At 44.5% G+C, this 144,179-nt stretch overlaps 1 protein-coding gene across 2 annotated transcripts; it reads right to left on the bottom strand.

Moving 5' to 3' along the window:
* Nucleotides 1–42,972: 42,972 nt before the first annotated feature.
* On the bottom strand, nt 42,973–141,860 carry SERINC5 (serine incorporator 5). Of its 2 annotated transcripts, XM_032404111.1 has the most exons (12): nt 141,672–141,860; nt 97,975–98,142; nt 73,351–73,529; nt 72,704–72,786; nt 70,657–70,750; nt 65,838–66,049; nt 62,536–62,631; nt 58,801–58,927; nt 52,941–53,007; nt 49,871–49,910; nt 49,095–49,239; nt 42,973–47,578 (listed from the first exon to the last, which is right to left on the bottom strand). In XM_032404111.1, the coding sequence occupies exons 1-12, from the start codon at nt 141,696–141,698 to the stop codon at nt 47,431–47,433; spliced, it is 1,386 nt and encodes a 461-aa protein (XP_032260002.1). In that variant the 5' UTR covers nt 141,699–141,860; the 3' UTR covers nt 42,973–47,430. The 2 variants fall into 2 exon arrangements, with proteins under 2 accessions (XP_032260002.1, XP_032260003.1); XM_032404112.1 differs by lacking the exon at nt 97,975–98,142.
* Between the last annotated feature and the right edge of the window lie 2,319 nt (nt 141,861–144,179).

The raw sequence follows: 144,179 nt of genomic DNA, 5'->3' as shown, positions 1-144,179 counted from the left end.
CGTGGATGGAACTAGAGGGTATTATGCTCCGCGAAATAAGTCAATCAGAGAAAGACAATCATCATATGATCTCACTGATACGTGGAATTTAAGAAACAAGGTAGAGGATCATAGGGGAAGAGAGGAAAAAATGAAACAAGACGAAACCAGAGAGGGAGACAAACCATAAAAGAATCTTAATCATAGGAAACAAACTGAGGGTTGCTGGAGGGGAGGGATGTGAAGGGATGGGGTAACTGGGTGATGGACATTGGGGAGGGCACGCAATGTAATGAGCACTGGGTATTATATAAAACTAATGAATCACAGACCTGTACCCCTGAAACAAATAATATATGTTAATTAATTGAATTTAAATTATAAAGGGGAAAAATTTTTTAAATACAAATAAAGAATACACAAAGTACTTGACATATTTTAAAGAATTTGGCATATTAGAGAATCTAATAAATTGAACTTGTGATTCAATTAAAAATGTATAGTTATGTATTTGACTTTAGACTTCCAGTTTTAAGTTAAATGGTATGAAAGAATTTGGTTGACTATATAAATAAGAGTGAAGTGGTTAAGATAAATTAAATCCACAATATTTATGTTTGTTATAAGAGTTACTTGAGTACCTACATAGGTTTTGTCAAATGACCAAAAAATTAAATTTATAAATGAAATTTAAACATATTAAGTTTATATAGTCTATTATAAATTAATATATTTTAGATGCTATAAATTAATATATTCAATTTATAAATGCAATTGAAAATGCTTGTGGAAATTTAAGTTTGCAAATGAGACTAAACAATCAAAAGCTTAAAAGTGATGATAAATTTTGCTGTAGAGTAATAAGTACATTTGTTATTTATAGAGTATAGAAGAGTAATAAAATTTTTAAGTTGAACTTACAATCTTAAGGTTTTGCAATTTGTATCTTTAATTAATCAAACACTAATTTCAAAAACCAAAGTAGCCATAAATTTTGCTTTCTGTGTACAAAAGCTGCCCTCATAACGGAAAAACAAAACCAACAAAAAAGAGCCCAGTGCTAGTCTGGGGAACTACATCCTCAACTCCAAATTAGCAGTGACAGTTCGAGAGCACAGGCCACGTCTACCCTGGGGGCTGTCACTGCACAGAGGGGAAAAGAACATTGGTGCAGCATCCCGTGGCTCCAGGGGCGTCACCGGGCAGTGGGCTGCGGCCTCTCCAACGGCCTGGGTGACCCTGCTCTAGCTATCACAACCTCATTTGCTGGCCATTTGGCCCCAGGAATGTGCTAGGCTGGACTTGGGCCAGCCTTGACTGGGGATGTGGCAAGAAGCACCTCTCTTTCCTCCCCATCTCCCCCGTATTAAACCTTAAAAGGATGCCTAAATGCACCTACTTATCTGGAGGTGGGGGTGAAGGAGGCCTGCAGAATGAAAGCTCCCTTTTCTGGCCAGACGCCTGACTGAGAAGTGACCGCGGCCTATTCCTGAGCCTCTCATAAAAGAACGAAAAGTATTTTCTTCATATCGCCTGCCCCCTCAGCTATGCAGTAGACATGAATCCAGACCCTGAACTCAGGTTTGTGAGAAAAACAATTTTAATTCCCAAATTTCAACTTGTTTTTATTTTGAAAGCTCATCCTGCCAGACTCCAGAGAAACACTACTCCAGTCTTTCTTGGGGTTTCCATTCTTCTCCCAGGATCAAGACTCCAGGATACCTTCTCAGTACCAAAGTGTGAGGGGATGGGGAGTATCTGTCCACACAGATTCCTGCTAACATACCCATGGTCAGCGCCCACCCTCCATTCTCTGAGGCTACAAGACCCCAAGTAGGGCCGCCAAACCTGTACGAAGCTGTGCAGCCATTTCTCTCCCGGCCCTCATGTTTGGGGCTGCAGGGAGCCCTACAGGCATCCCCTCCGCCCCTTCTCCCTCTCCCCTAGTGTGAGAGAATCTATCCCTAGCCGGAGGAGGAAAGCCTCATCTTCTCCCTTGCTTTTGGCCAAGAAATTCTGTCTGTTCCCAGTCTTCCTTTACTTACACCCCCAAAGTTCTCCTAAAGGCTTAGCTTGCAGGCTGGCTCTGACTCACACCCGCCACATGCCTTCTGAGGTAATAAGCTCAGCGTCCACCCCCTGCCTGAACGGGAGAATTGGGGAGCAGGGAAATATGAAAGGGAGATGGGGTCAGTGTCTTAAGGAGCTACCCCACCACCGTCTGAACGCCCTCAAATGTTGATGATCTAAGGTGCAGGATCCGCTCTGGGTTTCTGGGGCCTACCAAAAAAAAAGAAAGAGCCACCAAGAATACTGTTTGGAAAAGTCAGACTTGCAGAATGAAATCAGAGTTGCTCAAAAGGCAGAGGGAGAGTGGCAGAAGAAGAAGAAAAAGGGATTCCTCAAGGCTGGAGGAGCAGAGTGGCCTTGTCTGCCCCACTCCTACATGGTGGGAGAGAGTGCGAGGAGCTTCTCATGGCGCACCTGTTCCTGACTGTGGACTGGACACCCAGCCCACAGCCCGGAGCCATCCCCAGAGGGCCGCGCTCGCGAGGGCAGGCAGGCCCATCATGAGGAGCACCAATGCAGCCATCCTGGAAAAAAGCACCACCTCCTCTCCCTGCCCCCCCCCCCATAAGCCCAGGGAACCTTGGGAATGGGGTTGAGGAAGAAGCCCCAGTAAGAACCAACAGGGCAGGCTGGCGGAGTGAGAGGGCAGGGGGATGGAGCAAGAGAAGGGGGCGGGACTCTGCTCAGCACTAACAGACGGGAGCTGACCAAAGAGAAGTTGAGGAAGGGAGGACATGGGGGCGGGGGGCAAGGCCAAAGAAACCTGCACTCAGGGGAAGGAAGGGGGCCATAGGGAGAGCCACGACCTCCTCCAGGCCCCACACTCCCAACTCCAGAAGGTGTTTCTGGTGACACTGTCCCTCCAACCTGGTCACCAGAGGCCGAAGCAGGCAGCCCTGGACCCACGTGCAGAAACAGGGAGCCTGCCAAGCATATTCACTATTCTAAAACTCCTGTACGTGTGTTGTTTCTCTAAGAAGAAATGGAATGGAGTAAAAGTTAAGAAAGTATCAAGGAAACCAATCAACAGTTTAAATTGATTGAGCAGAATATTAGCTAAGAGAAGTATGGGTGATTAAATGATGTAAATGGGGAAGAAATAAAATGGAAATCAAACAGCTTTGGCTTTACCTCCTAATTCACATCACCAAGGCTGGCCCCCAACTCGGTTTCCTGAGCCACTACAAATTGACCTGGATGATTCAGCTCCTACTATTTGGATTTGTTCCTAGAATTAAAAGATGCCCGTGTTTAGACCAAGCCACGTCCTCCATCTAGAAATTCCACAAACAGCCCCTGAGCTGAGGGCTCCATGGGGGTGGAGGGACTCAGGTCTCGACCCCACCCTCGAGGGGCAGCTCTCAGAAGTCACAGCTTCGGTTCAAAGTACCCTGAAGAAAGGATTCCTTTCAAAGATTTATCCAAGCTATGATCTAGCACACAAGTCTCCCTTCAGTAAGTTTACCTTGCTAAGTAATATCAGATTTATACATCATAAAACACAATAGGAAATCACTGTTGGTAACATATGTCTCGATGAGAAAAGAGTTTTCCAACTAAGTGTAAACATCTCTTACTATATTGGGGGGTTTTCTTCTAAATAGCTGTTCTTTAATTGCTTTTTTGATCGCACCCAGTAGAAAAAAAAACCAGTACCAGACATCTAATGTCAAAGAAAAATTTATGGAAGGAAAATTCTCATTGAAAATGTTCTCCAGGGGCACCTGGGGGGCTCAGTCAGTTAAGTGTCTGCCTTAGGCTGGGGTCGCAATCCCCTGGTCCCATCCCGGGATTGAGTCCCGCATTGGGCTCCCTGCTCAGCGGGAGCCTGCTTCTCCCTCTGTCCCTCCCCTCCCCCTGCTTGTTCTCTCTCTCTCTCATTCAAATAAATAAATAAAATTTAAAAAAAAAAAAAAGAAAGAAAGAAAATGTTCTCCATTAGTTTATTTTTAATGCATTATCCTCACAAGAAGCCCATCTCACTCCCACCGCTCTCTCACCAGACTTCTGAGGATCAGGGGTTGAGAACTAACGTCTCGAAAGTCCCTTCCAACCCTGTGGTTTCTGTGAGCTCCTGGAGGATGAGTACTGTGCAATATTTATCTCTGTACCCCACCCCCAGCTCCTCAATAAAGTATTTGTTGAATTGGAAAAGCCAGTTGCCTCAAGCCCCAAAGCAAGAATCTTCAAATTCTTGTCTTTCTCCATAGACTCCACGAGGGGGCAGCAATCCTCCAAAAATAGGCCTATTCTTAGCAAGCCACTCTTTACCCGCTAAAAAACAACTCCTGAAGTTCATTAAAAATAAAATAACAACTACAATTTATTAAACACTTTACTCCTAGCATCACTACTGCTAATAGTCCAGTACTTACGAACTCTTATTTACCAAAATATTCAACTAAATAAAAACCAGCAACCAGGGGCACCTGGGTGGCTCAGTCGTTAAGCATCTGCCTTCGGCTCGGGTCATGATCCCAGGGTCCTGGGATCGAGCCCCACATCGGGCTCCCTGCTCTGCGGGAGGCCTGCTTCTCCCTCTCCCACTCCCCCTGCTTGTGTTCCTGCTCTCATTCTCTCTCTGTCAAATAAATAAATAAAATCTTTAAAAAAAAAAAAAACCCACAACCACACATGAAACAAATGAAATGTGAATTATTGCCAATTAGGCTCTAAATAAATACAGAAGCCTCATTTTCTTTGTTTCTTTTCCAGAAGTGCCTAGAGAAGACCTTCCTTGTCCCTCAGCCTAAATTCACATGACAATCTTCTCTGTGAGCCAAGCAAAGAGCCCTGCATCCGTCCATTCATCACTCACCCACTCATCAATCGAACATCTATTGAGCAACTGCTGTGAGCCAGGCCCTGCACTAGACCCTGTGAGGGACACACAACAGTAGGTCAGTCCAGCTGGCTTCAGTCCAGGTCTCTGTATGAGTGAAAGCCATTTTCGCTCTAACGCTGATAAGTGCAAAACAATAACCTGTTTTAGGACCAGATGAAACTTAAAGCAACCCTCTGGATTCCCTTGCTCTCTGACTCTATCTGTAAAGCATTTGTCTACTGGAAGAACTCCTACTTCCTTAGTCCTGAGAGTTTTTAACTAGGCCAGAAAGAGCCTTGTCCTGATTGTCCCACCGGGGAGAGTAACTTGCCAGGGAACAGAGGGCAGCTTCTCAGGCAGGAACAGGTGGCTTGACAAAAGTTGCTTCAGTCAAAAACTGTTTGGCCTGCAGTGTTCTCATTGTTCTTGGCGTTTTTTGTTTGGTTGGTTAATTTCCGCAACCATTTAGAACTTGGAAGGGTTTGTAGTCCAAGACGGCAATGTAAGAAGACCCTGAACTCGCCTCCTCCACAGACACACCAGATCTACCCCCTCTATAGAGCAATTCCTCCTGAAGAAGGACTAAGGGCTAGCTGAGCAGCTTCTGCACAACAAATGATAGAGAGACCCCATAGAGAATGTCACAAGATGGAGACACAGTAACAAGGGGAACCCCCATCCCCGATGCTGTAAACTGCACTGGGGAGGGATGGTACCCAGAGACCGTGAGTGCATTTATCTGTCCTGAGGCACAGAAAAAAAGCTATAGTTTAAAAGGGCAATTAGAGGGGCACCTCGGTGGCTCAGTGGGTTAAGTGTCTGACTCTTGATTTCAACTCAGGTCGTGATCTCAGGGTCAAGAGGTCGAGCCCTATGTCGGGCTCCACACTGAGTATGGAGCCGGCTTGAGATTCTCTCTCTCCATCTCCTTCTGCCCCTACCCCCCTGTATGCTCGCTGTCTCTCAAAAAAATAATAAAACAAAAAAGGGCAACTAGCACATAAAGGAACCAACCCTAGAACCCTGCCAGACTGTGGGAGAGCTGCTGGAATGCTCTTGGGGTTAGAGGGACTGGTGAGCACCACATTTTATGTCCCCCCCGCCCCGGTCCACCTTGATAGTGTGGACAGGAACAGGGTCTGCACCGTAGCTGGCCTGCCACCTCAGTGAGCCCCAGGTCCCCTAGCACATATCATCCCCAGCCAACCCACAAAGGTGGTCCCAGCATGGTGTATACCGAGACACCCCTGATCAGTCATTTCATCAAGGCGACACGGGTTGCAAAGCACCCTGGAACACTCCAGGCCCACATTACTTTGGCTCCAGACAACTTGTCAGGGAACCCTCAATGCAATACAACCCAGGAGCCCCTGAGACACACTGACCTTGGCTCCAGCCACCCTGACAGGCACCACCTACAGAGAAGACCCCAGAATCCTCTGGTCCGTGCCCACCTCAGCTCCAGCCATAATGCCTGAATGCTCCCTGCACAAGACAACCTGAAACACCCTGGGGCTTATACCCGCTTCAGATTCAGCTATCCTGTCAGGGCACCTTCTACAGAGAGGGTCCTGGGACCACCCTGGCCCATGCCTACTTCAGTTCCAGCCATCCCAGCAGGGCAGCCCAGTACAGAGTGTCCCCAGATGCCCAGCCCATGACAGCAACAGCTCCAGCCAACCAACCAACCAAAGTCACCAGGAAAGCACAGTCGTCATAGAGAGTTACCATACGCAAGACCATTCCTTCAAAGTTAGAAGATGTTCCACCTAATTCATAGAAACAAATACAGAAAGTCAAGCAAAATGAGGAGATACAGGCATATGCTCCAAACAAAAGAATAAGACAGAAACATCAGAAAAAGAACTAAATGAAATGGAGATAACCAATCTACCTGATAAAGAGTTCAAACTAATGGTCATAAAGATGCTAACAGGACTGAAGAGAAGAGTGGATAAACTCAGTGAGAATTTCAACAGAGAGATAGAAAATATAAAAAAGAACCAATCAGACTTGAAGAGTACAATAACTGAAATGAAAAATACACTAGATGGAACTAACTGTAGATTAGAGGATGCAAAAGAACAAATCAGTGATCTGGAAGGCAGGATAAGGGAAAGCACCCAAGCTGAAGAGCAAGAAGAAAAAAGGAATTTTTTAAAAATAAAGATGGGAAAGACTGAAAAGATGGTGGAGTAAATAGACCCTAAGCTTGCCTCGTCCCAGGGATACAACTAAGTAACACTCACATCAACATAAGTAATGCAGGAAATAACCTGAAGACTGGTAGAATAAACTCCACAACTAAAGACTGGGAAGACGCCACATCAAGGAAGATAGAAAGGCCAAAGACACAGTTTGGGAACAAAAAGGACCACGGCCATCCATGGTGGGGAGGGAGTTGGTGATGCAGAGAAGAGTGAAAAACAGATGTTCACACCATGGAGCCAACACAGGGAAGACGAATCCTCCTAATATTTTGCTTTGAAAACCAGAGGGGACAATTTTAGTGAGTTTTTACAACCAGGAGAGCTTAAAGCCTGCGATTTTAAAAATCAGAGGTCTCAGCTCTGGCAGAGCCCAGAGGGTGTACCCTTCAAGAGACACCACCACAAACAGTCTATGCAAATACAGCCCAGAACCAGCATTTTGAAACATACCAGGGGCAGATGGGAGGGAGAGTGATTTATTCATCTCAGAGTGTGACTCAGAGAGGCAGGGATGACGGGGAGACCCCTCCAGGAACAAAGCAACTGGCATATGCCATTTACTTCCCCCTCCCACCAGCATAAACAACAGCCACCTGCGAGACCCAGGGCACCTCCACACTCCTTACCTAACTTGCTAACACCAAGCCCTGACCACCCCCCCACTTTGGCAGATCCACACTTTCCAGTCACACTTGCCTCAGTCCTGACACTGTAGGCCCCCTCCCCAGAAGACTGGTGCAAACCCTGCCAACACATCTCCCAACCTGCGTAATTTGCAGGACCTCAGTTCCAGTGGCAGTGGTGGTAGCAGGTCTCATTTCACAAGCAGACCAGCACACCTTATAAAGGTGCACCCCACCCCTGTTGAGGAAAAAACACTGCCCACAGCAGGCGAAGAGACACTGCACTGAAGGAAAAAGAGGCCAGGATTCAGCAGCAGATCTCATGCCACACACATAGGAGACACTCCCTGAAGCACCAGGCCCTGGGGGACAGAGGACAGCTCAGGACAGGGCATTACAGGACCTCTTCTTCTGAAGGCCATTACCATCCAGAGACGTAGGTGATTTTTCTAATGAAACAGACACAGAGAGTTAGACAAAATGAGGAGACAGAGAAATATGTCCCAAATGAAAGAACAGGACCAAACCAGAGCAAGAGACCTAAGTGAAACAGATGTAAGTAATATGCCTAATAGAGAATTTAAAGTAATGGTCATAAAGATATTCACTGGACTTGAGAAAAGAGTGAAGGACATCAGTGAGACCCTTAACAGAGATTTAAAAAAATAAAGAGCCAATCAGATGCCGTTCTTCATGCCTGAATTTTTTTATATAAAAATGAAATATTTCTACCTCTTCACTGCCTGACACAGCTCTAGAACACACTTTTCCAATTTCTGCCTCTTATAACAACAATGTGTAAGTTCATTTTCTATAAAGATTAAAAAGACAGATCATGCCAATATCTAGAATACTTGACCAGCATGTTTTCTATAACTGATAATTTTTTTAAAGTTTCCTTTACTTTCACAACTCATTATTGATAGGTCATGTACATTTCTCAGAATGTTGTCTCTTTTGGGAAAACATCTATCAAGTTCCTCTCATACAGAGTTGTTATATCACTGTGCTGTATCCCTGAAACTAACATAACATTGTGTATCAACTATACTTCAATAACAATGTAATGAAATGAAATAAAGAATATTTAAGATTCTGGGGACACCTGGGTGGCTCAGTCAGTTAACTGCCTGCCTTTGGCTCAGGTCATGGTCCCAGGGTCCTGGGATCAAGTCCCGCATCAGGCTCCCTGCTCAGCGGAGACCCTGCTTCTCCCTCTGCCCTTCACCCGCATGTGCTCATTCTCTCTCTCAAATAAATAAAATCTTAAAAAAAAAAGACCCATCTATATGCTGCCCACAAGACACTCATCTCAGACCTAAAGACATGCGCAGACCGAGAATGAGGGAATAGAGAAACATTTATCATGCAAATGGAAGTGTAAAGAGAGCCAGGATAGCAATATTTATACTGGGCAAAACAGACTTTAAAACAAAGACTGTACCACAAGAGACAAAGAGAGACACTATATAATAATAAAAGGAACAATCCAACAAGAGGATAGAACAACTGTAAATAATCAATAGTAATATGGTAATAGAATGAACACATTGTTCAAACAGAGAATCAACAAGGAAACAGTAGTTTGAATGACACACTGGACCAGATGGATTTAACAGATATATTCAGAATATTCCATCCTAAAATAGCAGAGTACACATTCTTTCCAAGTGCACATGGAACATTTTCCAGAACAGATCACATATTAGGCCACAAGTCTCAATAAATTAAAAAAGACTGAAGTCATTCCATGCATCTTTTCTGACCACAACACTACGAAACTAGAAAGCAACCACAAGAAAACATCTGGAAAGAGCAAAAATACATGAATGTTAAGTAACATGCTATGAAATAATGAATGAGTCAACCAAGAAATCAAAGAAATTGTAATACACATGGAAATAAATGGAAATGAAAACACAACAGTCCAAAATCTTTGGGATGCAGCAAAGATGGTTCTAAGAGGGCAGTCTATAACAATATAGGCCTACCTAAAGAAGAAAAATCACAGACAACCTAACCTTACACCTAAAGGAGCTAGATAAAGAACAAACAAAACCCAAGCCCAGCAGAAGGAAGGAAATAATAAAGATTAGAGTAGAAATAATATAGAAACTAAAAGACAATAGAACAGATCAATGAAACCAGCAGGTGATTCTTTGAAAAGATGGACAAAATTGATTGATCTCTGACTTCAGGCATAAAGCACACACACATAGAACCCAAATAAGCAAAATCACAAATGAAAGAGAAGAAATAAGAACCAACACTACAGAAATACAAACAATTGCAAGAGAATATTATGAAAACCTACATACCAATAAATTGGACAACCTAGAAGAAATGGATAAATTCCCAAATATATATAACCTACCAAAACTGAAGCAGGAAGAAATAGAAAATTTGAACAGACTAATTGCTGACGATGAAACTGAATCAGTAATCAAAAAACTCTAAACAAACAAAAGTCCAGGACCAGAGAGCTTCAAAGGTGAATTCTACCAAACATTTAAAGAAGAGTTAATGCTTATTCTTAAACTATTCCAAAAAATAGGAGAATAAGGAAAATGTCCAAATTCATCCTATGAGGGGCGCCTGGGTGGCTTAGATGGTTAAGCGTCTGCCTTCGGCTCAGGTCATGATCCCAGGGTCCTGAGATCGAGCCCCGCATCGGGCTCCCTGCTTGGCGGGGAGCCTGCTTCTCCCTCTCCCTCTCCTGTTCCCCCTGCTTGTGCTCTCTCACTCTCTCTATAAAATAAATAAATAAAATCTTTAAAAAAAAACAAAAAAAACAAATTCATCCTATGAGACCAGTATCACCCTGATACCAAAACCAGATAAAGACACCACAAGAAAATACTACAGACCAGAATCTCTGATGAACATGAATGCAAAAGTCCTCAACAAAATACTAGCAAACTGAATCCAACAACACATTAAAAAATCATACACCATGATGAAGTGGAGTTTATTCCCAGGATGCAAGGGGGTTCAGTATTCACGAAACAATCCCCATGATATATCACATGAATGAGAGTAAGAATTAAAACTATATGATCATTTCAATAGCTACAGAAAAAGCGTTTGACAAAGTACAACATCCATTCATGATAAAAACCTTCTACAAAGTAAGTCAAGGGAACATACCTTAATGTAATAAAAAGCGTATCTGAAAAACCCACAGTGAACATCATAGTCAATGGGAAAAAACTGAAAGCTTTCCCCCTAAGATCAAGAACAAGACACTTTATTCTACATAGTACAGGAAGCCCTAGTCACAGCAAATAGCAACATAAAGAAATAAAGGCATCCAAATTGCTCAGGAAGAAGTAAAACTTTCACTACTAGTAGATGACAGGATACTGTATACAAAAGACCCAAAAGACTACCAAAAAGCTTCTAGAACTGATAAACGAACTCAGTAAAGTTGCAGGTTATAAAATCAATGTTCAGAAATCAGATGCATTTCTTTACACTAATAATGAAGCAGCAAAAAGAGAAATTAAGGAATCAATATCATTTACAATTGCACCAAAAATAATAAAATATCTACGAATAAACTAAACCAAAGAGGTGAAAGATTTATACTCCGAAAATTACAATACATTGATGAAAAAAAATGAAGACAAGACATAGAAATGCAAAGATGTTCCATGTTTGTGATATAAAATATTCATAAAAATGTCTGTACTACCCAAAGAAATCTACACATCTAATGCAATCCCTATCAAAATACCAACAGCATTGGGGCACCTGGGTGGCTGAGTCAGCTGAGCATCTGACTCTTGATTTTGGCTCAGGTCATGATCTTAGAGTCGTGGGATCGAGCCCCACGTTGAGCCCCATGTTGGGCTCAATGCTCAGTGCAGAGTCTGCTTGTCCTTCTCTTTCTGCTCCTCCCCAACTTGCTCTCTCTCTCAAATAAATAAAATCTTTTTAAAAATACCAACAGCATTTTTCACAGAACTAGAATAAACAATCCTAAAATTTATATGGAAGCACTAAAGACCCCAAATAGCCAAAACAATCTTGCAAAAGACACACAAAACTGGAGGTATCACAATTCCGGACTTCAAGTTATATAACAAAGCTGTAGTAAATAAAACAGTATGGTACAGGCAGAAAAGTAGATAGATCAATGGAACATTATAAAAAATCCAGAAATAAACCCACAGTCATATGGTTAATTTATCCTTAACAAAGAAGAAATGAATATACAATTGGAAAAAGTCTTTTCAACAAATGGTATCGGGAAAACTGGACAGTACATGCAAAAGAATGAAACTGAATCACTCTCTTTGACTATACACAAAAATAAACTGAAACTGGATTAAAGATCTAAATGTGAGACCTGAAACCATAAAAATAACAGAGCTTAGGAGGTAATTTCTCTGACATCGGCCATAGCAACGTTTTTCTAGATAGGTCCCCTAAGGCAAGGGAAACAAAAGCAAAAATAAACTATTGGAACTATATTAAAATAAAAAGCTTCTGCCCAGTGAAGGAAACAATCAACAAAACTAAAAGGCAGCCTACTGAATGGGAGAAGATACTTGCAAATGACATATCTGACAGAGTTAGTATCCAAAATACATAAAGAATCTATAAAACTCAACACCCAAAAAACAAATAATCCAATCTGAAAATGGGCAGAAGACATGAACAGACATTTCTCCAAAGATGACATATAGACAGCCAACAAACATATGAAAAGATGTTCAATGTCAATCAGTATCAGGGAAATGCAAATCAATACTATAATTAAGGTATCACTTCATGCCTCTCAGAATGGCTAAAAGCAAAAACACAAGAAATGACAGGTATTGGCAAGGATGTGGAGGAAAAGGAACCCTCTTGCACTGTTGGTGGGAATGCAAACTGACACAGCCACTGTGGAAGAGTATGGAGGTTCCTTAAAAAGTAAAAAACAGAACTACCCTATAATCTACCAATGGCAATATGGGGTATTTACCAAAACAAAACAAAAAACAAAACAAAAAAACAGTAATTCAAAGGGATACATGCACACACACACACACACACACACACACACACACACACAGGAATATTATTCAGCCATAAGAAAGAATGAAAACTTGCCATTTGCAATGACATGGATGGAGCTAGAGAGTCTAATGCTAAGTGAAATAAGTCCATCAGAGACAAATACCATATGATTTCACACATATGTGGAATTTAAGAAAGAAAACAAATGAGCAAAGGAAAAAAGAGAGAAAGAGACAAATCAACAGACTCTTTACTATAGAGAACAAACTGATGGTTACCAGAGGTGCGGTAGGTGAGGGGATGGGTTAAAAGGTGAAGGGGACTAAGGAGTGTACTTGTCGTGATGAGCACTGGGTGACCTATGGAATTGTTGAATCATTATATCGTATACCTGAAACTATTATAACATTGTATGTTAACCATACTGGAATTAAAATTAAAACTTAATAAACAAAGAGCGCCTGAGTGGCTCAGTTGGTTAAGTATCCGACTCTTGATTTCAGCTCAGGTCATGATCTCGGGGTTGTGAGATCAAGCCTCATGTTGGGCTCCACACTCAGTGTGGAGTCTGCTTGAGATTCTCTCCTTCTTCCTCTGCCCCTCTTGTCATTCACACGCACGCTCTCTAAATAACTAAATAAAATCTTAAGGAAAAAAAACTTGAACAAAAATAAAATGAGGATAGAGTACACGATCTCTTAGATAACTTCAAGAAAAACAGACACTTGCATTATACGGTTCCCAGAAGGAGAAGAGAAAGAGAAGGGAGCAGAAAAATTATTTGAATAAATAATAGCTGAAAAATTCCCTAACCTGGGGAAGGAAACAGATATCCAGGTTCAGGAAGCACAGAGAGTTCCACATCATGAACTCAAGGAGGTCCACACCAAGTCACACAATAATTAAAATGTCAAAGATGAACGAGAGAATTCTTTTTTTTTTTTTAAGATTTTATTTTATTTATTTATTTGACAGAGAGAGACACAGCGAGAGAGGGAACACAAGCAGGGGGAGTGGGAGAGGGAGAAGCAGGCTTCCCATGGAGCAGGCAGCCCGATGCGGGGCTCGATCCTAGGACCCTGGGATCATGACCTGAGCCGAAGGCAGACGCTTAACAACTGAGCCACCCAGGCGCCTCGAACGAGAGAATTTTAAAAGCAGCAAGAGAGAAGCAACTAGTCATAAACAAAGAAAATCTCGTAAAGCAATCAGCTGATTTTTCAGCAGAAATTTTACAGGCCAAAATGGAGTGGCATGATATATTCAAAGTGTTAAAAGGAAAAAAAAACCCAGCAACCTACAACCAAGAATACACTATTCAGCAAGAAAATCATTCAGAATTGAGGGAGAAATAGTTTCCCAAAGAAAATCAGAGTTCATCCCCACTAAGCCAACTTACAATAAATGTTAAAAGGACTTCTTTAAGCGGAAAATAAAAGGCCATACTTAGAAAAAAAAATTATAAAAGGAAAAAATTGGGGAGGGCACCTGGCAGGCTCAGTCAGCAGAGCACGCAACTCTTGATCTCAGGGTTGTGAGTTTAAGCCCTACACTGGGTGTAGAGTTTACCTAAAAATAAAATCTTAAAAAACAAACAAACAAAAAAAGGTAAACAATCTCATTCAAAATCAAACATATAGTAAAGGTAGTACAGCAATCACATATAAAGCTCGTATGAAGGTTAAAAGACAAAAGTAGTAAAATCAATTACATCTAAAAAATTAATTAAGAGTTGGGGTGCCTGGGTGGCTCAGTCAGTTAATCATCAGACTCTTGGTTTCAGCTCAGGTCATGATCTCAGGATCTTGGGATCAAGCCCCGTGTTGGGCTCTGCACTCAGTGTGGCGACTGCTTTAGATTCTCTCTCCCTCTCCTTCCCCCTCACTCTCTCTCTCTCTCAAATAAGGTCTTTAAAAAAAATTAGTTAAGAGGACTTACAAAACAAAAAGATGTAAAATATGAAAACACATACATAAAATGTGGATGAAGGAATAAAAGTTCTTTTTAGAATGTGTTCAAACTCAAGTTATATAGACTATTACATACATAGAATGTTATATATGAACCTTGTGGTAACCACAAACCAAAAACCCGTAATAGACACACAAAAAATAAAGAGAAAGAAAGACAAGCATAACTCCTAAAAGTCATCAATCATAAGGAAAGAGAGGAACAGAAGAAGAAAGAAACAGAGAAGAACTACAAAAACAACCAGAAAACAATAAAATGGCAATAAGTATATATCAATAATTACTTTAATTTGCAAATAGTCTAAATGCTCCAAACAAAAGACAGCAAGATGGATTAAAAAATCCAAGACCCATTTATATGCTGCCTACAAGAGACTGACTTCAGAACTAAAGACAGGGGCACCTGGGTGGCTCAGTTTTTAAGCATCTGCCTTCGGCTCAGGTCGTGATCCCAGGGTCCTGGGATCGAGCCCCGCATCGGGCTCCCTGCTCAGCGGGAAGTCTGCTTCTCCCTCTCCCACTCCCCCTGCTTGTGTTCCCTCTTGTGCTGTGTCTCTCTCTGTCAAATAAATAAATAAAATCTTTAAAAAAAAGAAAAAAGAACTAAAGACACATACAAACTGAAAGTGAAGGTATGGAAAAAATATTCCACACAAATGGGCGGGGGGGGGGGGGGGGGGGGGGGGGGGGGGACAGCCAGGGTAGCAATACCTATATCAGACAAAATAGACCTTAAGACAAAGGCTTTAACAAGAAGCAAAGAAGGGAGATTACATAATGAAAATGGGCTCAATCCAACAAGGGGATATAACAATTTTAATATCTATGTACCCCACACTGGAGCATCTAAATACATAAAGCAAATATTAACTGACATAAAGGGGAGAAATTGACAGTAGTACAATAGTAGTAGGAGACTCAACACCCCACTTCCATCAATGGATAGATCATCCAAGCAGAAAATCAATAAGGAAAGAGTGCTGTTTTTCCTCCTCCCCACTCCCCAACAACAGTGCTTTTGAATGACACATTAGAGCAGATGAATTTAAGAGATATATACAGAATATTCCATCCAAAAACAACAGAACACATGTTTTGTTTTGTTTTTTCAAGTGGGACATGGAACAGTCCCCAGTATAGATCACACATTAGGCCACAAAACAAGTCTCATTAATTTTAGAAGGAAATCACATCAAACATCTTTTCCAACCACAACAGTATGAAACTAGAAATCAATTACAAGGAAGAAAAAAAAAATGGAAAAGACACAAACACATAGGGACTGAACAACATGCTACTAAACCAATGGGTCAATGAAGAAATCAAAGAGGAAATCAAAATATACATGGAGACAAGTGAAAATAACACACAACAATTCAAAATTTTGGGGACGCAGAAGAAGCAGTTCTGAGGGGGAGATTTATAGTGATACAGGCCCACCTCAAGACACAAGAAAAATCTCAATCTAAACTTACACCTAAAGGAATTAGAAAAAGAACAAAGTACAAAATTAGTAGAATGAAGGAAATAATAAAGATCAGAGCAGAAATAAATGGAGACTAAAAAAAATAAACAAAAATAAAAGTTTAATGAAACCAAGAGCTGGTTCTTTGAAAAGATAAACAGAATTAATAATCTTTAGCCAGATTCATCAAGAAAAAAAGAGAAAAGACCCAAATAAATAAAATCAGAAATGAAAGAGAGTTAACAACTGACACCACAAAAATACAAAGGACTCGGGGTGTCTGGGGGGCTCAGTTGGTTAAGTGTCCAACTCTTGATTTCAGCTTGGGTCATGATCTCACGTTCCTGGGGTTGAGCCCCACGTCAGACTCCGCACTCAGCATGGAGTCCGATTCTCTCTCTACCTCTCTTGCTGTCCCTCCCCCTGCTCACATTCTCTCTCTCTCTAAAATAAATAAATAGATCTTTTTTAAAAATACAAAGGAGGGGCGCCTGGGTGGCTCAGTCGGTTAAGTGTCTGCCTTCGGCTCAGGTCATGATCCCGGGGTCCTGGGATCGAGCCCCGCATCGGGCTCCCTGCTTGGCGGGAAGCCTGCTTCTCCCTCTCCCACTCCCCCTGCTTGTGTTCCCTCTCTCACTCTCTCTCTCTCTCTCTGTGTCAAATAAATAAATAAAATCTTAAAAAAAAAAAAATACAAAGGATGGGGTGCCTGGGTGGCTCAGTTGTTAAGCGTTTGCCTTCGGCTCAGGTCATGATCCCAGGTCCTGGGATTGAGCCCCACATCGGGCTCCCTGCTCAGCAGGGAGTCTGCTTCTCCCTCTCCTGCTCCCCCTGCTTGTGATCTCTCTCTCTCTCTGTCAAATAAATAAATAAAATCTTTTAAAAAAATTAAAAATACAAAGGATAAGAGATTACTATCAAAAATTATACACCAACAAATTGGACAACCTAGAAAAAAATGGATAAATTCCTAGAAACATATATTCTTCCAAAACTGAATCAGGAAAAAATAGAAAATCTTTACAGTCTGATTACTAGTAACAAAAATGAGACAGTAATCAAAAAACTCCAAATGAACAAAAGTCCAGGACCAGATGGATTAACTAAATGGCAAATTATACCAAACATTTAAAGAATTAATATTCTCCTCAAACTATTTCAAAAAATAGAAGAGCCTGGAAAGCTTCCAAATACATTCTATGAAGCCAGCATTACTGATGCCAAAAGTAGACAGAGACACCACAAAAAAAGAAAACCACAAGCCAATATTCCTGATGAACATAGATGCAAAAATCTTCAACAAAGTATTAGCAAACCAAGGGCGCCTGGGTGGCTCAGCTGGTTGGGCGCCAGACTCTTGATTTCAGCTCAGGTCATGATCTCGAGGTCATAAGACTGAACCCTATGACGGGCTCTGTGCTGGGCATGAAGCCTCCTTGGTATTCTTTCTCTCCCTCTCTTTCTGCCCCTCTCCCCCACTCACGCATGCTCTCGCTCTCAAAAAAAAAAAAAAATTATATATATATAAGCAAACCACATTCACCAATACATTAAAAGGATCATTTACCACAATCAAAATGGATGGAGGTTCCTCAAAAAATCAGAAATATGAAAAAAAAATTAGAAATATGAGGTGCCTGGCTGGCTCAGTCAGTGGAGCATGCGACTTTTGACCTCAGGGTTATAAGTTCGGGCACTATGTTGACTGTAGAGAATACTTTAAAAAAAAATCTTTTAAAAAAATTAGAAATATCATACAATTCAGTAATTCCACTACTGGATATTTACCCAAGGGGAAAAAAACCCCACTAATTTGAAAGCATATATGCACCCCTATGTTTATTGCAGCATTATTTACAATAGCCAAGGTATGAAAAGTACCCAGTGTCCACTGATAGATGAATGGATAAAGAAGATGTGATGTGTACACACACACACACACACACACACACACACACAGGAATATTACTCAGCCATAAAAAAAAGAGATCTTGCCATTTGCAACATGGATGGATATATAGGGTAGAGCATTAGGCTAAGTGAAATAAGACAAAGCAAGACAAATACCATATGATTTCACTTCTATGTGAAATCTAACCAAACAAACAAAAGCAGAAACAGACCCATAAATATAGAGAACAAACTGGTGGTTGCCAGAGGGCAGAGGGGTGGAGGGATGGGCAAATGGGGTGAAGGGAAAAGGGAGGTATGGCTTCCAGTTACGGAACCAGTGACTCATGGGGATGAAAGGCACAGCAGGGAATAGGCTTAGTGGGGCTAGAACAGTGATGTATGGGGACACACAGCAGGCCCACTTATGGCGAGCCCAGCATAATGCAGAGAGTCACTGGATCCATCTGCTGCACACCTGAAACTAACGGAACACTGTGTGTCAAATATACTTCAAAAAAAAAAACAAAAACTTGGAAGACTGGATTTTCAGCTTCTCTTAAAACATCAAGTGCTCTGACCAGTGGTTATCATGTTCACCTCACAAGTCTAAAGGACCCCAGAGTTCAATCCTGGATGGAAACACACTCATGTTTTCCCTCACTATAGAATTTTAAAATTCATTTCAAAGTAACCGTAACAAAAATCAAAAGCTCCGTCCACACTATCTACATTCCTGCAGGAGAATCTTGGAGAGGGCTGCATCCTCCACACGCCAGCTTCATTCCACCCTCTTCACTCATCAAGCTCTTGAGACCCCTCAATTGGTGATGTTCAAGGCACACTGAGAGGCCAGTCGGGGGTACAGAGAAGGGTTAGAGTCCACCCCTCTGATACTTGTTAGGTAACCTATCCCTACTCCACAGCTACTGAATGGCAAGATCTGGGCTCTAATCCAGGAGTCCTAACTCCTCGTACCAGCAGGGCTCCACTAGCAACAGATGGCACATTCAAATTGTGTAATTAAGATTTTAAAAAAGGGGCCATTTATGAAGGTTGGGGCAGGTCTCAGGAAACCGAAGGGGAGTACAGTATCCCTTCCCGATTTCCCCTCTACCTCTACCCACCAAGCAAGGGCGGAGAGCTGCTCCCATCCCTCCCCACCAGCCTTGCCAGAGGAAAGAACAATCATTCTTGGAGAGGGTAGGAGTGCAGTGAGGGTTGTCAACAAGACCTATGGCCTTGGATAGAGGGGCAGAGCAATCCCACAGAACCCTAGGGAGAAGGAGCCAAGGAAATAAGTAGCCCAACCTCAATCTTGTCCCTCTCCCCAATTATTCAAACTCAGCACTCAGGTGTGCAAGGGGGTCCATTAATGTGAAACATTCATGCCAGCCCCTTCAGAGGGAAAACAGGGTGGAAGCAGGTGGGGAGTGCGCCTGACTTTTGCTCCAGGAGAAAAAAAAAAGACCTCAACATACTCCTACCCTCCACCTTAATTTAGCCCCACCACACTGCCCTCTGCCCAGTCATCAGGCCAAAACATATTGGCGACAGACAGAAAGGAGAAAAGACTAACAACAGGAATAGCTTGGCTTAGCATTCCAGACACTTTGCACACATCACCTCTGACCCTGACAACAACTCTGCAGAGGACAGGGGGAAGGAATTGCTTTCTGTAAATGAGGAAATTGAGGCACAGGATGGTAAGGACTTGGTGAAGAACACCTACTTTATTTTTTTATTTTATTTTATTTTTTTTAAAGATTTCATTCACTTATTTGACAGAGAGAGAGATCACAAGTAAGTAGGCAGGCAGGCAGAGGGAGAGGGAGAAGCAGGCTCCCCGCTGAGCAGGGAGCCCAACGCGGGACTCGATCCCAGGACCCTGGGACCACGACCCGAGCCGAAGGCAGACGCCCAACCGACTGAGCCACCCAGGCACCCCAGAACACCTACTTTATAAATGGGAGGGGCAAGATTCAAATTCAGTGTCACTAGCTCCAAAACCTGAAGTTATTATATAGTTACAGAAAATACTCATCAGTTGTGCAGGAATGAGTTAACTGAGCTTTTTAAGAAGCCTGCTTGCAAAGTTAGCCTTTGGCTGGCATCAGAGGGCCCCTGCCATTCCCGGAACTGATAAATGTGGCATACTGGGCCTGAACTGTACAATATGGTTTATGCTGAACACCTGCTTTCCTTCTGGGAGTCTGGAACTTTGGTATGTGGTAGGCAGAGTGCACTTACATGTCTAGACCCCGGTGAAAACCTGTGTGCGGAGTCTCTAATGTGCTTCTCTGGTAGACTTTCCACCCTCATTGTTTCAGAAACTTGGCAGGGGGGTTGGGGGTGGGGGGTGGGAATTAAACACATTCCTTTGGGAGAGTAATCATGGAAGCTTGCACCTGATTTCCTCAAGATTCTGCCCCATGCACCTTTTTCCTTTGCTGATTCTGCGTTGTATCCTTTTCTGTAATAACTCAGTACCATGAGTTCAGCGATATGCTGATTCCTAACAAGTCACTGAACCTGGGTGTGGTCTTGGGCACCACTGAAACATCATCACCTCTTTCCAGCAGCTGAAAGAGGTCTCAGAGCTTGTAAAGTGCAAAGACTAAACAAAGTGCTGGTTTTGCATCACTAATCAAGACATAAAGGGAAATAGGGACCCAAAAGTTAAGGCTAATAATTGCAAATTGCCCATAGAGCCGGAGAGCAGACTCAAAACGTAGGCCGCGGGAATGGACACGTGCAGCCAGCAAGGAGCAGGTGGAGCGGCTTATTTGGCTAGTCCTGCACCCGGAGAAATTTAAGTAGGGGCCGTGACTCCCAACGTCTTCCCTACCCTTCTTTCAGTCACAGAGCCCACAATTTCATCTAGAACACAGAGGCCCAGAATAAGACTACATCTCCCAGATTTCCTTGCAGTTGGGTGTGGTCACATGACTACGTTCTGCCCAATAGCATATAATCAAAAATAATAATAATCATAGTAGCTTCTGGCTACTGCCACGCTCTCTCCTCCCCTTCCTAGGGTTCCTTCACCTTCCAAATAAACAAGTTGTATTTGTTGAATCCTTATCTCAGGGTCTGCTTCTGGGAAAGCCAAAGAGAAGTAAACTTCCCTCGGCACTAGCCCATGCAGATTTCACTTAATCCAGAGTTAGGGAAGCTACATGGATACCCTGTGTTTATGAGTGAGTGTGCGTGCAGATGCGTGCACGCGCACACACACACACACACACATATATACATATAATATGTATATGTACATATATGTATAAATATAATATGTGTATGTGTACGTGTGTGTGTGTGTGTGTGTATAACTTCTCTCTGAACCAACCATCCCAAAGACATCCATATTCCTCAGCCACTTGGCTGGGCTTTACCGCCCCTCCATAAACAGCCCAGAAGACCCGTAAGTGAAATGAACACCAGAACAATGAAGGAATAGTGGAACTGGAGCTCTTCATCTTTTTAAGCCTACCCACCCTCCACACCATCCACCATGACTCCCAGCCTGCAGACCTTGGTAAGCACTCATTAAATATCTGTTAACTAGACAAGCAATTGGAGCAGGCAGCCTCTGTTCCACAAAGCTCCACTCCTAATCCCTTACTGTGTTATCTTTCTGGGCACCAAGGATAATTCCCCCACCCCTACTCTCTCTGTACATAATGGTACAGAATCTGTGCTTGGTCTTTCAGTCTATTCTTCTGCATCTTCAGGACAGCATGCCAGAAATATGCTCCTCAAACAGCCTGCTTGTTCACAAATACATTTCCATTTTAGCAAGCGCAGCAGTCACCCCTGCTGGAGGAGGCCTGCTGGCTTATTGAGGCCAGCAGTCTCACCCTTGCCACCTGCCCAAAGGGAAAATTTAATTCACAGAAACTTGAGAGTGCTAATTCAACCTTGCTTCCAATCAAAAGATCCTCTCAAACGCCTCCTGGACAGCTGTCATCTAATTATTTCATGAACACTCCAAATAACAGGGAACCCACTATTACATGCCATAGCCAATCCTATGGTTGGAAAGTTCTAATTATTAATAGTTTTTAAGAATAGACATTTATTAAACATTTACTATATGCCAGGCATTATTATAAGTGCTTTATGTGCGAACTCACTTCATCACAACCATCCCATGAAATAGCTGCTATTTATCATCCCCTATCTCACAGTACAGAGAAGGGAAGAGCTTGCCCAAGATGACAGAGCTGACAAGTGGCAGAATGAGATTTCAAACCAAGGAAGTCTGACTCCAGAGTCTTCCTGTATTGCCTTTTTCTTGTTTGGGGGCAGAAATCATTCACCATATAACTTAGCTTTTTTAGGTCCAGATCCCTGTGAGATGGTGATGCAAGCCAAGGACCCTCCCCTTGGTAATGGGCATATGGACATAAAATTTTGCATAGGATTTCAAGGAGTCGACCCACTCCATCCCATGACATCCAGGTTAAAAGCTTCTGACAAATTCCTATTAAGATTCCAATGGCATTTTTCACAGAAGCAGAAAAAAACACTCCTAAAATTTATGTAAACCCAAAGACCCCAAATAGCCAAAGAAATCCTGAGAAAGAAGAACAAAGCAGGAAGCATCACACTCCCTGGTTTCAAGCTATACTATACAGCTGCAGCCATCAGAACAGTGTGGTAGCGGCATAAAAACAGCCAATGGAACAAAATCTAGAGCTGAAAAATCAACCCAAGCATATACAGTCAGCTAACACTGGACAAGGGAGCTAAGACTACTCCACAGAGGAAAGACAGTCTCTTCAATAAATGGTGCTGGGATCATTTCTGTTACTTATGAGCTTCCCAGTCAGTGGTGTTTTGTTATAGCAGCCTGAAAGGATGAAGGCAATACGCATCCATGAAACAAGAACAGAATGCTGTATCTCGGGAAGAAAAGGGATAATCAGAAAACAGAAAAGAGCTCTTGCAAGTTAGAATTACGAGAGCTAAAATAATAAATTCAACAGAAACTCTGAAAGATTAAAAAAAAAAAAAAAAAAAGAGGAACCATCCAGTCAAGGCAAGAAAATAAAGAGGTAGAAAATGGAAAAGATGACCAATCTAGAAGGCTCAATATCTACTTCATAGGAGTCCTGAAGAAAAGACCAGAGACAGCTTCCAGGACAGAGTTTCACTGGCTGGGCCAAAGGCATGTGTTCCACCTGCAGCTGGGTAGGGAGGTGAGGAGCTGGCCCCTTCGGGTTCTAGAGGACAAGGGCACTGCCTCAAGGATGACTACACACAGGAGTGTGGTCCCCAAAAGGGAAAGTAGTAGGTGCTGTTACAAGTGAGGGGGAGCTGATGGATGGCCAGAAACCACAAATGCCGCCGTTCAGGAACACATGCTGACTCCTAGTAAGCAAACATGCTTCTCTAACTACTGAGAGAACACCTTAAATAGGATCTTAGAATCCTATCAAATGTGAAATCTGCCCCCCCAAGACCTTCTGTGCATCATCATAGATAGGTAAGCTTTCGCGTGTATGTCCTACCTGCCAGTTGCTTCACATGGGCTCTCTCGTGAAAGCTTTACAACAAAGCAGCCATATATATTCTTAACACCCCCATTTTACAAATGAGGGAACTGCTGCCCAGAAAGGTTAGGAAGCAAGTTCACCCCCAGGGCGCCTGGCTGGCTCAGTCGGTAGAGCATGAGACCCTTGATTTCAGGGTCGTGAGTTCAAGCCCCACGTTGAGCATGGAGCCTACTTCAAAAAATTTTTTAGTTAAATTTAAAAAAAGCAAGTTCAGCCAGCTAATGACAAAAGCCAGGATTTGGACCAAGTTCATCTGACCATGGAGCTGGCCCCCTTACCCATCCACTGGACATTCCCAGTGCTCTCCGAGATCCCGATGTCCCATGGTACTCAGGGGATTGCTGGTGGGTCATTAAAGGGCCATGACAACCTTACCAGGGCCATGCACCAGGAGCACATAGGTCAGCACCTTGGCTCAGGGAGACCCTGGGATCCCCAGTCACCCACAGGAGGGCCGAAAAACCTCCCCATCACTTTTTAAAATTGACATGTAACATTAATTTCAGGTATACAACATGATTTGATATTTGTGTATGTTGCAAAATGATCACCATACTAAGTCTAGTTACCGTCTGTCACCAGTTGGAAATTTTTTTTTTTGTAATGAGAATTTTTAAGATCGACTCTTAGCAACTTTTAAATATACAATACAGTATTATTAACTATAGTCACAATGGTGTACATAATGTCCCCGGGACTTATATTATAACTGAAAGTGTGTACCTTTTGAACCCCCTCACCCATTTTGCCCACCACCTACCCTTGGCAACCACCAATCGTACCCCTCCTCTTCCCACATCTCACTCAGGGGCTGCTGGGGATTTGCTTAGAGTATAGAACAGCAACCTCCACTCTCTCCCTGCTGGGAAGCCAGACAAACCAGAAGCTTGAGTGGTTTTGAGAGCCCCCAGAAAGCTGACCCTGCTTACCGAGCAGCAACAGACAAGGCCCCCAGTGCTTTACCAGCATGAGAGCAACTATATCAAGAGCGTCTGAGACTAGAGGGTTCACTGGGCATAGGCTATGGGTTGGGTGGAGACTCACCTTGGAGCACCTTCCTCTGTCTTTTTCTGCCTCTCTCCCTTGCTCATTTCCTTAAAAATGCTGACCCAGACAGAGAAGCTGTCAGCGTTTAGGAAACATTAATTCTAACTCCATCGAATGTGAGATCTCTATAGAAGTTCTTGAAGTGGGTCCCAATCTCAGGCCACAAATTCAAGTGTGCAGAAAACAAACTTTTCCTATCATTCCATTAGTTTTGATTCCTGGCTCACTGGCATGGCAGGAGCGTACTGTCAAGTTGGAATTTACCCCTTGAACCTCAGATCTTGTCAAAGTTCCCCTCAGGTTTGAGGGATGGGGTCTTCAGTGTCTGCAGTGTCACAAATTGTCACTTACTTTGAGCCCTACACAACTGCAGGTGTACCATCCGAAAATTTTCCATTGCTGCTGTAACAAGTTACCACAAACTTAGCATCTCAAAACAACATAGTATCTACCATCTCAAAGTTTCTGCAGGTCAGAAGTCCAACACGGGTTTCACTGAGGTCTTGGCTGAGCAGGGCTTCTCTTGGAGACCTTAAGGAAAAGTCATCTTCCAAGCGTGTTCAGGTTTTGGGCCCAATTCAGTTCTTCAGTTTTCTTTTTCTTTCTTTCTTTTTTTTTTAAGCTTATTTATCTATTTAAGAAATCTCTACACCCAACGTGGGGCTCGAACTCATGACCCTGAGATCAAGAGTCACATGCTCTTCTGAGTGAGCCAGCCAGGCACCCTGCAATTCAGTTCTTGGTATCTGAGGGCCGAAGGTCTCCACTTCCCTGCTGGCTGTCAGCCAGAGTCACCCCTAACGTCTAGAGGTCTCTCCCCCGGGCCTTGCTCACGGGCCCCTCAGCACCAGCAATGAAGCAGCAAATCCTCACGCGTGGACCTCTGACTTAACCTCCTGCTCCATTTCTCTGAGAGACTCTCGCCCCTTCCTCTTCTGCTCGATTCCATTGGGCCCACCTCGATAATCCCTAGTATCCCTGTTTTAGGTCAGCTGATTAGTAACCTTAATTCCGCCTGCGAAGTCCCTCCCCAGCTGTACTACATTGGTGTTTGATTTGAGTAACGGGGGTGGGAGAACGGTGTGGGGGAGGGGAAGGGATCGCTGAAATTCCAACGCCCACAAACACCGGTGTGGGAAGGCGCCCCGAGGTGTACCTGCAGCGGCTCTGGGAGCTGCTGAGACAGCACTTGCCCCTTCAGCCCACAGTCACTGGCATGTGAGACATCCTTTCAAGGCCATGGTCTTCTTAAGGCTGAAGCCTCACTGTCCTGACTCTGGCTGTCTTGGGAGGCACCTGCTCTGCTCTGAACCACACTGGGACAGGATCTCTAGAGGCCATGGTGTCACCTCTGCCGGGACACACCACACAAGCCACTTCCTCTCTGAGGGCCCCCAGGGCTCGTTCTAGTTTGCAGGGCACAGGACGTCCCCCCAGCCTCCCCATCTAGGAACCATCTTTTCCCATCATTGATTTTTCCCTCTCCCCCCCTGTCCCCACCCCTCAGGGATCTTTTTTCATAGACAGAGGAAATCGCCCTCTCATCAGTTACAAAAAGTACCATATCCCAGGGACTTTGGCTAGATCCAGCGTCCTGTCTATTCTGGTGCGGCTTTAGGCTTTTAGAATCTGAGGCCTGGTCCTGTTTTCCTCTCTATTAACATTCCTCCCCTGAGGCAAAGGGCCTGGAAATCAGCTGCTTTCAGGTTCAAGTTTGTGTGTCGGGATGGGGAGTGGGAGGGGCAAAGCAAAGCAAGCATGTTTTCCTCCCGCTCTCCTGCTGTGGTCTCTTCTTTAAAATGCCCTTGGCACTCGGTCCATCGCAGGCTTCCATCCTTGGAGCCAGCACCTGCCCTTGCACAGTCTGCACCTTCCAGCACTGGGCCGGGGACAGGGGGGCGGGGGGGGGTGCGCAGCTTTGAGGCCTTCACCCAACTAGTGAGTCTTTTTTGTTCCGTGTTCGGGCCCAGTTCAGAACTCACCTCTCTATGTGGCCTCTCCTTCCCTTCTTGGGGATTCTCACCTTTGCTATTTGATGTCCTTTCGAGGAGGTGGTGACACACTTGTTCTCAGGATCAGACTGAAGGTCAAAGAGAGAGAGCAAGTTAACAAGAGCCTGCCCCGTGCATGAATGAATGCACTGCTGTGCCCTGCCCACCTGGAAGGATCACATTGGGCTCAGCCTCCCACCCTAACCGTGCCACAAGGTCCACGAGCAGAGGGGGAACAGAGGGAGGGAGGAAAATCCTTCAGATCCATAGTTTTGCTGATCTTCTGGCCAGCACTGGGCAAGGGCCAGTGGAATCTTTAAATGAACATAATCTTGATCCTTATCCTCAGAAAGCTTATGATCATTGAGGAGAACCAAGATTCTCACATAAGTGAATAAGACCAGGGACACCTGGGTGGCTCAGTCGGTTAAGCATCTGCCTTCGGCTCAGGTCATGATCTCAGGGTCCTGGGATTGAGTCCTGCATTGGGCTCCCTGCTCGGCGGGGAGTCTCCTTCTCCCTCTGACCCTCCCCTCCTACTCTCTCACTCTCTCTCAAATAAATACATACATACAATCTTTAACAAAATAAAAATAAAGTGAATGAGACCAGACACCATGGGCGACGGAACAAGTTCTCGCACAAGCCGAGTCTGTGTAGTAAAAAGCAAGCTGGGCAAACTGGGAGGGGGGGTGGGGCGGGGTGAGGCAGGAGTTACCACAGGTGGTATGTTAGTTTGCTGCGGCTGCTGGAACAAAGTTCTGCAAACCGAGTGGCTTAAACAACAGATATTTATTGTCTCACGGTTCCAGAGAACTGGTCTTGGAAATTAAGGTTGCTTCTGAGGGCCAGGAGGGAAGGTTCTGTCCAGGCCTCTCTCCTCAGCTTACTGATGGCCATCTTCTCCGTGTGTCTCTTCACATCGCTGTCCCCCTGTACCTATCTGTGTCCAAATGTCCTGTTTTTACCAGAACACTAGTCATATTGGATCAGGGCCCAGCCCAATGACCTCGCTTTAATTTGATGACATCTGTAAAGACCCTATTTCCAATAGGGTCAGATTCTGATGTCCTGGAGGTTGGGACTCCAACATATCTTTTTTAGGGAACACAAGTCAACTCATAATGGGTGGATTCATGGAGGAAGGAAGACTTGAAAGACTTGAAATTTGCCCATTTGAAGGGGCAGGTTCCCAGGAGCAGATAGGCACTGGGTGGTCTTGCACTTTGTGATTACTGAAATAACTCTAGGAACTGGAACTATAAGAACATCTCTGGGGCCAAAAGATACCACTTTTGCACAGGCCTTCTGTATGCATGCCCCACATATGGGGACAACAGAATTCTGGTCCTTGAGGAGACTGTGCCCAGCCACAGGCGTTGGCTGAAGCCAAGTCCCCAAGTTTTCTCACCAAAGTCAAAATCTGCTCAGATGCACATGAGGACCATAGTAGAGCCTGGTTCAGAGGGCAGCAAGCAGCAGAGTAGCCTAAGGGGGCTGGAGGACCCTTCTCCCCGTCCCCACCACACATACAAACATAGGAGAAACCCCTTCCCCTGCCTGCTTGGCTGCCTTATGGGTCCAGGATACAGACAGGGTAGAGGAAGGAGGGCCACTGAGCCTGCACCTGACATTCATGAAATGGCTTTGTTTGACTTTTGTGTCATTTCCAAATGTGTTTGTTATGAGCTGAGTTGTGTCCTCCAAAAATCCAATGTTGAAGTTCCTAACCCCCAGGACTTCAGAATGTAACTGTATTTGGAGATAAGGTTTTTAAAGAAGTAATTAAGTTAAAATGAGGTCATGAGGGTGAGCCCTGCTCCAACATGATTGATGCCCTTATTAGAGGATAACTGGACACAGACACAGAAAAGACCATAGGATGACATGGGGAACAGATGGAAATCTACAAGCCAAGGAGAGAGGCCTCAGAAGAAGCCAACCCTGCGGACAGCTTGACTGCAGACTTCCAGCCTCCAGATCTGGGAGAGGATTTCTGCTGTTTAAGCCACCAAGTTTGTGGTACTTTGTTAATGTAGCTCTAGCAAACGAATACATTGTTAAATCAATATTCACATTCTATGTGTTTTTAAACACTAATTTTTAAATGTAAATATTAGAAGACTGTAACATTTTAATCTGTTCTGACATTTCTGTTTTTTTAAGGAGGCCCCACACCTACTGTGGAGCTCAACATGCGGCTTGAACTCACCACCCTGAAATCAAGACCTGAGCTGCGATCAAGAGCCCGACACCTAACCGACTGAGCCTCCCCAGTGCCCCGGCGTTTCTACATTTTAAATATATCTTTATATATTTCCAGTATCTTTAATATACTGGAAACCACTACCAGCCCTCAAAAATCAGTGGCTCGGGTCTCTGGGTACCTCTGAGTAGCTTCCGTGCACTGTCTGGGCCGTGAAGAGACGATCAAGCAGCCCGCCGTCAACCCTCTGGAGGTCGGGAAGGATGGTGTGCCGGGACGCAGCCTGCAGATCCGGCCCGAGGGCCAGCTGACACCATCGGACTGAGCTTTCTCCGTAGGCTGGCAACATCCCAGCCCCGCTCCTCCCAACCCCCACAAAACCATCTGGAAGATGAAAATAATACCTTCTGCTTCCTACCAAGCTCCAGGGACTCTGAGGGATGGGGCGAGATTACCCACTAAGCCCCCACATTCGGAGAGAAGCTTGTCCTGGAATAGGCTGTTTGTCTAGCCTTCCTTACCCTAAATAGCAGACGGCGCTCGGCAGAATTCTCTCCAGCTGCCCTGGCCTCAGGAGCCCCCGCGGCCTCCAGCCCACGTGACTTCCCACAGGTGCCAGCCCTCTAAGCGCTCCTCTCCTCCCACGCCCGGGCGGTGTCAGGCCGCCCCCCGCCCCCGCCCCCCGGGGATTTGTGAGACGGCCGGCCGGCTCCGAGCTTCTCCTGCCTTCCGGCCCTGGCGATGCAGACGGAACGGGCCTGAGTGCGAAAGCGCCAGACGATCCAGCAGGAGGGACCCGGAGGGAGCTGGAGGCTCGGATGCATTCTGGCAGAAACCTGGACTCCCGGACCAGCAGCCTGATGCTCCTTTGGAGGAAAGTGTGCTGCTCTCCCTGGAGGCTCCAAGGGGCTGCAGATCCGCCTGAGCTTTTGCCCGGCCACGTTGCCCCACACTTCAAGGTAGGGACGCAGCCCGAGTGAGATTGGTGTTTAGCTGGCTTTCCATCCGGCACCAGCGATTAATTTGTAAATTAGGGCCCTGAAATCCATAGGTGGGCACAGTTCAGTTTTGGAGTTTCCCTGAGAAACGACGCAGCCCCTCTCCAGATGGGCCTCTCTGCACCGTCCCTCCCTCCCTCCGGTGAGGGCTGGCCCAGGCCCCAGGGAAGATTCGTTCTGGTTAATTGCACTTTTCCTGGCAGGGTTTCCAGGCTCATGAAATTTGTCTCTTGCCAAAGGCAGGGGATCAGCTGGCAACAGACCGCTGGGCCTGCAGCTCATCAGGTGTAATCATTTTTTAATGACACTTTCTTCCCCCAATTATCAAAATCGTGCGACTCACTTCGGCAAATTCAGAAAATGTTGAAAAGTATAAAGAAGGAAATAATCCTGCAATTCAAGAACTCAAAAGTAGTCCCTTTTAACATTTTGAAAAATGTCTGTCTATGGGCGCCTGGGTGGCTCAGTTGGTTAAGCAGCTGCCTTTGGCTCAGGTCATGATCCTGGAGTCCCGGGATCGAGTCCCGCATCGGGCTCCCTGCTCAGCGGGGGGTCTGCTTCTCCCTCTGACCCTCTTCCCTCTTGTGCTCTCTGTCTCTCATTCTCTCTCGAATAAATAAATAAAATCTTAAAAAAACAAAATGTCTGTCTAATCTTGTTTGTGCTTAAGTGTAATCGGTATACGGTTCCACACTGGGTTCCCCGGAGTCTTTGAAAGCGTGATTTTCAATAGCTGCCTAAGAGTTTCCCCAAATAAGACTCTGAACTGCTTGAGGCCAGGATTTATTCCTTTTCATATTCCTAGAATTTGACAAACAGTAGGTGCTCAACAAAATGTTGGTGAATAAATGAAAATTTCCTGAGCTTACCGTTTACTGCATAAAAGATGATCCATTTTTGCTAATTTCAGTCCCAGCTGAATCTCTGAAGGCTAGAGGTTACAAAAACTATACGTAGAGGTCGAGTGCAGTTACCCTCTGCAAGCAAGCCATCTAGAACACTTTAATGGCTTTTTAACAAACCTTCAGGGGGACTCCTGCCTCTGCTGACAAATATGGAAAATTCTAGAAAGGAAGGAAATCTTTTATTGGGGTGCTTAATAGATTGGTCACAAAGTTAATTCAACATTGAGATGGATAGAAGACATCAATTCCAACAAATGTGAAAGAAATCAATAGTCTGGTCTCATCTGGGAAACCCATGCTGGGGAAGAATGGGGCGGATGGACTAGTGTGGGGCAGGGCAGAAAGCCTCCTATTGGTGGCAGCAATGCAAAAATCAGGCCCCTTACCTTTAGCCCCCCTGGCGTTCCATCTTGTCTCTCCCCTCCCTGGACAAGCAAGCTAAATTCGATCTTCTTTACAAATTCTAAAAGCAGGCTTTCTGTTAAGAGTCAGTGCCAGAGACTTTCCGCTGCCTCTTGCCCTGAGAATATTTTACCTAGGCCTTAAGTCCTATAACATCAATGGTTTCTGGGAAAGAAACAGAAATGAAAATCTAGCTTAGTGTCCCCTCCTCTCGCTGAACAGAGTGGGATGGGCCAAGTCAGTCCAGGTCACTATGAACCTTACAGGAAACGTCAGTGCATATTCCCTATTTCCTTCTCTGGGACATGGGTGGCCCATCTCCACGCCCTGCGGCTGACGTGGGGCGTGGCAGGGAGTGCTCACCTGCTTTCTCCCCCACTGTGGGCAGGAGCTCAGAAACTGGTGGTTTACCTCCAAGAGGATGTCATACACTTGTCCAGTGGCCAGGAAGCAGCCAGAGCTCAGCGGGCATCTCAACCCATCCCAACCCATTCACTCATTAGGGCTCAGCCCTCTGCGGAGGCAGACCTGGCCTGGCCTGGAGGGGAGGCCATATACTGGAGGACCTGGCTGAACAGTGACCTAGACAGCAAGCATCACCGAGTACATGAGATTCTGTAGGTGACAGGAAAGTTGGGGTCAAGTTCTCCAGAGATCTGAAAGAGGCCACTAGAGGGCCCAGCAGGAGGGCCTGGGCAGAGAATAGGGCCACTAGGGCAGGCACAGAACTGTATTCAGTAGACCCTCTTGCCATTCTCTGGAATCCCTCCCTGGTGACCTCCTTTGTTGGAGTGGGGCAGGGAAAGCTACTCTGGAGAAGCCCCGGAATTTCATGAACCCCAATTCCCAGAGGGAGACACTTTTCCAGGCCTCAAATGGGAATCCACCTAATCATTTTCCCCATTCCAAAAGGGGCAGCTGCACTGGCATTTTGCAAACATGACAACACATCTGAATAACCTAGGGAGCTTGCTAAGGCAGGTTCCTGCCCGCACCCCCCAGACTGGCTGCAGGAAGCTTTAGTGGAGTGGGGCTAAGAACTAACTAGTTCAGGGGCACCTGGGTGGCTCAGCCGTTAATGTCTGCCTTCGGCTCAGGTCATGATCCCAGGGTCCTGGGATCTAGTCCCGCATCGGGCTCCCTGCTTCTCCCTGCTTCTCCCTGCTTCTCCCTGCTTCTCCCTGCTTCCCTGCACGGGAAGCCTGCTTCTCCCTCTCCCACTCCCCTGCTTGTGTTCCCTCTCTCTCTCTCTCTCTCTCTCTGTTAAATAAATAAATAAAATCTTTAAAAAAAAAAAAAAAAAGAACTAACCATTTCAAACAAGTGCCTTAGGTAATTCTGATTCACTTGGGAGAAAACCAGCCATGATAATGAAATTACAATCCAACCAACCCATCCATAGCCATGGGCTCAGTCTCCAAACTTTCTAAGAGCCCATATGTCAGAATGGAAGGAGTAAGAAAGTGGAATTCAAACAGGATTGAGATCCAAACTGAGGTCCTCCACATAATAGCTGTGGGACCTTGGGCAAAACACTTGATTTCTCCAGATCTCAGCTTCCAGTTCTGTAAAGTGGGAACGATATACCTCTCAAGGTTGTAGTGTTAATTAAATGGTGATTACATAGAAAGCCAGCAGTGGGTTGAGGCAGAGACTGCCACTGTTCACCAATTCATTCCCTCTTCTTCACTGATACACAGCTAGACTGTATTTCCAAACACCCCTGATAGTTCGGTATGACCATGTGACTAGTGCTCACCAAGGAAATGACTGTGTTGTGTGCTTCTGCTAGACAAAAGCTTAAGGAACAGATGCACCACCTCCATGTTCTCTTCTATCTTCCACCAATTGGATGTAGATGACAGGCCCTAGGGAGAGGGGAACAGCAGTTATGGAAAGAACCTGGGTCTCTGAATTGCTAGATAGAGGAAAGCCACCATCAACAAGAAAACCTGCCTTGGAATTTTTTTGCAAATGAGAACTAAGCCTGTATACTTTAGGAATCTATTTTTCTTTTTAAAGATTTATTTATTTATGAGAGAGAGCAAGCAAGTGCACAAGCATGGGGTCAGGGGGAAGGGCAGAGGGAGAGGAAGAGAAAGACTCCCAAGGAGACTCCATGCTGAGCACAGAGCCCAACGTGGGGCTTAATTTCATGGTCCTGACATCACAACCTGAGCCAAAACCAAGGGCCCAGGAAATGTTCATCTTCTTTCTGCAGCTCCAAATAATAATTACACATTACCTAAAACTGGTGCAAGAGTTTTATTCTACTTAAAATGCCTTTATAGGATAAAACATGATCTCTCTGTGGTAGGCTGAACTCAAAGATGGCCTCTCTGAGATTCCTGTCCACTGGCTATTCAATCAACTGAACACAAATCTAGGGACTTTTGTGAAGGAATTCTTCTTGAAAATTAATGAGATTGGTAGAAATAGGGGAAGGAAGAGTATTCCAGGCAGCAGCAAGTTTCATTGCCAAGGAAGAGCATTTGGGGAAACCAAAAAGTAGTACAGAAAGGTTGACATGAGGTGTATTGGGAGATAGATTAGAAAGGTAGACAGAGACTAGCTCTGAAGGGACCTGGAAACCATAAGCACAGGATGACGGCAATGAGCTTCCTACACAGGCATGACCTAGGTAACTTGAATTACTTACTTGAAAGGTCACCATGGCTTCTAATGGATTGGGAATATCCGAAGATGGAAAGATGCAGGTGGGCAGTTGTTCCAATAATCTTGGGGTGGCCAAGGTGAACTAAGACAGTGGCTTTGGAGATGGAGAAGAGCAAAGTGATTCAAGAGATGTCATTGTACAGGTCAAGAGAAGGCCATATGGTAGGTGGGGTGGTGAGACAAAGATACATAAATAAAGCTATTACTTGAAATAGTGGAAAAAAGACTGAGATTGATTCTATCAGCATTTATTCAGCAGACTCACAAGGCTGAATCATGAACATTCCTGCAAACCTAGTCTAAAGTTTGAGACTATCTGAGCAAGGAGGAGCTTACAGGTTACCTGTCAGTGTGGTCGTCTGGATTTTCTTGTCTCCACAGGACAGGGAGGAAGAGAACACTTCAGGGTCATCGTTATGAAAATTCAGTTAAATATAATGAAAAGCCAAAATGGTGCGGGTGGGAGGAGAACTGAAAATTTGATTGAGTCTCAACCCCCAAGTATAACTGGGACAAAAATGACCAACTAGGCAGAGACCCAATTTGGATTATAAAAAGCTAGTTCATCAGTAAGATCAGTACTGACTATAAAAGCAGAAGCAAATGAAGATGCAATTAAGCACAAAAGTTTTGCTGTGATGTTATGCAGGAAGATCCAAACTGTACTAAATATGGAATTCCCTGCCAAGGAGAAATATAATCTTCCCTGGTGGCAAAAGTCAGAATTTCATGACATCAGCCAGATAACCACAAAAGAATGTATCTTGTCATACAAGATGTCTATAAGCCATCATGAGACTATGCTCTCCCCACTAACTAACCAACATTCATCATTTACTGATTTATTTATTTAACAAACACATTCCATTTCATAGCCATGTTCTTATTATGCTGACAGGTTGAATAGAGATCTACCTGAAATGTAAGCTTTCCAATAGACACTTTTTCCTTTAATGTTGTGACATATATCTTCCTAAAACAGTTGTACACATACCACCCTTTCTGTATTAAAAACAACAAATTAGTTATCTACTGCCTTTTTGTCCAAATAAAATTTATAAATTTTAATCTGGCTACTAAAGAAATTTTTAATTAAAAACTTAAATTAGGACATATGACAACATAGGTGACAGAGAAAAAAGGAAATTGTGAGAAATTTTTAGAAATCTCCTTATTCCATATTATAATAGATTGTATTATTATTTTAAATATTTGCTGCCCCACCCTTGGGGGAGATAATACTTCCCTGTCTCATTGCATCAGCCCTGGGTGTGTGACTTGTGTGGCCCCCCAGTGTGGGAGGATTATATATCCCCACCCTGTTGACCTCAAGAGTGGCCATAGGACTTGCTTTGAGCAATGTAACGGTAACAGAAATGTGCACCACCTCTAAACAGAAGATTTAGGAATCACCATGTGGTTCTGCCATCTTCTCTCTTTCTTCCACGTGATGAAGGATAATTAGAAGGCAGGCAGGCAGGAACAACCCTCCCCCCCAACCCTCTACCCTAAGAGAAAACCACCCTTCAAAGGATTTTACACCACCCTGGAAGGAGTCCTCCACCCTTTCCCATGTGACAAAAACCTGATTAGATGACAGGCACAGGGAGGGTTAATCAGATTAAAACAGCCCGCCAACAAGCCCATAAAAACCCCTAGACTTAAACTCTGGTGGCAATCCCTTTGGGTCCCCTCCCTCCTTGGGAGCTTTGTATGATCACTTTGCTATCACTCTGTATTATCACTTTGCTCAATAAACCTTGCTTTGCTGCCCATCACTCTGTCTTGTTTACCACTTCATTCTTTGAAGAACCGTGGGCACCGATGGAGAAAAAATCCCGTAACACTCGAGACCAGCGTAGGGGAGAAAAAATAATTTCCCTTACACCCTTCTAAGTTCTAGGCTGGGGCCCCTATAACAAAAGAGGAAAACAGAACAAAGAGAAGTTTATTGACATGTTCTGGGAAAGGAAAAAGAATTTTCACTCTACCCTTGAGTTCTTGGCTGAGACTCCTCTATTAATAATAGATTAGCAAGAGAAAAACAAACAGAAGTTTATTAATATCTCATGTACACGTGGGAGATAACACAGGGGAAAAAGAGTAATTCCCTGAGGTGGCTTAGAATTCAGACTTAAATACCATCTTAATAGGAAAAGGTGTGTGTTTGGGGTGGGGGGGATGTAGGCTTCTTAGGGAGAGTAAACGATTTTTAGAAAAGATGAATGGGCCCTTAGGAGAATGGATGGGAGGTATGATAGTTTGGAACATTTCATCTGGGTGTGATGTCAACTTCTAGCCTCTCCTGTGATGAAAGTCAATCCTCCCCAGTTGATGAAAATCCCACGGAGGTGATTTATAATAACTGAGTTCCTTTTGGAGGATCTGTCTTTAGGCAAACAAGGGGAGTTCAGAGAAACTTCTCCCTGCAATTGCTGTTTTTTAAGTATCTACAGCTCAAAATAATCAAGATGCCCAAGTGGCATGTTTGCTACCCATCATTCTATACCTCCAAGGGAGATACCCAGGATAAAATAACTCTCAGAAACGGGTTACAACTCAGGCTTAAATAACATCTTCAGCTGAAGACAAAAGCAAGAAAGTGTGGGGAAGGCCAGTTATGGGCAAACCAGAAAGAGCATGGTAAACAAGAGTAAGATTTGTTATGCAGATTTAAGTCAGTTGCCTCCTCCATTGATAAGGGTCCAAAGTTGTCTCCAGGGATTAACATTTCTCCTTTCTGGTACAGAGAGAATGGGGGATAACTGTAAATTTATGCCCTGCTTTCAGGCAAATAGGGAGAGAGCAGAGCTTTTCTTCTGTTTCTTCTCAATTACCTTCAGCTCAAAATAATCCTTACACAAAGTGACATATATTGGTGTGACATATTCTGCTACCCTTCATCAGCAAAGTCCCAAATAGAGGCTGCTATATCAACCTGCCTCCCAAAGTGAAGAGAACTAAACAGAACTACAGACAGCCCACAGCTGACATGTAACATGAAGAACAGAACTTTAGTCATTATGAACCACTGAGACTTTTGGAGTTGCTTGTTACCACAGCATAACTTAGCCTACACTGACTGATACACCCAAAGTGTCAACTGAGTTTTTATGTCTGAAGAGAACTTCCAGGCACTAAGATAAATAAGTTGAGTTTCAACTTACATTTTATATATTTAAATAAGGTATTTTAAAACTTAACTTCTAAGCCTTTAAACTCATGTAATTTTATTTACAAATTGATGAATTTTGTGTTAATATTTTATTATCCAATTTTATTTGAGTTTGATTAATAAATTTATAAGCCTAATTGGTGAAATATGCCCCGATATTTATCAAATTTTTAAAATTACATTTTAGAAAATTCAAATTACAGGGCGCCTGGGTGGCTCAGTCGTTAAGCGTCTGCCTTCAGCTCAGGTCATGATCCCAGGGTCCTGGGATCGAGCCCCGCATCGGGCTCCCTGCTCGGCGGGAAGCCTGCTTCTCCCTCTCCCACTCCCCCTGCTTGTGCTCTCTCTCTCGCTGTGTCTCTCTCTGTCAAATAAATAAATAAAATCTTTAAAAAAAAAAAAAGAAAGAAAGAAAATTCAAATTACAACCTAATACATTTGATTTTCTCAAGTCCTTCAAAAATCCCAAAAAAGTATTCACATTTCTATAGACTAAATCTTTCTAAACACTTAAAACACACTAAATATAAAGTTTAACCATATAAATTTAATAATTTATAACAAACATTTAAACAATGACTTCAAACTTAATTACCTATAAGTTCTTATGAATTATTGATATTATAAGTCTAATTAGTCTCTTTACTTGCCTTGTCACCCTAAAAGGCAGAAAAATACACTATATACTGTAATGATTACAAAACTTATTGCTAGATAAACTTCATTACTAGACATAACTTACCTTGTCATCAGAGTCTTTGTAAGTATTCTTATTTACTGGCAATAACAGAATATTCCAGACCCTCATATTTCCTGCCCTAAAATATGCAATGTGCTTCTCTCCAGGGAGCCCTGAGCCCTACCTTGGTCTTCTGCCTAGAATGTACATAAGATGGATCTACCAAGTAGTCCCTGAGGGCCAGAAAGGAAAAGCCAGAAATTCACAGTAACCTTTGGCCTAAAGTCCTTGAGATATTGAACCAAAAACTCAGGTGTTTAAGACACTGAGGTCCAATAGATTACTCAAATGCTATTCCTCATCAATATAATTGCTATACAAATAGAAAAGCCAAGAGAAAGCTCTACATATGAAAAGAAAAAAATTGACCTGAAAGGATAGTTTGGGTTGGGGGGGAGGGTGTGGTAAAGAAAAGAAGGAAAAGCAATGGGGAGAGCAGAGATTTGGCAACCTCTGTAAAAACCATTGCATTTAGTAAGAATTTTAAGAAAAGTTTCCCCTTTTCCCCATGCGTAAAATGAGGGTTAGAAGAGTAAGGGCCATGGGATCTTTGTGAGGATTATGCCGGGCACACATCAAGGGTTCCATAAACATGAACTACCATTGTCATTTTATTTTATTTTTTTAAAGATTTTATTTATTTATTTGACAGAGAGAGACACAGCGAGAGAGGGAACACAAGCAGGGGGAGTGGGAGAGGGAGAAGCAGGCTTCCCGCTGAGCAGGGAGCCCGATGCGGGACTCGATCCCAGGACCCTGGGGTCATGACCTGAGCTGAAGGCAGACGCTTAACGACTGAGCCACCAGGCGCCCCCCGTTGTCGTTTTAAACTGGAATTCCAGAACGGATTAGAGCTGGGGACTGGACACCATAGGACATGCAGAACCCCGTTCTCTCTCTGCCTCCCCCTTCTCTTTAACAAGTGCTCCTCTGTACGTCCGCTTCAATCCTGTAGCTTTCCTGCAAATTGCGTTTCTTCCCTGTGTCCATAATGCCTAAAAGAGTCACTAACAATATCTTTTAAGTTTCCCATCTCCTTGGGGCACCTGGGTGGCTCAGTCAGTTGGGTGTCCAACTTTTGATTTCAGGCTCAGGTCATCAACTTACAGTCGTGAAGTTAAGCCCCACACTGAGCTCTGCGCTTATTGGGGAGTCTGCTTGAGATTCTCACTCCCTCTCCCTCTGCCCCTTACCCACCTGCACTCGCTGTCTCTCAAAAAAATAAATAAAATCTAAAAAGGTTTCCCAACTCCTTGGTTCAAGACAGCAGCCATTCTACCGCTGTATTTTCAGTTCCAAGCCCAAAATTCCAGAGGGGTGCTGCTATGAAGGGATGAGCATATGGGTACATTTTCTGGCTGTGCATGCTCGTGCGCATGTTCTGACAAAGACCTTCTCCTCTCCTTGACCAAACTTCAGTCAGGCTCTTTGGGCTCCCCTTTTTTTTTTTTTTAAAGATTTTTTTATTTGACAGAGAGAGACACAGCGAGAGAGGGAACACAAGCGGGGGAGTGGAGGAGGGAGAAGCAGGATTCCCGCAGAGCAAGGAGCCCAATGTGGGACTCGATCCCAGGACCCTGGGATCATGACCTGAGCCGAAGGCAGCTGCTTAATGACTGAGCCACCCAGGCGCCCCTGGGCTCTCTTCTTGACTAGGCCTAGACCGTCCATGCTCATCCTGTCCTTGCCAGGCCTGCATAGCCCAGTCTTAGCAAGAACCTCCCACCCTTGATATTGGCTCATGTTCTTCATCCCTCACTTTTTTTTTTTTTTTAAGATTTTATTTATTTATTTGATAGAGAGAGGGAGAGCACAAGCAGGGGGAGAGGGAGAGGGAGAAGCAGGCTCCCACTGAGCAGGGTGCATGACACGGGGCTCGATCCCAGGACCCTGGGATCTTGACCTGAGCCGAAGGCAGATGCTTAACCGACTGAGTCACCCAGGTGCCCCAACATCCCTCACCTTTGATGTATAAATCCTTGGTCTGCCTTAGCAAGAGTCTGGTTAGGTCAATTTAGCAAGAATCCCCCCTACCCTTGGATGTCTCCTCTTGTAATGTCCATCCACTGACCCCCTCCTCCCTCTGCTTTTTGGCTACACATTCCCACTTGTCCTTATTGTATTCAGAGTTCAGTCTATTAAAAGATAAACTGAGGCATATTTAAAAATTTAAGAGTTTGAGCAAAAATGGATTCAAATTGAGCCGCATCCAATCTAGCAGATACAAAGGAACTCCAAGTAGCTGTACAAAATGGAAGACATAGGCACAAGGGAGAGGAAACAAGGAAGTTATACTAGGCAAAGACTTGGATTGGTTATCGCAAGGTCATTTTCCTTTGGGAATGACGGGCGTCAACGAGCCGATTACCTAACTGATGCTCATCAAGTAATTCCTAAGGAACTGGCTTATGATTCCTGATTAACTGGTGTATGATTTCTGAGAGAGAAACCAAACTCTCGGAGAGAGAACCAAAACTAAGTCTCCATTTGGTGACGTGGACCTTAGCATAAGCAACTCCCATTTTGGGCCTGTTGTCTTGTTTTTAACAGCCTGATCTCTGCCCTGTTGTAGAACTCAAAGGACAATAGTCCCGAATAAACTCTTCCTTACTGTTTTAACAAGCATCAGGATAATTTTCTTCTTTGACAGTTCACACACACCCAGGACTTGGGTTGCACTGCAATAGTTTTTCTCAACTACTTTTCATTTAACAATACAACTGGACACATTCAATGAAGTATTTTCAACAGCACTATTTTATTAGCTACTTATTATTTCTCAGATGCCACAAGTAAAATGTGACCTCAGGGTCAAGATAAAGCCCTCTCAGCTAAGACCTCAGAAAGATTTGAGGGAGTGATTCTCAGATCCTCCTGGCTAGACAAAAAGGCTTCTGCAAGAACAGGAGTACTTGCACACAGCACTCTGACCTGCCGCCGAAAGAAGCGGAGGTCTTTTAGAGATGATCCGCGGAGATGGCTTTTATCTGATTTAATGAATCCCATTAAGATTCCCAGAGAACACAATGTTTTTAAGAGAAATGAGCAAAGGCACCACCACCTAACACTGAGACAGAAATCATTCAAACTAAGCCACTGACTCCCAGTCATGGGCTGGAAGCAGGCTGAGCAAACTACTTAGCTGCAAATCAGGCCTTATGGGATGGTCCAGAAAGTGGTGCTAAGAATGAAGTCACGTCCACTTGTAGACCATGCTTCCAGAGGTGATTCTTTGAATGTGGTTCTGTGGGTGCAGGGACTTGGGACCTGAGAAAAGTTATCTGCCTCTTCTGATCTTAAGTACAATGTCAACAGAGACAAGATAACTCTAATAGACAATCCCTTTCAAAACAGGGTATATACAAATACTAGTGAAATCTGAAAAAGGCCATTTAGTTGATACTTTCAAGTGCTTCTGATAAACCAAGTAAGGTGAGGACAATGGATTCAGCAACATAGAGGTTACCAATGGCCCGAAAACGCAGTTTCAGGGAAAAGGTGTGTGTAAAGCCCTATTGCAACGGGTTCAATTCAAGAGTGAATGGAAGAAATGATGGCAATGATAGAAGCAGAAATTTTGGATATTCCTGAATTCCCACACAAAAACAGAGTAATTAGCACAACCAAAAACACGTGGACAACATTTGCAACGAAAAGTGGTGCACCCCAAAGTAAAAGTGAGTCAGAAGACCTGAACAGGATCAACATCTATGTGGGAAGAAACAGAGGGGGGAAAATGAAGCAAATGACAAATTCATAGAGAAAGAAAGTAGAATAGTGGTAGAAAGTCAGGGGCTGGTGGGAAGCTGTTTAATGGGTACAGAGCTTCAGCTCTGCAAGATGAGAAGAGTTCTGGAGGTTGGTTGCACAACAGTATTGTGTTCCCTCTCTCGCTATGTCTCTGTCAAATAAATAAATAAAATCTTAAAAAAAAAACAAAACACTATTGACCATATACTTTGATATGGTTAAGGTGGTCACTTTTTTTTTTTTAAGATTTTATTTATTTATTTGAGATGCAGAGATACAGAGAGAGAGAGAGCATGAGCAGGGGGAGAGGCAGAGGGAGAAGCAGGCTCCCCGCTGAGCCAGGAGACGGATGTGGGGCTCGATCCCGGGACCCTGGGATCATGACCCGAGCCGAAGGCAGCAGCTTAACCATCTGAGCCACCCAGGCGCCCCAAGGTGGTCACTTTTATATTATGTGACATGCATAATTTAAACACTCACGAAACTAATCTCACATTTAAAAAAGGACTAGCAGGATCAAGATTAAATTTATGGGATGCCTGGGTGGCTCAGTCGGTTAAGCGTCTGCCTTCAGCTCAGGTCATGATTTGGGGTCCTGGAATCGAGCCCCGCATCGGGCTCCCTGCTCAGTGGGGAGCCTGCTTCTCCCTCTGCCTGCTCGGCCTGCCGCTCTGCTCCCCCTGCTTATGCTCACTCTCTCTCTGACAAATAAATAAAATCTTTTAAAAAAAAAAAAAATTAAATTTCACATGAAGACATTTTAATAAAAATAGAAATACTATACCATGCTACTAAAGAAAATTTTAAAAACCTACATGAATGAAAAATAATGCTAGATCAGAAGACTTAATGTTGTTATAATGTCAATTCTCCCCAAATTAGTCTCATGACACAATGCCATCCCACTCAAGCCTAAATTTTCAAGGAAAATATAAAAGGCCTAGGAAAGCCGCATCTTGAAAAAGAAGGCCCATGTTGGAAGACTTCTACTACCTTCCTCAGAGACTCACTCTTAATTCTCATATTTAAGATAGTGTGGCACTAGCCTAAGAATAGGAAAAAGGCAGTCCACAAAAGCTTTGAGAGGGGGGTGGAGGAAACAAAAAATTTGGGTTTTCATGTTTATATTTTCATTATCAAGAATCAGAAAAGATTCTATGAGCTTGAGAGAATGGTGATTAACATCTGAAGGCAACATCTTCGGAAAACACCACCTGGAGGGGCACCTGGGTGGCTCAGTCGGTTGAGCGTCTGCCTTCAGCTCAGGCCATGATCCCAGGCTCCTGGGATCGAGCCCCACATCGGGCTCCCTGCTCAGCAGGGAGCCTGCTTCTTCCTCTCCCACTCTCCCTGCTTGTGTTCCCTCTCTCACTGTGTCTCTCTCTGTCAAATAAATAAATAAAATCTTAAAAAAAAAAAAAAAAAACCACCACCTGGATGTTTAATTACAAAAAAACACAAAAACCAAAACAACAACAATGATGTAGTTTTCCATTTTAAATTTTATTAAAGTACAGAGTTAACAGGTTTTGAGTTTTCTACATAGGCAAAGACTGGTCAACTTCAGATGCTTCATAGAAAAATTAGCATTCAAAAAACAAATATAAACCCACAGTTGCCTTTGTGACTAGAGGGAAGAAAATAATTTTTTAAAAAAGTTAACAAAACTCTAACCATATCCAAGACTATTATAAATTTCAAACAGTAAATTTACCACACATATTACATACATTTCAAATTCTAAGTAGAGCAAAACATAACCACATAATCCGGCTACAGCTAATTATTTTGGGAAAAGTTTTAAAAATTAACAATGTTACAATTATAAAACTTTTTGTAGAATTTTTTTTGCAAAGTAAAAAAAGAACTTAAATCTTTAATATAGGAAAGCAAAACAATCCTCTTAAATTTCTTATAAATAACTCTCAAGACATATATTACACATCTGTTGCAAGCTTTCTTTACCTGAGAGAATTTCCCAGGATCCTTCACCCAGAGGATTACCTTAAAGAGTTCTTCATCATTTTACTCACATAAATGACTGAACTCCTACAGAAGTGGATTTGGACATATGCGTTTTTAATCTATCCTTACCCAATTAAGTTTTTCTGAAGGAATTTTGCTTAATAACAAAAAACCCTCTTTGGTAAAAGCCAAATATTTCCCCCTTTCAAAATGAATGCCTCTCCAAGTGATTTACTGAGTGAGAAAATTTTAAAAAGATAAAGATCTTTAGAATGACCAGCATTAGTTTGAAAGATCTACGTAAACAGCTCTCTAGCTCTGTAACATAAGTCCAACATGAGCGAGCCCATCTCTGCCTGAAATGCAACACTAGATGAACGTGTCTGAGGCTTTACAAGCATTTTAAAGATGGCAGGAAACATGGTGGCCTTAAGAACAAAGCAGAGGGAGTTAGTTCTATTAGGAGAGTCTCCTACAGAGAATTCCATGAGCTGAGTGACTGCTGCACTGTCCCTGATTAAGGAGGACCCAGCGTTCTCTCTGGACAGGCAGGGTCTTAGCCCAAGGTCACACCCTTCTTCGTTATAGATTAAAACTGCTTTCACTTCCAAGAAGAGTAGAACACAAATGTACGCCAAAATGAAATGCTATTTAGAAAGGGAGTCAAAGGAGAAAAAAAGCCAAGGAGGCTTAAACAAAGGCTCTGGAATTCCCTTTGCAGGGTAACATGAAGCACCAATGAACTTCTGGCTAAAATTAAATAAGTACATAATCTTAAATAGGCAGAGGGGGACAATATGGGGGTGAGGGTGGGGATTAGCATTACACGAAGGTCATCCAGAATGAAGGATCCTCTGAGGAACCGGAAATTTAAAAAATGAGATGTGGGGGCCCAACTGCTGACCATTCCTGATGGGCACCAGAACCCCAAATCTCCAGTAACCCCACCTTCCAACAGCCCACATGCATACAGTCCTTCTACTCCACCAAAGAGCCCTGAACACCTCTGGGGAACAATTCTTTCAAGCCATTCCCCAAGGAACTGAGAGGACAAAAGCAAAACCAACTAACCAGTATTATAAAAACTCAACCCATATAGGACCAAGTTGGGTTTCCAAAAGCTTTTGACAGAAAAGTCTCCAGCCTTCAGTCAGATGACCCACCTAGGTGTACAGCAACATTCCCAGAAGAATCCTTTCCCCCACCTAGTGTTTCTACTCATGAAAACGAGAAGGGAAAAAATTTCCACATCGAAGGAATAGCACAGAAGAAACATACACATAGAGCTTTTTAAAAAACTTCTCCCTCTTGTATCGCTAAAGGAGTCTGACCAGCAGCTACTGGGAATGTAGTTTTTAAAATCATGTACAAAAAGTTGTAGGAAGCAAAATTATTTTAAAAAGAGATCAGTGAATTTATCCAATGAACACCTTCATTACAGCAACTCAAAGCAATTGGCACAATTTTTCCAGTTTCTTAAATCACAACAGCACAAGAATGTAGGTTCTTTACACCCACAAACATTGACTCATCACCTGAGTATTGTTTATGATAATGAATAATCATTAAAGTCACCTTATTTATATGCCCTCAGTCCTTAGGGTATATCCTCATCTCTCCCATCATTCAGATAAACTTGCTTCGACTCTCAGTTGAGACTAAAAATCAGAGTGACTGCAACTCTGCCTCTCGTGTCAGACTAAACTAAACTTCAAGAACTTTGGGCCACAAACCAAGTTTTAAGCAGCTCCAAAACATGCGTTGGCTGGGCCAGCTAAAGAAGGAAGCACTGAGGGCCCTGCCACTGGCAACGAATGCTTTCCTTTCTGTTTCCCTGAGCTTCTTTCTGCAGGGGAAGCCCGCCAACAAAGGCCAGCCAAGGAACAGGAGCCTTGTCAGCTGGACCGTGACCTGCCCTAAGGGCCAGTTCTAAAGTCACACAGCTGGCTGCCCAAACCAGCTAGACCCTGGCAGGAAGAAAACACAATGAAACTAGCATCCCAGCTCTTGATGGGACTCTGCTCGCGGTCTTTCCTAAAGCCAGTCTCAGCTTACCCAGAGCCCTGTGTCACTGCACCAGCCACCGTGGCAGCTCCTGCCTGGGGGCTGTCCCACACACAACCCATTCCCTCAACCTGTCCCCGACCCACAGAGCTCCCAGGCCCACTGGCTTAACAGGGGCTGCATGCGGCGGCTTTCCATTTTGTGACGCCAGAGACCTTTCAGCTGCCAACCTCAAAGAGCTTCTGGCCTAAAATAAGAAATTGGATTGTTTGCAAAAAACAAGGCTCTCACCCATACACCACTGCCTTTAAAAACGGAACCTCAAACATAAATAAGGCAAGATTCGAGAGGAATTCGTTCACTGAATTCGTTTTCCCTCTTGTGTTCCTGGGAGGAGGGCAAAGGAGCAAAAATGAAGAATTGGACTAATTCCCCACACCAGCATTTTGGCACATAGGGACCCGATTCTGCTTGGCAGGACACACAAAGTACAGGCCAAGTGTCTCCATTCTCAGACCCTCTGTGCCAGGGAGCTCGAGAGGACCCTTTCCACCCTGCACGAGACACTCCCGGGAGCATCCCCACCGTGTCTCCACTGGGGTCCCTAATAGACTTTCCACTGAGCAAACTCTTCCCTGACTGAGGACGGACATCAACACTGAACACGGGTATCTTCTTGGGCAGCTGCCTAAAGTCAAATCTCTTATGAGTATTACTTTACAAGTTTGTATTTTTGGAAATCTCCATGGATGTTGCTTACGGCTTAATTACATACCCCCCTCCCCACCCCCTCACCCCCTACCATTTCTTCTAAGTATATTTGGCCCCTTCTACAACTTGTACGAGATAGGCCTTATCTGGTCAGCCCAGTTTGAGGTGCTGCCTGGAATCCTCACCTCAGCAAATCTACTCCAAAAAACCACAGTGAATATTATCATGCACCTTCCAGATCCAGGAAACAAGAGCCCTTTTGCTTTTACAATTTCAAAGGCCTCAAGGTGGAAGAGAAACTGGCTGACTTTCATAACTGAAAGAGAGGTGCAGCGGACTTCAGTCAAGGTAAGGTCCTAGAGTATTATTAATATTAATAATACAAACAAGTAAGAACGATAGCCCTCCATCATTCAGACAAAGAAAACAACATGGATATTGTTCTATAATCATATGAATAACACCACAAATAGGAGTCACAATTATTGCAGGAACTTGGATCAGGAAGGAATAGCACAGTGGGAGAACCACATGGTAGTGACGGCAAATTGTGCTTTTTCACATTAGGGCAAAGACGTTGAGCCCAGAAAGGATGAGGGGACCTCTGAGAAGGGCAAGGGCAGAGTGTGAAGTTGTGATTCCCAGCATCACAGCTTCAAAGGGAAACGTCTGGAGGCCAGGAGGAAACAGCACAAGGGTGGAGTTAAAAGCAGGTGCTTCCTCTTGTACCCTATAAATACCAAGTAGCTGAGAGCAAGGAGCCTGCAGGATGAGTGGTCTCTGCAGAGCCCACCGCAGATGAGGCTCCCGGCCGAGGTGTGGGAGACGGATCTGCATTCCGTCAGGGGCTGAGGGTTCAAGATTCTGGCAAGTTTTTCTATTCCAAGGATAAGAATGACAAGATCAGATTTATCCCTGTCATGCCCCAAACTGTGTTTTGGTAAAAAAAAAAGGTACAGAAGGAAAATACTAGCCTGATTTCTCTTCCAGTTTTTAGAGCGGAGACACACACAAAATATCACTCAGGATCAGCTTGGTTGAAAATTTCAGTTCTTTCGGAATAAAATGGTTATTTCTTTTTGATTTTTCCGAATTAAAAAGCCAATCAGGTGATTTTTTTTTCTTTCTGAAAGCCTTTTTCAGACCCACTCAAACCAGCCAGAGGATGCCAGCTTTTCACGAAGCACCAGTCACGGCTCAGACCCCTGGGACACTTGTTCAAGGGATGTCACTTCCAGCCTGCAGGCCTGCTCCGATCCTCGTCACACAGAGAACTGGCGAGAGGGACAGCAGAGGGGAGCGACCAGGGTCCCCAGGTATAAGAGCACACACATCCAGCAGGAGGCCATCTTGACCCAGAAGATGGACCAGCTTCCACTGAAGAAGGTTTCGATGTTGGCACTTTCATAGCTGTGGAAACGAGAGCCAACTGTGGTCAGAGCAGGAAGAGAACAAGGCAGTGAGAAGATCTCTTCCAGAAGGGGTCTCCCTGCTCCCATCCCCTCCAGCCTTTCTGTTTCTCCTAACGGCTCAATTCAGATACAACTCACACCATTTAAAGTGTACACCATTTCCCTGCCTCCTCCCAGCCCCTGGCATTCACTAATCTACTTTCTGTCTCTCTGGATTTGCCTATTCCAGACATTTCATATAAATGGAATCATGTGGCCTCTCGTGACCGGTGTTTAAGGTTTGTTCATGTGGTAGCATGGATCAGTACTTGATTCCTTTTTATTGCTGAGTGATATTCCACTGTGTGGAGATAGCATGTTTTGCTTATCCATTCATCAGCTAATAGACACTTGAGTGGTTTCTACTTTTTGGCTGTGATAAGTGATGCTGCTTATACGTGACGTGTGTAGAAGTTTCTGTGTGGCCATACTCTTCTTCCCTGTTGGGTATAGACCTAGGACTAGCACAGCCAGGTCATACCGTAACTCTGTGTTTAACATTCGGAGGGGGGACTGCCAAAGTGTTTGCCAAAGTGGTTGCACCATGTTTACGATCCTAGCAGGAGTTTTTGTAAAAGGGTTCTAAATTTTTCCCACATTCTTGACAATATCTGTTATTTTCTGCCTTATTAATTATAGCTCCCTCCATCTTTTAAGCTTCCCATGCCAAAACTTTCCAGGAATTACCAAAGCATTAGATGCACTGGGAATACATTAGAAGCTCCCTCCTCTCTTTTCCCTTAAGATGTTCTGGAAAAATCTCCCCAGGGAAGCCTTCTGCTGGCCCCAGCAGCCCTAAACCCCACCTGGCACTCCTCATTCCTTTTCCTCATTTTTCTCCCTAACAGTCAGCACTATCTGCCACACCGCATTTGGATCATGGTCTGTCTCCTCCGTTAGATTATAAGCCTGCCATTTCTAACAGTGCAGCGCATCGAAGCCACTGAAATAGTTGCTGCATGAGCGGATAAAAGAAAGCACAATGAGCCTAAATGTCTATCCCATGTGTATTCTGAGTTATAACAAATTATGATCCAACCAAAACTTCGGATCAGTGAAAAATGATCCAAAAAGAAGTAAAAGAGAATTTCTATGTAGTGACAGGGAAAGTTAGATCCATCATGTATTGCCAACTTTAAAAAACAAAACAAAGCAAAAAAATCTCAAGGGGAAACACGTATAATCGTATTTATATTTTAAAAATTGCACAGGCTTGTAAATGCACAGAAAAGGAATGAGGGGACACGCGCCACCTTAGCCCTGGTTGTGGGGCGTGAGCACCAGCAATTCCCAGGGTTAAAAGCATGCCCGCAGACTGTTGAGACCCCAGGACTGTTTCTGTGCAGATGAGCACAGCAGGACTTGGAGAAGAGTTTAGCTGACTCAGTGTGGGTCTCAGCACTTAAAGACTAGGACTTAACTTGATTTTCTAAAGACTATCCCTTCTAAAATGTCTAAGACAATGGGCCACTCACTTGAACCAGCTGGTGACGGTCATCATCACATAGAGGGAAGCCAAAAAGAACACGAAGTGGAAATAGGAGTAGCTATAGACAGTGCCTCTCTTCTCATCATAAATGACCCGTGGTCCCTCCTTCACATTCTGCTGCTCTTCAGCGTCTGCGAGGCACAAAGCGAGCGCAAGTTCATTGAGCGAACACGGGCACGCCTGCCGCGTTAGCAGTCACACTCACTCATTCCAATCCCAGAGACTGTGAGTAGAAAAGATGTCAAGAACCGTTTGTAGCCTCAGGCAATTTCATCCACACCCTCCGTGCAAAACCCCCACCCAACCCCAGGACCCTCCTCCACAGGATGAGTTTCCTAACACCACATTCGTTTGAACAGAGCAGAAGAGAACCCTTACTAACAGAAAACCCAGGATAAGCTCAGATGGAAGTGAGAGAGCAAGCCAAGCGTTCTCAAGCCCCTGGGATGCTCCAATCCAAGAAGAAAAGGAAGTTGAAGGGAAGAAATTTTCCAAATTTTCATTCCTTTGAAAAAAATGTACTTCCTCCTTCTCTAAATCTCACTGTAGAATTTAACTTACATATTAGCCAAAACAAACGGGTTCTTGCTGGCCAGAATACCAACACAAATACACCCAGCAATCACTCAGGAAGAATGTGAAAAGTAGATCAACAGTACACCAGCTTTGGAAGAAAACGTTCCTCTTACCATTCAAGTTATCTGGGTGTGAATCCCAAACACCTAAGACTAGAGCTGCACGTAAGGGAGACTGACTACTTACCCTCTCCGTCGGGGCCGAAGCAAAAACAACACCGGGCTACCTGGAAGAGCAAACCCAACAACGTCAGGGGGCTTTTCTACTTCACTAAAGGCCATCCACGTGATGTGCCAAGCCTTCCGCGAAAACTGGAAGCCAGGCTCGGAACTGCGCTCACGTGACCCCTTCCACAGGATCTGACCAAGCATCTGTTCTTCCCAAGTGCTCTGGTGCCGGCGACAGGAAACAGACACGGAGGTGAGCCACCTAGAGCCCCTCCAATGGCGCTCACTGAGTGCTCGCTCAGCTACTTGGGAGTGCTGTGAGCAGCCTCCAGACGGCGGCTCCCAGGCTTTCCCTCCGTCACAGAGTTGCCCTGCCCTAGAGCCAGCCCTCTTGAGCAACCCACACTGAATGACTGCTCACGGCAGGGGCGTAGGGGTGCGGCCACTGACCCTCGGCGACTGCTCTGATGGGTCATATCTGCTCTGGGGCACCGAAGGGGTCAACAGAGGCTCTGTCCAGCCTACGGTGCCCTTCAACTTCACCCTTGGCCCAATTTTGCCTCCTTCCCCTTCCTTTCCTTCCACGTGTGTTGATCCCTAATAGATACTCTGCATGTCAACTCTGCCTTGGCAGCTGCTTCTGGAAAATTCAACCTGAAATGCAAGGTGAACAAGACAGGTCCCCACTCTCGTGAAGCTCACTCCTGGTGATGATTTGCTCTACTTGCTGGGATTATTATTCTGTTTGCAGTTGAAGAAACTGAGGTCAAGCAATTCTGGCCTGAAGTTCAAAACGAACCTAGTGACAGAGCTGGAGTATAAATGCAGTATAGGCACTCCAAGGTCTGCAGTTCACAAGAGGCAATAGGTGTAGGCATGCGAGGTCTAGGAGGTGGTGGAGCCGGCAGAATCAGACATGGTAAAGCTAGGAGGTCTGGAAGCAGGAGGCCCACCTACATTTCCTATGAAATCAGGCTGCTGAACTGTCTGCCTCTACGGAGGCAGGGGTGCTGGGGGCCGGGGTGGATGGAGGGGATGCCTTCCTTTGAAGAGTCTCTGGCACCTTTTAAATTTTGTACCGTGTTGGGGTGCCTGGGTGGCTCAGTCGTTAAGCATCTGCCTTCGGCTCAGGTCATGATCCCAGGGTCCTGGGATCGAGCCCCGCGTCGGGCTCCCTGCTCCGCGGGAAGCCTGCTTCTCCCTCTCCCACTCCCCCTGCTTGTGTTCCTGCTCTCGCTGTCTCTCTCTCTGTCAAATAAATAAATAAAATCTTAAAAAAAAAAAAAATTTGTACCATGTTTCTGACCTACTCAGAACAATAAACTAATAAAAAACTGGATTATGAAAAATTAATACATGATTTCAGAAAGACTCTGGTAAACAGAGTAAGAAACATTACACGTAGCAAGACCGGTTGGGGAGTACTGGGTCCTTGGCACTTTCTGGCTGACAGTACTTTTATTAGAAAGAACACAGAGCCAGGGACAAGGACATGGAGCTTGAGCCTTCATCTCATTTATACACCTCAAAGCCAAGCCCGTTTCCCTACTACATCAGGGATACTTCTAAAAGAGGGAATGGCCGTGACAGAATCTTGGATCAAGTGACACAGTCTAAGATTCACTAATCATTCAGTGGGCTCGAGACAGGGTATCCTGGGGTGCTAGTTCTTCTGAAGCTTAACTTAGCATAAGAAACCACTCTCTCTTTCAAAGGTATATCCTGTGAAACGTGATACAAGGAGAGCAAACCAACTTCCGTTTTGCAGGCTCTCCCTTTTGCAGCCTCTCCCATTCAGAAGAAAACAGTGGGACATTTTCCTTAGAATGAGAAGGAAAGCATCCTCTTAAATCTAACTTAGAGACTTGCTGTTCTTTGAGCTTGCACTCTACACAATAGGGATATTGAAGCCACAGAGCACGACCTCAGCAGGTGGTCACCCGGCCAGTGGTGAGAACAAATGCCTGCCTTCTAGAGACCATTCTCCTCTGTGTAAGAAGCAGTAACCTATTCAGACTCAGCAGAGCCTTCTCCTTTTTTGAAGGGACAGAAAGAGCTGTTGAATGCTGCTGGCAGACTGACAACCCTTCATAATGTTCAGTATCTCCAGGTCAGGTGCAGGAAAGACCGTCCCCAGAGCCCCAGCTGCAGAGAAGAGTGTCCGTATCTGGACAGACACCAGGGCTCCTCCATCCCGGGAAGGCTACGAGGACACGGCCGGGGGCCAGGGGCCAGGAGCCAGCGGCTGAGCTCTCGGGCAGCAGAGTTCAGGACCACGGACTCCGGAGCCAGAGTGCACAGGCCACATGCCAGCTAATCAGAAGTTTAAATAACTTTTCTGTCTCTCCCCTCTGTAAAATGGAGATAAAGCCCTCACTGGGTTTTTATGAGGATGAAATGCAATCACAAATATAGCGCTTAGAACTGTCTGGCATGTAGCAAGTGCTGTTAAGTCTCAGCCACCATTGGAATCCCATGTTCCTTCCATTCTTGGGGTCAGGGCTGAGTCTTTTTCTGGCTGCCTCCATGGGATTAGCCCTTTTCTGACCTAAGTGGATGTTCCATGAGGGCCCCCGCAAAAGACTTTTGCACAAGTAAGGAAGTAACAGACATTCTGCCAACCACCCTGATTCTCTGGACCTCTACTGTTCCCAATTCCTTACCCAATGAAATGCCCACCTGACAGAACTGATGCAGTTACATAAGCTAATACGTAGACAATGCTCAGCAGTGTGGTAGGGAGCAACACAGAAGAATGGACTAGAAGTTCACACACACACACACACACACACACAGTCCATTATGACAGAAGGAAATCGCAGAGAGCAACCCGACAAAGCTACCCAGGCCTCGAGTGGGAGATGGGCAGCAATGCCACACTAGAGGCTAGTTTTGTTGGAGGAAAAATCAAAGATTCATTTTAATCCCATCGTATCTACGAGACATTGTCTTTTCTGTACAAAAACTGTATTCTTTCCTGGGGAGAAAAATGGGATGCAGATCAATAAAGATGCAAACACACAGAAAGAGGCTTCCTGAAAAATGGGTCTTCTGAGATGAAGCAGGACCAGGGAAGGAAATGAACTTACTTCCAGTTCAGGAGCTGCGTATCGCCCCTGCAGAGCATCAGAACTTGACCTCGTCGTCGATGTCAAGCTAAGAAACAAACACACACATGTTATATCCCAACAGAGGAAGGGCAGAGCCTCCTGGCCAGTGCTGTCGTGAGAGGCTCACGGCACCCTCCGTCCGGTCCTGGCTCCTTAAAAAGAACTCGTCTATTCCAGTATCCTGCTTTGCTCCAAAACTGACTGACCAATTCTACAGTTGATGTCTTTTCACACAGATTGCATTAGATCATTTTAAGCAAAGAGAAGTTTGTCGATAAAGAAGTAAGGTATCTTTTGGTCCTATTATCTTGGTTTTCACCTCTCCTCCCTCAAACACCAAGCCAAAAGGATTTTCTGATTTCACTTTTATCTTTCCACAACTTTTGAGTAGTCTCACTTAGAAGGGATCAAAACCAGACAAAAGAACCCAGAGATAGCATTAAAAAAAAAAAAAAAGCAAGGGCATGAAAAGCAAAGGTCACAGTTATTTACTATGATAATCAGCCTTTGGCAGAACAAGGTTTTCTGTTTGGAAATTCAACAGACTAGCTGTCAGTGTGATTAAAAAAAAAAAAAAAATTCTTCCCACCATTCTCCCTATACCCAGAGAGGTAAAATATTATAAAATCTGGCTTCTAGGGGTAAAAAAGGTATTTCTTCTGGGGGGGGGGGGGGGAAGGGAACATTTTAAGGAAACAGAAATATATACAATACTCAGGGTTCCGGCTAACTCTATAAATTCATTTAGCAAATATTTACTGCGAGCCTGCCATGTGTCAGGCCCTGTTCTAAGCCCTTGGGTACCCAGTGAAAAAGACAATCCCTAACCTCTTGCACCATGCCTCCGGCGCCAGCCTGGGGGCAGGCGGGGGTGTGGCCCCAGGAGAAGCAGGAAATTAGAAGACTCATGTCAACCGAATAAACCCCAAGAAGCAACACTGTCTTCTCTGCTCATTCTCATCCTCTTTCTCCGAGACAGAAGAGATCAGTGAAATGCAAATAAACAATAAAAAGCCTTCCTCACAAGAAGGTCCTCTGGGATCCAAGCACACTGCTTCCTTTGTGGGCCACTCAAGTCCAATAGCATCACTTTCTCTCCTGTTCGGTACAGACGGATGCTGATCAAGGCCCAAGCACTCCCACACTTCCTGACTTCTAGCCTCATTCGACGAATTTTAGAGATATTTCCCAATGGTGGTGCACCCAAGAAACACATACACCTCGCTCTTGCATGTAAGAGCGTGCTATATTTTCTGCATGTGAATTATGATTTAATATAGCATATCATTTCTGCGGAGGAAAATGTAACTTTTTAGAAACAGATCGATTATCTCCAATTTTCACCTAAAAGATGGTATTCCTTCTTTAAAAGGGTTAGAATACATACTGCACTTTTGTAAATTCTTTGGAATAAAATGGTTTCAAGAAAAACAAAGCTTTTGATTCTGGCACCTCTGCCACTTTACTTCCATCATCAGAGAGCACAAAATGAGGAAGCTTTTGTTCTTATTTCTAAATACCTGTATTCTATTACTCAGCCATCAAAAAGAACGGGATCTTGCCATTTGCAACAATGTGAATGGAACTATAGGGTATTATGCTAAGCGAAATAAATCAGTCAGAAAAAGGCAATTATCATATGATCTCACTCATATGTGGAATTTAAGAAACAAGATAGAGGATCATAGGGTAAGGAAGGAAAATAAAACTAGATGAAATCAGAGAGGGAGATAAACCGGAGACTCTTAATCATAGGAAATAAACCGAGGGCTGCTGGAGGGGAAGGAGGTAGGAGGATGGGGTAACTGGGTGATGGGCACTGAGGAGGGCGTGTGATGTGATGAGCACTGGATGTTATATAAGACTGATGAATCACTGACCCTCTACCTCTGAAACTAATAATACACTATGTTAGGTAATTGAATTTAATTTTAAAAATAAATAAATACCTGTATTCAGTTCATCATTAATAACAGAGGACTTCTACAAGTAGATGCCACTATAAAATATTATTATAATTCAGTCATGGCCTTCACCCACAAAATACTCTTCTTGGAATTACCAAGGAAACACTGTTTTCACAGACTCCTTAAAAACCTAGGAAATTCTTATCGCCTGCATTCTATTACTCAGACCCCCCTGTTTGATGAGCGCAAGACACGTTGCTACACAACAATTCCTGGATTATGCAGAACCTCTTCCCTTCCAGGGCTAAGGCAGGAGCAACTTCACCCACTGCTCCTTGTGGGGCGTGGAAGGAGACTGACCGCATTTGCTTGCGACAGGGCCTCACCCTATAGACAAGTTACAGCCCATTGACTATCTCTAGCCCGCACTCACAGGAAACCAGCAGTGCCTTACAATTATGATAAACAAAAAAACTGCCTCCCCTCCGCCCACCCCCCCACCCACCCCCCACCACTGCCATGCCCAGGGCCTCTTCCATAAAGGCAGAATGATTCAAAATGCAGGTGGCTCCCCACACCTGCTTCAACTGCTTTGGGACTGCCAAACTGCCCTAGATCAAAGAAAATCTCTAGAGAGCATGTCCAGACTTTCCTGTTGGAGAGCACAGATTCTGCTCCCTGACAAACTTACAGGGCCCTTGGGAGATCTCATGACTATTCCCACCCTTTGTGTGAAGTTCAGTCATGTTCCCAAATATAACTGGTGACTCCTAGCTCCCAATGGAGAAGACAGTCCTATGTGAACTGGGGGGAGGCCTTGACATGCCCCTTAATGCAGAGACCAGAAGATTTCTAGTTGGTAGGTGAGGGAGCGGCAGGATTCTCAAAATAAAGCTTGTACACTCCTCCATTTTTTTTTAACTTGTCCTCCTTTCTTAAATAAAGGTAGCAGACAAAGAACACACCAGAAGAATAGACACCGTGATTTGCCAACTCTTCTCAGTTTAAGCCAATCTTCTCTCCAATTCTGTCTTACCAACCTTGTACTTAACTTCTACACGGTCTGCCCTATTGCCATGAATGTTTCATTTTGAATTAGCAAGTTGTTTGACATTTAATAAGGATTCTTAGTTTTTCCAATTTTAAATTCAAATTCCTAAATATTTAAATAATAATTATTTTTCTCACAAGCATAGTTAAAACTGAAATGGCCAGGACCATTTTATAGCACAAATACCTCCTAATAATAAAATGAGGAAAGTCATCCAGCTTATCCTTGAACCTCAGTGAAGGACCTTACTCCAAACAATCCCAGGGGGAAAAATGACTATGAACCTGCCTCTCCCAGCACTCTAGCCAAGGAGACACAAGGAGAGGGTTCCTGAGACTGGGGGTGGAGAATCACAGAAATGGGCTCTATGCCCCTCAGTTTCCTTATGTACAATGAGGGAACTGAAGCTGACTGACTCCAGGATCCTGCCTGGCCGGACAGTCTGAACTTGAAGCCAACAAAATAACAATTTCAATCAAAATCTAGAGACCAAGAAGGGAATTAAGGAGTAGTTAGTGGAGGCTGGGGCCTAAGGGGGTGTCAGGGGGATGGACCTATACAAAGAGCCATTAGGGAACCCCTGCATGGGGTCCAAGCTGTGATACTTCTTATAGCAGTAATGCCTGGGGACAACAGAAGAGGCGTCTAGAGAAAGAATGGCCTCAGCTGTAAAGCCAGGGAGTAGGTTTAGGTTGAGCCCTTCCTTCTCGCTAAGACAGCAAAGACAAAACATACTCATAGTGAGTGCCCCAGAAGCAGGACTTGTGACAGAGAACCAGAAACCGAGTGTGGAGGCCAGCATGAGAGCCCCCTAAAGGAGCAGGTGAGGAGATAGCATTACAGTAAGGCTTCTAGGACCTTACAAAAAAGTTAACCCCAAACCCAAGCAATCTTGGGACTTTCAGGGAAAACATGTAATGTTCACACTACGCAGTCTTTAGGCTTCCTACAACTGCTATCAAGAATTCTAGATATTCCTGGGGCGCCCAGCTGACTCAGTCAGAAGAGCATGCAACTCTTCATCTGGGGGTTGTGAGTTCAAGCCCTATATTGGGCGTAGAGATTACTTAAAAAAAAAAAAAATCTTAAAAAAGAAAAAAATTCTAGATATTCCTTTAAAAAAAAAAAGGATGGGGCGCCTGGGTGGCTCAGTCGTTAAGCGTCTGCCTTCAGCTCAGATCATGATCCCAGGGTCCTGGGATCGGGCCCCGCGTCGGGCTCCCTGCTCGGCCGGGAGCCTGCTTCTCCCTCTCCCACTCCCTCTGTCTCCGTCAAATAAATAAATAAAATCTTTTAAAAAGGATAACAATTTTCAAAGCTGACCGCAGCTACCTGGAATCTCTGTAAATGCCAATAACAGACGTTACGGAACGCTAGCGATTAAAGCGCAACACGGCGGTGCGTGCTGGGAGGAGGGGGTGGGCAGCAGCGACCACACAAGGGGAGCCCTCCCGGAACCTGGTAGCTCTGGAGCGCTGCTGTGAGACGGGGCGTCAGGGGCAAGCGCTCATTAGTCAGCTACTTTCTCCTCACATCATCTGCAATATTTTTTACATGCCAATATAGAAAAAAACCTGAGGGATAAATGATGAAATTAGCTGTGCCGCTGCCGTTTCCCCCCCTCCCCCGCCCCTGAAGCCCAAGAAAAACAGACTCAGGAAGGAAAAGCTTACTCAGAGAAAGAAGAGCTGAGAATCAGCATTCAAAATTTGGGTGGCTTTATGGTTTTCCTGACAACATTCACTGACTTGGGCCCGAATCCCATCTACTGCTTTGGGTATAGTAGGTACGAAGTGAACAGCTATGGAATTAATTAAAAATGAAAGGCCAGACATGGTCCCCGTGGTCCTTTCCGCTGTCAGGAGAATCTGTCACTCTGTCGGGGACAGGATGAGGACCAGTGTTATGGAACCTTCACTGGGACAACCACCTGCACCCAAGCAAGCACTTCATGGCCTGACACGTGGCTGAACAAGTACTCTAAAAACCCAGTTCCCGTGTCTCCAAAATGTCTGTCTGTAGGTCCCTTTCTAACAGGAGGGAGTGTGAGAGCTGTAAGAGAAAATACCAGGGTGTACAGAAAGACATGTTATTTATATAAGCTAGCACCGCCAGGATTCTTCAGTTTCTGCCAGGGGAAGACCATAATACATTCATTACACCTATAACAAGATGAAATTTTTATACATTGAAACATAACAAAGAAAACGTAAAACACAGAAATAAAACCTAAATGTGAGAAGATCATTGCCAAAGGGAAGCTTAATTATCATTGAAATACATACTCAGAATCAGTAACTAAGCATTTCTACCCGTTACTTTTCTCCCTTGGGCAATCTTTCAAACATTCTAAATAAAGGCGGCACCAACCCCACCACGAACGAGCACGTGAAATACAGCCTGTTTTAACAGCACTGTGGGTTTCAGCATAAAAGAAAAGGGGCGTTTCCTGTCTTTCTTGGGCCAAGCACAAAATGACCATGTATGTACGGCTTTGTACTCTTTCCATCAGCAGCAGAACAAATGGCATTTCCCGTGGATTAGAAAGTGGCCAAAACGTTCTGGCACAAACCATTTCTTCCCCACTTTGTACTCCCTTGCCCTCCAAAAATGCTTTAGCGACTAATATTCAACCATTTCCTCAAGGGCTGCAACGTACTATAGATCTATTATAGTCACCCATATAAATACAAGTAAGGAAAACGAAGTCCAAACACTGAGGTTCGATGCTGTGACACACACTTTTTACTTCAAGCTACTTTCCCTCTTCCTCAGGTGGGATTTGTTTCGCTGCCTCGCTGCTGTTGCTAAAGCTTTCTTAAAATTGCCTCCATACTTTTAAAGTCTGCAAAGGTGGCCTCAAGTATCTCCTAAGACTTACCATGAATATAAGATGCACATGAACAAGAGAGTGGTACCAAGTCCAGTAACCAAGTTTTCGTCTCTGTACAGGTCCTGACCAAGGTCTGGCACACAGATCGTCACATTCTTCCCATGCTCATCTAGGGCTTACAAGGAAAAGACAAAGTAATCACAGTTAATTAGAAAAGCCTGTTGTAGCTGACGGACATTCATTTGGGGGAAATTTGGGTAGCTTGGAAGAGTGAAGGCTTATTATTGGAAACTCCTACTCTACAGTCCCACTGAAGTCAGACTAGATTGCTGCTATTTCAAAGCACCCCCTGGGGCGCCTGGGTGGCTCAGTTGGCCTTCGGGCTCAGATCATGATCCCAGGGTCCTGGGATCAAGTCCCACATCGTGCTCCCTGCTCAGCAGGGAGCCTGCTTCTCCCTCTCCCTCTGCTTGCCGCTTTCCCTGCTTGTGTGCATTATTCTATCAAATAAATAAATAAAATCTTTAAAAAAAAAAAAGCACCCCCTCCCACCTAAGCAGCCTCTTCGAACAAGACCCTCAGATTCCAGCTGAGTGCCAAAGGGTTCCTCCATGCCATGATGCAGTAAGAGTCTTGCTCTTTTCAGTACTCTTCTAACACTAGTAAAAAGTAAAACTATACCTATTTTTCAGTTGACTTAGCAGGCTCTAAACAGAGGTAGTATGCAGACATTCTTGAGTTTCCACCGTGTCTATCCTCTCTGGAAGCGTGTCGAGGCTACTCAACAACCAAATACATACTGGCTGTGCAAGAGCCACCCGGTCCAAAGCCTCCACCCACACGCGAAGTCCCTTTACTGTCAGTAATAGGGTGGTCGTGATGCTATTATCCTTTGCTTACTTCTTACCTCCTTTCCCAGGAAGGGTCTTCCATAATGGTCCCTTTCTCTACACTTTCTTTCTTTCTTTTTTTAAGATTTTATTTTTAAGGGGGTGCCTGGGTGGCTCAGTCAGTTAAGCGTCTGCCTTCGGCTCAGGTCATGATCCTGGAGTCCCAGGATTGAGCCCCACATCAGGCTCCCTGCTCAGCCGGGGAGTCTGCTTCTCCCTCTCCTCACCCCCTCAGCTCATGTTCTCGCTCTCTCCTCACTCTCTCTAACAAGTAAATAAAAATCTTAAAAAAAAAAAAAAACCATTTTATTTTTAAGTAATTTCTATACCTAACACAGGGCTTGAACTCACAACCCCGAGATCAAGAGTCACATGCTCTACCAACTGAGCCAGCCAGGCGCCACCCCTCTACATTTTCTTTTAAAAAATATATATGTCCTGTTTCTTTTTGTTGATCAGGTCTGTAAATGTACTAAATCTACAGTGCTAAAAAACATCAGTTTATTTATAAATAGAAGAGTTATTTAAAGAGAAGTTCTTTCCTCAATGATGCTGTAGTATGCATTAATTCCATCTGTTACTATTGTGCACAAAAGCCTTGTTTACAAGGGAACAGTACAGATATATCATTTTGTCCACTGTATTTAATAGGTGTAACTGGTTAGTAGTTACTGAATCATGATGTAAAAAAAATGTGACAATACTCAGGTATGTGCTTTCTGAGTGTTTCAAATTACAGTCTATGAACATTGCTGACACCCACAGGAGAGAATAAAATTACCTGTGCAAAGGTGTGAGAAAAAAACAGCGTGTGTGCATCAGTCGCCTGGCTGGCTCAGTCGGTAGAACAAGTGACTCTTGATCTCAGGGTCATGAGGTCAAGCCCCACATTGGGCGTGGAACCCACTTTTTTTAAAAAAACAAAAGTAAGTGCTAAACACAAACACATCCTGGGGCGCCTGGCTGGCTCAGTCAAAGGAGAATGCAACTCTTGTTTTCAAGAGTTGTGAGTTCAAGCCCCACGTTGGGTATAGAATAAAATAAAAATAAAATCTCTTAAAAAAAAGAAAAAAGGTTTTAAAATAAAAAAATAGCGTGTGACCTGGGAATATCCTGCATGTTTTCTAGATTTCTTAAAAGTTTCAAGAGGTAGGGTGCCTGGGTGGCTCAGTTGGTTAAGCGTCGAACTCTTGATTTGGGTTCAGGTCATGATCTCCAGGTTGTGAGATCAAGCCCCACGTCAGGCTCCATGCTGGGTGCGGAACCTGCTTGGGATTCTCTCTCCTTTTCCCTCTCCCCCTCCCTAAATAAATAAATAAAAATAAAATCCATTTTACAAACATGCACATTCTAAGTATTAGAAGACAGACTACAATTATTACTGGCACTCACATTTGAGACAGCAAAAATAGCTGTGTGTGCTGTGGTGTAAGGAATCTTTATTCTTAGGCCAATGAAAAAAAAAATTTTTTTAACTGACCAAAATATGAACTTTTCTATTTAAGTAGTACCACCTGAAATTAAAAGGAAGTTTTCTATTTGTAAGTGATACCTGCCATTTAAGAGAAAAACACTGTAGCCAAAAACCTCATTACATTAAAACCAAAAATTAATAGTCGTAAAAGAAAGTCTTAAAGAAACTAGACCTAAATAAACTTAGAGTCAAGATAGAGCTATTTAAAAAAAAAAAAAAAATTAAATCCAGGATAGACTGTACTTAATATAAGACCTACAATTGTATCACTTTGCACTATAAATAGCTATAAAGACAAGACTCATACACACAATACATGTATATAAAACTTTCAAAATTATCTTTGCATTTACTTTCTACGTTTAAAAAAGGAAAACAACTTCAATTTTCTATTCTAAAGATAGCACATTTATTTAACTTGATTTATACAAGATCAAATGTACCCAAACATACATACATTCATATATACTTACGTGTATATATGTGTGCATACATTTATATACACATTTATATATCACAACAGCGATATAGATGATGAAATATAATGAGTTCAGAAATCAAAATAAGAAATGGTCTTTTGGTCTTTTACTGGCAAGGGGCTCAGTTAGTAACAATGTATAATATAATAGGGCTCTTATAGTTCTCAAATAATCATTACAACCACTACAATAACAATAGCTAACCCTTATAGAGTACCTACGACATGCCAGGAACATATACATACATACACACATGCACGCTCATTGAATTCTTTAAAAACCACCCTATAAAATAGGAATCTTATTTAATTACCTTGTTAAAATAATAATTAAAATCCTCATTTTAAAGACAAGGTATCTAGGCAGAGAGAGGTAAATAACCTTCTACAAGTTACTGAGGTGGCAGAACCGAGCTACAAACCCAGGCGGTCTGACTCCCAAGCTCATACATGTTGTGTTGTCGCTATAAATAAACATTTAGGAAGAGCAATTCAAGGTCACACAGTCAGCCAGTGTTAGAGCTGGGCTCAAATCCTGTCTCCTGCTTCCCACTCCCACGTTCCTCCCACCCTCTCTTACAGTCAGAGAGATGACCACCTGAAGAAAAGGAAATTAGTAACCAACGAAAAAGACAACGCAAAATAAGCAAAACACAATAATGTTCCTTGAAAACACAGAGCAGGAAAATGTAGATTAGCCCCGAAGCAAACTCAACAGCCCATCTTTGTTCCTGTCTTTCCTACACAGCGGGAAGACTCAGAAGAAGAAATTTTCATTTTCGTATCCCACGTTAAGGACATTATTTAGTGAAAAATCCAGATCATCTGTTTCGATTTATTACATCTTTGACATTCTCATCAACAGCTCAGTAGAGACATACTCCTTCCTCTACAATGAAAATATTCAAACCCACGCTCCCTAAGAAGGCAGGCTGGCTTACCTACTTCTACGGGTTTGCTGGACAGCGCCGAGAAAGTGAGATACATCACGTAGCAGCTTATGAGCCCTGACTGCAGTAACCCGGAATGGGGCTGTCCTGGAAAATCAAAGTGACAGATTTTAACACAGAGTTTTAAATTTCAAAAATAAGAAAGCCTAAAAACATAGGTCCCCATCCCCAAATGATACTCCTCAAACTTGGACCCCCATCTTTAAAGGGAAGAAGAGGTCAATAACATATTTTCCAAACAACACTAAAAAGACAGGGAAGTGGATGGAATTATATACTAAGCCTAACTATGTTATTTTAGAGATGCCAGGTTCTGCTGAGTGCTCTACCACCACGTTATTTTCATAACAACTATACGTAGGGGCGGCTGGGTGGCTCAGTCGTTAAGCGTCTGCCTTCGGCTCAGGTCATGATCCCAGGGTCCTGGGATCGAGCCCCGCACTGGGCTCCCTGCTTAGCAGGAAGGCTGCTTCTCCCTCTCCCACTCCCCTTGCTTGTGTTCCCTCTCTCGCTGTGTCTCTCTCTGTCAAATAAATAAATAAAATCTTAAAAAAAAAATTTTTTTAAAATAACAACTGTACTTAAACATACTGCCTAGTCCTCCTGAAGTTCATTAACACGAGCTCTCAGAAGAAAATTCACCATCATTATTTGTGAGACCACATAGCTTAGTGAAGTAAATGGGAGACAGATTTCATAGGGCATGGATTCCAGATTCTACAAAGCCATCAGACACTTAAAGTCCATGACAGTGGAAAAAAGCTCGACCTGTCAACAGACAAAAACAAACAAACAAACCAAAAAACAACACCTTTGGGAATACCAGTTCAGGTAAAGAAGAAGGCACTGGGGCTCAGCATTCATTGAGGGAAGAGCTTTAATATGTTATAATATTTAAATTAAACTGTTTCAATCATTCAGAGTAACCAGGATATGACAAAAAGGATTTATCATTTTTTGGTGGAATTTTTAACCACCTGCCTACATGAAAGGATTTAGTTCATCCAGTCTTCCCTCTGATTAAATTTGTTTCAAGTTCTAATTATTAAATGGTACTGACCAGGGGAGCCTGGGTGGCTCAGTCAGTTAAGCGTCTGCCTTTGGCCCAGGTCATGATCTCAGGGTCCTGGTATCAAGCCCCACATTGGGCTCACTGCTCAGGGGGAGTCTGCTTTTCCCTCTCCCTCTGCCTCTGCCCCCCACTCGTGCTCAGCCCTCTCTCTCTCTCTCAAATAAATAAAATCTTTAAACAATTAAATAAATAAATAAAAATAAAATAAATTGTACTAACCAATAAAGATACAGAAATAGTCTTTTATAATGCTGCTCTTTGGCACGGGAATAAGACTCACTTTAGCAACTAATGGCATTAAACAAAGTATTTCAAAATATTATAACTATTTTATTATTTTTTAAAGACTTTATTTATTTATTTGACAAAGAGAGACACAGCGGGAGAGGGAACACAAGCAGGGGAAGTGGGAGAGGGAAAAGCAGGCTTCCCGGTGAGCAGGGAGCCCCATGCAGGGCTCGATCCCAGGACCCTGAGCCGAAGGCAGACTCTTAACGACTGAGCCACCCAGGCACCCCAACATATTATAACTATTTTAAAAAGTAGGATTTAACCCAAATGGTAGTTTAATCTGAACACTAGTGTGTTTTAGGAAATTCTTAACTGATCAGTAAAAGGGACTGGGAGATTAGGACTCTCAATTTCAATAACGTACTTGAAATTTTCAGTACCAGAAAACCTTTAAATTACTCAATACTAGTTCACTTTTTTTTTAAGTTTATTTATTTAATTTAGTAATCTCTATACCCAACGTGAGACTTGAACTCATGACTCCACAGATCGAGAGTCACACGCTCTTCCAATCGGGATGGAGCCAGCCAGGCACCCTAAGACTAGTTCACTTTTTAAATCACCATTTTAGAAATGATTTGAGGGACTATAAATTATTGGCCACCTTTCCCTTTTCCTATTAGAAACCTGGATATCATTTGCATTTCATCACCTGTAGAGTAAGATACCTTCAAGAAAATTAAACTATGACTACTTCTTTCTTTTTCTTTTTTTTTTTAAAGATTTTATTTATTTGACAGAGAGAGACACAGCGAGAGAGGGAACACAAGCAGGGGGAGTGGGAGAGGGAGAAGCAGGCTTCCAGCGGGGCAGGGAGCCCGATGCAGGGCTCGATCCCAGGACCCTGGGATCATGACCTGAGCCGAAGGCAGACACTTAACGACTGAGCCACCCAGGCGCCCCTGACTACTTCTTTCTATAGCCAAAGATGGTATTCTGGCTTAAGACATCAGAAGTTGTTTATAAAAGATAAGCCAGACCTGTACTTTCTAAAGCACTTTCAAATCCCATTATCCCTTCCTTTTTGCCTCTGTGGGTTTTTGTTTGTTTTTAAGTAATCTCTATGCCCAACGTGAGGCTCGAATTCATGACCAAGATCAAGAGTCACATGCTCTACTGACTGAGCCAGCCAGGCACCCCTCTTCTATTTGCCTTTGAAACAACCTTGGGCCAGGAAGGTTTATAGATTTCTGTTGGCTTTGCTGAGAAAGGACTGAGGTCTGAGGAAGGTTAGCTCGTGGGGCCAGCTACTGGCTCAGCCAGACTGGATTTCCTGCTTCCTGACTCCTAGGCCACATGGCTCCCGATTTCTGACCCAGAGGCCTTGGGTGAAAGATGAGCCCAGAAAGAGCTCCTTCTGGAGCCTTCTCATTCAAGTTTTACACAGGGATTATAGTTATTAATATACACTCAAGGCATCTTCCACTTAAAGGCACCTTGTAGTACATTATTTAATAATGGTAACATCTGGGGCGCCAGGGTGGCTCAGTCGGTTAAGCGTCTACCTTTAGCTCAGATCATGATCCCGGGGTCCTGGGATCAAGCCCCACGTCGGGCTCCCTGCTCAGCGGGGAGCCTGCTTCTTCCTCTCTAACCTGCTTGTGTTGTACTCTCTGTCGCTATCCCTGTCTCTCTCTCCAATAAATAAATAAAATATTTAAAAAATAATAATAATGGTAACATCTGTCTTCCTATTTATTGACTTCACTACGTTCAGATCTTTCTTGACCTGAGGCGTGCCAACGATCACATTCGGCCCAAGTGTGGGATATGAAGAGGAGACGGCAGTCCCACCCTTCCTATGGCCGACCCACCCATGGTAAATTAAGGAAAGACCATAATTTAAAAACACAACTAAAAACATGAGGTTTTGCTCAAACTTACACACAACAAAACATAAATAAGGAGGAAGGGGGAAAAACGTGCTTACGATTTTGGACGCAGGGCGAGATGGCTACCGCTGAGATGAGCAGACACAGGCCCCCATTCAGCCCCAGGAGAATTTTGTTTTCCAGGCAGCCGTCCTTCTGTGTATAAAACAGCGCCATGAGAATCAGGCCTCCGGCGGCAATGGAGTACATGATGAGTGTCACGAGGGCCAGAGCGGCGTACCACAGCTTGTTGCTGGCCGTGCCTGCAGTCCTGTTTCTCCACAAGTGGGTAAGAGGGAGAGGAGAGAAGACAAGTCAGCGAAGCCCCCATTCTCTGAGCGCATTTCCCACCCCTCAGGCATTGGCGGGGCTCTCAGGCCCCAGGCCATTAGAACCCCAGTGGTCCAGCAGACCTACCCTTTCGCCACAGTCACGCTCCAGCAAAGCCGGAAGGTACAGGTAAAATATGCAGAACAGTTCTGGTTCAGGCTCAGGATGTTTTCTAAACACTAAAACATTCTGTTTTTATGTGTATTCATCAACTAAAATGCACACCCACAGACTTGACTCTACCCTCCCCATTCTGAATAGGAATCTCCCTGGGGTCAGCTTTGGCAAGTCTTAAAAAAAAAGTGGCTCTTAGATGGGGTTCTCTTCACGTTTTCCCGCTCAACACAGAGCCCGGACGTGCCACCACATCCTACTAAAGGTGCTGCCGCAGCTTCTCTTTGGGGAGAGAAGCAGCAAGCGACCTTCACTCAGAGAAACACTGGCGGACCTCAGCCCCTGCAGCCCTCCACGGCAAAGGGGCATCGACCGTGGTACTGCTTCTCCAGAACGATGCCACGTGGGATGGAGGGAGAGTGTAAAGAGAATAAAATCAGCTGGGCAGTGAGTAAAAACTATAACAGGATTATAATAAGAAACTTAAAGAAATTAATTTGCTTTCCAGTTTATATACTTATTAATAAAGGGATGGGAGAAATAAGTGGTGGTTTAACAACCTACAGAAATTATTCAGAACAACAACAAAAAAGAATGTTCAAAACCACTAAACAAAGAGGACAGAACAAGAGGGAGCACGGAGTGAATCACTGTCATCTGCCTTATGATTAAACGGCCCCACTGTAACCACATTCTAACAAACCTTCACAGAGAAAGCAACTTGCTTAATGTTTTCACAAAACTGGAAAGTATTCAGGCAACTCAGCTAAAATGTTTTAATTATGAAAAAGTTATTGCAGCCAGAGACAAACAGGAGGAAAGACAGAAATGATAATGACCATCATATTCCTGAAACCAAGCCAGGCACTCAATGACCACAGAATTAGTCTAACATAAAAGGCACACAAAGGAAATGACAGAAAATGAGACTCGAGAAATGAAAAAAAGAAAAAAAATTCTGAAAGCCAAATGGTAATCAATGACAGAGAACCAGAACGCACCTCGTAGAAAAAGGTGAACACGGCTGACCAGTGTGGGTGGGGTGCGACTGTTTCTCCACTGGTCTTTTGGGCTCTTGTTAGCATATGAAGGACTTTCTTTCTCTCTCTTTTTTTAAGATGTTATTTATTTGAGAAAGAGAGAGAGAACACACGCAAGCAGGGGGAGGAGCAGAGGGAGAGGGACAAGCGGAGTCTGCCCTGGGCGCAGAGCCCAAGGTGGGGTTTGATCCCACGACCCTGAGATCATGACCAGAGCCGAAACCACGAGTCAGACGCTTAACCAACTGAGCCACCCAGGTGCCGTGAGAAGAGGAATTTTTTACAAAAAGAAAACAGCTCCTGACTGCAATTTTTCTCTCCTGGCTCCCTCCTCCCCCACCATGTCCTCATCACCATCAGCGAAGTCTATGAGTTCCAACTCTGGAACACACCAGAACCTAACTGCTGCTATCATCGTTCAAGCTACAGTCATCTTTCACCTGGATTATCTCCCATGGGTCTCCTTACTTGCAACTCTTTCCCCCTCTAATCTTTCTGTAATTAAAATATACATCCTATCATGTTCTTTTTGTTTCAAACCCCAGTAATGCCCTTCCATCTCACACAACAGCCCCAGAAGCCCGCCATGATCTGACCCAATGCCATCTCCTATCTCTCCTCTGGTGCCCACCCCTCAGCACTGGGGTGCAGCACAGAGGATGCCCATTTGCCCCTCAACAAGCAGAGTCCTGCCTCCATCTCTCCCCCTTCCTTCTGGTCGTGGTTAACTCCCTCACACCTGATCGTGAAGCTTTTCCCTGCCCTGCTCTCCCCAAAGCCCACACCCTGCTTTCTTTTCCTCCAGTCTTTTCCCCATCGAGCCTGTCACTTATTTGCTTGGTTATAAACCGATGATCTACCCATGCTCCCTGCCCTCCCCAAAAGGAGAAGGTAAGCTCCACAGAGCAGGACATCACTGTGTTCACTGCTCTTCTCCTGCCGTTGAGTGCCTGGCAGATAGTATGTGCTTAATGAATACTGCTGCAAGGACTGTCAACGGTTAAAATGTAACTTTGTGCAGCAATGGTAGCAAAATGGCTGCCATTCCCGTGGCTCCAGATTCGTGGCTTCCTCCTCGGTGACAGCTTGCTCTTGCAGACGTCCCACCTAAGTGCCATGACTTATTTTTCTTTATACTCTCAGTGCCCACCACCACACTGTCTGGCACACACTTAATACTCCTCCAAAATGTGAATAAATGCTAAATGGAAAGAAGCACTTGGAAGGAGATGAGAAAAGGACCAGACAATGGGCAGAGCACCAACAAAGTAAGCGGGCGCTGGGTTGGGAGAGTCAGCTGCACTTGGGCTCAGGACTCAGGAGAACCCAACCACAATATAAATTACAAATCTAGCACATTTAGAAGATGGGTCTTTGTGAGAAACACCGGAATGTACCTTCTACTTTTTGCTATTTCATTTTTAAGAGTTGTCACTTCAAATCACAAAATTCGAGGTAGAAAGAAAAAAACACATTAAACATCTAATGCAACCATATTATTTTGCAGGTGTGAAAAGTGAGGTCAGAGAGGCCAAGTAATATGCGTAAAAGAAAACCGTGAACTAGAGAAGCGGGGACACGAACACCCGGAGCCTCCTGGTTTCTGGGCCCAGGGCCTCCGTCCTACTACCATTGGGATCTTTTCCTTCTCAAGATGTTTACTGAAAAGAGAAAACAGGGATGCTTGGGTGGCTCAGTCAGTTAAGCGTCTGCCTTTGGCTCAGGTCTTGATCCCAGAGTCCTGGGATCGAGTCACACGTTGGGCTCCTTGCTCAGCGGGGAGCCTGCTTCTCCCTCGCCCTCTGCCTGCTGCTCTGTCTACTTGTGCTCTCTCTCTCTGACAAATAAAGAAAATCTTAAAAAAAAAAAAAAACAGAAAACAGAGAAGAAAAGGGAAGAAAAAGCACTTTGGTTGTTCCATTAGGAGTGATGTATTATATTTTCTAGACTAACCTTGTAAGCAACAGTCTTAGTTAAAAAAGATGCCCCCCAAAAACTAGTAAGTTAATTTACCTGAAAGTACATTATTAGTGAGCTTCCTAGCTTAATCCTAATTTTAGGCAGACAAATCAACTATGAATATGTTGACAAAAGGGATTTTGTTGGGGTATTAGCCTCAAGCTGAGACAACAATAACATCATTTGTTGCAAAGCTCTTAAGCCATTCTTATTGAGTGGTTTCTGGAACGTTTTTATAGCAGCCAAACTCTTCCAAAATGCCTGTTACAGCTTGGCATCAATAATTAGTACCGGAAAATGGCTTCAGAATCAATCAAAACAATCAAATCAGAGCTGAAGATGTACAAGTATTCTCAAGAGAACATACTACTTAATGGGCAAATCAGGCACTCAGTACTGAAGATGTTATTATTTTTAAAATTCCCCGTTTTGAAGTATACATGTGAAAATTTTAGGAAGACTTAGGATGATTTTTTCTTAGACAAAATAAATTTCTGTAGTGCTACCTGTGTGACTATTCAATGTGCTGTAAACATTTTAAAAACTGACTCTAAGTATTTGGGTACTTACTCCAATATTTACCAAATTATAAAACGGTAACACTAGCCTTTCACTCACACACCTCTTGATTTGCTCTCTAAAGAAACAAAACCAAAACCCAAATGAAACTACTACTACCAAGCTGAGAAATGTAATCAGAATGAAAAGAATGAGAAGTATTTTCAGGGGTCCTCCCAACAGGGAGCCTGCTTCTCCCTCTCCCTCTGCCACTCCCCCTGCTTGTGCTCTCTCTCTGTCAAATAAATTTAAAAAATCTTTAAAAAAAAAAAGTACTTTCAAAGAATTTGGACCATATATTTTGTTTTGTCCAAGATAAAAAATAAATTTCAAATTCATACATTTCTGATTTTTTTCCAAAACAGTATAAAATAACATGATACATATAAAATCTACAAAATAACAAAAGTCTTACTAGGTACAATAGGTATTTTCATTCATGTATTTTTAAAAGATTTCATTTATTTATTTGAGAGAGAGCACAAGGGGGGTAGCTGCACACAGGGCAGAGGGAGAAGGAGAAGCAGACTCCCTGCTAAGCAGGGAACCTGATGCTCATGCACTCCATCCCAGGACCCTGAGATCATGACCTAAGCCAAAGTCAGCTGCTTAACCGACTGAGCTACCCAGGCGCCCCTTCATTCATATTTTATAAGCAAAGTAAGAAAGAAGAGAAAAACAGCACGGGAGAGGAGTGAATGAAAAGGTTCAAAGAGCAGGAGTGCAGGGAAAGTGCCGGCAAGCTGTCTGAGGCGTGAGCAGGCTGCTGATCCCAGCCAGTGCAACTCAGAGTCGAGCCTCTATCAACCCTGTCCTGTGGGTAGTTTCTCTGAGCAATGGGTGAGTTCCCTTGGAAACTTTCCCAAAATGCACATACCAGTTCTTGTTCCATTTATGTGCAAACTCCACGAGCAGGATGAGTTGGATGCCTATAAAGATGAAGCCTCCGACGGCTCCCACATAGCGCCAGGCTGCAAAAGAAGATAATCCGAAAGGAGATGAGATGATTGTTCCAGTGTTGAGCTCAAAGGAGAATAATGACTATAGTTCATCTTTACTGCATTCTTAGTGTATCTGCAACACATTCAATTTCCAGGCAATCACATAAGATGGGTGCCACTATTATGCCCACTTTATAGATAAGAAAAATTGAGAATCTATGTAAATGGAACAAAGTCCCATGGCCAGTAAAGGCCATAGCTGGGATGTGAGCACAAGGAGTGTGGCTCGGGAGCACCTGAGCTTAAGCTCCACACTGTACCTGCCAGGCAGCCTAACAGATGCAGCCATTCACAGAATCACCAATGACCCACAATTTAAAAGTAAAAACACACACTAAGAGGGAAAAGGATTCAAACTGTATTGTCTAGGGAGCCACCAGAGACTAGTAGGGAAATAAGGTTCAGATTGGGGGCCAAGCGACTCAGATCCACTTCTCTGCGACAAGGAAGCTCTAACCTTGAAAGAGCCATGTCACTCCTCTGGGTTATAGCTTGTCTATAAAAATGACTAAGATGCACTAGAGGACTGCTAGGCCCCTTCCCATCCTAAATCTACCATTTTCTTTTTTTTTTTTTAAAGATTTTATTTATTTGACAGAGAGAGACACAGCAGGAGAGAGAACTCCCCAGGGGGAGTGGGAGAGGGAGAAGCAGGCTTCCCGCAGAGCAGGGAGCCTGATGCACGATGCGCGGAGCAGGGAGCCCGATGTGGGGCTCCATCCCAGGACCCTGGGACCATGACCTGAGCGGAAGACAGATGCTTAACGACTGAGACACCCAGGTGCCCCCTAAATCTATCATTTTCATACATAAAAGTACATCTGTGGGGAACAGAAAGCTAGTTAACAAAATTTTGGGAAAAACCAAGACTTAGATATAACTCCCTTAAGGACTACATAAAACTAGTATGACTGTAGGGGCGCCTGGGTGGCTCAGTTGGTTAAGTGTCTGCCTTCGGCTCAGGTCACAATCTCAGGGTCCTGGGATCGAGCCCCATGTTGGGCTCCCTGCTCAGTGGGGAGTCTGCTTCTCCCTCTGTCTGCCGCTCCCCCTGCTTGTGCTCTCTCTCTCTCCCTGTCAAATAAATAAAATCTTAAAAAAAACAACTAGTATGACCCTAAATATTAGCCGGACCCTAGTGACCATTTGAGGGACCATGGGCTACTCCTTATGGGCTGACACAGCATGAATGTTTTTACTACCTGAACTAGAAAAATGAATTCATTTGGGTTAAAACTATGTTTTGAACCACTAAAATTCAGGCTTTTTTCCCTCCCTGGCTCTTTTGAAAAAAAGGGCCCCATTTCAGGTATGATTAAAGGCTTCAAATTAAATTAATTTTGGTAAATTTGGTGAAAAAGAAACATAATTCAATGGTATACAGTTTCACGTAAGATAAGTTTAGATAAGTAAGATAAGCTTCTCCGATCTCACTTCAGCTGCAAGCAGATTTGAAGCTGCTCAGAAGCCCGGTGTTGGTTTCAGGTGTAGGCGGATTCCCTGGGCAGTGCTGGGAAAGAACAAGGCCTCCCTGGGCCTATCCAAATATGGCTGATGGTGTCACGCTGACATGCTAAACTGGTTTTCAAACAAATTTTAAGTGCCCCATTTTCCCTTCAGGCCAATAGCCTTAAAATTACCATTTGAATTCTCCAGGCTGCAAGGTAACACCCAGCCAGAAAGAGAGGGAATAGGGGAGAGATCAAGAAGGGGGGGGAGGGGGGAGAGGAGGGGATAGGGAGAGGAGGGGATAGGGAGAGGAGACGGTGGATGAAGTGTGGGCAGGTAAGGAGGGAATTTTTTATTAAACCACAAGAAAATCACTAATTCAAAATATCAAAGGCACCCTGGACTACAGTTTGCAACGATTTTACAAAATGGGTAAGAACAAAATAAATAGGTACCCCAATACCCCATTTGTACCATTCAGAAAGGTCTCCTGATCTGGAATGAAGAAAGCTCCTGAGCACATGGCCCCCAGCAGCAGAAGTTTAAAGAACCAAAAGCTGGAAGGAAAAAAATAAAAAAAAAAAGAGGAAATGTATTTAAATGATATTCATGGAAAGACAAAAGAGCTCTTAGAAGGTAAGCACATCAGCCCGCGTTTCTGCTGTTGGTACTGTTCCTTCCAAATCGAGGGGGAGTAATTAAGTGACTGGAGACTGCCTTTTCCCATAATTAGACCAACTCAGCGTGGCCTCTGTGCAAAACACATAAAATAATGGCACATAAAATAATAGGGGTGGGGAATGATGCAGGGACAGGGAGGGGTGGGGAATGATGCAGGGACAGGGAGGGGTGGGGAATGATGTAGGGACAGGTCTTAGCACGAGAAATAAAAACTCTTGTCTCCGCTGCAGCTCTCATTGTGGTAGTAAGTGTTACAAATAGGATTCTAGTTCTTAGGCCACCGAGGGGTGACAAGTCCCACCTTCCCTAAAGTCAGAGTCAACAATCTCAACTAGGGGAAGAGCAGTTAGTCTGATGAGTACAAGAGATGGAGGAACAGTGTTCTAAGTATCAGGAAAGGGCAAACTCGCCACCCCCACCCCCGAAGACCAAAGACTTACCCATTGTGAATGTGCGCTCTACAGCCTTTGCTGCTGTTGATTTTCAAGGTCAGGAGGCAGAAGACGAAGAAGAAACAGGCCATTCCAAAACAGACTCTATACACTGCCGAATACCCCACCAGCTTCTCACAGGTGTCGCCAGCTTTAATGCCTTTACAAATATCTTCGTAAAAAGGAATCTGAGGAAAAAGAGAGAAAAGTCATCAGTTAAAACTTGGTAAAGAGAGGGGCGCCTGGCTGGCTCAGTCGGAAGAGCATGTGACTCTTGATCTTGGGGTGGTAGGTTTGAGCCCCATGCTGGGTATAGAGATTACTTCAAAAATAAACAGACTTTTCCAAAATAAAATAAAATAAAGCCTGGTAAAGAGGGGCTATCATGGGGGCACGTGGATGGCTCAGTCGTTAAGTGTCTGCCTTCAGCTCAGGTCATGATCCCAGGGTCCTGGGATCGAGCCCCACATCTGGCTCCCTGCTCCGCGGGAAGCCTGCTTCTCCCTCTCCCACTCCCCCGGCTTGTGTTCCCTCTCTTGCTATGTCTCTCTCCGTCAAATAAATAAATAAAATCTTTAAAAAAAAAAAAAAAAAAAAGAGGGGCTGTCATGAAGTGTTTGTTCAGCCTACAAGTCAAAATCCAACATGGAAATGCACCTTGTGCACAGAGAAATGCAGACTGAGAAAAAAGTCCCTCTTCCAAAGACTTTTTCTTAATTTTTTCTGAATAATTTTTATTTATTTATTTTTAAAGATTTTATTTATTTATTTGTCAGAGAGAGAGAGAGAGCACAAGCAGGAGGAGTGGCAGGCAGAGGGAGAAGCAGGCTCCCTGCTGAGCAGGGAGCCCAATGCGGGACTCGATCCCAGGACCCTGGGATCATGACCTGAGCCGAAGGCAGAGGCTTAACGACTGAGCCACTCAGGCGTCCCTGAATCACTTTTAAAGATACAGTGCTATAGCATACCACTTCACCTTTACTTAGCCTAAATGAATTCTGAAATCTAGCATCAGAATTTTTAAAAATTATACTTGTAACACATGGATATATTTTTCTTGAAATGCATATATAGAATAAAAAGTGAAAGACTTCTTTCACTCCCACCCCAAAATATCACTCCTCTCCTCAAGAGTTAACAATTTGGTGGGTATTTTTATTAGTTTACAAGTGTGTCCCCATCCCTAATTCTCATAATGTACCCACATATACATACATACGGTGCCATATATACAGTATATAAACAGACAACTTAGTTAAATAACAGAGTATACGTACTGTTCTACAATATGTGTTTTCCCAATTAACAATAAGCCGTGGAGATCTTTCCCTATTAATTATACATAAAATTCCGATCCGCTTTTTTTTTTTTTTTAAGATTTAATTTATATATTTGACAGAGAGAGACACAGCGAGAGAGGGAACACAAGCAGGGGGAGTGGGAGAGAGAGAAGCAGGCTCTCCACCGAGCAGGGAGCCCGATGCGGGGCTCGATCCCAGGACCCTGGGACATGACCTGAGCTGAAGGCAGACGCTTAACGACTGAGCCACCCGGGCGCCCCTCCGATCCACTTTTTAACCACTATTTAATATTTTCTAGTAAGAATAGATAAGCATTCCCACAGTGAACATGTTGGGGAGGATTTTTTTGTTTTCTGTTACTTGTGTTTTCTTGCTATTACACACACTGACTCAATAAACACTGTTATGCATGCTTCATTGTACACGTGCCATTATTTATATGGGATAGACTGCTGACCTAGAAATGGAATCAAATTTTAAAGTTTCAAGAGGTAAAGTCAAACCACGCTTTCAAAGACTGCACCAATTTATACCTCATCAGTAATATCTGAGACTGCTCACATTCCCAACCTGAACATCCAATTTAAAGATAATGTAAAGTTTCAGAACAAATGGCCCCAAGATATGGCACTTTGGTATGTGAATTATTTTGATCTGAAAACAATCATGTTCCAGAAGACTCAAAAAAACTTTGACCTTCCCTGCTAATTGCCTAAAAAAATTTAGATTTGGGGGGGAGGAGAATTTAATAGGAGACCTGCTCCAGGAAGAGAGCTACCACTATAGAGAAGTACAGCATACTCAGTGTGGTAGACAAGAAGAATTGAGCAAGGTCTGTTTGTAAAAATTCCTCTCTCTGTCCCTTGCTTCTGTATGGCCCAGCAAACATGTTTACCAAACATTTATGCCTCTTCATCTTCCTGGGAATTGCTTTTCTTCTCATTGAGGTCTCAGGCCCCTTCCCCCTTCTCCTTAGTTCAGGATGACATATATACCTCATTTTGCCCATCTTTGGAATCTCATGCTTATGAAATTATGTGGATTCCACAAACGTATGAAATTAAGTTTGACTTTCCCAGATTAATCTGTCTCATGTCAATTTAATTTTTAGACCAGCCAGAAGATTCTTGAAGGGTAGGGAAAAATTTTCCTTCCCAACAATAAAAAACACTATCTTGTTTCAATGTCCATCTGCCTCGTTACAAGTAAGGTTCACATCTTCTGTTAAATTTATGGCTATCTGTATTTTTCTCTGTGAACTGGATATTAATTGGGCTTTTTTTTTAATTCACTGGCATTCTTTGAGCCTTAATCTTCTGATAAAGGTTGACAATGGTTTATTCTAGTTCAACTAGAAGGTTTCAATGTAAAACCTATGCATATTATCAGAATAACTAAAATCTTACATAATGAGAACAAGCAGGATATGTCTACTACTAATAATGTTGGAAAATAAAGATCTAGCCAGTGGTTAAAAAACAAAACAAAACAAAACAAAACAAACCTTGCTTCTTATCAACATCAAAGGTGAACATTCTTCAGAACAAAAAATAAGTTGAAAATCACATTGTAACTGTTATTCACAAGACAAAAAATATTGCAGAGGAAAAAAATGACACAAAGCTGGAAGTAAAATTGAACCATGACAATTTAGTTTTATCCTCAGAAAAGATCTTAAAGAAACAATAGTAGGGGCACCTGGGTGGCTCAGTCGTTAGACGTCTGCCTTTGGCTCAGGTCATGGTCCCGGGGTCCTGGGATTGAGCCCCACATCGGGCTCCCTGCTCCGCGGGAAGCCTCCTTCTCCCTCTCCCACTCCCCCTGCTTGTGTTCCTGCTCTCGCTCTCTCTCTGTCAAATAAATAAATAAAATCTTTAAAAAAAAAAAAAAGAAACAATAGTAACTGAAGCTATTTATTATTCATTATTTCCATAAGCAAAAAGAAGACTAAATTTAACTGGAATTCATTTTCCTGACTGAGGATTCCCTCCACTCAGAAAAGTTCCACAGTCATTACTACACCCTAATCTGAAACATGTTTTTCCAAAACAACGTATTTTTTCAAGTTAGTGTCTCAGGCAAAAATGCATTGTTGCTGAGACCCAATTAAATATAGCTCCTTATTTGTGAACAGATGGATATGAAAGATTTCATAAAGAAATGTCAAATATTTTGTAGTCACAAAGTTTCTGCAACTGCAATTTTTTTTTTTTTTTAGATCCGATCAAGATGTAAATGCATAGAGAGAGACACTACTGTATTTCTGAACAGGCTAAAAAACAAAGTAGCAGATATGCAGGATTGCCAGATAAATTAAGTTTTGATTAAACAATGACTTATTCTTTAGTAGAAGTATGTCTGCAGGAGTGCTGACAGTAATGACTCCATCGTTGGCCCTCCATTTAGTTTGGGCTCACTCCATGACCCCTCTTGGGGTCCCTTGAAGATTAACATACATACCTTAGAAATGTCTGCCAAGCCGAGGACAGGGGTTGGGGGAAAGGCTTGTTTGGCTCCTGGGAATCTGTTAGATACACCACAGGTGGTGCCACAAGATCTAATCAAAGCTTAGCTGTCTATCAGGTGCATGTGAAGCTTCTGATCTCACTATAGTACCCTTCTGCATGTCCCCTCACTCCATAAAATCTGGACTAAGGTCTGGACTTTGCAGAGAATAACTGTGCAGCTGCTGTGGATCATCCTCTGCCAGATCCACCCCCCATTCCTGCCTCACCCCCACCGTCAATAAGGTTCCCTGAATAAAACTCTGTAAATTGCATGGAGTCGCTTGCTTCATTTTCCAGTTTCAAAATTGCCTTCTTAGTTTGGGGGATATTTTACTGTTCCTCTCCTACCTTCTAACAATGCCCCATACAATATTTGGAACATACTTATTCTAAATATTGCATGAGACATAACTAAAAAAAGCATTCCTTGGCACAAGATAAAGCTCAAAAGAATTCAGGGTCTTGCTGCAAGAGGCCAGGAGTACTCTATGCTAATAAGTCTGGCCCCCATCCTATAGGCAGGGGAAACAACAATTTAAGCTACAATGTGGAGGACAGACTAGAAAGGTGACCAGTTTCAGGCAGGAGGGTAAGTTGAAAAGCCACTGGTTTAATAGTCCAGGTAGTGGATGAAGAAGGTAAACCACTGGCAGGGACACCAGAAATTCTGTAGGTAGAGGTCATAGTTGGTAGGACTGTATGGATGACAAAAAAGTGAAGGGGGGGCAGGTGTTGTTTGGTGGGGAAGTAGCGTTGGCAGAGGACAAACAGTTGAACTAGAAGAATAGATAGGAGTTTGTATTAACTTACAGGGTTCGAAGCACCTGGGCATCCCAGTGAGAATGTCTGGTCTGGAAATTGCTTCAGGACAGTAATCAGGACTAGACACAAGGACACAGGAAGCACCCCCATGCAGGTAATGAGAGAAGTCAGCAAGTGCTTTCTGAATGAGTCTGAATTTTTAGCTGTGTTTTACCACAGGTGAGCAAACCCATGGGGTTAAAATCTTCAGAAATTCAACATCCAAAAAACAAATAATCCAATTAAAAACTCGGCAGAAGACATGAATAGACATTTCTCCAAGGAAGACATGGAAAGATGCTCATCACTTACCATCAGGGAAATACAAACTAAAACTACAACGAGATATCATCTCACATCTGTCAGAATGGCTAAAATCAACAACACAAGAAACACAGGTGTTGGCAAGGATGTGGAGAAAGGGGAATGCTCGCGCACTCTTGGTGGGAACGAAAATTGGCACAGCCACTCTGGAAAACAGTGTGGAGGTTCCTCAAAAAGTTAAAAATAGAACTACCCTATGATCCAGCAATCACACTACTGGGTATTTACCCAAAGGATACAAAAACACTAATTCAAGGGGATACATGCACCCTCAACCCTATGTTTATAGCAGCATTATTTACAATAGCCAAATTATGGAAGCAGCCCAGCTGTCCATCAATAGATGAATGGATAAAGAAGAGGTGGTATGAGTATATGTATACATATATACATGTGTGTATATCATATATACAAACATATATATACAATAGACTATTACTCAGCCATAAAAAAGAATGAAATCCTGCCTTATGCAGTGACATGGATGGAGCTAGAGAGTATTATGCTAGGTGAAATAAGTCAGTCAGAGAAAGACAAATACCATATGATTTCAATCTTATGGGGAATTTAAGAAAAAAAACAAATGAGCAAAGGGGGAAAAAAAAGAGAGAGACAGAAACCAAGAAACAGACTCTGAACTATAGAGAACAAACTGATGGTTACTAGAGGGTAGGGGGGTGGAGGTTGGGTTAAATAGGTGATGGGGATTAAAGAGTGCACTCGTCATGAAATGAGTGCCGGGTGATATATGGAATTGTTGAATCACTATATTGTACACGTGAAATTAATATAACACTGTATCTTAACTAACTGGAATTAAAATAAAAAAATTTTTTCAAAAATAAATAAATAATAGAGGCGCCTGGGTGGCTCAGTCAGTTAAGCATCTTGAGTTCTGCTCAGGTCATGATCTCAGGGTCCTGGGATCAAGCCCAGTGGCAGGCACCCCAGTCGGCTTGCTTCCCTCTGCCCCTCCCCCTGCTAGCACGTGTGCACTCTCTCTCTCAAATAAATAAGTAAATCTTTAAAAAATAAATACATAGGTAAAAAATAAATAATAAATTCTTCAGACACTGACAAAATGGGAGATCCCACACAAAGTGAATGTTTCAGAACTTTTTAGCGAGAAACAAAAGCTCTACCCATATTAAGTAGTACTGTAACAAATAGGTAATACTGGTTTAAATCTGTAAAAGCTATATTCATGGAGGTATGACACCACCTCACTTATTAGGCTGTTTTATTTATATAGGATTAAAGCTCTACAATATTCAGCTTTTTTCTTCCTTCCCTTCTCTCTTCTACTCAATCAACAAAACTAATTCCTGACATCTCCCTCTCCCCCCAACTATAATACATGCAAGTCGGTACCCCTTTCATCTCCACCAGCCCATCTTTTACCTTCAGTCTCTTCTCCCCCCACCTCAACCTTCCTCATACCCATTTCAAGGAGAATGCTAATGCCAGTAGGGCCTAAACTCCCATTCTATCATCCCCCCCACCCCAATCCCTCCCTTGTTTAGTCCCAGAGGCTCTCAGGCCCATCAAAGGGTGAGTATGTGGCACTGACTATTTCATCCAAAATAAAAGTAGCCAAACAACCCACTGCTCCATGTACTAAGACCTGCCTTATGTTCTGTGGGTGACTTAGTCATTTAGTTCTCAGTAAGAGGTGAATATTTTTAGGCAAAGAACCTCTATGTTACACGACCCAATGGAATTTACCAAGGGGAATTTGCTCTGGTTAAATATTTGCTGCTCCAAGCTCCATCCCAGTTTTAGAAAAAGAAAACATAAATCACACACAGACTCTACACTGTGGGGTGAAGGCGACAGACCTGCTCAGGGTGTTGCCTCTTTTAAGTCTGGCTCTGGGCATCCAAGGACACTACTTCTATGTTGGTTCCGTAGGGACCTGTGGGCAAGAGGTTTCCTTTCAACCCTCAAGGCAGCCAAACTCAAAGCCATCAAATTATCAGTAAGAATAAACAAGGACTCAGTGGACTTCTAACCCTAACTCCACTACTAACCTGAGCAAATTCCACACTCTCTCTGAGCCTCAATTTCCCTACTTGTACAACAAAATACTATTGCCACCACCTTATGAAGTTGTCCCGGGAATTAAATTAGTCAATCCTTGAAAAGTGCTTGTCAATCTTTAAAAAAAAAAAAAAAAAAAAAAGAGTCAGACGCTCAACAGACTGAGCCACCCAGGCCCCTGGCAGGGGCGCCTGGGTGGCTCAGTTGGTTAAGCGACTGCCTTCGGCTCAGGTCATGATCCTGGAGTCCCTGGATCAAGTCCCACATCGGGCTCCCTGCTCAGCAAGGAGCCTGCTTCTCCCTCTGATCCTCTCCCCTCTCATGTGCTCTCTCTCTCTCATTCTCTCTGTCTCAAATAAATAAATAAAATCTTTAAAAAAAAAAAAAAAGAAAAGAAAAGTGCTTGTCATGGCTCCTAATCCATAATGCCCATTAAGTAAACTTCCTGGGGTGCCTGGCTGGCTCAGTCTGGAGAGCATGCGACTCTCAGTCTTAGAGTTCAAGCCCCACACTGGGCATGGAACCTACTTAAAAACAAAACAAAACAACAAAATAAAAACAAAAACAAAAAACCACACACACAGTAAATTTCCTTAAATTCTAAGGTGCTATCTATTTTATAAAAAGAACTTTTGGGAGAGGGAATCAGCACATTACACGAATGACTGACAGGTTCCTATGTTCTGATTTACACGTGGGGGGAATAAGCATCTTAGAATTTAGCAGATGTTCTATTTACTTTACCAAGGATTCATACTGTAATAGTCACCACTCAAAAGAAAATATATCTGAACTCCCAAATCAGGGAAGATATTTTCAAAATCAACACAAGTATTAAGCGCAAAGAGATGAAAGCTAGAAGAAAATCCACATAATTTCCCTACACGGGAGAGATACTAGCTATGCTCCTCAAACAAACTTCTATCTCAGATGAATAAATATAAAGAAACCACAGGAGAGCCACAAAAAGGCCCACATACAGCTCTGGCTGGCCAGGGTCCCAGATGCTGCAAACCTAAAAGAATGGACTTTGGGAGGGTTCTTACAGAAACGGAGAGGAGGAAGATGAGAGTGGTGGTGCCCTTCCGATACGAAAGTGTTATTTGGGAGAGATAAGAAAATGGTATATTAGCAAAGCTAATGATTCTTACATTCTATCATATTTCTAGAAGGCTGCATGAATCCAAGGTGCCAAGAAAGCTCTGGGCACGTTGGCGTGAGTCATAGCTTGAAAACTAGAAGAACTGGATCTGCAAGTTCTATTTAATATCCCTTACTTGAACATGAATTTCAGAACCAGAGCCTCTTTCTGTCTGCCTCTCCTTTTTCTGGAATTCCACTTATCTTCAAACTTTCTAAGATGATTTGTTTTTCTCTGTGGAATAACTCCAGGTCCATGCCAGCCATGTCTGTCTGCTACCCACCGACGGACAGGAGCTGTGAAATGGGGAATGCTGAGGTCAGCTTCCATGCTTCCAGGGGACCACCTCTAGGCTCATTCCTTGACAGGTGATTATCTTTGAGGCCCTTTTTGGGATTGGGGGGGTCTATTTAAAATCAGTACCAACAGGGCGCCTGGGTGGCTCAGTTGGTTAAGCGACTGCCTTCGGCTCAGGTCATGATCCTGGAGTCCCGGGATCGAGTCCCACATCGGGCTCCCTGCTCAGCAGGGGGTCTGCTTCTCCCTCTGCCCTCTTCCCTCTCATGCTCTTTGTCTCTCATTCTCTCTCTCTCAAATAAATAAATAAAATCTTTAAAAAATAAAAAATAAAAATAAATAAAAATAAAATCAGTACCAACAACCAATACCTGCTTCTCTTTTGTGCGGGTTTCTAAATATTAAGAGGCAAGTCTACATTTGTCATTATTAAAAGCCACAACAGGAACTAAACTTAAACAGTCTAGTTTTATCTGACCCTGTCACCTCTGAAATCAGGAACTCAATGCTCCCAACGGTAACTCTGCAGAATCTCAGAAGCATGAGACAGAGACGAGCATTAGTGCTCACAGCTCCTTCACCACAAGCATTTCATCAGGATCCAGCAGCCACAAATTTGATTAGACAGAAAACAACTCTGATCAAACTGTAAACAAAAAGCTTTCAATCCAAACAAGACAATTCCCAGAGGACTGACTAATTATGATGGAATGAAGGGATCTTCCACAAAAGGGGAACAAGGACTAACTAAAGTCAACCTCCATAAGAGAATTAGTTAACATCAAAGGTGGAAAATACAAACTTTAGTAAACGGAACCAGTAACCGGTCTTGAATGAGAAGTAAGTCAATCCCAGTGAAAATTTATATTAACTCCTCAATGAGGCAAAGCATTTGGGGAATTGTGGCCCAGGAATGGGTAGGTCCTGTTTGCTGATTTGGGGTAAGCCTACAACCAAAGGCAGAGGAACTCAGGTATAGGAATACTGGTTTCTAGCCTGACAGCTGATCCAACGGTGGACCAGTGCAGAACAGGGTCACAGAAGAGCAGTTTCAAAGTGGTGGGGCAATACTTCACTTAAAAAAAACTGCAGGCTCGCCTGGGGGGCTCAGTCGGTTAAGCATCTGCCTTCGGCTCAGGTCATGATCCCGGGGTCCTGGGATCGAGCCCCAGGTTGGGCTCCCTGCTCAGTACTGCCTGCCACTCCCCTTGCTTGTGCGTGCACGTGCTGTGTGTGTGTGTGTGTGTGTGTGTGTGTGTCAGATGAATAAATAACAATCTTTTAAAAAATTGCACTGGAGGTGCCTATATCAAGGGCAAGTGTGAGCAGGTGACTAAGCAAGGGTGCGGCACTCCAGGAAGAGAGCTGGGCTAGAGATTTGGTATCCCAGCAGAAATGGCAGAGGAGGGGCGCCTGGGTGGCTCAGTTGGTTAAGCGACTGCCTTCAGCTCAGGTCATGATCCTGGAGTCCCTGGATCGAGCCCCGCATCGGGCTCCCTGCTCAGCAGGGAGTCTGCTTCTCCCTCTGACCCTCCTCCCTCTCATGCTCTCTGTCTCTCATTCTCTCTCTCTCAAATAAATAAATAAAATCTTAAAAAAAAAAAAAGAAATGGCAGAGGAGGCATTCAAAGGCAGTAAGTAAACTCCCCTGGAGAGGAAGGCGGTGAAGGAGGGGAGGGGGACCGAGGTGGACACAGCCCAGAACCCTGGGGAATACAAATATTCAGGGGCTGGGAAGAAGGAAGAAACTGAAAAGGTATAGAACTGAAGAGGAGAATTGGAAGGAGAGGCTTTCAAGAAGCAGACAGTGGTCAGCAGGGTCAAATACCGCCAGTGCGATGAGGACTGAGAAGTAACATTGGGTTTGGCAGCCGACAGTCATTTGGGCCACTGAATGAGAATATTCTCTAGAGCCAGGGGGAACAGAAGCCAGAATGCAGATGGCTGAGGAGATAGCCAGGCTCTGTGTATGGGTCAGGAAGTGAACCCACTGGGTCTTTTACCCTTGTTTTCAAGAAACCCAATGGCAAACGCAGGGGTCCAAGGATCGTTCCTAAATTTTATTAATATGTGATTACTCAGCAATACATAATTATATGCCTGTTGCCAAGGAAAATGTAAATTACCATAAAGATAGAGAAAATATAAGGGGGCTCCTGGGTGGCTCAGTAGGTTAAGCGGCTGATTCTTGATTTCGGCTCAGGTCATGGTCTCAGGATTGTGAGATGGAGACCTACTTCGGCTCCACGCTGGGCACGAGCCTGTTCAAGATTCTCTCCCTCCCTCTGCCCCCCTACCCTCCACCTCGCGCTCCAGGATGCGCAACTTCTCTCTCTCTTTTTCAAAATAAATAAATAGATAGACAAATAAATAAATAAATAATAAAATAAAATACAGGGGAAATACAATCCTCTTGACCACTGTTCCTCCAACTTGATTGCTTCCCAGAGGTAATAAGCGCTGTCACAGCTTTGCATGAACCCTCCTGGACACTTTGCTGTGCTGCTCTCCACTCACAGTGTCTTGCAGATTGTTGCATGTCCACACCAACCATAATTTCGTTTCTGTTACCCAAACGGCAGACGTTTAGGTTGTTTCTGATTTATCATAATTATTTCATCAATAATTCACAAACAACACACACTGGAAATTTTCCCTATTGTGCATCTCTCTGTACACGTGTAAAACATCAAGGAGGACAGACACCAAGAAGGTAATCTGGGGGTCATAAAGTTAGTATGTTTGAAATTTTAGCAGATACTGCCAAGCTCTCCCCAGGGAGGGTTTTTGAGAACTCGAGCATTGGAGTAACAGGGAGAGTAGAAGAAAGGAAGGAAAGGTGTTAGAAGGGCTACGGACACAGCTTTCAGAGCCAGGAAATCCTCCACTGCCCCCCTCAGCGTCAGCATTTCAATCCTCTTTCTTGGGGGGGGGTCTCTGCCCAAAAACACTGCAAAGGGGGTAGGGTGGGGATGGGGCCCTCTGAGTCTAAGAAAAAAATCTACACCTAACCTCAGAGACAACTTAAAACTCACTACAGAGGACTGCACTTTGTATTACTGCCAAATAAGGTTACTGTCTGCCCTGCCCCTCCCATAGAACACAGGGTCTGAAGGAGTTTGTACCTGTCCTGAGAGAAACAAGGCCAGTGAAGAATCACTCGTGAACACAGAGATGCTGGGCTTTCTCTAACAAGAGGACGAAACATCTCAACAGGCAAAACTTTCTATTCGGATCACTCACCAGATGGAAGACATGTTTAGAGCCTAAGTGTGCCCCAAATCAGCTGTCTTTGTGACTGTGTGGACTTGGAATACAGTGACAATGTATTATGACAAATTCAACTGTGTGCTTGACTGTCTTCTATAAATAATTTTTTAGACCCAGTAAAACTAGAGTTTGCATGTGAAATCTTTTTTCCATACTATATGTTACGTCATACAATTAAGATATAGTACAGGGTTAGTCATGTGCTCACTCATTCACATCTATGTCCAAGTATTGTTCTAGATTAAGGGGATGCAAGCAGTGAAGAAAATGGGTTTAAAAAATCCATGCTGACAAGAAGCTAACTTTCTAGCGAAAGGCTCTACACACAGAACCATGTGTGTTCTACTTTACGGATATTTCAAGCATTTTCATGGTTAATTTTGGCTATTCATGATTTTTGCCTTAGGTGGGACATGAGAATCTAATATCCCCCAAAAGACTGGACTCTACCACACCTCTAACTTCAAGTTTCTGAGGCCCTAGTCCCTAATCCTCGTCCTGAGGACCAGGACATGGCAGACATTTATGTTTCTGGCCCAGCATCTTTCCCGTTTTACCATTTATTGGACTTGGAATGGGGAGTCCTCAGCAGCAGGGGAACCAAGGTACCCACACACTCATTTTCTCCCTCCCCACTTTTTCCTGATCACCAAAATGCTTCATTTGGCTACATAAGAAGAATACAAATTATTTTTATCTGTGAATAATTTACCATTTATTTCAAAAGGCCATGCAGACTAAGACAGATACAGTGTTAAATGTGTCACACCAAATTTATTGCTGCAATATTCTTGTCTCATCGACCTAGCGTGTGATTGACACATCCCAATTATCTACAACTTAAGCAAAGACTCTGGTGCCTTCAACATAACTTTTAAGCCACTGAAGTTCTCCCCCCAGGGAGGAGGGATTGACTGCATATGACATGCATAGGGCCACTGATGATCGAACACATGAATCAAACACTCAGCCTGTGGATCATATCCCGCTGCTTCTGTTTATGAAAATAAAGTTTTATTGGAACCCGGCCACACTCATTTGTTGGCACATTGTTTTGGTTGCTTTTGCCCTACAACGGCAGAGTCTGAGTAGTTGCTAGAGACAACACAGCCCCCAGACCAGAGAGTGTTCTACAGGAAAAGTTCACCAGCCTACATTACCAGGAACAACAGCTGGGGAGTAGTGTACAACTGACGAATATAAAAAAACATCTCAAAGGCAAATGACAAGTGGGGATAACTTACTCTATAGATCAAAAGCCACGGAGGAGCAGAGAGGTCCATTTGGACTGTCTTCTGAGTGTCCCAGGACCCTGCCCTGCCTTCTCACCTCCATGGAGACTCTTCCTCTCCTCTAGAGTGCTGCTGTCCCAAAATGGAACTTGTGCTTTAAATGAATCTAATTGTACATCTCCCCTATGCCATTTTTAGAGCCGCAAATTAAGTATTTTAATTTATCTGCAGGGTGGTGGAGGACAAGGGGGAGGACATGCCTGGGAGTCCCAGTGCTCCTCTTGCGGGCCAGAAGCCCTCAAAAGCTCTAACAGAAAAAAGTCCTCCCATCTGGTATGCAAACACACGCTGTACAACCAAAAATAAACCCCACTCTGATGAAAGCCGGCATTTGGAAAGATAATTTTAGACTTATTTTAAGACTGCAGAAACAGTCATCACTGAAATTTAAAAACCCCACCCCGAAAATGCCTGACCCCCTAGTGATTAAGCTCAAGGCTGCTTTAGAGGGCTACACACTCCATTCCCTCACAAACCTCCTCCCTCCCCTCAGCTCCCCCGTCTCCAGACAAGGACACAGAGAAAACATTCCTGAGTGCTAATGTGACCCCGAAAGTCAACAGAAATGATGGCTAAGCTGACAGCACTGTGTCCGAGTCACTAATGGAGTTCACACACTTGTAGCTGTTCAAACACGCCCACGTGCATATGTGCAGTCCGACATCAAGGGGCTCCTTCTGCGTACAATTACCAAACCATTCTCTTCCTCCCCTACCGGGGGTCTGGGTCTCTAAGGACAACTACTGGGTTACTACTTATATCCCCTGCACCTCGCCCAGGGCACCGACATAGGAAAGAACGAAAGACAGGAGGAAGGAAGGAATTGTTTGACTTAAAAGACTTCTTCAAGCACAAACTGGATTACAGTTTAACCAAGTAACATGATCACCCTTTTAAATTCTGAAGAGCATCAAGACTCAACTATTCACAATATTGATGTTTCCTGCTCCCAGCGTTTTGAGGCTACTGACTGTGTCGTGCCATTTGTCTGCTCCCCTGGGCCTGTTTTTATAATGATAGAACTGTTCATTTCCAACTGTAAGCTCTTGTCTGTCCTATTTATCTGCAGAGGAGGGCTCCTAGGTCCCGTCAGCAGACAGTCATGGAGATGCTTTTGAAGATGACAGAAAAGGGGGTTCATTCTCCCCTTCCCACAGCCAGATCCATCCTGAAACAGAGATCCTCCTTAACACCTGATGCCCCCCAAAAGTTTCTAGGTAATGGATCCTCCAGTCCAAAGACAATGACTGTTGTTTCTTGTTCCCTGGCTCCTGGCAAGCTCATTATTCCTGGACAAGGATCAAACTTCTCTACCCTTGGTTCAGATTCAAGAAAAGACTCTCAGCAGGGTATCCATTAGTTCAAATCACTGCTTGTAGTACAGAACTATTTCCCACCATCATTTTCCCAGAACTCACTTGTGAGCAGGAGGGTGAGGCCCAAGCAAGGGGAGGAGTGAGGGATGGGAGGGTTGCAGGGACTCTTTGTTTTCTCCCACATGGTGTTAGGTCTGGATGGAATTTAGACCAAAGCTAAGGTTGTTTGGAAACATGTGCCCCCAAAGTCACTCCCACTTGCAGGGGAGGGGACCCAGAGTATTAAGAGGCAGAACCTCACTGCCAGCCCCCCGCAGGAAAATTCTCATTAGGCCACAGTGAAAATATTCCCGTGGTGTCCTATCAAGGACTTGAGGTCTGAGGGCCCAAACCCACCTTTGACCTCAGAAACATACTCATTGATGCACTCAACACATACAAGGTACAACAGTACAATGAACTCAGCTGCTGTTCGGAAAGAGAACTTCTGGGCGCCTGGGTGGCTCAGGCGTTAAGCGTCTGCCTTCGGCTCAGGTCATGATCCCAGGGTCCTGGGATCGAGCCCCACATCGGGCTCCCTGCTCAGCGAGGAGTCTGCTTCTCCCTCTCCCACTCCCCCTGCTTGTGATCCCTCTTTCACTGTGTCTCTCTCTGTCAAATAAATAAACAAAATCTTTAAAAAAAAAAAAAAGAAAGAGAACTTCTTCTACCCCATCTGGATTAAAAAAACAAAAACAAAAACTCCAGAATCAAAGAACTGATCAGGTCAGCAATATTTCTTTCTTTTTCTTTTTTTTTGCTAATTTGACACTGGTTCTAACACAAAAACATAATAAAATGCCAGCTAAGAATGGGGAGTTCTACTACTCTATAGAGCTTTAATGCTCCAGAATGACACCTGATACTAGGTCTTAGGTACACAGTTTTCTTAACATTCAGCTGGTAAACATCAAAATCAAAACAAGAGCCAGACTTTCCAGCTTCAGCATGAACGCCTGTCATCCTAGGCTGGGACAGAAAGTGGAATATTTTTCACTGCTGATATCTGTTTACTTTTAAAATATAATGACACCAAACACAACCCAAAGGCAGTTTGTGTTTTAGATGCAAAGCCGCCAAATATAAAGACTAGATTTGTGGTTGCTCCTATTTTCCACGTCACACCAACCGTCATCCCTGGAGCCCAGCTTCTGGTCCTCACCACAGGAAAGCAGCAGGTGGGGAAGATAAGCTAAGAAAGCTGCCACAGGCCCGAGGCAGTGCTAGTTCCAGAAGGAATACTTCCGCACCGCTGGCTCCAGAAGAAAGATGAGCATTAGGGAGGAAGGCTAAGTTTGCTAAGGCCTTCCCTGTTACACTTCTACAAATACCCGAGGGAAAACCAAACCCAGGGGGTGCAGTCAGGGACAGCACTGGCCAGGCAGCCAGGAGGCCAGCCCTCCTGGGGCTCTAGTCTCAGCTCCACCTGGGGTCACAGCCTTGGACGAGCCACAGCCCAGGGCCCCACCCTCTCACCTGTCAAATGAGGGGTCTCGTTAGAATTCTGACTTAAGATTCTCCCACTTTTAAAATTTCTAACCTTTGGGGCATCTGGCGGACTTGGGCCAGCTTGATCTTGATCATAGGGTGGTGGGTTCAAGCCCCACACTGGGTGGAGAGATACATAAAAATAACATTTTTGGGGATGCCTGGGTGGCTTAGTCGGTTAAGTGGCCGACTCTGGATTTTTGGCTCAGGTGATGATATCATGGGATCCAGACCCACGTTAGGCTCTGCGCTCAGCACGGAGTCTGCTTGTCCCTCTCCCTCTGCTCCCCCCCCCAACACTTTCTTTCTCTTGCGCTCTCTCTCTCAAATAAATGTTTAAAAAATAATAATCTTGGAAAAAAAAAACAAAAATCCTTCTAATCTTCTATTTAAATCATACTCTAAAAGAGGTAATTATTTTCTCTGCATAACCCTTAACACCATATGGTATTTGCTGTCTCTTCACAGGGCAGAGCACATGATAACACAGTATCTGTTTTCCATTTCTTATCTGTTTAACTAGATACTTTAACTAGAAACTTTGTTTTACTTTTTTTTTTAATCCCCTGAGACTAGCACAGAGAAAGCTTTTCCCACAAACAATACTGACTCGAATGCCTTCACATTCCTCTTAATACTGCAGGTTAAAACTAAAAAGTAAGGTAGCTCATCTACCAAACTTCAGACCCTCAAACATAGTGGATCAAACCTCTGTCAATACTAGGAACCACCAAAGTGTTGTTAAATGTCAATGAACTGACTAATTGTTCAGGAAATAACAAAACTGGAATGTGACATCAAGGAGCCTGGTGGGGGTAAATCAAAACTGACTGGAATGCACAGTGGAAACCCAATCAATACTTTTATGACCTGTCTGGGAAAAGTGTGTGGTCAAGCACTGGATCTAGAAAAAAAGAGAGGGAAGGCATTTGACAGGGTACCAAGCACTGTCCCGAGGAAAGCATGCCCTGGGGCACCTGGGTGGCTCAGTCAGTTGGGCATCTGCCTTCAGCTCAGGTTATGATCCCAGGGCCCAGGGATCAAGCCCCGCATCGGGCTCCCTGCTCAGGGAGGAGTCTGCTTCTCCCTCTGCCTGCCACTCCTGCTCTCTGGCTTTCTCTCTCTAGAGCTCTCTCTCTCTCAAATAAATAAAGTATTTAAGAAAGAAAAGAAAAGAAAGGAAAAGAAAAGCATGCCCTGATTAGCAGATATACGTACTGAAATAACCAAAGCTAGAAATGAATGAGCTGCCCCAGGGAAAGGAGAAGGGAAGGGAATGAGAAGGGTCAGAGGGCAATGTTTCAGGTTCAGGCAAGGCGGGGATGACCACTTTGTTCTGGGTGATGGGGATACTACAAGATTTGGGTGGCTGGCTACAAAAATTCTTTAACTATTTCACTTTCATCTACTTCCACATAATCTTATACTAATGCTGGCAATATACATGAATTTCCCTCTACCATATCTCCTTCTCCTTTCTCCTCCTGAGAAAGACAATAATGAACAGTGAAAATGACTGAGAAATACACATTAAAAAATGTACATATCACACCTCTAGGGAATGTGTTGGGAGAGATGGGATTTTTTTTAATAAATAGAGAAAAATTCTTTAAGCCTATCTTGTTACCTTTGTTCAAAGGGTCTAAATCCACAGTTAGCAGCCTTAACATCCATCTCCTTTCCCGCTCCCTGGCAAATTTTGGACTTCACAATAAACGTAGAAATTGTGATTGATTACAGTATGTACTGAAGATTTTTAAAGTGGGGGTGGTAGGGCGCCGGAGTGGCTCAGTCAGTTGAGCGTTTGACTCTTGATTTCAGCTCCGGTCATGATCTCAGGGTCCTGAGACTGAGTGCCTCCCCCACCCACTTCCCTGTCGGGAGCTCGGCAGGGAGTCTGCTCAAAACTCTCTCCCTCCCTCTCCCTCTGACCCTCCCCAGCCCCCTCAAAATAAATAAATCTTTAAATAAATAAATATAAGTGGGGGTGGGGTGGGGGGTGATGAATGTTACTTGAGGAAGGAGAGGCCTGGTTTAGATCCAATTCAGTGTCCTACCTCCACCCCACATTAGTCCTAAAACTGAGTGGTCCATTGTGATCAAGACAATTTCAATTTCTAAATAGTTACTTGGATAAAAATGCCTGATTCCAGTGAGCAAGAGGGTAGACTACTTACAGCAGAGAAGGGCTTCTTGGATCTCAGCCTCGGGCTATGGGCATAGATTTGCACAGACCACTCTAGCACATTCCACTCAGCAACTTCCCCAGAGCTCAGGGTAGATGGGGTAAGAGAAGCTTCACGTCCATTTTCATATTGATAGCTTTGTCAGACGTTTGTGAACTCAAAGAGCTTAAGCTACTTCAGGAGTGGCAAATCCGCATGCCTTTCTTCAGGAGCAAGAAGTAATGCGTGAGACACAGTGGAAGTAAACTGTGGTGGGGCCTCTGAGGAGCCCCGGCATGCTCACCCCTCCTAAAGGAGCCAAGTTTACATTTTAAACTAATGATAATAAAAACCACTGTCCAAACAAGAGCCTGTAGGCCAATGCACGAGTCCTGGGCTCACCTGCAATCTCTGGGTGTGGCACCGGCTGACGCCTGGAGGCAGGCATTCCAACGTCAGGCTGGCTGACTTGCAGCAAGTCCCAGGAGAGAATGGAATGTAAGGACTGCTTTTAGGACACTGAAGAGGGGGCGCCTGGGTGGCTCAGTCGGTTAAGGGTCTGTGTTCCGCTCAGGTCATGATCCCAGGATCCTGGGATCCAGCCCCATGTTGGGCTCCCTGCTCAGTGGGGAATCTGCTTCTCCCTCTCCCTCTGCCCCCTCCCCCCAGTTTGCTGCTCTCTCTATCTCAAACGAATAGATAAAATCTTAAAAAAAAAAAAAAAAAAAAAAAACACTGCAGCCGGGAGTCCTGCTCCAGTCCACATCCTATAGACCTTGCCCACGGGTCCTTAAAAATCCACTCTGCCCTGCAGCGTTATATCACCCTGTGCTGAAATTAACCACAAAGCTCTTTTCATCCAGGGCAAGAACCACCAATGCAAAAACTAAAGTTTTTGCATTCTCACTTAAAGGAAAATGGACCTAAACCCACGAGAAAAGACTGTATAAGGTAAAACATGTTTCCAAAAGAGACCAAATAAGATTACAAACAAAGCGGAATGTCTTCTAAAGCAAATGAACTGGCACACCTGGCTGACTCAGTAGGAAGAGGATGTGCTCTTGATCTCAGGGTCATGAGTTTGAGCCCCATGTTGGGCACAGAGTTTACTTTAATTAATTAACAAATAAAAAATGAAAGAACAAAAAAAGGTTGCTATCAAAAACAAAGATCTTAATAGCCTCTCCTCTCAATACAAGGAATAGTTCTTCAAAATTTAAGCTTGGGGCACCTCGGTGGCGCAGCCGGTTAAGCATCTGACTGCAGCTCGGGTCATGATCCCAGGGTCCTGGGACTGAGCCCAGGGTTCCCTGCTCAGTGGGGAGCCTGCTTCTTCCTCCGCCTGTCACTCCCCCTGCTTGTGCGCCCTCTCTGTCAAATAAATAAATAAAATCTTTGAAAAAACTTTAAGTTTAAAGCAAACATATAACAACACAAAACCCAGTACTCTACAACGTGGAACACGTGTTTGGGTTCCGAAGAAAATAAAATGCAAAGACTGAGCCAGTTCAGGCACTAACCTACCACCCATCTCAATGAATGAGAGCAGCCTGGGGACAACGTGGGACGCGAGTGAAGAAAATGGATCTAAGACGGTTCAGGTTAGGCCCATTTAATGCTCTTCCTACGCTGGGCTGGCACCTGAGCTCACAGGAAGGAAGGCCTGAGGGCCACATAAATCACCTGGCCTGCCCTCTCCAAGGCAGGTTGGGTTTTAGAGGCCCCTCCTCCACAGGAAACAAGGAGAACCTTCCGCTTTCTCCTCCCTCTTAAAAAGCCAGGCAGGGCGCCTGGGTGGCTCAGTTGGTTAAGCAACTGCCTTCGGCTCAGGTCATGATCCTGGAGTCCCGGGATCGAGTCCCGCATCGGGCTCCCTGCTCGGCAGGGAGTCTGCTTCTCCCTCTGACCCTCCTCCCTCTCATGCTCTCTGTCTCTCATTCTCTCTCTCTCAAATAAATAAATAAAATCTTTAAAAAAAAAAAAAAGCCAGGCAGATTCCAAGGGGACCAAAACCTCAAAGTGTCATCATTTGCTTCCAAGTATAGAAGTTACATCTTGACTTAGTGGTGCAGGTCAGGAGGCTTAAGTCTCTCGTCCTACATTCTGAAATGGATTTTTAATCCCCTAGCATCAAATATCTCAAGACTGATGAGGGAGCAGAAGGCAAGCTGAGGACAAAGCACAAGCGGACACCCCATAAACCAGCCCCCTCCCCCCTGGTGGGATGGTGTGACATTCCTCAGTCACTCCAGGCTGCCCTAAAGCTAAGAGAAGGGAAAAACAAACAGTTGACTGGCCGAGATCACAGTCCTGCAGGACAGGAGTCTCCATCAGTTTACAAATGTCTTAGTGATTTACAAGGAAAAAGCATTCTAACCAATAGCCTAACTTTCAGAAACCCACAGACTCAATTTCCTGGAGCCCTAACAGCACCCTCTCCCCCACAGTGATGTGGGAAACAAAGGTAGAAGGGAATATAAATAAAATAAAATTTCCATATAAGCTGCAGCCCACTGACAAATACTTGAGGCAGGCGGAGTATAATGGTCCTCCAGGACACTCCCAACTGTCTGAACACCTTACTAGGAAGAAAAACAACACCTTAACTTGACACTAGCCAGGCCTCCAGCATCCCGAGAGTCTTCTTTAGCATATGAAAGTCCTTTTGGAGACCTCCCTTTGTCCTTACCTCCCCCCACTCCCAAGTATATAATCAGCCACCCCTCACAACCCCAGGGCAGCAGCTCTTTCTGCCCACGGGTCCTGTCCCCGTGCTTTAATAAAATCACCTTTTTGCACCAAAGATGTCTCAAGAATTCTTTCTTGGCCTTCAGCTCAGGACCTCACCAACATTCCAAAACCACATCTAAACTCTACCTGCTTGGGGAGCCTGGGTGGCTCAGTAGGTTACGCCTTCAACTCTTGACGGGCTGAGGTCATGACCTTGGGGTCATGAGATCGAGCCCAGCATTAGGCTCTGCGCTCAGCGGGGAGTCTGCTGGGGATTTTTTTCTCTCCCTCTCCTCTCTCTCTCAAATAAATAAATCAATCTTATTTTTTTTAAAGATTTTATTTATTTATTTATTTGACAGAGAAAGACACAGCGAAAGAGGGAACACAAGCAGGGGGACTGCGAGGGAGAAGCAGACTTCCCGCCGAGCAAGGAGCCCGAATGCGGGTCTCGATCCCAGGACCCTGGGATCATGACCTGAGCCAAAGGCAGACGCTCAATGACTGAGCCGCCCAGGCACCCCAATAAATAAATCTTAAAAAAAAAAAAGACTATACCTGCTTGAATTACAGGATTAATGACATGAATGACCTTTAGTAAAACGGCTCCTACATTTTAGGAGGGGAAACCTGCCCCAGGAGAACTCAGAAATCACGCCCTGCATCACCAGCAGTTGGTAGAGTTTGCTCTGAGCCAAAGTTGCCATGGGAAAGAAGAGTTTCCCTAGTGAAAGGAGGGAGGATGAAGTGTGGCTGGGCAGCTCCTTGCAGCTCCCTCCTGCTCAAATTTAAACTTGGGCCACATTTTGAAACCAAGGCCAAAAAAGAAAAGAAAAGGAAAAAAAAAAAAACACCAACTAAAAAGGAGGGCTGCCCTCGTGTTCTGAACCCACGCACCAAAGGCCCGTGTGGCTCTGGACAGAGCCCCGTCCTCTGCAGACAAAGGTGAGAATGCTGGGTAGGAAGCCATGACACACTCCCATCCGGGCAGTTACAAGCAAAGCATACACGCTCTCTCCTTTTCCCAGGGCATCCTCAAACATTTCCACAGTCCCAACAAAGCAGGGGCGAGGACTGCCGCAGAAGCCCAGTGGGTGTCCCCACAAGGGGACCTTTCAACACCCGCCCTCAAGCATTGCCTGAGGATGAGGTCAGCCTCCATTCTACAGGCTGCAAACAAGCTGACTTTGTGACCAGTGGGCCTGCCCTCTATGAGGCCCTAAAAATGGAAAAGGATTGGTTTTCCCCACAGAGACCTCATTCCCTATGCAGAAAGGCCAGCCAAACCATTTTTAAATACGTACATTCAGGAGACAGGCATAGAAACACTCACAAGAGCCAATGTGAGGAGTCAGGGTTGCCCCTACCCCCCCATCCTGCCTGACCCCAAATCACACTGTACACACACACACCCCTGCTGGGCTCACCTCCCTAAATATCTGTCTGTTTCTATAAGGACACGTTCCTACTCAAGAATCGATAATGGCTTCCAACTGGCCACCAAACCACGGTCAAAGGCCTAACCTTGGCACTAAAATCCCTGCAAGGCCGTTTTACCTACCCATGTCTCATCTCTTTGCCCTCCTGTCCACCTACAGAGCCTAGGCGTGAAGAACACATTCAGCCTGGGTTCAAATCCCAACTGTACCACTTAGGGCTGGAGCCCTCGGGCAAGGTACTGAAATGATTCAATGCCTCAGCACCTACTGCTCAGCTGAGTGCAGTAGTGAGGAACCAAGAGGATTCAGGTAAAATGCTCAGAATAAAACCTGGCACCTGGTATCACCCAATACATATTAGCAATTAAAACAGTCATTATTATCATCCAAGTCACTTCCATGAAGCCTCCCTTAGTGATACCACTCAGCACTCAACATCTTCTGTTTCTTAAACGTTCTACAAAGACTTGGAAATCATAGACACTGGCTGAAGTCGTAAAGGAGTGTTTCATGGGGACAGGTTACTTGGATGGCCATCAAATGTTAAAATTATTTTTATTATTAAAGTCATATCCTAAAATGTATACCTGTGGCTCCCAAAGGAACCCCGCCCTCGAGTAACCATGTTTCAGATGGGTTCACCACTATATGTTTGTAGAGTCTCGGGTTTTGTTTCTTGGATCCGAAGCTTAATTCTACGGAGACTGAAAATTTCTGAAGGGCCGGAATTGCAGCAGAGACATCTGATACCCGCTCAGAATTCCTGCCACAACCACAGTAGACCCTCAAACCAACGCCTGCTACATTTAGATAGAGAACATGAAGTTACCTGAAAAACAAAGGTGATAAATGGGAGATCAAATGCCCTTTCAGTATTTCTCCTCTCAAACTTCCTGCATACAAACATACAAGATCCAACCACAGTATGACGAAGAGAATTGGTGCTAACTACCGCCAACGGAGAGCGAAGCCTGGTGTGGCCTACCGAGGCAGCCTTAGCTCTGGGTCTCCCTGCCCTCAAGTGTCCAAAGCACTTCATGCCTCCCCTCATACGGCACTTATTAATTTCTACCTTGTTTATGCCTCAGAACACTTCACACCCTGTCTTCCGCAGGAGAAGCTCCATCTCTCCCAAGTGTGAATGCCCCAGAGCCCCCGCTGCAGTGCCTTACTGAGGAGAGAGCCAACGTTTAAAGCAGTCAGCGGAGAATCCCAATTTCACAAGCTTCCACAGTGGCTCCACTCTATTCCAGGCCGTACAGCCTCAGTGATCGAAGCATTACCCAACAGAACTCTTCGAAGGACCCAATGCGTAAGAATGTATCAAGTGCTTTTAAGGAAATGGTTGTTTTGAAGCACTTGAGAGTATATTTAAGACAGTCTGTACTATCAGCCTAAGGTTGGGGAGAACGGACTCTTGCTCGGGAGTTGCTCCTGGTGATGTCACCTCCAGCATGGAGGGGGACCACTGGAGCGCTAGCCCTGGCCTCCTCCCCATCCTCATTCTGCTGGGCCCCAGGAAAACAGGCTTGGATAGCCAGGCTTTCCTCGGACCAGAGCTGCAACACGCTTGCTGCTCTTCCTAGTAAACTGTGTACCTCTGTAGGCGAAGTCTGGTCCAGCCCAGTGAGACTGGTAATGGGTGGGGTCCCCCCGTGAAAAAGCCTAACTCGTTTTGGGGTTCAGTAGTAGGAAGCCCCCTTCAATTGCAGATCCAAGCCACACTGTCTCACATCAGCTTTACGAGGGATTAAGGTGATGTCTGGCATCTATCTGCTGACCCTGTAGTCTCTTTTTGTCAATTTGTTTAGAACCTAGGAAGAGAAATGTTATTTATTGGGCTCCCTCAAAACCCCCAACATGCCCCCTGTCATCTGGCTGATTAAAAGGCCTTCCATGGGGAAAGTCCACGAAAAGGGCCTACGTGTCTTCATCAGCATCACATCACCAGGCCCGCCGCAGCATGATACACTGCCCAAGAAATGGCCAGAAATCCATCCCGCACCCTTGGAGACACCCAACCCACAAACGATACATCAGCAAAGTAAAAATCGCCCTACGGCCCACTCCTCATTATCTGTGGGATTTCCTAAGCTTTATCATGCTTCCCACGTAGGCCAAGTTGAGTTTGCAAAAGCTGCTACTTGAGACCCTGGCGGCCATCCTGACGACAAGGGAAAAGTACGAAGTCGACAAGGAAAGACCGTCCATCCGAGGGGGGACAGCTATAAACACGGCTACGGCAAGACACACGACCACACCCGAAGCGTCGGATCGTACCTGTACTACTGCTAAAGCGCAAGCCGCTGAGGGGCTCCCCCGCTTGGTAGGAAAGCGCCGAGAAGGTTTCCGGAAGGTTCAGAGAACACGAGTAGCCCCCAAACCACACCAGGGTGGCTGGGCCCCATCGTCCGCATTGAAAGCTTCCCACACGCCCTCCTCAACCGTGGGAAACGGGAAGGGCTGGACGGAGGCCGACTTACACGCTCTTTCATCTCGTTAGCCACGGTCCTGGACATCATGACGCAGCAGAGCAGGACGACGAGGATGAAGTAGAGCGCGTACATGAAGCGCGTGCTCCGGGACTGTCGGATCCTGGGGCAGCAGCCGCAGCACAGGGAGCAGCCGGCAGAGCCGCAGCAGCAGGCCAGCTAGGGAGCGGACACAGAACAGCCTCTCAGAGCCACGCCCACAGACCCCCGGACGCCAGCCCCCGGCAGGTCCGCCCTCCAGGCCGCCGCCCGGGGCCAGCCTGCCCACGGGACCGCGGTGGTCTGATGGTGTCTTTGGTGGAAGGCAGGCATGTGGCTCGGGAGATGCCCGGCCATTACACTCAACACTCACGGTTCCCCTGAAGCCCTGTCGTCAGTGCTCCGAGGGAAAACGAAGATTTCGGAGATCAGCTAAGGGGTAAGAGAAGAAGCCAAGAATGAGAAAAGGGACAAAGTGGGGTGGGAAGAACGTGGGAAAAAAAAACAAGAAGCTGGGCCCAAGAAAGGGACTTGGCAAAAACCTGTGAGGCAAAGAATGAACTGTATAAACTCCCCGGGACGGCTGGATGGGAAAGGCTACGTGGGCGGGTAGGCAGCCTCCTTCGCAGGCAGTAAGGGGAGTGCGTAACTTGAAGCTCCGAAGGCACAGGTGCCCCTTACACAGCTCCGTGCCCCTAACGGTAAGCTGTTAGGCTAACGAGCAGGCCCGGGCGCCGAGGAGCACAGAGATCCTGCTGTACCCCTAGCAACACGCCCCTTTTAGGTGGGGAAACGGATTTTTCCCCCCCACCTCTGATGGGGCTTCATTGGTCAATGCAACTAGACATAATCTGGGAATATTAAATAAAACAGGGATTAAATTTTCAAGTTTGAGATTGGTGTTAATTTTTTTTTCTTTTTAAAGACTCTTTTTTTTAGACCACTCTGAGGTTTACAATAAAATTGAGAAGACACAGAGATTTGCCATATACCCCTCCTCCCACACATGCAAAGCCTCCCCCATTAGCAATACCACTCACCAAAATGGTACGTTTTTTACCAAGGATAAACCTACGCTTGCATTTCATCATCATCACCCAAAGTCTACAGGTTACCTAAGGGTTCACTCTTGGTGTATGTTCAGTGGGTTTGGATAAATGTATAATGACTCATACCCATCATTATAACATCATACACAGTATTTTCACTGTCCTAAAAAGAAACTCGATCTTTAGGAAAGCATAGGGCGATGGGGGCAGTGTTGTTTTAAAAGTTCAGGCTCGGGGCGCCTGGGTGGCTCAGATGGTTAAGCGCCTGCCTTCGGCTCAGGTCATGATCCCAGGGTCCTAGGATCGAGCCCCGCATCGGGCTCCCTGCTCGGCGGGAAGCCTGCTTCTCCCTCACCCTCCTACTGTTTCCCCAGCTTGTGCTCTCTTGCTCTCTCTGTCAAATAAATAAATAAAATCTTAAATAAATAAATAAATAAATAAATAAAAAATAGAAGTTCAGGCTCAAGGGGTGCCTCGGTGGCTCAGTCGGTTAAGCCTCCGCCTCTTAGTTTCAGCTTACGTCAGGGTCTCCAGTCGTGAGATCAAGCCCAGCGTTGGTCTCCGTGCTTAGCGTGGAGTCTGCTTGAGATTCTCTCTCCCTCTGCCTCTCTGGCCCCTTTCTCCCTCTCTTTCTCTAATAAATAAATAAATGTGTGTGTTTGTTTTTAAAAAAAGAAGGTTCAGGCTCAAAGTCAGCCTGCCAGAGTTTGGAACCTGGCTCCTCCGTCTACTAGCTGTGTACCATTGAGTACAAGGTATTTACCCTTTTAAGACTCAGTTTCCTCATTTATAAAACTGGGGTAGTAACAGTATTTATGCTTGTGCTATGGTCTCATAGGTGACTTGATCTAACACACCTGGTGTTAGGAAGGGATTTTCTTAAGCCAACAGGAAATTTTACAAAAGAAATTACCATAACCTGCAAATAACAACTAAACCTTACAGATATTAACACTACAGTCAGGGCGCCTCGGTGGCTCAGTTGGTTGAGCGTCTGCCTTCGGCTCAGGTCATGATCCCAGGGTCCCGGGATTGAGCCCCACATCGGGCTCCCTGCTCAGCGGGGAGCCTGCTTCTCCCTCTGCCCCTCCCCCTACTCATGCTGTCTCTCACATGCTCGCTCGCTCTCAGATAAATAAATAAAAATCTTAAAAAAAAAAAACTACAGTCAATTTAAAGTCTAAAACCTAAAAATTCAATCTCTTGGTGATGATTTGGAAGGAAGTTCGTGGCGTCTCATGGTTTGAACACAGCATCAATTCGAATGCCACACTGTAAACACCACTTACAATGAGGTCACACGTATACAGGTGTAACAGGCTGTAATCATAACCATGTTTTCACATCTTCCTTCGTTTACTTCAGGAAACCGCCCTTCTAGCACCACACGAAGCTTCAAGCTTATGCACTCCCTTAAGTCTGTAGGCAAACTAACCTACTTTCCTTGAGAACTGCAGACCACCGGCCTTAAGGAGTAAAGGACCAGACTTCCCCAGAGAAGTCCTGACCACATTGGAACACAGCTGCTGCTGCTGCCAGCAAGTCTGTTCAGGATCATGTCTACGACTATCCACCTGGGCACCACCTTCTCCTGCAGGAGCCCACCCCCAGCCTCCAATGTCCCACACCTTCCTCTTTAAAACCCTCTGGCTTCACCTGGACAGGGAAGATGGTCTTTGGAACATTAGTCCACCATCTTCCCAGGCTGCCAGCTTCCTGAATAAAGCAACCTTTCATTTCCCACCATCACCTGTCTCCCAAGTACTGATTTTTGAAGCAGCTGAGCCTGAGTTCAGCACTGGTTCTCTGCCCAGTAACACCATTCATTGTTTGAGTACTTTGCATACTATTTCATCACTTGTTTGCTAATGCACTCTTTCCATCTTATGTTCAGTTTTCCAAACCGTCTTCCTCAAAAGACTCTTCTGGCCTCATAAGGGTAGGCCACTGCCCTGTAAGATAAGTCACTCTGCTTGGGCTGGGCTAACAGCTCACACAAGAGAGATCCCAACACTGCTGCATGTGGGTGGTTCTGATAGGTTACCTTCCTTTGTCATTCACTCACATCCTCTATCCCTGACTTTACTGACCTCTTTCTACCCTTAGGCCCAAATTTCCCCCTCTCCCCCACCTTCTTTCCTGCTCTCTCCGTCCACTGACATAGCAATCTTTTCTCTCGGCCCTCGCCTTCCTCCTCCTCACCTCCCAAATTCTTTCCCAACTGTCTCCTTTGTTGGCTGCTAACTTTTTTTAGTTCTATGGTTTTAAATAACCAGTCTTACTGTATTTCAAATTCAAATGCAATAAAATATTTATTCTATTTCGGAAAAGAAGTATTTTTAAAGCAGTTAATGCTTCCCATGACAGAATGTTTCCATAGTACAATCAACATTCAAACTATCTCCAGATTTTATATTTTATTTTTATATTTATTCTTATATTTATATTTTTACATTTACACTGTATTTTATTTATTTAAATTTATAAATGTATTTATTTATATTACATATTTATATAAATTATTTTATATATTATTCTTTGTTATTATTTATTTATTTTTTTAAAAAAGATTTTATTTATTTATTTATTTGACAGGAGAAAGCGAGAGCAGGAACACAAGCAGGGGAGTGGGAGAGGGAGAAGCAGGCTCCCCGCCAAGCAGGGACCCGATGTGGGACTCAAACCGAGGACCCTGGTACCATGACCTGAGGCCAAAGGCAAACGCTTCACCAACTGAGCCACCCGGGCGCCCTCTTTGTTACTATTTAAAGGCAAGTAGTGGGGCGCCCGGGTGGCTCAGTCGTTAAGCATCTGCCTTCGGCCAAGGTCATGATCCCAGGGTCCTGGGATCGAGCCCCGCATCGCGCTCCCTGCTCAGCAGGGAGCCTGCTTCTCCCTCCCCCACTCCCCCTGCTTGTGTTCCCTCTCTCGCTGTCTCTCTGTCAAATAAATAAATAAAATTAAAAATACATATATACATGCACATGTGTAAGTAGGTGTATCCGTGTGTACATACAGCTGTGTGTGCACACACACCTACACCTAATATTAGGATCTAACAGCCATTCTCTACTAGCCTAAGAGTTACCTATCAAATCAAACTACGCCAGTAACCAAGGACACAAGTGCACCGTCTTAACCTAGACACTGACCTATCTACCAAGCGTATATTCAAAATGGCGTTCTTAAAAGAAATGTTATGCTAGCATCTAGAAAATCTCACAGTGCTGCTGACTTACCACTTCTTTTAGGAAGAGCATAATTTGGAATAAAATGGGTTCACATCCAGCGCCTGCCACTTACAGGTTTATTACTTTGAGCATGTCACTCACACTGATCCTCAAACTGGAAAAAATCAATTCCCGGCCAGCCTAACTTCCAGCTCTGTCACAAGCTTGTGACCTCTGGCTCCAGGGAGCCTCAACTTTTACTGAACAAATTAGGGTATAAAAAAGCAAATGTAGAACGTACAACATAAGCGTGAACCCTAGCGTAAACTACGGACTTCAGTTAATAATGATTGTCAATGTAGATTCATGAATTGTAGCAAGTGCACAACCCCATGGGGGCTGCTGACGGCGCAGAGGCTGTGCATGTGTGCGGGCAGGACACGGCTCTGTACCTTCCTCTCGGTCGTGCTGTGAACCTAAAACTGCTCTAAAATAATAGTCTACTTTAAAAATATAAAATAACATAAATGAATAAAACAGGACCCGTCAATGACTCAATAGAACAAATAATGATGAATAATGAATAATCTATGATAAAGTCATAATAGCAAAACTCCTCAAACAAAATGGCTGGCAATCCCACTCCGTAGGGCCATGTTCACAAGTCATGTGATGCACTCTGCGTCTCTCATACCAGCATTATATTATGAAGAGCATTAAGGGCTTTAATTTGTAGATACTGCATACTCTCATCTCCCACAAGAAATGATTAACACTCAAGAGAGACCCAAGAAATCTCTTTGGAGGATAATGCTTGCAATTCTTCTGAAAGTTCATTCTGCTAATATGCTTGCAGAAGGGCACAGGGAGGGCGCCTGGGTGGCTCAGTCGTTAAGCGTCTGCCTTCGGCTCAGGTCATGGTCCCAGGGTCCTGGGATCGAGTCCCACATTGGGCTCCCTGCTCGGCAGGAAGCCTGCTTCTCCCTCTCCCACTCCCCCTGCTTGTGTTCCTGCTCTCGCTGTCTCTCTCTCTGTCAAATAAATAAATAAAATCTTTTAAAAAAAAAAGAAGGGCACAGGGATTTAGTATAATGTTGTTCATTATATGCATGAAAACAGTCTTTTTCTCCAGCTACATGGGGACTGGAAAAATAATGGGCTGTGTATACAATAAGGTATAGTTAAAAAGAGTAAGTCAGTTTGTAGACTGAATTGTGCCCTCTCTTCTCCCCTCTCCAACCCTGAAAATTCGTATGTTCAAGTCCCAAGCCCCACTACCTCAGAATGTGGCTATATTTGGAAACAGCGTTCTTAAAGAGGTAATTAAAGTTAAATAAGATCATTGGAGTGGGTGCTAATCCAACATGACTAGTGTCCTTGTAAGAAGAGGAGGTCAGGACAAAGACACACACACAAAGTAGACCACATGAAGACACAGGGAGAAGACTGCCATCCCGAAGCCAAAGAAAGGGGCCTCAAAAGAGACCAACCTGCCAACTCCTTGATCTAGGAATTCCAGCCTCCAGCACTGTGAGAAATGAAATTTCTGTTGTTTAAGCCACTCCAGCCATGGTACATTTTTATGACAGCTCCAGCAACCACAGCCAGCATGCCCTGATATTTTATATGCATGCCCGGCGGTGGGGGGGGGGGGGCCGGGGGCCGCTAACGTACATGTGCCTACAGTGACCACTGATGCTGATTATCTGTAGAGTGGGTCTAGATATGGGAGGAAAATACGATGTCGACTTCTCACTGCGCTCCTCTGCTTGGGTTTTTATCACGCTCAGGTGTTACTCTTATGATTAAAAAAAGAAAATTGCCTAAGAAAAGTTAAGTTTGAAAATACTGATACAGAAGCATTTGCAAATATGGTGTTGACTTACATGATGTTTTTTCCTTTCTGAAGAACCTTCCCCTCCCCCAAACATAGCAAAAAAGAAAAGTCTTCAAAGAGCCCTTTACACCCTCTATGTAACTTCATTTAAAATAGCAGTGGTATGGGGGCACCTGGCTGGCTCAGTTGGTGGAGAGTGCAACTCTAGATCTCGGGGTGTGAGTTCGAGCCCCATGTTGGGTGCAGAGATTGCTTAAAAATGAAATGTTTTTTTTTTTTTTTTTAGATTTTTTTTATTTATTTATTTATCAGAGAGAGAGAGAGAGAGCACAAGCAGGGGGAATGGCAGGCAGAGGGAGAAGCGGGCTCCCCTCGATGCGGGTTCCCCTCAATACGGGACTCAATCCCAGGACCCTGAGATCATGAACTGAGCCAAAGGGGGGATGCTTAACCAGCTGAGCCACCCAGGCATCCCAAAAATAAAAATCTTAAAAAAAAAAAAAATAGCAACAGTATGAATAGCAAAAGCTTTTGGAAACAGAAGGGACTTTGTCCTGGCCAGGAAAGAATCAAAATGAAAGGATAAGCCAGCTACTTGCTGTTACCTGGAGCTGGGCCTCCCCGCTTAGAGTAACTCTTCTCCTATCTAAGGACACCACACATCCCCCCCCCCACAACAAATAAATAAATATCAGTCTCCCCTCCCCTGCCCTGGCTTTGGGCACAGATAGTTCTTCCAAGGGACTGATCTCAGGCATGTGAGGACATGAGCTAGGGCTGGTTTTAACTTCTCTCTGTCAAATTAAAAAGCATAATTCCTTTATTACTTAGAATCCCCAGCTGGCAACTCCAATTAGAAATAGCAAAGAATCAGGAAGAAAGCCAAAGAGATGTCACAGAATCTGCGCACACACATAGAACAGGTATCTTATTTATGACCATCCCTCCCTCCCTCAAGTCTTATTTTCACAGTTATAACAGCCTTGCTTAAGCCCACAGCTGCTCGGAGGGAAAAACTGGTGGGAGTTCTCTGGCCCAAGAACCAGAAGACCTGGATTCTAGCTCTGAGTGGCTTTGCGTAAGTCATCTTTCCTCTCTGGGGCTTCGTTTTCCTCACTTGAAAATTGAAGGAGCCTAGGTAGACAACAGATAGTAGGTAAATAGGTTTCATCTCACATCGCACAGCCCACCAGCGGTGCTAGCCTGGAATGCTGTCTGAGGTGCATCCTAAGGCTCAATGTCTCCCCAGAAAAAATAAGTACCACCTGCCAGAGGCATGCTGGCATACATGATACATTTTTGTCATCCCTGCAAGAAGTTACAAGATATCCCCACCATCCATAAATACTTAGATGTTCAAAAAATGAACTGCAGGGACGCCTGGGTGGCTCAGTCGGTTAAGCGTCTGCCTCCGGCTCAGGTCATGATCCCAGGGTCCTGGGATCGAGCCCCCGTGTGTGTCGGGCTCCCTGCTCGGCTTCCTCTTCCTCTGCCCCTCCCCCCCACTCGTGCTCTCTCTTCTCTCTCTCTCTCTCAAATTAATGAATAAAATCTTAAAAAAAAAAGAAAGAAAGAAAAATGAACTGCACGAGGCAAGCACACGGAGTTAACCCCAAAGCAAGAGAAAAACCAGTCCTAAAGAGAAGCAAGAACTAGGAACTGGAGCAGCTGAAAGCCCTTCAAACACCCCACAGGGAATGTGAGCATCACTTGCTTCCGGCCTCTGCTCTCATGGTACAGCTCACACAGGGCACTGTGCTCACTTGTCCATCGCGTTCCCTTCGTTCCACTTAGGAAGGCAAAGAAGGACACTTTAGCCACAAGAACATACCAAAGAGGGTCACTATTTTATTTTGACTTTCAGCGCTTTAGTTTGGAGGCAGTAAATCCCTCAGCAAGGTGGAAAACATTCATTCAGAAGGACTTATTCCTCAAGAGTTCTGGATAGCCACGTTGGCTTTAGTGTGTCTAAACTAAGTCCAAACTTCGAAAGGAAAGAAATCTCCAAATCTGACACCACCCTTTATGCAGTTGTTTTTCCCAACTTGGAAATATAGGAGCCCTAGCAGAGCAGAGGAAAGACATAAAAGCCTTCTGTAACTACAAGAACTATAATATGTCCCTTAATAATGGGTAGGTGAAGCTCCTCAAATACTGAAGCTGTTGAAGGTGTTAAAAGCAGAACCCAGGTTCCTGGGCATGCTGCGGGGTTTATATTATCAAAGAAACAGAAGCAAAACATTAAAGCATAAAAACTGGGTTCAAATTTTTTTATTCAACTAAAGAGTGTTCTCTAACCTTTAACCATCCTTAGATTTCCACACCTTTCAGTAAATACACAATACTATGCACGCGATGTCACAGCACGCTTTGCTTCGTCCTCCTTTGAGGTTTTAGGATTACTTATGAATCACCAGGGGTCTGCGGAGAGGTAATGAACAACTGATTCTACTCTGACAAGCAATATTTATTTAAACTCTGGAGCCCACAACCAACATTTTGCAGCTCATTCCGGCCCAAGCTCAAAAACAGCTTCGCATCGAGCTGGCAGAGACCTTTTTACTACAAGAAGGCAGAGGTGACGGTAAATAGCAACGCTTGCCACCATGCTGTCACAGGCTGTCCCTTACTGGGAGCTATGCAAGGGAACGAGGAGACTTCAAAGTTGGGAGGACAAGAACACACAACTCCCTCTGCTCAGTAAAGAACTATCTCACCAAACAACAAATACAAGTGGCAGGTGGTCCCTAAGGCACAAAGCGATCCTGTGGTAGGAAACTCAACACGTATTATACACGTGTCAGTAAACTGCTTTGGGCCTTACAGGGGCTTTCTCCCATACAAAAGAAGAGAGGGCAGCTCATTACAGCGTACTTAATCCACAATATTAGCTAACAATAGCTAACACTTATTCATCCCTTAGTCTCTGCAAGGCACAACTATTATTATTATTTTATCACCCCAAAGTTACAGAGCTGAGACAGAGGCTCAGAGACATTAGGCAACTTCTGGTCAGAAGGCTGATGAGTGGTAGAGCCAGAATTTCAATCTGGTTGGCTCTCTGCCATTCCGCCCCGCTTACTGCTGGCACAGAGAGGGTGAGAAGGACAGACAACACGGGCCTGGAATGTTGGTTGCCTGCTAAAGGGAAACTGGCTGCATGGGAAGGAGGTGGTAGGAGAGGAACCACTTCTTCTTGCTGGCCCGTGGGCGTACAGTAAGCACCCAACAAATATCTGAAGAAGGCATCTCCCTCTCCGTGCCCCTTTCTCTGTCCCAGGCAATGTCTGGCCTCAGCGGATCCCCAATCGCCAAGCTCCCTACATCACCATGAAGTCCTATCCCACATTAAAAGCCCTATTCCTAACCCTATGGAAATAACCAGGCCATTCATTCACTCATTATACTCTACACCTACTATGCATAGTGTTAATTCTCAGGAATACAGCAATAAAAACAAGAGACCTTTCTCTACCCTCACTAAGCACGAACACAAAGATATAAGTAAGAATGACCATCTACATGCTGTTTAGAAGAGAGAAAGGAAACCTGGATGTTCACTGAAAGACTAACCACCGAAATTATGGTAGGTTCACGTCATTGAATACAATGCACCCACCACAGTGATCATACAGATGATACAGAAAAATTTACTGCCATGGAAAAATAGCCACACTGTATTAACTGAAAATGGTGAACAACACTACAGTACGGAGTATGATAGCATTTGGGGTAGCAATATAGTAAGACAGAGATCAGCAATAACAACAACAAAAAACAATCTGGGAGGATATACCAACTTGGCAACAGTAATTAACAAACTTGTAGGATTAGGAGTGACTATGTTTTTCTGTATTTTCTAAACTCTTTGCAACAAACACTTGGCTTCTAATTGGAAAAACATGACAAGTTTCTATTTTGGAAGAAACAAAACAACGTTCCTATTCTATCTCACAGGTGGTAAGCATTCATATATGTGTTAACTCAATCAACCAATGAGTAAATGGAATCTACTTTAGCTACGTGACTGGGAGAAAACGGCCAAGTAAACTATCACTGAAACTGAGGAATGAAACCAGAAAATTCCTACTGGACTGCATCTTTAAAACTGGTTAAGATGGGAAATTTTCAATTTTTTTACCACAATAAAAAAAAAAAAGAAAATTCCTTAACCCTTGTAATATTTTTTTAGTGTTTAATGGATAGAAATAAACCTCTACTTGGTAGAATTGAAGCAAATAAAACTGAAATGAGAAAAATTACATAGCTACCTGAAAGTTCAAGGCGTTGAAGAAGAAGCTATACGTTTGTTCGCCTAACCCAGAAATGAGCTCTTGTATTTCCCTCAACTAAAATTCTTAAGTTTTTCTCTTTTGAGCTCAGAGAACCCCTTAGAGCTCCAGGGTTTTCACAATCGTTCCCACAACCGTGGCAACCAGATCCTGGGCATTTGCCAGACAGGAGTTTCTGACAGGTAGTTTCAGGCGCAGGTTTCAACTCCCTCAAGCTGGGTTCCGCCCTCACCAGCAATTCCATGAAAAGAGCTGTCAAGGGTCAATGTCCTTCCTTAAATGGCACTGGGCACCCAGAGACTTCGGGACGGAATCTGAAACAGGCGGGCTGTGAACACACACGAAGTCAGCACCAGCTTCCGGGTTACAATGGGGCCCGAGCAAAGCCGTTCTCCTTGCTGGGACTCTCTCACCAGGTTACTGTTATTTTCAGCACCCCACAAAAAAAAAAGTATCAAGTTCTCTGTCCTTAGGCAGCAGTTGGATTGACTCATTCCATCACACCCCCCTCAACTTCTATCTCTTCTAAAAAAAATACCACACTTGATATATTTTAGTAGGGCAGGTGGAGAGAGTCTATTAGGTTTAAGGTTAAAAGGTTAACAAGACACAAACATTCCCGGGAGGCAGGTCAAACTCCACACTAGGACATTCAGGGTGCGGGAGACTTTGCTGGGGGGGGGGGGGGGGGGAGGCTGGCCTGTGCGCTGTAGGATACTTAGCAGTTGTCCTGGGCCTCTATCCACTAGATGCCAGGAGTACCCTCCCTGTCCCCCTCACAAGTGGTAACAATCAGAAATGTCTCCGACAACTGCCCCCCATCTGTTGCAAATCACTGCTTTAGGGGTAAGAGCAAGAGCTATGGGGTCAGGCCATCTGGGTTCACACCCAGGCTTGAACACTGCCAGGTCGTGCGGCCTTGGGCCAATTTTTAGCTCTCTAGGTATTAATGTCCTCATTCATAAAATGGGAATAAAAACATCTACTTCACAGGGCCGTTATGAGGACTGAATGAGACAGTTCAGATAAAGTTCTTAACACGGAGCCTGGCACAGGGTGCTCAGAGAACAAAAAGCCAGCTCTTCTCATCATCTACACACCGTCAGTCCTCTTCCTCCTCCCTAGATGCCCATTGTCCTTGGTCCTGCAGGTCATATGGAAAGAGGTAAGGATGGGGTGATGGGACCAAAAAAACATGCCGCTTGAAACAACTAAGCAAATCGGGAGGAGGGACAGGCCAAATAAGTCAGCCTTTGGGACCCGTATCTCTGTTATCTATATCTCTGTTATCTATAGTGCGACAGACTAACGGATACTCGAAACAAATACCTCAGTTATAGCAATGTTTTCATTTCCTGCTTTAACATGGCTGATAAATGCCTCTGTTGATGGAAGATACTTTTAGAAACAAAAACTCCTGAGATCTGAACCCAGGAGGGCATTCTAGCAACCTGGGAAAAAGTTCCTCCTTGTATGCAGAAGCACTTCCCACCTGCCAAAAGCTAAAGCTATCTTTGTACTTTGTTTCCACTGAAGAACAAACAAGGCGGCAGAACATTCATTTGCACCCACTGAAGCCACAATTGCCTGCAGGAGAACCGGGCTAAGAAAGAAGAGTTTTGAGGGAGGGAAAAAAAAAGGTGTAAGAACATGAAACCTTGAAATTCAAAATGGCGAAGTGTGGGATGGGAAGAAAAGGGCTCGTTTTTTAAAAGTTTTAAATCTTCTCATCCAAGTAACAGGGGGGGAAATCCTGCTCGTTCTACTTATCAACAAGCAGTTAATGAAACACAAAACCCAAAATTCGCCTAATTGTGTCATGGAGGTTACGCTGCAATGGAAAAATCTGCCAAGCCCCTTCCAAGGGGCGCTTTCTGCCAGCCCAGGCCCCAAACCCTGCCAAGCCACGGAATGCTTCACAGGCTGACAATGAGGCCACAGAGCCAACCGGATCCAAGTATGCTCTGGGAGAGCGGACAGAAATGAGCTTGTTTCACTGGCCCCCGGCAGCTGGAGCAGCGATGGCCTCCGAGCTCAGGTGGGTCTGCAGTTTCCAGAGGTTGGCAGGGCACTCCCCTCCCCGTCAAATGGACATCTACAGGCAACTGTAATACTATAAATGTGCGGCCATGTTCATACAATCCACTTACCAAATGCTCACTAGTGACCAGGCAATGTGCCAGGAGTGGGTAGTACAGTTCCTGCCCTCCTGAAGCTTGCATGCTAGTGGACTTTTTTATTTTATGTATGTATTTGAGAGAGAGAGAGAGAGAGAGAGCGCACGAGCAGGGGGGAGGGGCAGAGAGAGAGAGGGAGAAGCCGGTTCCCCACTGAGCAGGGAGCCCGATGCGGGGCTCAATCCCGGGACCCTGAGATCATGACCTGAGCAGAAGGCAGACACTTAACCGATGAGCCACCCAGGCGCCCCCACATTCTAGTGGATCTACATGAAACTCAGCATCCCCCAAATTCTACCTAGCACTTAGGTTGAAAGCCCCTGATCCAGTCCAGTCCTCTCATGTTCCTGACGTGAAATCTGTGGCCCAGAAATGGTAGGTGATGTGGCTCAAAGACAAATTTAGTGATGCGCCTCGTGGACCAGGAAAAACACGCTGCTTGAAACAACTAAGCAAATCGGGAGGAGGGACAGGCCAAATAACTCAGCCTTTGGGACCCGCATCTCTGTTATCTATAGTGCAACGGACTAACGGATACTCAAAGCAACTAGACGAAGTCACCGTAAATCAGTTTAAAGGACACTGCGCACCATGGTTAAGAAGGCAGTGTCTAAGTGTCTAGTGCATTTTGAAAGGTTTCCGTCACAACACAGTTAAAATGAAAGGCTGGCACATGATGAGGTAACCGTGAGGTGGTCACAAAAACTGAACGCTGCTCAACAGCCACAGGCAGGGCTGGTGAACACCCAGTCCCCCGAGGTACCTCCCCACCCCCACCCCCCCGCGTTCTGAGAAGGCAGACAGCAGGAAAGTCCCTGACCACCCCCCCGGCCCGCAATACCACCCACAACCCATGTGCAGGGTGGTCAAGTGCTGGCCAGCTTCCCTCCCCAGGCTGCAGAAAGGAGCCACTACTCAAGAGACACCCCGGACCCTCTGCCGGCCGGCAAGATGCCTCTCTTTGAAGGTTCATCCAACTCCAGTGGCTCAGTGCAAGGGAAAACTTGCACACACCACCTACCTTAGGTTTTCCAACAGTCAGGATTTCACGGGATCCTATTCTTCAGGATTCACAAATAGCCCAATAGAGGGTGACATCTCGAACCTCTTTTCAAGTAAATGAACACGTAAATTGGAGACAAAAATGTCAGACCTGGGGCCTCTGGTTTGGAAAACTCACGGCTGTACCTGGACAGCTCTAGCACTTGTAGGTGTGGGGGGGGGGGAGACAAAAGGCTCACACTGGCTTGGACTCCGCGTTTCTCATGGGAAAACTCACGTCCCTCCCACCCGTCACCTCCACCCTCTAACTCTTGGAGGAGGAAAACCTGGTGGCCACATGAAAGGTCCTCCTTTAATAGCTTTTCCTTGGAGCTTTAGTAACAGCTGCCCTGCTTTCCTACAGCTGAGAAACAACTTTCTCACACTTCATTTCACCATCCATCAGTCGGTCAAAACTTCAGGAAGCCTTATCAGTTAGCTCTGCTCTCCTTTCACCTTCCAAATTTATCTCCTTCTCCCACTTCCAAAGAGGAAGGAATGAATGGGGTGCCTTTCCCCCAGGCAAGTAGCTATAGCTAATTGCCTTTCTCTTTTCTCTTTTTTTAAAATATAGTATCATTTTTTTTTTTTTAAGATTTTATTTATTTATTTGACAGAGAGAGAGAGAGCACAAGCACGGGGAACAGAGGGAGAGGGAGAAGCAGGCTCTCCGCGGAGCAGGGAGCCCGATGCGGGGCTCGATCCGAGGACCCTGGGATCATGACCTGCGCTGAAGGCAGATGCTTAACCGACTGAGCCACCCAGGCACCCCATAATTGCCTTTTTCAACTGAAGTGCTGCCCAGATGCCCAGTGGACCTCATCATCACCCCCTACACTCTTCTGAACCTGGTCCTCATGACAAACCTAGCCGGCACAAGATCTTGGGCAGCGTTTATGAGGATGCTTTTATTCAAGTATGACTGCCTGGACAGTACCAACTGGCAGATAACTGTTAACGCAGGCAACTCCCCCCTGCAGCCAACCCCCAACGGGAGAAACTTCCTGTTGATGTTCTTAAAATCCATTTGCAAAAGGAACCAGGGCCAAATGAAGGAACCTATGAATCATATTTTTTCTATCAAAAGACCAACAGAAATGGAAAATATTCTTACATAGGGGACCCAACCTTTACCTTCTTATTTTCTACTCATCAGGGCATTGCTTTTGTGAGCAAGTAGGTGGGGCAGAGGGGAATCTAAAAGAGAGGGCATTCTTTTAATGAAACAAGTTACTTACTCATGTTGGGAGTGGTGTTCCTCTGCTTTTTGAAAACTATAAAGACAGAGCTCTTCTATCAGTCCTTGACTGTGAAGAATAGTACCCCAGCATCGAAATCAGACACCATGCACCACAAAGCTAGGCTGACATATACACCAAATGAACGGTTATTGGGCTGCAAGGTGAACAGGCCCCAGGGATAGGGAGTTCAGGAAATGGACCTTAATTACGGTTATTTGTTCAATCAAACCTAGAATTTCTCAAGTCTGCTGGGTAGAGTGGACGATGGACCAAATAGAGGGCTCTTTTGAAGATTTCTGGAGCTGTCTCACCCCTCCTTCCGTCCCCGGGGCAATCCAAGGCCTTGGTGTTCAGGGAGCTCCAAGGGGCGTGACAGGGTTGGGGTTGGGGCAGGGCTGATGGATGGCACCTCTGAAGTGGGCACCCCCACCCTCCATGAAGACAGCACATAGGAATCTGACAACACACAGGAATTTGGGGAGTGTGGGAGGATGGCAATGAAGTAGGAAGTAAGTGAGAACCCTCTCTGGACCCAGACTTGTTGGTGATGGTGGGAGGAGGAGCCCGGGGGAAACTTCACCTACCCCCACTTATGCAGGCAGGTGGCAAACAGAAAAAACACATCACAAATATTAATGGAAAACCAGGAATCAGAAGGTGATATTTAGCTTGCTTTTTCATGAACAAACATGTTGGAATTTTGTAAGACATAGACAATAATCACATTCTGCTGTCAAAACTGATCTAGTTCATATCACTAACTTTCTCATGGTACTGAGTAAGGAACACCATGCTTTACAAAGGATATCCCACTCCAAGAACAAGTTTGAGAGGCAACGTTCTAATCAAATTAAAACTCATTTGACAGACTAAATTCCTGGTTACCCTCAGGCATCCAGAATGTCTTGAAACGAAGCATTCCGAAGCAGGAAAAACAAACCAAAATAAAAAGTAGTTGTCGGACATAAATGGAAACCTGAAGATTTAACCTTTGATAATACAACTTCCCATTCACCAACTAGAAAGTGAGAAGGCTTGATGCACAGATACTCTAGCCAATGTCCAGTCTTCCTAAAGAAGGCAAAGAAGAAATTGGGGAAATATAGAGAAAATAGGCTAAAATAGGCAACAGAAATGATAACAGAAGCAACTGACAAGTTTCTATGAACACAATTTATTGAGCACCTACTACGTGCATCATATACCTTACTCGAGTCTTTACACACACTACAGAATTTAATGTTCATCATGACCCTATGTTGTTATCCATCTCCATATCCTACGTTGTTACCCCATGTTGTTATCCATCTCCATTGTTAACTTCATCTCCATGACCGGTGAAAAAGTTGATCAAGTAACAAAGACAAACCCAGTAAATGAAAGAACTGGGATTTCTGTTTCAGTTGGGTGCCTCCTAAGTCCATTTCTTTTCACTGCTTTATAATATTTAACTGTCAGTATAACACTTTGGGGCAGGGGAGGGTAAGAGGAACTAAATACTGCTCCTTGGTAGTCTACACAATGCCTTTCTGTAAATTATGAAAAGGAGCAGCATGAGCAAGCCAGCAGGGACTGCATCTCAACTCTCACTTTCCCTCTCAGCTGGTCACCTTTGTGCAGTACACAAACTGTGCAACCTTATATGGCAGCCCTAGTACTAATGTTTCCCTAAATTGCCTCCTGACCTGCTTAATCTTACTGCCTGGATTAAGTTCGTTTTATAAACTGTCTTAACTTCATAAAACTCATCTCACTGGAATTAGGTCTCTTGGGAATGATTTATTTAAAATCTGTCCCCCGCACTAGCCTCTATATTTCATCAAAGCAAAGACTATCCATCTTGTTCTAGGCTCTCTTCAGTGCCTAACCTGGTGCCTGCAGCAAAGCTGGTGCTCCTTAAGTATCTGTTGAATAGTCCAGAAGCTCACTGTCTATGAGGAGAGACAGCACTCTTATTGAAGTAACTGGCATGACAAGGACAGGCAGACAGCTAAATGAACGGTGCAGCCCCCAAGAGAGAGATGTTACTTCTAGCTGAGGTCATCCGGGAGCACTCACGACAGAGGTCGTGTTTTACTTTGTCTGCTTGTTTATTTTTTATTAGCTCCAAATGTTGGGCACAGACCAAAGTCAAATATAAAAATATCTCTACCATCTAAAAGGGGGCATTTCCGGGCGCCTGGGTGGCTCAGTCCTTAAGCGTCTGCCTTCGGCTCAGGTCATGATCCCAGGGTCCTGGGATCGAGCCCCGCATCGGGCTCCCTGCTCCGCGGGAAGCCTGCTTCTCTCTCTCCCACTCCCCCTGCTTGCGTTCCCTCTCTCGCTGTGTCTCTCTGTCAAATAAATAAAATCTTTAAAAAATAAAAGGCGGCATTTGCTTCCTAACTTTTCTCTTCCCATTTTTTTTCCAAAGTAAGCTCTATGCCCAGTGTGGGGCTTGAACTCACAACCCTGAGATCAAGAGTCACATGCTCTACCGACTGAGCTAGCCAAGAGCCCCTCTCTTTCCATTTTAAAGATTATAATGGCAGGTAGGCTCATTATGGGATCAGAACTGTGTGAGTGCTATGTTCCAGGGGCCTGTACCCTAACTTCATTCACTTAGGAGGGCTGAACTCTTGGCTGAGGCTACACTCTTCCATTCTCACACTTCCATCAAAGTGTAACACTTGGATCGGGCCTTCGCAAACTTCCTCGCATTCTATCCTGGTAACCACCCCACTGATGGGCAGAACGCATTTTTGTTCTTTCTAACATAGCACCAGGCAAGGATAAGGGTAGAGAGTGGAGACTGCTCACACGAGAAGGGACAGTTGTGCTAACCCTGACACTTCGATACTGCCTTGAGAGCACAGGGTTACTCCATGGGCAGGTGAACGATGCAGCCGCACAGACCGGTGTGTTCGCGCATGCGCGCACGTGAAGCCAAGAAGGACAGACAAAGCCCCAGCGCTCCGGCACTACTTCCACGCGTCAGACTTCGCAGCAAGTTCCACAGTTTAACAAGGCTGAGAATTACAGGCTGTGCTGCTATCAAAACACTGATAATTAAAGATGAGAGTGGCTTAGGCAACCAGGACGATCCTTCTACTCAGTACTCATTATAAATAATAGTTACCTACCATTTCTTAAACCCTTCCTCTGTATCAAGGCACTGCACTGAGGTGCTTCCGTGACATGCTTTCAGTTAATCTTCAAAAGAGCCCTGCGATGTTAAGTACTGCGATCCCCATTCTACGCATGAGGAAACCGGACTTTCTGATTGCAAAGACCATCAGGACTCCAAAACCTGTTTCGAGAGATCACCACATCTCCAGGAGACTTACAGTACACTGTTTGGAAGCTTCCTCCACCTGCCCCCACAGAGACAGAGAACATGAAGACACTGTAAAGCAGGCACGGGCACGCAAGGCCCGCGGCAGTGAGAAGAGCCCACCGCAGCCGCATCTTCCTCACCCCGCCGCACCGAGCACCATCCCAGCGGCTTGCTCTCAGACGCAGCCATGGCGTCCTCACAGCCCTGGGAGCTAAATACTCATTTATGCCACGTTTTCATTGGTATTTTTGCCATTTTTTCACAAACGAGAAAATAATCACTGAATTTTTTGGCATGAAAATGTACTACTTTTATAATCAGAAAAAACTGTATAAGCTATATGGACTCTGAAAAGGTGCTGGAAAGACAAAATAAGAAGTGTCAAAAGAAAATCACAGGCCCAAAATGGTGTCAACTTAGGTTAACACCCCAAGTCAGCAAATAAGACTTAATACCTAACCTAACTACAGTGTCAACTCCCCAGAAATGTATCCTTTAACCAGTCAACATGGAATTTCCTGGTCAGCACTGGGAAGTTTACTGATAGACCCCTTCCACTCCCCTTAGGAAGGCAACCTTGCCCAAAACAATGGATTCTCTGCTAGTAATTTCCTGCCCCCCCCCCCCCTTAGAAACCTTTCCTTTTCTATAGCCAAATGGAGCTCCCTTCTACTTGCTCAATGTGAAGCTGCCAGATTCAGGAATGGATGAATGAAGCCAAATCTTCAAAATTTACTTGGTTGAATTTGTTTAACAAAAGACACGGAGAAAAAGAAGGTCGCTTCCATTTTTTCACACATGGGAAAGCTGAGGTGGATAAAAGGGAAGTAACTTTCCTTACTTCCTAAGGTCCTGAGAAGCGAACTCAGTCAGCTAGGCCCTAAAACTGACCGAGACTTCAACGGTGCTGTCTCTAAAATGAAGCAACCGGCAAGAGCTGCTGACATACACACATGATAAGATTATGATCTAGACAGAGAGAGGGAGGATGTTTAGAAGTTCTGAGCAATTACTGGGGCTCCAGTTAAAAATGTAGACACTAAGCATAGAACAGAGTGAAACCAAGTTTGGCACCTGTAGCAAGTCTAAAATCCCACCCATAATCCACATCTCCTCGGACCATGAGCTACCTTCTTTCAACTATTCTATTCAGTAAACATTTTTAAAGTTGCTTACATGTTATTCATTTTTATTCTGCACAAAATGTCCATTTCTAAAATGTCCCATGGTTCATTTTTCCCATTGCTAATATTAAAATTCCTCCCACATTTTCTAAGATACATAAAAAAGATCATTCCAAACTCTTCAAAGTTAACTATTACAAGAAGATACAAAAGTAAAAGACAGAAAACAAAAATTATACTTAGGCTTAAAGCAAATTCAGTGGTAAGTTCAGAAAATTCCCTTTCTCTCAAAATACCACCTTCCAAAATCATAGGTCCTATATATATATATATATATATATATATATATATATATATATATCCCCTGAATACTTTACATCCATATAAGCAAATTTTGCTAATTTAACATCTTGGAATTAACCCCCTTCAGGCTGTATAAAACAAAAGTTTTGGGGCACCTGGGTGGCTCAGTCAGTTAAGCGTCTGCCTTCAGCTCAGGTCATGATCCTGGGGTCCTGGGATTGGGCTCTGAGTCAGGCTTCCTGATCAGCATCCTGCTTCTCCCTCTCCCTCCCCTGATTGTGCTCTCTCTCTCTCTCTCTAGCTCTCTCAAATAAATAAATAAAATCTTTAAAAAGTTTTGCGACCAATTTTGAAGTTATCCAATAATTCAAAAATGATCAACAGAAATAAGAATTTGAACCCCCCACATTAAACATTCATAGTTTTAAGTCAACACTACAAAAGTGTGAAAGCAAACAAGTAACAGAAACGTGCTCCCCTTATAGGAGCAATGTAGGTCGAAATCTCAGCCAGTGAAGCAATACAAAAGTACAATTCCCCCATATCAAAGTTATGATGATGAACATCTGTAAGGATTACAGGAGATCAGCCATGTAAAGTGCTTATTTACTAGCCCATGGGCCTGGCCCATAAATCCGTGTTCTATAGCAGCTTGGATCAAATGCTCCTTCCATTCAATACGAGGTTTCTTAACTACTCATTTACAAAACAAATACTAGTAGTTCCCACATCATGGGATTATTAAGATGGAAAAGGTATTCAAAGCACTTACAACATCAGTGACCAGTATTATTCTTAGTGCCCTCAAAAAGGAAGAAGCTCAGAGACTCACAGGGGCTGGGATGTGAACTTAGTTACTCCAAAGCAGCTATCACCTCATTTCCTCAAACTCCACCTGAAAGCTGATGCTTAGGGAGACTTAACCTGGTTGCCAGCTTGCTTCCCAATGCTCAAGGAAACTCCCAAGGGCCCCCTTCCTCCTGGCAGCTCAGTCTGCTCCAGGAACTTACAGCTTACACCCCCTTAGCCCCATCATCCAAACCTCACATCCGACCGAAAAGCTATTCCCCTTTGTAGTCTGGTTTGCCAACTTTTTTCAGAGGGCTTGGAGGGGGCGGGGAGCGGAGGGTTATAACTCTCTAAAAAATTACAACAGGGGCGCCTGGCCAGCACAGTCAGTTAAGTGTCCAAATCTTGGTTTCAGCTCAGGTCATGACCTCAGGGTCGTGGGATCGAGCCCTGCGTGGGGCTCCCCGCTCAGCATAGAATCTGCTTGGGATTCTCTCCTCTCCTGCCCCTCCCCCCTGCGCGCACCCTCTCTCTCTCTCTCAAATAAATCAATCTTTAATAAAACAAAAAATTACAAGAACAAAGGCAACCACACCCATCTGTGCAGCACTCAGCTGCAAGTGCTGTGATGGACTCTAGCACATATGGACAATTTCTGCCAACCCATGAGGCAGTTACTTTTATTATTATCTCCACGGGAGCAATGACACACTTGGGCTCAAGAGTAAGTCACCCAAGGTCACAGCTCCTTAGGGGCGAGGATTAGGGCCAAACCCAGGTGTGTGACTTCAAAGGCAGCGTTCTTCAACTAAAAAAAAAAAAAATCAGCATTCTTAACCACCTCACCAAGCCAATATAGAAAAGATAAAAAGGGGGGCACCTGGCCGGCTCAGTCAGTGGAGCCTGCAACTCTGATGCGAGTCATGACTGAGTCCCACGTTGGGCATAGAGATTACTTTAAAAAAAAAAAAAAAGATAAAAAGGAAAAAGGGAATAGCTCTCAAAAAAATAATTTTGGAAAACTGAATCAAAATTCATTTTCCAATTTACTTATTGCTTGATAAATGAAAATATTAAATAAAGAACCAGCTACCGCTCCATATGGCAAGGAAGTGAGTGCACTTTAGTCCTGACAACTCCACTACCAAGGAGGGGTTTAACTGTGATCTATGGATGGCTCCAGTTTCTACTGCTACAGTATTTATATTCTGTGATTTGTACAAACAAAATCATCTCTCGTGCCTCTAACAACATCTACCACAGCCCTGTGTTACTTATAATTAAACCTCTATAATATTTAATCTCATGATCACACAGAGATGAGTCAACCAGCTAAGAATGACTAGTCACCAGTCACCAAACTGCAATTTCCTGCCCACTGACTGACTGTCCCACAGTGTCTATATTCCAGATGAATAACTCATCCAATGTATAGTCAATTTTTATTTTTTTTAAGTGTATTTATTTATTTATTTGACAGAGAGAGAGAGAGCACGCACAAGCAGGGGGAGCAGCAGGCAGAGGGAGAGGGAGAAGCAGACTCCCCGCTGAGCAGGGAGCCCAATGAGGGACTCGATCCCAGGACCCTGGGATCATGACCTGAGCCAAAGGCAGACGCTTAACCAACTAAGCCACCCAGGCTCCCCTGTCAATTTTTAGAAATTAAGAATTGAGAGCCCAGAAATAAATCCTAACATTTACAGTCCAATTAATTTTTGACAAGTGGGCCAAGATAATTTAAGGGAGAAAGAGCAGTATTTTCAAAAAATGGTGTTGGAACCGGATATCCAAACGCAAAAGAATGAAGTTGGACCCCTTTCTTATACCATACATAAAAATTAATTCAAAATGGATCAAAGACCTAAATGTAGGAGCAAGAACTATGAAACTGTTAGAAGAAAACACAGCACTAAATCTTCATGACCTTGGGTTAGGCAAAAATTTCTTAGATACAAAACCAAAAGCATAAGCAATAAAAGAAAAATAGATAAAGTGAACTACATCAAGATTAAAAGCTTTTATGGGGCGCCTGGGTGGCTCAGTCGTTAAGCGTCTGCCTTCAGTTCGGGTCATGATCCCAGGGTCCTGGGATCGAGCCCCGCATCGGGCTCCCTGCTCCGCGGGAAGCCTGCTTCTCCCTCTCCCACTCATCCTGCTTGTGTTCCCTCTCTGGCTGTGTCTCTCTCTGTCAAATAAATAAAATCTTTAAAAAAAAAAAAGATTAAAAGCTTTTATGCTTCAAATGATACCATTAAGAAAGTGAAAAGACAACTCACAGAATAAGAGAAAATATCTGCAATCACCTATCTTATACGGATATCTAGAATATCTAGCTATCATATCTAGAATATATGATAGAATATCTAGAATATATGAAGAACTTTTAAAATACAGTAATAGGGGTGCATGGGTGGCACAGTTGGTTAAGCGCCGACTCTTGATTTTGGCTCAGGTTATGATCTCAGGGTTGTGAGATTGAGCCGGGTGCCCGGCTCTGTGCTCAGCGCAGAGTCTACTTCAGATTCTCTTTCCCTGTCCCTGTGCCCCTCCTGCTCATGCTCTCTCTCTCTAAAATAAATAAATCTTTAAAATTAAATAAATAAATAAATGAACAAACAAAATAAAATTCAGTAATAAAAAACCACCCAGGGCGCCTGGGTGGCTCAGTCGTTAAGCGTCTGCCTTTGGCTCAGGTCATGATCCCGGGGTCCTGGGATCGAGCCCCGCATCGGGCTCCCTGCTCGGTGGGAAGCCTGCTTCTCCCTCTCCCACTCGCCCTGCTTGTGTTCCCTCTCTCACTATGTCTGTCTCTGTCAAATAAATAAAATCTTAAAAAAAAAAAAAAAAAACCACCCAATTTAGAAATGGGCAGGGGCACCTGTGTGTCACAGTCAGTTAAGTGACTGACTCTTCATTTCGGCTCAGGTCATGATCTCAGGGCCATGAGATCGAGTCCTGTGTTGGGCTCTGCGCCCAGCGTGGAGTCTGCTTGAGATTCTCTCTCCCTCTCCTTCTGCCCTTCCCCCGGCTCACACACACTCTCTCAAATAAATAAATAAAATCTAAGAAATGGGCAAAGGATCTGAACATTCTCCAAAGAAGATATAGAAATGGGGGTGCCTGGGTGGCTCAGTCAGTTAAATGTCTGCCTTCGGCTCAGGTCATGGTCCCAGGGTCCTGGGATCGAGCCCCGCGTTGGGCTCCCTGCTCCGCAGGAAGCCTGCTTCTCCCTCTCCCTGCCACTTCCCCTGCTTGTGCTCTCTCTCTCTCTCTCTCCCTCTTTGACAAATAAATAAATAAAACCTTAAAAAAAAAAAAGAAGATATAGAAGTGGTTAATAAGCACCTGAAAAGATGTTCAACATCATCAGTCATTAGGAAAATGCAAGTCAAAACCAAAATGAGATACCACTTCACACCCACTTGGATGGCTGTAATTAAAAAAAAAAAAAAAAAAAAAGGGTGCCTGGGTGGCTCAGTCATTAAGCCTCTGCCTTTGGCTCGGGTCATGACCACCCCAGGGTCCTGGGATCGAGCCCCGCATCGGGCTCCCTGCTCTGCGGGAAGCCTGCTTCTCCCTCTCCCACTCCCCCTGCTTGTGTTCCCTCTCTCACTATGTCTCTCCCTGTCAAATAAATAAATAAAATCTTTTAAAAAAATAAAAAATAAATTAAAAAAAAGACAATAACGAGAGTTGGTGAGGATGTGAAGAAATCAAGAGCCCTCACGCAGTGCTGGTGGGACAGTAAGATGCAGCAGCCTCTTTGGAAAATGAGTTGGCGGTTCCTCAAAATGTTAAACACAGTTACCATATGATCCAGCAGTTCCACTCCTAGATATATATGAAAACATATGCACACAAAAACTGGTACACAGATGGTGATAAAAGCATTATTAAAGGGCAAAAAGTAGAACCAACCCCAAACAACCATCAACTAACACAAAGATGAGTAAGATGTGGGATATTCCATAAAAAAGAATGAATTACTGGTACATGCTACAACGTGGATGAATTCTGAACACACACCCTGTGAGAGAAGCCAGTCAAAAGACCACATACTATATGATTCTATTCATATGAAACTTGCAGAAGAGGCAAATCCACCAAGTCAGCAAGTAGGTTAGCCCTTGCCGGGGCTCTGAAGACATTTGGGGAAAAAGTTGGAATGGCTGCTAATGGCCATGGAAGGTGACAAAATGTCCTAAACTTAGGGTTGCACAACTCTGGGACTATCCTAAAAACCACAGAATCGTAGAGTTGAAATGCGTGAGCTGTATAGTATGTGAACTGTATCTTAATAAAACTCTTCTAATTTTTATAAAGAATTTCTTTAATTAAAAAATAACCTAATAAAGTCCTTTTTAAAGAAATGGGGAAGTGTAAAAAAAAAAAAGAAAAAAAAAAAAGGAAAACCTCAAATCATGATTTTTTAAAAAGTTGGCTATTTCTCAACAGAAAAGTAAAAGCTTAGGCATTTCTCCAACTCCATGTTAAGAACAAAAAAGGAAACTATGAGGTTTTTTTGAACACCTGTTAATTTAAACAGGAATCAAGTGTCCCCCAAGGACAAATTCCTAGCACTTAGAAGCTGAAATCGTTTCATGTGTTTAACTTATTGGTCAGCTATAAAATGCTTTGTAAAGTTTACATGAAGTTTTTCATGGATCTTTCCACATTCAGTTTTCTTAAGAGACTGCACACTAGGGATGGCTGAATCTTGGTACCAGGGCTCCCATTTCTCCAACAATTTTCTTGTCATATTATACCAAAGCAGCCCTTTCATATGTCTCCTAATAATCCACAGCCAGCTGGAGACCCTTACAAAATCTAATTTGACAGTTTAACCGTAATCTTGGCACCCACTTTTATGGGTGGCATATTCTTATTTTTCCAGTTCTATTCACCTCAGTACACTTTAGTTATGAAAAAGAAGTATTTACATATGCAAATGATGAATAATGCAGATACACCACATATCTGTACCAGTTGTGCAGCCAAAATAATCATCTCAGTTTCCTGTCTTAATGCAAACATGGGTTAAATCTCTTATGTCTAAACCCATTTCCTAAATATATAACACACACACCGCCACTACCATCATCTCCCTGAGGGGCAGGAGTAGCATCAAGAATGAAAACAGTGGCAGAAAATGCAATCATACATGTCAAAATTCACATATTTAGGTTTGCTAAAGCCTAAGATTGAAAATTTTAAAAGCAACCAACACATGCTCATGATAAATTCAAACAGCACAGCAAGATGTCAAATGAGAAACAAATGCTCCCTCCATTATTCCCTACCACCCAACCTCCCTTTCTTACTCCAATGCAATAACCACTTATGACAGTCTCTACATATATCTTCTATATGACCGTATATAGTCTTCTATATATGACAGTTTCTATATATATGACAATATATCTTAAAAGCTCTCAGAAATCTTTATGCATTTACAAGCATTGACATACATAAATACACGTGCCTATTCCTTTTGAAAATCATATTCATTGGGTTCATCATATACATACTTTTCTTTAATCCCTATTTAACAACACATCTTGGACATCTCTCCCTCTCTGCACAAATTTACCTCATTTTTTAGTGGCAACCTAATATTCCACTGTATGGAAGACTAATACACTTTTATTTTAAATTAGTTTTCACTACCAATGATGACTTAAGATGTTCCGCATTTACTTCCAATACAAAAAACAGCACAGTTTATTCCTTCAGAGGTGAATAAACATGAACCCACAAAGGTTGGTTTTTCTATCACCTTGTCAACTCTGGGTATTATACTTTTTTGAGAGAGAGAGAGCACACATGAACAGGGGGAGGGGGAGGGGGAGAGGGAGAAGCAGGCTCCACACTGAGCAGGGAGCCCGATGCAGGACTCGATCCCAGGACCCTGAGATCATGACCTGAGCCTAAGGCAGACGCTTAACCGACTGGGCCACCCAGGAGCCCCTGGGTTTATTCCTTTTTTTTTTTAATCTGATTAGTGAAAAAAATCTCCATTTTTTAATTTTATCTTTAAATTATGAGTAAGACTGAGCATCTTTTCACATATTTACTGGCAATTTGCATTTTTTTTTTAAAGATTTTATTTATTTATTTGACAGAGAGATAGAGAGCACAAGTAGGCAGAGGGAGAGGGAGAAGCAGGCTCTCCACTGAGCAGGGAGCCGGACGTGGGGCTCGATCCCAGGACCCCAGGATCATGACCTGAGCTGAAGGCAGCCGCTTAACCGACTGAGCCACCCAGGCGCCCCGGCAATTTGCATTTTTTTTCCCCCTAAAGTATCTATCCCTAACCTTTGTCCATTTTTCTATTGTGTGTCTTTTCCATTGATTTATAAAAACTCTTTTGGTACACTAAGGAAAATATATCTTTATCCTATGAATCACTGTATCATTTGTGTTTGCCTTTTGTTTATATTTTGCTCTGGACAAGTTCCTCATTTTTATATAGTCAAATTCATCAATTTGTTTTATATATCTTCCATCACAATTAGAAAAACCTTAGCCATTCCAAGATTATTATTTTAAAAGTTCACTAATCTTTCCTCTTAATATTTTTTATGGACCCCTTTTAACCCATTTTAATATGGTTAAATATTAGAGCTACACATTATTTATTCTGATGTAAAGGGCATGGATCAAATCTCAAAAGACACTTACTTACATCTTAAAATTTCGGTACTGTTACCCCAACAAAAACTGCCAGTCCATCCCATAACAGGGAACATTTATGAACGCATATTCTGGGCCAGCTACTGTTCCAAGTGCAAAATCCTACGAAGATACTAGTGATTACCCCATATCACAGGTAAGTAAACTAAGGGCAGAGGAAAAGCACGCCACCGGTACGGGCCAGAGACTGCACCTAAATTCAAGCTGCCCATCATCAGAATCGGCTCTTGACTACCAAACTATACCGCCTCTAGACAACAAAACAGCCTAAAATGCACACCAGAAATAGGTCTAGATGAATTCTCTCACTATAAAGTATGCTTTTCCTTTTCCTATCAAACATAAGTTCATTTAACTGGCTTATCTAGAGCACTAAATCTTAATGCAATATTTCTGAGCAACATTTAAAGTAAACCACATCCAAAGTACAACCTGTGTGGTTATATCAAGTTTTTATTGTATCTCGTATTGTATATACTGTATCTCATATATGTCAAGGGGGTGCTGCGGTAGAATCAACTATTTTGCTTGTGTCCTTTTTCATCTCTATAGCTGTGACACCCTGGAAGTAGGATTCAGTCTGTTTTGCAAGAACTCTATAAACTGTATGAAAAAATTATCAAGCCCAAAGCACTCAGTGGTTCTTACCTGGGCAGCATCCCATCTCCCTGGGGCTGTGTGGGTCACAGGTCATAACGGTGGGGGCAGTGTTTTCACAAAGGCTGGTAAGTGCTACTAACATCTGGGGTTTATGGGCTCTGCCTAAGAGTCCCTCAAGAGCAAGAATTGTGGCACCCAAAATACCAACAGCACTGCCCTGGGACCCACTAGCTCACATCAGTCCTTCCAAATGCTACAGCTCACTTAACAAGTCCATAGCTTTTTTCTTTATCCCTTCTAATAATAGCCTTATAGAACAGATAATTTGTGATCAGGAGCTCCTGACTTTACTTACAGTACTAATTTTTATTATTCTCTAAATCTTAGAAACATCAGGAAGAGGGAATGGAAGAATAATGCTGACTGGAAGAGAGAAGGGGCATCTCCCAAATAATCTGGGAATACCCTCAGACTCTCCATAATGAAGGGCAAATGCAATGAGCATTAATTAGCCTCTTCTCCAGAACTCCAAGCCCTGCTTTCTTCCTGCCATACCACAGCAGGAAAAAGAAGTCAGAGACTCAGCTCTGCTGGACCTCTTGCCTCCAAGAAAAGGCAATCCCGTGACAACCCTCAGAGCTACCCCCCACCCCCCCCCACCCCCGCGTCATAAGGAAATAATTTACTGCTGCATGCTTTTCAAAGCCTGCAACCAGAAGCTACTGCTCGGCATAATAATTTGCATAGAGCGGCTCCCTGGTTAACCAGCTCTTTCTAAATGGCCTAATACCTCTTATTCAGCAACCTGCAACTTTCACAAATGACATCACTTGGTAGGAAAGCACATTCTTAAAAACTGCTTTCTGTTAAATCCCATAATCCATGGACAGAGCAAAACTTTCTGGGGAAAAAAAAGGTAAATGATTTTTGGGAGTTTAAAGGAAGAGAGAGGACAAAAGGTGTACACTGATCTTATTACAGCAAAACATGGTCTCAAAAACCAATATGGGACATCAACCGTAAGATGTTTAAAATCTATAGCCATGAGTTCTTTGTCGAACTGCTCTGCAAAGACAATAGACATCTTCAGGATAAAAATAAATAAATAAATAAATAAATAAATAAATAAATAAATAAAAAGCCACCCGTTCACTCTCTTGTCATTTAAGAACTGTGTACTGAGCACTGAGCATGGCCAAGGCCAGGGGAGCAAGGTGGCAGGCCCTGGGCCCTGATGTGCTGTTGCCTTGGAAGAGGACCTGAGCTCTGGGGGCCTCTCTCTTCAGTGATGTGAGAGGGTGGGCGTGTCACTCCCTTAAGGATCCTTCTAGATCCAGCAGTCACCTGTGACTTCCCAGATTCTCACAGGCCACAGGCCATCCCAAAACAGTAACCCAACGACCAGGAGTGACAGATATCACTCCCATCAGAAAGTCAGGAGTGAGACTTTAGGTGGCTTGCCGCCAACCAAACACTTCCCAAGATGGTTCTCATTTCAAACTGCCTGACCATTACCCTTAAAAACTATCTGTGTGTGCTAAGAGTTCCAAATATTTTGGCTTCCAACTAAAATTTCTCATAGCCAGAGGTCCAATTCCCCTTTGTTAGCATGTCCCAATTTACAGTTTATGGTTTGGTGGATGCTGGGGTTCCCACAACCAGCAGGATCAACCCAACTGTGGGCCTCTTCTGGCCCGGGAGCCACAGCGTATGCCCACCTTCAACACCACCTGCCTCTTCTGACTATTATACAAAACTGTCACCTCCCTCTCCAAGATCCTAGCTGGCGGGTCATTTCAGCCTTGGGAGGCCCACAGGAAGAATTAAACCAGAGCTCCCAAAAATGAAGAAGAGCTGCTTCCAAAGATAGGAAGTTCCTGTCTCTGTATTTGCTTATTATAGTACAAGAAATCTCAGCACAATTGGGTAGGACGAGCAGAAGACCCTTCCAGCCACTTCAAGCATCAGCTTTCTGGGAGCTGATCCAAAGGGAGGCAGGAGGGTCAGCTTCTCCCTCACGCAGCTAACAGGAGTGTGAACTTGTTGGTCAGCCTTAGTGAAGAAGGTCGCCAACATCCAGTGCTTCTGAGCTATTCATCCTATAGTCCGTCCTGCTATACTTGCTTTAAAAACACAAATTTGGGGCGCCTGGGTGGCTCAGTTGGTTAAGCACCTGCCTTTAGCTCAGGTTGTGATCCTGGAGTCCCGGGATCGAGTCCCGCATCAGGCTCCCCGCTCAGCGGGGAGTCTGCTTCTCCCTCTGACCCTCCCCCCTCTCAGGCTCTCTCTCTCCCATTCTCTCTCTCAGATAAATAAATAAAATCTTTAAAAAAAAAACAAAAAACAAAAAACCCCACAAATTTGTTCGAACAGAATTGATATATTTTTTTAAGATTTTATTTATTTGAGAGAGAGAGAGCACTCGAGTGAGCAGGCAGGGGCAGAGGGAGAGGGAGAAAGAATCTGAAGCAGATTCTGCACTGAGCACAGAGCCTGACATGGGACTCGATCCCACAACCATGAAAATCATGACCTGAGCTGAAACTACGAGTCGGATGCTCAACCGACTGAGCCCCCCAGGTGCCCCCCAACAGGACTGATATTAAGAATTCAGAGCATGTCACCCTAAAATATGATACTTTGGCATAGAGTGTTTTGAGTTAAAGGCACTTGAGAAACAGCAGGTTCAAGAGGGGTGCTCTGACCTTCCTTTTTCTTCCTAAAAAGAGGAGATAAATTCCCATAAGAAAGGTGCCCTCCCTGTACCAGGAGGAAGACATTCTTATGAAAGACCAGAAGTTGAGATGGAGAGTATCCTATTAAAACAGACCTTATTAAAATAATTCTTATCTTTCTAGTAAGTATCCCCATAAAGTTAAATCACTTTTCCACACAACTGCCTCTCTTTGTTCAACCTAATATAAAAGCAAGTAGGTTTCACCATTTCTTATAGGGCTCCCAAGTCACATAAACCTTACATTCAATAAATGTGTATGGTTTTCTCCTGTTAATCTGTCTGTGTCCGCCAGAGATGCTAGGAGAGTCAAAGAAAACTTTTTTCTCCCCTGCCATGTTAGAGAACAATTTGAACATAATAGGATGCGTAATTTTGTCTGTGAGAGATACTCACTGAAGGTAGAAGAGTATACATACTCAGCTGTACTGAGCTGCACAGGAATACATGAAATGCACACAACTCAGTTCAACCAGCACTTACGAACTTCCAAAAACACATGTGGTGTTACACCTTTCCATCCAATTTCAGATAACCTTCCTTCCACGACTTCACAGTAACTCATAAGCTGCAACTCTTCCAACACCCATTTCCACAAGCAAATTTCAGACCTTTTCAAAATAAAGTGCCAAACTTTTCATAGTATTTATGTATTTCTTCTTAACCATTTTTTTTTTAAAGATTTTATCTATTTATCTGAGAGAGACAGAAAGCACAAGCAGGGGGAGCTGCGGAGAGAGGGAGAAGCAGGCTCCCCACTAAGCAGGGAGCCCAATGAGGGCCCTGAGATCATGACCAGAGCCGAAGGCAGAGGCCTAACTGACTGAGCCACCCAGGTGCCCCCCTTCTTAACCATTTAACATCTGTAAAATCTGCATGTTAAGACCCCCTGCTCGGGAAGCCTGGGTGACTCAGTCAGTTAAGCGTCTGTCTTTGGCTGGGGTCATGATCCCAGGGTCCTGGGATCGAGTCCCTCATCGGGCTCCTTGCTTGGTAGGGACCCTGCTTCACCCTCTGCCTGCCGCTCCCCCTGCTTGTGCTCTCTCTCGCTCACTCTCTCTCTCAAATAAATAAATAAAATCTTAAAAAAAAAGACTCCCTGGGGCGCCTGGGTGGCTCAGTCGTTAAGCGTCTGCCTTTGGCTCAGGTCACAATCCCAGAGTCCTGGGATTGAGCCCCACATCGGGCTCTCTGCTCCGCAGGAAGCCTGCTTCTCCCTCTTCCACTCCCCCTGCTTGTGTTCCCTCTCTTGCTGTGTCTCTCTCTGTCAAATAAATAAATAAACTCTTTAAAAAAAAAAAAAAAGACTCCCTGCTCTTCCCACTAAGGGAAAGTGACCTTGCCTAAAACAATCCTTTCTTTTTCCTTTTTTTTTTTTGCTAATAACTTCCTTGCCCCACTCTCCTTCCTATAAAAACCTCCCCATTTCCTAAAACTTCTTGAAGCTCCTTTCTATTTGCTAGATGGGATGCTGCCCAATTCATGAATTGGGTTTTTTTGAAAAAAAAAAAAAATTTTTTATTTTTAAGTAATCTCTACACCCAACGTGGGACCTGAACCCACAACCCTGAAATCAAGAATCACATGTTCTACTGACTGAGCCAGCCAGGCGCCCCCCAATTCAAGAACCATTTAATAAGGCCAATTAGATCTTCCATTTTACTCAGTAGAATTTTGTTTTTTAACACCCCAAACCACATTCCACTGAAATCCCACATCTCCCACATCTAGCTACTGATCTCCCCTCCATTGCCATGGGTCTTAAAAGATCATAACCTTAGCTTAAAAGATCAGTTCCTTAGCTCCCCAGTAGTCTCTAACCCACAGTGCCATAGCTTCTGCTCCTTGGAAACCAAGGCTGCCAAAACCCCCAGGAATCTTGGACTGTCCCTTAAGAACTTCTAGGGTGTAGGGTGTCATCTGACAAAGTCCAAACCTCTCCCACCCCAGACCCCCATGCTCTTTCCTTTCCAGGCAGGCTGTACCCTCCACTGCTTTATTCTCTTTCTATGTTTGCTACAGGAATGTCTGCCTTTTAAAGTTTTGGGTTTGGTTTTTTGTTTTGCTTTCAGATTTTATTTTTAAGTAATCTCTACACCCAACCTGGGGCTCGAATTTACAACCCCGAGATCAAGAGTTGCATGCTCCACTGACTGACCCAGCCAGGCGCCCCGAAAGCCTGTCTGTTAAATGGAAAGATCTCCACTGTTGGTCTTTCCCTTATCGTTCTACGTGAGGTTTTTTTGAGGTCATAAGATTCCTTTGAGAAGCTGAAAAATGGCAAGAACCCTCTCGGATGAAACACTATGTAACCACAGGGCTGTACAGAAACCACCAGAGCCCATTCCTGAGGACCCAGCTCCCCACCTGCTCCCCTGGGTTGGTTCATTTACTCCTAAGGAAGTGTCCCCCCAGTGAACCCGCTGCTTCCACCCCTTTCACAGGCATAAAAGCTCCAAAGCTGAGATACACCAACCTCAATCCAGGTCTCTGAAGAAGTTCTGCCCAGGAGAGATCTTATACTAAGAAAATTCAGCATCACTTCACTAGTTGCTCCCAAGCATGAAAGTAGACCTAGTTAACGCCTTGAACTAATATTATTCTAGGTACCCAGTGAATATTTATCAATTGACATATTGCTTTAGGGGTTGTAAGCTTTCCCCCCCCAAACAGCAAAGAAGTCGCCAGTGTCCTTAGGAATGTTAAAAAGAAAACCACAGGCCCCAAATGGTGTCCCTTAGGTGAACTGAACTGCAGTTTCAACCCCTGAAAATATAACTTTTAACTAGTCAACACAGAATTTCCTGGTCAGCACTATAAAGTTTACTGATAGACTCCTTCCCCTTCTGCTCCCCTTAGGAAGGCAACGTTGCCTAAAACAATGGATTCTGTACCAAAATTTCCTTTTGCTCTCTCCCTCCTACTTCTGAAAACCCTTCCCTTTTGGGGTGCCTAGGAGGTACAGTCGGTTGGGTGTCCAACTCTTGGTTTCCGCTCAGATCCTGGTCTCGGGGACGTGGGACTGAGCCCTGCGTGGGCTCAGCGCTCAGCATACAGACTGCTTGAGACTCTCGCTCTCTCTCAAATAAATAAAATCTTAAAAAAAAAAAAAAAAAAAAGGAAAAGAAAACCCTTCCTTTTCTGTAGACCTGTGAAGCTCCCTTCTACTTACTAGATGGAATGCTGCCCATTCATGAATCGATTAGTAAAGCCAATTAGGTCCTTAAATTTTACTTGGTTGGATCTTTTGTTATTTAACAGGAATAATGCTACCAAAGCTGAGGAAAATTCATACTGATAAAGAATCCTATTACAGAGAACATTTTTCGTTGCTATGGTTACAAAATACTGCCATTGTTTCTCAGAATACCACTGGAGGAGTTCAGTAAGCATGGAGTCAGCAACAAAAGGCTGAATTCCTCCTTGTTTTGGTGAACCACATACACTAAGGATCAGAGCATTAGGAGACTCAGCCCTCTGTGAAATTACTGAGATATAATGCAAGAACAAAAAACTGGAAAATAAATCCTATGAAGACCTTGTGGGCTTTGTTTCAAAGTGTAGTTGGCCAGTTTATAAAAACAATACTTAAACAAACAGAAGTCTGATTCTCCAGCTCTCCTGGTTATCTCTGCATAAATAAGATTTAAGGGGTTGTGTGCATGTGTTTTTCCTACTTTTGTTTTGACTAGACAGTTTTCATGAGGGGGAAGAATGCTGCTTAATCACTGTATACTGCAACCTTACTTCAAACCTGCAAGTTGTTTCAAAATTTGTGATGAAAATCCACTCAAACTTTTTCCGTAACAGCTGCTTTCCTTAAACATCAGCTCAGCTTTAATCTCAGAAGGAAAACTACAGAAGAAAAGCCAAAGTAAAATCCTGTTTCCTTTAAAATTCAAACAGATGGGCGCCTGGGTGGCTCAGTCGTCAAGCGTCTGCCTTCGGCTCAGGTCATGGTCCCAGGGTCCTGGGATCGAGTCCCGCATCAGACTCAGTGCTCGGCGGGAAGCCTGCTTCTCCCTCTCCCACTCCCCCTGCTTGTGTTCCCTCTCTCGCTGTCTCTCTCTCTCTCTCTGTCAAATAAATAAATAAATAAATCTTAAAAAAAAATAAAATAGAATAAAATTCAAACAGATGTTTTATGTAACCAAATCAATCCATTATTTGATATTTGAATTTCCTTACACACACACCACACTGACTCCCACATTATGTTCAAAAATCTTGCAAAGGTTCACTTTAGACTACTTGGAAAACCTGATCATTAAAGATAATCACAGATTAGTAACTTGATCAATATTGCTCTCAGGATCCAATATCAACCTTAAATTCAACTGACAACAACAAAATGTAACGAAACTTCACTAACAGTGCTGCTTGACTGGACACACAGAACACAGGATCGTTACAGTGTTAAAAAGAAAACCACACACCCAAAATGGTGTCACTTAGGTTAAGACCCCAAATCAGTAAATGAAGACCTATTACCTAACCTAACTGCAGTTTCAACCCTCCAAAAATGTAACCTTTAACCAGCTGCCATGGAATATCCCTGTCAGCACCGGGAAATGTACGGATACATCCATTCTCCTCCCCTAAGAGGGCGACCTTGCCTAAAACAATGAATTCTTTGCTAATAATTTCTTTTTCCACCCTTCTCTACCTTTAAAAACCATTCCTTTTCCACCCCCTCGACCTTTATTTTTAATTTTTTTTTAATTTTTTAAAAGATTTTATTTATTTATTTGACAGAAAGAGAGAGAGAGCGTGCAGGCGGGGGGGCGGCAGGCAGGGGGAGAAGCAGGCTCCCCTAGGAGCGGGGAGCCTGATGTGGGGCTCGATCCCAGGACCCTGGGAAAATGACCTGAGCCGAAGGCAGACGTTTAACCGACTGAGCCACCCAGGTACCCCTCCCGCTCTACCTTTAAAAACCATTCTACTTGCTAGATGGGATGCTGCCGGGTTCATGAATTAATTAATAAAACCAATTAGATCTTTAGAATTTACTCAGTTAAATTTTTTTCTTGAACAATAGTTATGTTATAGTTATAATTACAGGCACTGAAAACAATTCAAAAGATAAAATGGGGGCGCCTGGGTGGCTCAGTTGGTTAAGCGACTGCCTTCGTCTCAGGTCATGATCCTGGAGTCCCGGGATCGAATCCCGCATTGGGTTCCCTGCTCAGCAGGGAGTCTACTTCTCCCTCTGACCCTCCCCCTTCTCATGTACTCTCTCTCTCTCATTCTCTCTCTCAAATAAATAAATAAAATCTTTAAAAAAAAAGAAGATAGGGGCGCCTGGGTGGCTCAGTCGTTAAGCGTCTGCCTTCGGCTCAGGTCTGATCCCAGGGTCCTGGGATCGAGCCCCGCATCGGGCTCCCTGCTCCGCGGGAAGCCTGCTTCTCCCTCTCACACTCCCCTTGCTTGTGTTCCCTCTCTCGCTGCCTCTCTGTCAAATAAATAAATAAAATCTTAAAAAAAAAAAAAAAAAAAAGAAGATAAAATGGAACTGTCAGTGTTTAGTTCTACCCAAAGCTATTTGTCAGCTCGCCCAGGTCAGCTATAAAGCAACCCAAGAAAACAAATCTGGGTGAACAACCCTTACGCTAACTCTCCAGCCAACATGGCCACCCTCATTCTCTCACACATAAGATATGTGACAGACTTATCTCCCCAACAACCTCAACTTGCCTGACTACACATCTCCGAACGCTCTTTCTGTATCAGCTCACCAGTGAGGAATATGAGCCAATAGTTCCACACCAGCCAATCACCACCCTTTGTCAGTGTGGGGGAGCAACTAGGTGGGCACTTCAGTGCATTCTGCCTGCATTGTACAAAAATGAACAGAAAAGTAAAAGTGCTGATACTACTGATAAGAAGACAGGACTCAGACTTAATGTAACTGAAACAGAGATGAGCACCTTCATACAGCAGGAAAATAATGACTCAAACACCATATAGATAGGTAGTAGCTATACAAATAAAGGTAAGGAGAAAGATCAAAGTTAAAGAAAATGTTAGAAATGACTGAAATATATTGTCAATGATGGCATCGAAAGGGGGTGTAATTCAGATTTTCTTCATTATTTTTGATCTTTTAGAAATAGAAAAGCACACAAACCTATTAACTTATGCTTATTAAGTACCTTTCACTCATTCAACTTTATTTAACACCTCTGGAGAAGTCATCATGTTTGAAGGCTGAAGAATACCTACACCTGAATGTCAGCCCAAAAAACATTAATGGCTGCAAAGGAGTGGCTTGTGTCTGTTCAAAACTTCCCTGACCAAGGGGCACCTGGCTGACCCAGCCGGTAGCACCTGCAATTCTTGATCTTGGGGTTGTGAGTTGAGCCCCACATTGGGAGAAGAGATTAGTCAAAAAAAAAAAAAAACCAAAAGAACAAAAACTCCCTTGATCACCCAATAATTCCACAAAAAGAGTAGGACAAAATACAGCACCTACAGCATAACCCTAATTTTGCGAAGTAAAATCATATATACTAAATATGGGTGGCTGGACTTTAAAATATCAAAATATGGTTCTCTGGGTGATAAGTGTGATGTTTTCCCCCGTTTCACAAATACCCCCCAAAAGTTCAAAAACACACCAGTCATGGATAGAATAAACTTTTGTGCCTGGATCCCTTCCAAGGGTGGAAGCATCACATGATATCACGAGGACCTAACATTTCCAATCACCATAAACAAAGAGCTGTAGGGAGAAAGAGTTTTGTAACCAAAAGCACTCAACAGGGGGTTCAGCAAGGTCATAGTATGAGCTCTGTCTAGGGGGAGAGAGGAAGCCCATACATGCAGTAACCAGGAAACAATTCCTGTCCATCAGATTCCAAGTACTATGTGCTTTGCGCAGATCTAAGTGCACGTTCAGAAAGAACTTTCAAAGCCAGGGGAAGATCATTACTAAGGAAATGCTTCTTGAGCTTATTTACTTTTTGTACAGGTCTTCATGGACTGCGTGTGTGTGTGTGTGTGTTTTAAGCTCCAGTCTGGAGGTGATCAGATCCCCTGATGACAGCTAACACTTCCTCAGAAGCCACACTCTAAGTCTCCTGCGTGGGCTTTGGTGACCTCTAACTCCGATGAACCCCGGTTTTGTTAACCAACATAGTCATGCTGAGAAATGGTGAAAACTCCCAAGAAATCTTGACACAAAGCAACTCTGCACAAACCCTAGCCAACACCTGAGATATGCCCTGGCCTCCCTTTCTTAGAGCATTTACCAAAGAGGGCTTACGATTATGAATTCTTCCTGTCCCTTTGAGATGTATATGTATTTCCTACGACTCTGGAGTGTCTTCCTCAAGGACCCACATGCCATTCCTTGGAAAAGTAATCATCAAAAAGGACAGTCTCAGTGGAAGGACAATCTTAACTTGCCAACTAGCAGACACAGCTGGCCTAATCACAAGGACACTAACCACGCCTGTAACTTTTCACTTCCCTAACTCTACTGGGCCCCACTCACTCCTCCCTACTCCCTCATTCCCCCTTGAAAACTCTGGGCAAATGGGAATAGAGCTCAGCTCTTTTCCCCACTGTCAGTGGCTACAGAATAAAAGGTTTTCACTGCTTTAACATCCAGCTTTATGTGTCTTTGACCATGGATAGTTCCTGGTGGCATTCGAGACTTAAAACTAACCTAACAGACATTAGAAATGGGCTTTCATTGGGGAAAGTCTCAGTGATTAATACGATCTGGCTGGAAATACCTTGGCCAGGGCATTCATGCCCTTACATGAACTGGCTCGACCACCACTGGAGAGTGAATGTGCAACCGGGAATGGCACCATGGCTGTGATCCATCCATGTGGTCCTGCGAGCTTGGCAGCCTTGGTAGGTCCTGCACACTAGAATACAGCTGCATCTAGTGATGCAGGTGAACGTGCAAGGTCCATGTCAGTGTACCAAGAAGGGCAAAGAGCTGGGACTTAATGAAGCCTCAGATCAGGTTGCGTGACTGTTCTGTACCTGCCTGCCAATAAACATCTGCATGTGTGGTAGAATTTCATCTGGAAGAAGCTAAACCCTACCCACCCACAACCACTGGCAACTACCAATATCTATCAAAGCAGTCCAGCAGCTGTGTATTCAAAACTGCCTGAGGCTCATGATACACAACGCTAATGAGCAACTATTACTGATTATTTATACATAATCAGAATAATAAAGGATGGCAGTCTTGTAGTTAAGAGCCCCAACTTGAGTCAGATAGACCAGTGTTCAAGGCCTGGCTCCACCGCCATGTAATATCAGTCAAGTTCATTTATTTCTCTGTACTTCAGTTGCCTCCCCTGCAAAAGGAGGCCAATTAGAACATTAATCGCCCGTTTAGGTTGTTGTGAAAAATGTACGCTATAACAGCGACAGGTAGGTAGACAACAGCGAGCACATTGTGGGCAGGAAATAAACTTCAGCTATTGCTACTACTATCATTAATGCTTACACTTGCCTGGAGTAAATCCTGTCAAGCTTTATTCTCAAATTGCCCTGAAAGCACTGTCTAGATTTTTCAATTACACAACTCATTTCTCCGCTGACAGTGTGTACCATCATTTTCTGTAGCTACCTTTCCCCACATTTCTACCCCAACTAGCCCTTAAGTTTCAGGAGAGCAAGGAAGCTTTGTTCATCATCTAGTCTTCAGGGACCTGCCACAGCGCTGGGTACCCACAAAGTGTTGAGTGACCACTCTCTCCTGTCATCTCTCCTTCCATTAGCATCCATTAGCAACAGCATAAGCAAAATCTAAGTGCTTATCAGAGTCTGTGCAAAAATAAGATGACCTGGAGAATGTCCAGGCGCAGGTGGGTATTGGCCAGTAACAAACTAAGAGTTTTGGGGTTCCTTACTCTGTGCCAAACCATGTTTTTAGAGACTGTATGTCTAGATCCCATGTATTCCTCAAAATAACCCCAGGAGGTATTATCACACCCATTCTACAGTTGAGGAAAACCAAGGATAATAGAGGGTAGGTAAAATGCACACATTCACACCAGCCCTGGTTGTCCAGATTACCCAATTCAAACCCTGAACTGAGTCCGTAGCTCTTTTCTGGCTTACACATTTTTCCTAAAGGTCTTCAGTTAAAGTCCCCAAAATTTCTATTACCAACCTCAAATTTCTCCCAATTTTTTTTTTAAGATTTTATTTTTAGGGGGCGCCTGGGTGGCTCAGTCAGTTAAGCGTCTGCCTTTGGCTCAGGTCATGATCCCAGGGTCCTGGCTCAGCAGGAAGCCTGCTTCTCCCTCTCCTGCTTCCCCTGCTTGTGTTCCTGCTCTCGCGCTCTCTCTCTCTCTCTGTCAAATAAATAAATCTTTAAAAAAAAATTTAAGGGGTGCCTGGGTGGCTCAGTCGTTAAGTGTCTGCCTTCAGCTCAGGTCATGATCCCAGAGTCCTGGGATCGAGCCCCACATCAGGCTCCCTGCTCTGCGGGAGGCCTGCTTCTCCCTCTCCCACTCCCCCTGCTTGAGTTCCCTCTCTCACTGTGTCTCTCTCTGTCAAATAAAGAAATAAAATCTTAAAAAAAAAAAAAAAAAGATTTTATTTTTAGGTAATCTCTACACCCAATGTGGGTTTGGAACTCAACCCCAAGATCAAGAGTCGCATGCTCTACCGACTGAGCCAGCCAGGTGCCCCCAAACTTCTCCCAATTTAAACATCCAACTGGGGGCGCCTGGGTGGCTCAGTCAGTTGTCTGCCTTTGGCTCGGGTCGTGATCCCAGGGTCCTGGGATCGAGCCCCGCGTTGGGCTCCCTGCTCAGCAGGGGAGTCTGCTTCTCCCTCTGCCTCTGCCCCCTGCTTGTGTTCCCTCTCTCGCTCACTCTTTCTGTCAAATAAATTCATAAAATCTTTAGCCTCCTATCTCACCTAGTAAATGGCACCATCATCAATCCAGTTGCCGGGGACAAATCCAGAATAGCTCTCATTCCCACACCCCACTCCTAATCCACACAAAAGTCCAATTCTACCTCTAAAATTAGCCCAGAAGCCCACAACACCGCACTGTAAACACGACAGCCTATGTTAAGATAAAACACGCTCTCCTCCTCGGACTACAGCAACAGCAGATGGCCAAGATTTCAGCTCCATCGGGAGGCATTTGTGCTCACTGCTACAGCCTGCTTGCACACAGAGGAGGCAGTTAAAAAATATTCACTGAATGAACAGCTCTGACTGCTCTCCCTGCCTCCACTCTAGTCCCTGATACAGCTGAGTCTTCACAGCTCCCAAAGTGATCTAAGCGTAAATCAAACCACAGCCCTCACTGGAACGGGAACAAAACCCGAACTCCAAACGTGGCTGACAGTTGCTGGCCACATCCAGACCTGCCTGCCTCTCTACCTCATCTGCTTCACTGATGACACCCTGGACTCCCTTCCGTTCCTCGAAAACCCTGAAAGGCTCCTTACCCAGACCTTGCCATGGATGCCTCTCCTTACTGATCAGTCTCAGTTCCAGGAGCATCTTCTCAGACAGGCTTCCCCAGCAAGCTACCCAAAGCCCCTCTGCCACCAGGTCTGGTTACAGTACTAGTACTGACCGTTTCATTGTTAACATGTTTATGGGATGCCCCCACCCACAACGGGACGACTGAGGGCAGAGATGATGTCTGCCTGGCTCATGGCCCTATCCCTAGCTCCTGGCACATAGTAGGTGCTGTGATATTGTGATATAACCAGAAACAGAGATTTGGTTTTCCTCCTGGGTATGGGAGGCCCAGGAGACTTGTGACTGGCACCTGAAATGCGGGGCGAGACAGTCTTATCCGACTAAACCTGTGGTGTCATAACTGAATTGAATTGTTGTAAGTCCAGTTGGTGTGCGGGGAGTTGGGAAACTGGTTGGGGGGGGGGGGCTAAGGAACCCTACACATTTGATATCAGTAATGCTGTGCAAGGGAAGCCTGGGTGGCTCAGTCGGTTAAGCATCTGCCTCCAGTTCAGGTCATAATCCCAGGGTCCTGGGATCGAGTCCCACATCGGGCTCCTTGCTCAGCGGGAAGCCTGCTTCTCCCTCTGCCTGCCACTTCTCCTGCTTGTGTGCTCTCGCTCTCTCCCTCTCTCTCTCTGACAAATAAATAAATAAAATTTAAAAAAAAAAGAAATGCTATGAGTAAAAACAGTTCATAGGTGCTCAAATTAAACAAACAAGATTGGTAGAATAGAAAAACTCATTCGTTCATTCATTATAATTTAAAAAAAAATTTTAAATGAAAAGATTGGAAGACTTAGCTTTTTTTTTTTTTGACAGAAAGAGACAGCGAGAGAGGGAACACAAGCAGGGGGAGTGGAAGAGGGAGAAGCAGGCTTCCTGCTGAGCAGGGAGCCCGATGCGGGGCTCCATCCCAGGACCCTGGGATCATGACCTGAGCCGAAGGCAGACGCTTAACGACTGAGCCACCCAGGCCCCACGGTAGACTTAGCTTCTGATGGTGTTATGAGGTTTTTTTTAACGTACACTCCTTAATAGCCCCATCCGGATAAAATCAGTGTCATCAACCCCTCACTGCCTTGAGACCCACCACAGTGTTGCCTCAAGCAGCCCAGAGAAAGCAGAAGTTAACTTTCCTGTGATGAATGGCCAGGATTTGGTTCTTTCCAAAGTCCTGAGAGGGGGATTTTAGAAACAAGTCATTAAATCCTGCCAAAATATCAACCATACCAATAATTCTTTTACAAGACCACTTGAGTACTGGTAATCATTTTCAAAGCCCTAAATTAGCTGCTTGGAGTCACAGAAGGCCTCAAGGGGCTTTCAAAAGACTAGGGGAGGACAAATGCCCCTAAATATCTGTAATTACTAAATAATGGGAAGTGTGGCATCAAATTGGAAAGCATCTCAAACAACAATTAAAGATTTGCAACGCTTTGAGATTGAGAACATTCAGAAAATAGCCTTTCCCATCCACCTTGGTCTCAAAAGCCCTGGCAAGGTGGTAAGCATCATCTCTCTCCTTGCCTGACTTAAGGCAAGTCATTACACCTCAAGTTAAAAACCTCAATTTTCAGGAGGACCTGGCTGGCTCAGTCAGTGGACCACGTGACTCTTGGTCTTGGGTTGTGAGTTTGAACCCCAGGTTCGGTATGGAGATTACTTAAGAATAAAAACCGAAGAAAACCCACAAAAACCTCAATTTCCCCATGTTTGAAAAGGCCAACGTGAATGCATGCCAAGTACTGTATTAGACCTCAAAAACCAGGATAACTTCACATAGCCACTGGAAGGGGAACAGATTATCTGCCAGTATAATCGGCCAGTTACAGAAACTCACAGTTGAACCCCTCCATCACTTACGGACTGGCCTTGATTGCCCTAAGGCTGAATGTATTAGAAAGCAAGAACATCCCAGTACCTGAATGCCCCCGGAGTTGGATTCATTTGAAAAAACACACCATTAAAATTGTGTACAGAAATGCTGTACAGACTAGAGAGGATAGGGAGGAGGCAGCTCCGCATCCGGAAGACTACCTACTTCGTAGTTTCTTACTCAGCGGGAAGGTGTAAAATTAGCATTAAAAGAGTTAAAACCTAGTAATTCTCCCCAGATGCGCTACTAACCAGCAGGAGTCGCCTATCCCAAGTAGACATGTATGTTTTAAGATATTATATGTGTGTAACTGGCAAGTTCAGTTAAAAGGAGGGACGGGAAGGCTCGCGCTCTGCCCAGGCAGCCGGGCTGCGTCCAGCCAGGGTTGCGTCGGGAAACTCAGGAAGCAGGGCTGAGTGTTCCCTGCACCCGGCCCTGAGCAACATAGTTTGGAAACAAGGTTTCGAGACGTTCTCGAAGGCACAGAGCCAATGCTCTAGGTTTGCTAGATGCCAAGTGCAAGCTGCCTGGGCCATATGATCCGAGTTTTGTTCGCGGCATGAGAAAGGAGACGTTGCCCAAACGCACGTCTTTTTCTGGGCTCTTCGGGTAGGCAGAGCCGGTGGGCTACCGAGCTCAGCACCACACACTCGTGCCAGGAGGAGGAGGGGAAATTCTCCGAGGACAGTCGGGTTCCTTCGCCCGAGCCCTGCCTGCCCCGCCCTAAGCGAAGTCCCTAAGACCTGACGGGAAGACCTCGGGGTCTCCTCTCGGGCTTCCCCGTGTCCCTCCAGCCCGCCCACGGCACAGGGTTTCCCCGACGGCTGCCCGCCGTGCTCCGGCCCGATGCACTCATCCAGTCTGCGCAGTGTCAGCCCCAGACGACCCACCCCCCGGCCCACTTACAGCCGCGGATCTGGGGCGCGCATGCAGGGAAGCCGGCGGTGGCCTAGGCTCCTGGTCCCGTAGTCCGATCCATCGGCCCCCTGACCTCCCCCCCGCTCACCTGGCCCGCACAGCACTGCGCTGACATCGCGGCGGCCGACGACCACGGGCTGACTCGCCCGCTCCGCTCCGGCCCTCCTGGCTACCTCCAGCGGCGACCGCCCCTTTCTGGAGCAGCTCACTCCTCCACGCCGAGCAGCCCCAGGCGAAAGCTAGGCACCGCAGCCTGGGTGAAAACAACCACCGCCAAGCCCCGCCCCGCCGCTGCAGGCCCCGCCCGCCCCCTCGAGCCACGGCCACCCTCAGCCCCGCCCCGCTCCCGCCCCTTCCCGGGCGCTCCGCCTCCGAGCAGGCTCGCCCGGGGCTCGCACTTCCGCTGGCGTCAGGCGGCGGGGCGGCGGCGATCACTTCCCGGTGCGGCGCTGGGCTCCGAAGTCCGCCCACCGTCGGGCGGGCCCGGCGTCCCAGTGCTCCTACGCACGCCGGTGTGCCAGCGCTCAGTCTGCCTCCCTCCTCCCTCGGCTCCGATGGAAGAGCTGATGGCTAACTCCTGTAACCTCAGATCCTTAACTGAGCGATTGTGGAGTGACCTGCACCGAACCGACGCAGTAGGGACGGACCACCGAGTGCTGGTCAGCTCTCTGCCTCGCGCCGACTGAGATCTCCCCTGGATCCCTGTTTCTGAAATCCCTTTATCTCCCTCCTCTGCCAGGAAAACTAAACAACTTGGGAGAAGTCCCCACTTCCCAAGCTTCTTTGAAGCCATGGGCACTTGGCTGTTAGGCCCTGTCTTTCCCAGGGCACTTTGGGGGATTCGGTGAGAGCCCTTTTCGCTTCCCTGGATATTGATCTATTTTCCAGCCTCCATCCCTGCCCATGGACTCACTTTGCATCCCTGCTTCCTTTCACCCCACCTCACTTTAAAAAGGGTCCCCAGTAATTGCTTATTACATGCAGAAGATAGCGCCCCTAGTTCTCCCTACCCAAATCTGCTCTCCTCACAATCACATCAAGAGAGGAGGGGGGGGGAAAGAGAGGAGGGGAAATCGGAGGGGGAGACGAACCATGAGAGACAATGGACTCTGAGAAACAAACTGAGGGTTCTAGAGGGGAGGGGGGTGGGGGGATGGGTTAGCCTGGTGATGGGTATTAAAGAGGGCACGTTCTGCATGGAGCACTGGGTGTTATAGGCAAACAATGAATCATGGAACACTATAATATCAAAAACTAATGATGTAAGGTATGGTGAATAACATAACATAATAAAATTTTAAAAAATAAAGAAAAATGAAAAAAAAAGAGTTCGTTATTATGTACTTCGCCCCAAGCCCTTTTACTTAAAACATAACAGTACCCATTTTAGAAATGAGGCTCTGAAGTTAGACAACTTGCCCAAAGCTTCACAGCAAAGCTGAAGAAGCAAAATTGGGCCTGGAATTCACTTGCCGGATCCCCTTGCGTTCGATGCAAGTCTTGCCCTTAAATGAACTCGCTTCCAAGACAGAGCCCTTGGCCAAGGAGTGTATTGTTGGGCAGAATACAGGCTGGAGAGTGGGAGGAAAGTCGGATGGGAACTGGTCCTGAGGTTTTATGAGCTGTGCAGGATCTCCTACAATCTCAAATGCCGGAGTTTAGAGGAAGAAAAGTAATAGAGCAGGACCTACTCAGAGCCATGGAAAGTAATGAGAATTGGCTCTAACTAAAATTTGGAAATAAAACAGAAAAAAAATTTAAAACAGCATAAATAGTAGCAGACCAGCGCAGCACCCTGCTCCCTGGTGGCCCCCGACTCATCCACTGTGGCCCCATTTCTCACCTGGGGAGATTAGTTGGACACCTAGAGTTTCTGTCCAGGTGGGAAGAGCTAGGCAGCTTCTGGGAAAGGGGAGGTGTGACATTTACATATGTTTGAGCTGTCTGGGATCCAGGCCTCCTATCCAGTTAAGGAAACTGAGGCTCAAGAAGGCAGAGAATTCTCACCAGCAACCACTGGGATAGAGGCAGAACTGGTAGAAGGATCAGGCCTCCTGACCCTGAATCCTGTGCTCTTTTTGCCAAATCCATGCCAATGTGGGAGGGTTCTATATCGATGCCAACCTCCCAGAGAGCTAACACAAGAATTAATAACCCAGGGATTTGTCAACCCTGCCCCAAGGTATGGAAAAGCAGAGTGGAAGCCTGAGCTTCCAGAGTCAAGAAGTTGCAAATTTTAACTCTATGGAGAACTGGCTGGACCACCACTTAGTCTCAGTGTTACCATCTGCAAAACAGGGCTAATAACACACTCTCCACCGATTAGATAAACTCACCCCTACAGACCATGCTGAACAGGGCCTGGCCTTCTTAAGCACTGACTAAATAACAGCCCTGACTGGTATTAATAACCAAGTTTAAAGGATAAGAAATAATCTGTGCAAGCTGATACCCCCCCTCCCTGCTGGAAGAGCTCACAAGAATGTGGCCTTGTGTGGAGCTGTACCACCTTCCTAGCTCTGAGGTTGTGCGGTTACTATTTAAGGTCTGGTTGGTAGCATCCTTTGCATCTGTGCTCGGTTAACAAGAATAGAAG

Source organism: Phoca vitulina, unplaced genomic scaffold, assembly GCF_004348235.1.
Source record: "Phoca vitulina isolate PV1807 unplaced genomic scaffold, GSC_HSeal_1.0 scaffold6, whole genome shotgun sequence".
Classification (NCBI taxonomy): Eukaryota; Metazoa; Chordata; class Mammalia; order Carnivora; family Phocidae; genus Phoca; species Phoca vitulina.
Note: the sequence above shows the minus strand (reverse complement) of the source record. Positions and strands in the feature narration are given on the sequence as shown.

Bases quoted from the DNA above. Each gene is read 5' to 3' on its own strand.
- SERINC5 (XM_032404111.1), bottom strand. From the start codon at position 141,698: ATGTCAGCGCAGTGCTGTGCGGGCCAG. The intron at 70,751-72,703 runs GTACAAATGGGG...CTTCTTTTGCAG, and splicing joins TCAGGAGACCTTTCTGAATG to CCTGGCGCTATGTGGGAGCC. The intron at 49,911-52,940 runs GTAAGTTCATTT...TTGCTCTTCCAG, and splicing joins ACGCAGCTCCTGAACTGGAA to GTAGCCCGGTGTTGTTTTTG.